Source organism: Nerophis ophidion, linkage group LG20, assembly GCF_033978795.1.
Source record: "Nerophis ophidion isolate RoL-2023_Sa linkage group LG20, RoL_Noph_v1.0, whole genome shotgun sequence".
In the NCBI taxonomy this organism is placed as follows: Eukaryota; Metazoa; Chordata; class Actinopteri; order Syngnathiformes; family Syngnathidae; genus Nerophis; species Nerophis ophidion.
Window position 1 is genome coordinate 43915924 of NC_084630.1, and position 144179 is coordinate 44060102.

The following is a 144179-nucleotide window of genomic DNA, read 5'->3' on the forward strand; positions in this document are numbered from 1 at the left end:
TTTTCAAGGGAGTCCTGGCCAAGAGGCGGCCAAAAACCACATTAACATTACACATCAAGTATGACACATAGAATGGACCTGCTATCCCGTTTAAATAAGAAAATCTCATTTCAGTAGGCCTTTAAATGTGCCCTAACGGTGTCTGTAACGAGGCAGTAAAACGGCTGATCAAACAAAACAGAAGTCATGGTAATGGACCTACTAGCTGCGCAGGCTAGCTCTCCTATCAGCTAAACAGACTCAATAATTCCCCAGTGACGTTTTATTGGATTTAATAAGGAATTTGTGGAAGTTAAACAATACAAAAAGAATGTTATTGTGAGTTAATAATACTAACATAGACACTTGTAAATTTGTTAGCATATTAGCTAATGCTAACGACTTGAAAACACTATAGCACGTACAAATATGCATGAAAACACTCCTACAGACATCACACATGGGACACTTTAGTAAGTAAAAATTGTTTTAGTTATACAATCTACAAGGTTAATATAGTTGGTTTCTCTTTTTTCCCCTCCATTTATCTGCTTTCTTTTGCATTTCTAGTTATCATTACATATATGCATTGTTGATAATAGAGGTCATTATTGTTAGTATTCATTATCAATAGTGCTATTTCTATTGGTATGTGTATTGCTCCATTTGTAGTGTAATAATGTTCATTGTTCATGTAAAAAAAAAAAATATATATATATATAAATATATTTACAGTACATGCATATTCATATATTATACATTGTTAAAAGCAGCCCTCTGAGGGCAACCATAACTGCAATGTGATCCTCAATAAAAACGAGTTTGACACCCCTGCTATAAACCTAACAATAATAAACAAAATTAATGAAAAAAACTTTGACATAGTTTAAAAAAAATATATATATATTTAACCTTTATTTAACCAGGAAATCCCATTAAGAATAGAATACCTCTTTTTCAAGGGAGTCCTGGCCAAGAGGCGGCCAAAAACCACATTAACATTACACATTAAGTATGACACATAGAATGGACCTGCTATCCCGTTTAAATAAGAAAATCTCTTTTCAGTAGGCCTTTAAATGTGCCCTAACGGTGTCTGTAACGAGGCAGTAAAACGGCTGATCAAACAAAACAGAAGTCATGGTAATGGACCTACTAGCTGCGCAGGCTAGCTCTCCTATCAGCTAAACAGATTCAATAATTCCCCAGTGACGTTTTAGTGAATTTAATAAGGAATTTGTGGAAGTTAAACAATACAAAAAGAATGTTATTGTAAGTTAATAATACTAAAATAGACACTTGTAAATTTGTTAGCGTATTAGCTAATGCTAACGACTTGAAAACACTATAGCACGTACAAATATGCATGAAAACACTCCTACAGACATCACACATGGGACACTTTAGTAAGTAAAAAATGTTTTAGCTATACAATCTACAAGGTTAATATAGTTGGTTTCTCTTTTTTCCCCTCCATTTATCTGCTTTCTTTTGCATTTCTAGTTATCATCACATATATGCATTGTTGATAATAGAGGTCATTATTGTTATTATTCATTATCAATAGTGCTATTTCTATTGGTATGTGTATTGCTCCTTTTGTAGTGTAATAATGTTCATTGTTCATGTAAAAAAAAAAAAATATATATATATATATATATATATACAGTACATGCATATTCATATATTATACATTGTTAAAATCGGCCCTCTGAGGGCAACCATAACTGCAATGTGATCCTCAATAAAAACGAGTTTGACACCCCTGCTATAAACCTAACAATAATAAACAAAATTAATGAAAAAAACTTTGACATAGTTTAAAGAATATATATATATATATATATATATATATATATATATATATATATATATATATATATATATATATATATATATATATATATATTTAACCTTTATTTAACCAGGAGATCCCATTAAGAATAGAATACCTCTTTTTCAAGGGAGTCCTGGCCAAGAGTCGGACAAAAACGACATTAACATTACACATTAAGTATGACACATAGAATGGACCTGCTATCCCGTTTAAATAAGAAAATCTCATTTCAGTAGGCTTTTAAATGTGCCCTAACGGTGTCTGTAACGAGGCAGTAAAACGGCTGATCAAACAAAGCAGAAGTCATGGTAATGGACCTACTAGCTGCGCAGGCTAGCTCTCCTATCAGCTAAACAGATTCAATAATTCCCCAGTGACGTTTTAGTGAATTTAATAAGGAATTTGTGGAAGTTAAACAATACAAAAAGAATGTTATTGTAAGTTAATAATACTAACATAGACACTTGTAAATTTGTTGGCATATTAGCTAATGCTAACGACTTGAAAACACTATAGCACGTACAAATATGCATGAAAACACTCCTACAGACATCACACATGGGACACTTTAGTAAGTAAAAAATGTTTTAGTTATACAATCTACAAGGTTAATATAGTTGGTTTCTCTTTTTTCCCCTCCATTTATCTGCTTTCTTTTGCATTTCTAGTTATCATCACATATATGCATTGTTGATAATAGGGGTCATTATTGTTATTATTCATTATCAATAGTGCTATTTCTATTGGAATGTATATTGCTCCATTTGTAGTGTAATAATGTTCATTGTTCATGTAAAACAAAAAAAATAAAATAAAAAAATATATATATAAATATATATGCAGTACATGCATATTCATATATTACACATTGTTAAAATCGGCCCTCTGAGGGCAACCATAACTGCAATGTGATCCTCAATAAAAACGAGTTTGACACCCCTGCTATAAACCTAACAATAATAAACAAAATTAATGAAAAAAACTTTGACATAGTTTAAAATATATATATATATTTAACCTTTATTTAACCAGGAAATCCCATTAAGAATAGAATACCTCTTTTTCAAGGGAGTCCTGGCCAAGAGGCAGCCAAAAACCACATTAACATTACACATTAAGTATGACACATAGAATGGACCTGCTATCCCGTTTAAATAAGAAAATCTCATTTCAGTAGGCCTTTAAATGTGCCCTAACGGTGTCTGTAACGAGGCAGTAAAACGGCTGATCAAACAAAGCAGAAGTCATGGTAATGGACCTACTAGCTGCGCAGGCTAGCTCTCCTATCAGCTAAACAGATTCAATAATTCCCCAGTGACGTTTTAGTGGATTTAATAAGGAATTAGTGGAAGTTAAACAATACAAAAAGAATGTTATTGTAAGTTAATAATACTAACATAGACACTTGTAAATTTGTTAGCATATTAGCTAATGCTAACGACTTGAAAACACTATAGCACGTACAAATATGCATGAAAACACTCCTACAGACATCACACATGGGACACTTTAGTAAGTAAAAATTGTTTTAGTTATACAATCTACAAGGTTAATATAGTTGGTTTCTCTTTTTTCCCCTCTTTTTATCTGCTTTCTTTTGCATTTCTAGTTATCATTACATATATGCATTGTTGATAATAGAGGTCATTATTGTTAGTATTCATTATCAATAGTGCTATTTCTATTGGTATGTGTATTGCTCCATTTGTAGTGTAATAATGTTCATTGTTCATGTAAAAAAAAAAAATATATATATATATATATATACATATAAATATATTTACAGTACATGCATATTCATATATTACACATTGTTAAAATCGGCCCTCTGAGGGCAACCATAACTGCAATGTGACCCTCAATAAAAACACCCCTGCTATAAACCTAACAATAATAAACAAAATTAATGAAAAAAACTTTGACATAGTTTAAAATATATATATATATTTAACCTTTATTTAACCAGGAGATCCCATTAAGAATATAACACCTCTTTTTCAAGGGAGTCCTGGCCAAGAGTCGGCCAAAAACGACATCAACATTACACATTAAGTTGACAGGATGGACATCAAGTAAAACAGTTGCAGATAACTGAGGCTACTTTAAATGCTCTCAGTTTAGATTTGAAAGCATTCAAGAATAAACATTCAGTCGGCTTGCAGTCTCTTCGTAACATGTTCCAAGCACAAGGAGGTGCATGGACAAAAGCTTTTTTCCCCCAGCTCCAAACGAGCAAAAGGGACAGAGAGCAACAGCTGATTAATGGATGTCAGTGCATAAGAGTCTGTGCTTCTCAGTATGATGTACAAATGCAATCAGGCAATAGTCATTCACACTAGTGTGCCGCGACACAGTGGTTGAAGAACACCGAGTCAGACCATTAATGACACTGTTGTCTGACTCAGCTGCCCTACACATGAACCCGTACCTGAGATGACGTAGAGTGTGTTTAAATTGTGTTTCAACCACTGTGCCGCGACACACTAGTGTGCCGTGGGATACAGTCTGGTGTGCCATGGGAGATTGTCTAATTTCACCTATTTGTCTTTAAAATAGAGATGTCTGATAATATCGAACTGCCGACATTATCGGCCGATGAATGCTTTAAAATGTATTATCGGAAATTATGGGTATTGGTTTCAAAATGTAAAATGTATGACTTTTTAAATCGCCGCTGTGTACACGGATGTAGGGAGAAGTACAGAGTGCCAATAAACCGTGAAGGCACCAACTTTGCAGGCTGGCCCAGTCACATATTATCTACGGCTTTCCACACACACAAGTGAATGCAATCTATACTTGGTCAACAGCTATTTTAAGTCTCACCTTAAAACTCATTTGTATACTCTAGCCTTTAAATAGACTCCCTTTTTAGACCAGTTGATCTGCCGTATCTTTTCTTTTTCTTCTATGTCCCACTCTCCCTTGTGGAGGGAGTCCGGTCCGATCCGGTGGCCATGTACTGCTTGCCTGTGTATCGGCTGGGGACATCTCTGCGCTGCTGATCCGCCTCCGCTTGGGATGGTTTCCTGCTGGCTCCGCTGTGAACGGGACTCTCGCTGCTGTGTTGGATCCGCTTTGGACTGGACTCTCGCGACTGTGTTGGATCCATTGTGGATTGAACTTTCACAGTATCATGTTAGACCCGCTCGACATCCATTGCTTTCCTCCTCTCCAAGGTTCTCATAGTCATCATTGTCACCGACGTCCCACTGGGTGTGAGTTTTCCTTGCCCTTATGTGGGCCTACCGAGGATGTCGTAGTGGTTTGTGCAGCCCTTTGAGACACTAGTGATTTAGGGCTATATAAGTAAACATTGATTGATTGATTGACTATTCATGTCACACGGAGGGTGGCCGTACAAACAACTTTAACACTGTTGCAAATATGCGCCAGACTGTGAACCCACACTAAACAAGAATGACAAACACATTTCGGGAGAACATCCGCACCGTAACACAACGTAAACACAACAGAACAAATACCCAGAACCACTTGCAGCACTAACTGCTCCGGGATGCTACAATATACACCCCCCTCTACCGCCTACCCCGCCCACCTCAACATCCTCATGGTCTCCCAGGGAGAGCATGTCCCAAATTCCAAGCTGCTGTTTTGAGGCCTGTTAAAGAAAAATAATGTACTTTGTGACTTCACTAATAATTGGCACTTTTTTCCATAACTTGAGTTAATTTATTTTGGAAAACCTTGTTACATTTTTTAATACATCCAGCGGGGCATCAAAACAAAATTAGGCATAATAATGTGTTAATTCCACGACTGTATATATCGGTATCAGTTGATATCGGAATCGGTAATTAGGAGTTGGTCAATATTGGAATATCGGATAATGGCAAAAAGGCCATTATCGGACATCTCTAGTTTAAAATATATTTTATGCAAATCTGTAATTATAGTCTACAAATGATCAATCAATCAATCAATGTTTACTTATATAGCCCTAAATCACAAGTGTCTCAAAGGGCTGCACAAACCACCACGACATCCTCGGTAGGCCCACATAAGGGCAAGGAAAACTCACACCCAGTGGGACGTCGGTGACAATGATGACTATGAGAACCTTGGAGAGGAGGAAAGCAATGGATGTCGAGCGGGTCTAACATGATACTGTGAAAGTTCAATCCACAATGGATCCAACACAGTCGCGAGAGTCCAGTCCAAAGCGGATCCAACACAGCAGCGAGAGTCCCGTTCATAGCGGAGCCAGCAGGAAACCATCCCAAGCGGAGGCGGATCAGCAGCGCAGAGATGTCCCCAGCCGATACACAGGCGAGCAGTACATGGCCACCGGATCGGACCGGACCCCCTCCACAAGGGAGAGTGGGACATAGAAGAAAAAGAAACGAAACGGCAGATCAACTGGTCTAAAAAGGGAGTCTATTTAAAGGCTAGAGTATACAAATGAGTTTTAAGGTGAGACTTAAATGCTTCTACTGAGGTGGCATCTCAAACTTTTACCGGGAGGGCATTCCAGAGTACTGGAGCCCGAACGGAAAACGCTCTACAGCCCGCAGACTTTTTTTGGGCTTTGGCAATCACTAATAAGCCGGAGTCCTTTGAACGCAGATTTCTTGCCGGGACACATGGTACAATACAATCGGCAAGATTGGATGGAGCTAGACCGTGTAGTATTTTATACGTAAGTAGTAAAACCTTAAAGTCACATCTTAAGTGCACAGGAAGCCAGTGCAGGTGAGCCAGTATAGGTATATATGTATGTATATATGTATATAAAGGTATATACAGTATAGGTATATATGTATGTATAAATGTATATAAAGGTATATACAGTATAGGTATATATGTATGTATATATGTATATAAAGGTATATACAGTACAGGCGTAATGTGATCAAACTTTCTTGTTCTTGTCAAAAGTCTAGGAGCCGCATTTTGTACCAACTGTAATCTTTTAATGCTAGACATGGGGAGACCCGAAAATAATACGTTACAGTAATCGAGGCGAGACGTATTAAACGCATGGATAATGATCTCAGCGTCTTTAGTGGACAAAATGGAGCGAATTTTAGCGATATTACGGCGATGAAAGAAGGCCGTTTTAGTAACGCTTTTAATGTGTGCCTCAAAGGAGAGAGTTGGGTCGAAGATAATACCCAGATTCTTTACCGTGTCGCCTTGTTTAATTGTTTGGTTGTCAAATGTTAGAGTTGTATTATTAAATAGAGTTCGGTGTCTGGCAGGACCGATAATCAGCATTTCCGTTTTTTTGGCGTTGAGTTGCAAAAAGTTAGCGGACATCCATTGTTTAATTTCATTAAGACACGCCTCCAGCTGACTACAATCCGGCGTGTTGGTCAGCTTTAGGGACATGTAGAGTTGGGTGTCATCAGCATAAATGATGTGTTGTTGTTGAGTGTCGGTGCTGTCTGGAGCTTGGCAGTGTAACCGTGTAATACTATTACATATCAGTAGGCGGCAGCCTGTAACTAATTGCTTTGTAGATGTCAGAAACAGCGGGAGGCAGGGTGCAGGTAAAAAGGTGTCAAATGCTTAAACCCAAAATAAACCAAAGGTGAGTGCCCCTAAGAAAAGGCATTGAAGCTTAGGGAAGGCTATGTTGAATGAAACTAAAACTGAACTGGCTACAAAGTCAACAAAAACAAAATGCTGGACGACAGCAAAGACTTACTGTGGAGCAAAGACAGCATCCACAATGTACATCCGCACATGATATGATAATCAACAATGTCAACACAAAAAAGGATGAAAACAACTGAAATATTTTTGATTGCTAAAACAAAGTAGATGCGGGAAATATCGCTCAAAGGAAGACATGAAACTGTTACAGGAAAATACCCCCAAAAAAGAAAATGCCACCAAAATAGGAGCGCAAGACAAGAAGTAAAACACTACATACAGGAAAACAGCAAAAAACTCCAAATAAGTCCGGGCCTGATGTGACAGGTGGTGACAGTACACCTACTTTGAGAGAAGAGCTATAGTCATGCATGCTTGGTTATGGTTTAAAGTCCATCCATCCATTTCCTACCGCTTATTCCCTTTGGGATCGCGCGGGGCGCTGGTGCCTATCTCAGTTACAATCGGGTGGAAGGCGGAGTACACCCTGGACAAGTCGCCACTTCCTCGCAGTGGTTTAAAGTCATAGACAACAATGGCAACAATGACTTTTTACTGTCATCTGAGTTTCGTTTTTTTAATGATTTCTGCTGGTGGTGTGCCTCCTTCAACACAAAAAATGTGCCTTGGCTCAAAAAAAGGTTGAGAAACACTGCTTTAAAAAGTGTGATATTCACAGGAACTGAACACAAACTGAACTTTCAACGCAGCATGTTTGATGAGGCATATAACATCCGTCGCTGCCTATAAATATCTTCGTTATCAGACAGGTCATTGGTAACAATATGTCCCAGATATTTCATTTCACTGCACACACTAAGTGCAGAACCAGATAGAGAGAAGTCAGGAAAGGCACATGTCTGTCTTCTCTACTTCTAGCTATCATGATCTTGCTGTATAGCAGTGGTTCTCAAACGGGGGTACGCGTACCCCTGGGGGTACTTGAAGGTATGCCAAGGCGTACGTGAGATTTTTTTTAAAAATATTTTAAAAATAACAACAATTCAGAAATCATTTATAAATAGATTTATTGAATAATACTTCAACAAAATATGAATGTAAGTTCATAAACTGTGAAAAGAAATGCAAATAGTTCAAGAAACATAACATAACAATGTGACCTCGGACTACGTTAAGGTAACGTGTGGAGTTCCCCAGGGTTCGGTCCTTGGCCCTGCACTCTTCAGCATCTACATGCTGCCGCTAGGTGACATCATACGCAAATACGGTGTTAGCTTTCACTGCTATGCTGATGACACCCAACTCTACATGCCCCTAAAGCTGACAAACACGCCGGATTGTAGTCAGCTGGAGGCGTGTCTTAATGACATTAAACAATGGATGTCCGCTAACTTTTTGCAACTCAACGCCAAAAAAACGGAAATGCTGATTATCGGTCCTGCTAGACACCGAACTCTATTTAATAATACAACTCTAACATTTGACAACCAAACAATTAAACAAGGCGACACGGTAAAGAATCTGGGTATTATCTTCGACCCAACTCTCTCCTTTGAGGCACACATTAAAAGCGTTACTAAAACGGCCTTCTTTCATCTCCGTAATATCGCTACAATTCGCTCCATTTTGTCCACTAAAGATGCCGAGATCATTATCCATGCGTTTGTTACGTCTCGCCTCGATTACTGTAACGTATTATTTTCGGGTCTCCCCATGTCTAGCATTAAAAGATTACAGTTGGTACAAAATGCGGCTGCTAGACTTTTGACAAGAACAAGAAAGTTTGATCACATTACGCCTGTACTCCATTAGTTCCTCTTTTTTCACTCTATTGTTTTGTTTCCATGCCTACCAATCAGTTCACCTGTCCTCCCGACCCACGCACCTGATTCATTTGAACTCACACACCTGTTTTCAAGCACCACAGCATTATTCAAGCCTGTAGTTGCCAGGCAGTCCTCTACACAACCTTGCTCCATGCTGATGATCCATGCTCTTTTCTCGTTCCCCTTAAGTTTTGTTATTCATGCCATAGTTTGCACGTTTTGTTTTATGTCCATTGTTAATGTTGTAGTAATAGTTTTGTTTCGTAGCCAAATTTTTGTACCTCCTCTGTGAGCACTTTCAGGCTTGTCCCTGACAGTTTGACTATGTCTTAGTTTTTTCCTCCGCATTTGTCTTTGTTTCCTGTCCTTAGTTCCTGTCAGCACTCTTATTTCAGTTCTGTTTCCTGTTAGTCTCCCCGAGTGCTGTGTCCCCTCAGCTGTGGCTGATTGGCACCTGGTCACACCTGGGGGCAATCAGCCAGTCACTATTTAGACTTGCTTTCTCCTCCAGTCAGTGCTGGATTATTGTCGCTCCTACCGTTTGTCGTTTATACCTGTGTCCTATAGCTGTTGGCTGCGTGCTGTCATTTCGTTCAAAGGTGGTGTGTCCGGTGGGCCAGCAGAGGGCGCCACAATCCTCGTCGGCCACAGATGTGGTCGTTGTATGGGCGACCGCCTCGCCAATTGCGGCGGCGTTCAACTCGCTGTCGCCACCTGACTCTTCCCCGCTGGTTGCGGGAACACTTGGCCTGGCGGCCCACCGCCTTGTCTACTCTCCCCCCTCCCTTGACTTTGGACTGTTTTTTTTGGGGGGGGTAGGGGGTGTCTAGAACGTCTGGTATCTGTTATGGGAAGGGGGACTACTGTCAGGCTTGCCCCTGACAGTTTGGTTGTGTTTTAGTTTTTCCTCTGTGTTGGTTGTATTTCCTGTCGGCGCTCTTGTTTTGGTTCTGTTTCCTGTTTGTCTCCCTGAGTGCTGTGTCCCCTCAACTGTGGCTGATTGGCACCTGTCCACACCTGGTGTCAATCAGCCAGGTACTATTTAAACCTGCTTTGTCTTCCACTCAGTGTTGGAGTAATGGATATGGCTATGCGGTGGGGCGGTATAGCTCGATTGGTAGAGTGGCCGTGCCAGCAACTTGAGGGTTGCAGGTTCGATTCCCGCTTCCGCCATCCTAGTCAATGCCGTTGTGTCCTTGGGCAAGACACTTTACCCACCTGCTCCCAGTGCCACCCACACTGGTTTAAATGTAACTTAGATATTGGGTTTCACTATGTAAAGCGCTTTGAGTCACTAGAGAAAAGCGCTATATAAATATAATTCACTTCACTTCACTATGCAAAACGAAACTAAAACTAAACTGGCTGCAAAGTAAACCGAAACAAAATGCTGGACGACAGCAAAGACTTGCAGCGTGTGGAGCAGCAGACGGCGTCCACAAAGTACATCCGTACATGACATGACAATCAACAACAAAATAGGAGCACAAGACAAGAACTAAAACACACAGGAAAACACCAAAAAACTCCAAATAAGTCAGGGCGTGATGTGACAAGTCGTGACACTACACCTACTTTGAGACAAGAGCTATAGCATTGTTGAATTTATGTCCAACAATTGCGAGAACAACTTTTTGAGTTTCATTTTTTTATGTTTTCTGCTAGTTGTGTGCCTCAAGAAAAAAATGTGCCTTGGCTCGAAAAAGGTTGAAAAACAGTGTTCTACTCAGCGTGGACGAGATGTGGGAATCTTTGGCCACCACGCAATTCAAAGGCAACAAATTGATTATAAATTGGTTATTTATGCACATTTGATTAAAACATTGCATATCATCTGTGTATAATTATTAGGGAAGTCAAGGGTAATGTGTTAACGTGATTATTCTTCATGTGGTGTGCTACGCTACTTACTTTGCTGCTCGGGCTCTGAATTTCACTGTAAAATAAACCCCAGCGGGACTTAAAAGTTCAACTTAACTTTTTTGAAATGTTGCCTATTCTTCAAAACCCCTATGTAAGACAAGAACACTTTTCCCCCCCCCCACATAGGCCGAAAATAATTGCCACACATGGTGGTATGTGTGGCAATGTGGCCTAGTGGGTAGAGTGTCCACCCTGAGATCGGTAGGTCGTGAGTTCAAACCCCGGCCGAGTCATACCAAAGACTATAAAAATGGGAGCCATTACCTCCCTGCTTAGTACTCAGTATCAAGGGTTGGGATTAGGGGTTAAATCACCAAAAGTGATTACCGGGCGCGGCCACAGCTGCTGCTCACTGCTCCCCTCACCTCCCAGGGGGTGAACAAGGGGATGGGTGAAATGCAGAGGTTAATTTCACCACACCTGGTGTGTGTGTGACTAGTATTGGTACTTCAACTTTTAACTTTAACTAGTTCAAGCAACATGCTTGTGTGACGTTTACTGGGCATCGTAATGAAGTGGTTGTGTTCTCTCAATGATGCAAAGCGGAATGGACACAGCGTAAAGATTTATTTGTAACTACAAAAACAGACTAGGAACAAAAAGACTTGCACAATGGCACTAAAAACAAACCAACAAAACTAGCATGAGCTAGAAGAAGCAAAAGGCGATAGAATGCGAGCTAGGGAAACGAACAAACAAAATAGCATGGAAGCTAATCGAGTACGAAGGGTATTTACCGCAATGCGGGAATGCGACCTCACCTGTTGCGTGTAAAGCAAACTACACTGCGAGGCCGAATGGCAAACAAAGGCTGGCTTAAATACAGGCAGAAATTAGGAGGCAGGTGCGCGTGACAAACAGAAGGCAGGTGACACAAACGAGTTACCATGACAACAAAACAGGAAGTGCCACCAGGAACTAAGGAAGTCAAATAACAAACAGCCTGTGATAACAAAACAGATGATCCAAGTAGTGGATCATGACAGCTTGAAATATAAGAAAAAACCCACTTTATTTAAGGTAATCAAATTAGATTTCAATGTGTCGCCCCAAAGAGTGGCTTGAATCAGTTATTTTTTTTTATGGTCCAGTGCAGGGGCGTCAAACTCAAATACAGAGTGGGCCAAAATTTAAAACTGAACAAAGCCGCGGGCCAAGGTTAAATGATAAATAAATGGGTTGTACTTGTATAGCGCTTTTCTACCTTCAAGGGACTCAAAGCGCTTTGACACTACTTCCACATTTACCCATTCACACACACATTCACACACTGATGGAGGGAGCTGCCATGCAAGGCGCCAACCAGCACCCATCAGGAGCAAGGGTGAAGTGTCTTGCTCAGGACACAACGGACGTGACGAGGTTGGTTCTAGGTGGGAATTGAACCAGGGACCCTCGGGTTGCGCACGGCCACTCTCCCACTGCGCCACGCCGTTGAACACATTAACCTTTTAATTAGAACCCAAACAAGTTTTGCATTAAATATTGAACAAGCAAGGCTTATATAACTTTATAGTGACATGCAAAATCCAGTTTCAAATAATAATAGTAATTAAAAAATATCAATGGCATATCAAATAACATTTAAATAAAAATTGAATGCCTCTTTTCTATTTGCAGCCTTCTGAGGTAAATATCAAAATGAACTTTTTCCACAGGCTAATAATACATTTGAAAATAAAATAATGAAGGAATCAAACATTCAAGCCTTGAAGTAGCAATTAGTGGATGAATAAAATGTTCATTATTGCTCAGTTTGCTACACTGATTTGCTTTAACACTGAATATGGAACAAGCAACACTTGTAAACTTAATAGTGCAAAAATCGACTTTCAAAAAACTAAACGAAAAAACATCAATGGTATACTAGATGAAATTGAAATATAATATTGAATGCCTCTTTTCTATTTGAAGCATCCATCCATCCATCCATTTTCTACCGCTTATTCCCTTTCGGGGTCGCGGGGGGCGCTGGCGCCTATCTCAGCTACAATCGGGCGGAAGGCGGGGTACACCCTGGACAAGTCGCCACCTCATCACAGGGCCAACACAGATAGACAGACAACATTCACACTCACACTCACACACTAGGGACCATTTAGTGTTGCCAATCAACCTATCCCCAGGTGCATGTCTTTGGAGGTGGGAGGAAGCCGGAGTACCCGGAGGGAACCCACGCATTCACGGGGAGAACATGCAAACTCCACACAGAAAGATCCCGAGCCTGGATTTGAACCCAGGACTGCAGGACCTTCGTATTGTGAGGCAGACGCACTAACCCCTCTGCCACCGTGAAGCCCTATTTGAAGCATTCTGAGGTAAATATTTGGTGGAAGTGTGGGGTGTATATTGTAGCGTCCCGGAAGAGTTAGTGCTGCAAGGGGTTCTGGGTATTTGTTCTGTTTGAATTGTGTTACAGTGCAGATGATTGATTGATTGATATATTTTTATTTCAAATATGCAAAAAAACAACAACTAACAAACAAGAGCCATCATGATCCAATACAGTGCTATAGCCTTAACGGCTATTATAACAAAATGTAAACAATGGAGAAAAAAAACAAAAACAAATGAGCATTCGACTTTTTTTTTTTTTTTTTTACATATTTGAAAAGGAGTGAGAAGAAGTATAGACTTATTTAATCCCACCCCTTTTCTTTAAATCATAAATTACTCTGAGCTCGAACTTCCTTGTTCACTCTATGTACAAACTTAATGAACTTGTATATACATAAATGATAAATATATACACACATATGCACACTACACACATACACAGCCACACCGTTACCACAAGTGCTCATGGAAATGGTATCATGAAAAAAACCCAAAAAAACAGCAGTACCAGTGCCTCAATGGGCAGCCCCTAACTCTTTTGTAACACAAGAAACCCAATATCAAAGCCCTTCTTCATGTCAATGGTATACTAGATGAAACACATTTCTCCTGAAATGTGTTTGTCATTCTTGTTTAGTGTGGGTTCACAGTTTACGTTGTTAATGCAGCCACCCTCAGTGTGACCTATATGGCTGCTAACCAAGGTTGCGTTGCATTCACTTGTGTGTGTGCAAAAGCCGCATATATTATGTGTCTGGGCCAGGACGCGGTTTGTATGGAGGAAAAGCGGACGAGACGACAGGTTGTAGAGGACGTTAAAGGCAGTTCCTGTCACGATCCGGTATGCGGATCGTTTATGGTTATGCCCTATTTATGTCTTTGTTCATGTTTTGTTTCTGGACTCTGCCGATCCTTGTTTGAGCACTTCCTTGTTTGTGTTAGTCACCATGGCAACGTATTGTGTTCCTCCTCACGGGCTCCTGTCACACACCTGTTTCTAATAATTATTTGTGTATTTAAGCCCACCTGGTTCCTTAGTTCGTCCTCGGTCCATTACTTGCTTTTCGCAACACGTCACGTTTTGTATCCTTCTGCCCTCGATTATTTTGTGCTAAGTTCAATCAATCAATCAATCAATCAATCAATGTTTATTTATATAGCCCCAAATCACAAATGTCTCAAAGGACTGCACAAATCATTACGACTACAACATCCTCGGAAGAACCCACAAAAGGGCAAGGAAAACTCACACCCAGTGGGCAGGGAGAATTCACATCCAGTGGGACGCCAGTGACAATGCTGACTATGAGAAACCTTGGAGAGGACCTCAGATGTGGGCAACCCCCCCCCTCTAGGGGACCGAAAGCAATGGATGTCGAGCGGGTCCAACATGATACTGTGAAAGTTCAATCCATAGTGGCTCCAAGACAGCAGCGAGAGTCCCGTCCACAGGAAACCATCTCAAGCGGATCAGCAGCGTAGAGATGTCCCCAACCGATACAGGCGAGCGGTCCATCCTGGGTCCCGACGAGCGGTCCATCCTGGGTCTCGACTCTGGACAGTCAGTACTTCATCCATGGTCATCGGACCGGACCCCCTCCACAAGGGAGGGGGGGACATAGGAGAAAGAGAAAGTTCCGCCTTAGCTTCACGTGCGTGTGGCACGTCGTTTAATGTTTTCTGTTTCCTGCTACGTTTTTAGCATTAGCTTTCCGTGCATTGGCACGCGCTTTGTTTTTCTCCTTTTTTGCACCAGTGTTCTTTTGTTTTATTATATTAAAACATATTCTTACCTGCAATCCTGCTGACTGGTAGTGTGTGCATCCACCAAGTGGCAACTCCGCGCAACAAGTGCGCCGAACGCGTGACAGTTCCTTTAAGGCACACCCCCAAAAATTTGGTCCGGGTGGAATTCGGGAGAAAGTGGGGAGAATGGTTGCCCCGGGAGATTTTTGGGAGGGGCACTGAAATTTGGGAGTCTCCCGGGAAAATCGGGAGGGTTGGCAAGTATGAGTATTAGCGGTGAATGTGGTGTTAGAGCGGGACGGCCGCTGCATAATACCGCCGGCCCAGCTCTAATGTTAAATTGATATTGCCTCAAGGGCCAAATGAAATTACACGGCGGGCCAAATTTTGCCCGCGGGCCAGAGTTTGACACCCATGGTCTAGTGTGTTTTTTACACATCCGTCCATCCCTTTTCTACTGCTTGTCCGTCTCAGGGTCTCGGGTACACCCTGGAAGCTATAATTTGTTTCCATTCACGTACGCCAATTTGTGTAACAAAAAACAACAATTTCCCTCAAGTTATTATCAATCAATCAATCAATCAATGTTTACTTATATAGCCCTAAATCACTAGTGTCTCAAAGGGCTGCACAAACCACCACGACATCCTCGGTAGGCCCACATAAGGGCAAGGAAAACTCACACCCAGTGGGACGTCGGTGACAATAATGACTATGAGAACATGATACTGTGATACTGATGACTATGAGAACATATGAGAACATGATACTGTGAAAGATCAATCCATAATGGATCCAACACAGTCGCGAGAGTCCAGTCCAAAGCGGATCCAACACAGCAGCGAGAGTCCCGTTCACAGCGGAGCCAGCAGGAAACCATCCCAAGCGGAGGCTGATCAGCAGCGCAGAGATGTCCCCAGCCGATACACAGGCGAGCAGTACATGGCCACCGGATCGGACCGGACCCCCTCCACAAGGGAGAGTGGGACATAGGAGAAAAAGAAAAGAAGCGGCAGATCAACTGGTCTAAAAAGGGAGTCTATTTAAAGGCTAGAGTATACAAATGAGTTTTAAGGTGAGACTTAAATGCTTCTACTGAGGTAGCATCTCGAACTGTTACCGGGAGGGCATTCCAGAGTACTGGAATATTAAGGTGGAAGAAATGCTGAAACATCAACAGCGTAGCCACATGGACAATAACACCCCTTGACAGGTCAGTAAGGTCAAGCCTTGTATTGTGTGATAGTTTCGCTCCAGGGGATTGTGCCGGACTTCCTCCTCCAAACCCACCTGGTGCCAAGACACGCTAGAGAAAGTGTGGGTGTGTAGGGGCGGGGGAAGGCGAGTTAGTGACGGCGGGGCTGTTTGGCGTTCTATTCTCTCCGCCACCCCGCGGGGAAGAAATGCAGTGCAAAAGAGCAGGAAGCTGTGCCAGAGGAGGCTAGATGTTATGATCACAGAAGCGTATGAGCGTATTGATGGATCTGTTTTGTCCCCTGCAGTCTATCTGTTCGCTTTGTGCGCGTGCACATGCGTGGGACTCCAGAGATAAAGACGGAGCAATGACTGACATGAACGATCTTGACATCTATGCTAGCTTACATGACCAAACGAAAAAAATAGAGTTGCCTCGTTCTATGCTGGGAAAACATATAAGGCGGGATAAACACTATTCACTAATATTTGTCTCAAAATCTGCCCATAGCTTTTTGAGTCCATCCAGCCATCCATTTACTACCGCTTAGTCCCTTTGGGGTTGTGGGGGGCGCTGGTGCCTATCTCAGCTACAATTGGGCGGAAGAAGGGGTACACCCTGGACAAGTCGCCACCTCATCGCAGGGCCAACACAGACAGACAACATTCACACTCACATTCACACACTAGGGACCATTTAGTGTTGAGTATTTTTGATAATTACCCAGCAGGCATGACATTAAAAACAATGTTGACAAATTGTGGAATCAGGATTTTATATACAGTATCTGCACACAAATGTTGTGAATAAAGCGTCCTTATAATGAAAGTCTCTTCAGGAATGACATTCAGGAATGTTTTCCTTAATGTCAAAAAAAATCTGGATTTTTTTCCTAAATGTCAAAAAAATCTGGATTTTTTTTCTTAATGTCAAAAAGTCCGGATTTTGTTTCCAATGTCAAAGAGTCGTGATTTTTTTGTAAGTGTCAAAAAAATCGGGATTTTTTTGGTCAAAGTCAAAAAAAAAATTTAAGTGTGAAAAAATTGGTATTTTTTTTCAAAATGTAAAAAAAAGGGATTTTTTGATGTAAAAAAAAATCTGGATATTCTTCTAAATGTCAAAAAAATGGGATTTTTTGTAAATGTTAAAAAATCTGGATTTTTTTTCTAAGTGTCAAAAAAACCTGGATTTTTTTTCTTAAGTGTCAGAAAACCTGGATTTTTTTCCCTACATGTCAAAAAATCTGGAATTTTTCCTAAATGTCAAAAAATGTGGATTTTTTTTCTTAAGTGTCAAAAAATCTGGATTTTTTTCTTAAATGTCAAAAAATCTGGATTTTTTTTCTTAATGTCCAAAAAATCTGGATTTTGTTTGTGATTTCTAAGAGTCTGGATTTTTTTCCAAGTGTCAATAAGTCGTGATTTTTTTCAAGTGTCAAAGAGTCAGGATTTATTTCCAATTGTCAAAAAGTTGTGATTTTTTCAAGTGTCAAATAGTCAGGATTTTTTTCTAAGCATCAAAAGGTCTGGATTTTTTGGGGTCAAAAAGTCTGAAAATGTTTAAAGTGTGAAAAAATCGGGATTTTTTTCTAAGTGTCAAAAAGTCTGGATTTTTTGTAAGTGTCAAAAAGTCTGGGTTTTTTGTAAGTGTCATTATATCTGGATTTTTTTCCAAAGTGTCAGAAAACCTGAATTTTTTTCCCCAAGTGTCCAAAAAATCGGGATTTTTTCCTAAATTTCCAGAAAATATGAAATTTTCCTAAATGTCAAAAAATCTGGATTTTTTTTCTTAACACCAAAAAGTCGAGATTTGGTTTTTAATGTCAAAGACTCTGGATTTTTTTTCTAAGTGTCAAAAAGTCGTGATTTTTTTAAGTGTCAAAGAAACAGGATTTTTTTCCAAGTGTCAAAAAGTCTGGATTTTTTTAAAGTGTCAGAGAGTCAGGAATTTTTCCAAGTGTCAAAAAGTCTGGATTTTTTTCAAGTGTCAAAGAGTCAGGATTTATTTCCAATCGTCAAAAAGTTGTGATTTTTTCAAGTGTCAAATAGTCAGGATTTTTTTCTAAGCATCAAAAGGTCTGGATTTTTTGGGGTCAAAAAGTCTGAAAATGTTTAAAGTGTGAAAAAATCGGGATTTTTTTCTAAGTGTCAAAAAGTCTGGAAATGTAAGTGTCAAAAAGTCTGGATTTTTTGTAAGTGTCAAAAAGTCTGGGTTTTTTGTAAGTGTCATTATATCTGGATTTTTTTCGAAAGTGTCAAGAAACCTGCCAACAAAGAAGCCTTCATCACATTGAAGGACCACAAACCCAACTTCGCAAATAACCCAACATGCCGACTAATAAACCCAACTAAATCCGAAATAGGAAAAATCAGCAAAATAATCCTGGACAGAATCAACGCAAAAATCAAGGACAAAACACCACTCAACCAATGGAGAAATACAGCAGCAGTAATCAAATGGTTTAACAACATCCAAGACAAACAACAACACAACTTTATCTCCTTCGACATCGAAGAATTTTACCCTTCCATCACGGAAGACCTACTGACCCAAGCACTAAACTTCGCCTCGGACTACGACTCAATCACGGGCAACGAAAGAAACATCATCATCCACGCAAAGAACTCCATACTCATCCACAACAGTACACCATGGCAAAAAAGAACAATTCAACGTTTGACGTTACTATGGGGAGTTTTGACGGAGCAGAAACGTGCGAACTCGTTGGGAGTTTCCTCCTCTCCCAGCTTGCTGGCCTCAACCTGAACCTTGGTATTTACCGTGATGACGGACTGGCAGTGTGCCGCGCCTCGCCAAGGAGCAGCGAGAACACCAAGAAGCGCATATGCCAAATCTTCAAAGAAAACGGCCTACGGATCACGATTGAAGCCAACAAGCAAACCGTCAACTTCCTCGACGTCACTTTCAACCTGAGAAATAACAGCTAGCAACCATTCACGAAACCCAACACAACACTCCAATACGTGCACCACGACAGCAACCACCCACCCACCACCACGAAAAGAATACCTACCGGAATTAATAAAAGGCTATCGATGCTGTCATCCAGCAAAGCTGAATTCGACCAAGCAACCCCCAATACCAGAAAGCACTTGATGAAAGCGGATACAACTTCACCCTCACCTATGAACCCACTCCAGGAAACCAACCAAAAAAGAGCAGAAAACGAAACAACATCATCTGGTACAATCCGCCATTCAGCAAAGACGTCTCAACCAACATCGGCCGCAAGTTCCTCACTCTGATCCACAAACACTTCCCCAAAGGAAACACCCTAAGAAAAATATTCAACAAGAACAACATTAAATTGAGCTACAGCTGTATGAACAACATGCAACAAATCATTTCAAACCACAACAAAGCAATTGCAAAAGGACTGCCTACCCCCAGACTAAACGACTCTGAAACCAATAATGAATGTAACTGTCGCAAGAAACCTGATTGCCCTCTCAACGGAAGGTGCTTACAGACATCAGTCGTTTACCAAGCAAAGGTAATACGCAATGACATTAACACATCCGACACGTACGTAGGATTAACCGAAGGAGCGTTCAAAACAAGATGGAATAATCACAACGCCTCCTTTAGAAACCAGACTTTGCAGAATTCTACAGAACTCAGCAAACACATTTGGAACCTCAAAGACAATAATGTTGAATATTCAATAACATGGCAAATTCTTGCATCCAGCACACCTTACAACAGTGGTAATAAAAGATGCAACCTATGCTTAAAAGAGAAACTGTTTATTATATATCATCCAGATTTATCATCCCTCAACAAGCGCAGTGAAATCATTTCAACATGCCGCCACAGACGGAAACACCTCCTAGGTAACACATGAGCCAATCACCACACCCTACGCCTGCTTGTACCCACCCACTCTGTGCCCTATATAAACCATTGTATGTGAATGCTTCCATTAAAATCTCCTGATGATTGAGGGAACCTCTCATGAAACAGATCTGTAGAGATGAAGTAGTCTTGTGATTTTTTTTCCCACACCTACATATATATATATATATATATATATATATATATATATATATATATATATATATATATATATATATATATATATCTACACACACATATATATACAGTGGGGCAAAAAAGTATTTAGTCAGCCTCCGATTGTGCAAGTTCTCCCACTTCAAATGATGACAGAGGTCTGTAATTTTCATCATAGGTACACTTCAACTGTGAGAGACAGAATGTGAAAAACAAATCCAGGAATTCACATTGTAGGAATTTCAAATAATTTATTTGTAAATTATGGTGGAAAATTTGTATTTGGTCAACCATTCAAAGCTCTCACTGATGGAAGGAGGTTTTGGCTCAAAATCTCACGATAAATGGCCCCATTCATTCTTTCCTTAACACGGATCAATCGTCCTGTCCCCTTAGCAGAAAAACAGCCCCAAAGCATGATGTTTCCACCCCCATGCTTCACAGTAGGTACGGTGTTCTTGGGATGCAACTCAGTATTTTTCTTCCTCCAAACACGACAAGTTGAGTTTATACCAAAATGGATACATGGATGATACAGCAGAGGATTGGGAGAATGTCATGTGGTATATATATATATATATATATATATATATATATATATATATATCAGAAATATTTGAAAATATACTTTGTACTTTTAAAATGTACTTTTTAAAATCCAACTTGAATTTAATATGATGTATGTTTTGTTCTAAAAGAAATTCCTGGAAAATATGTTGTTCAATTACTATTTTTTCGGTGCAAAATAAATAAAAAACAACATTGTTAGAACATAAGCATATTAGCTGTCACAATGCATTTAAATGCATAACAGAGGAACCCAAGGATGCAGTCGAGCGGTGAGTAAAGCAGTTATTTTGCTTAAAGGGGAACATTATCAGCAGACCTATGTAAGCGTCAATATATACCTTGATGTTGAAGAAAAAAGACCATATAATTTTTTTAACCGATTTCCGAACTCTAAATGGGTGAATTTTGGCGAATTAAACGCCTTTCTATTATTAGCTCTCGGGGCGATGACGTCACAACGTGACGCCACCTAGGTAGTCAATCCGCCATTTTCTCACACACATTACAAACAAGTCAAATCAGCTCTGTTATTTTCCGTTTTTTTCGACTGTTTTCCGTACCTTGGAGACATCATGCCTCGTCGGTGTGTTGTCAGAGGGTCTAACAACATGATCAGGGACGGATTCAAGTTGACTTACGTGGAAATGTGCATCGATTAGCACGGCATGCTAATCGATGCTAACATGCTACTCAGGCTAGCTGTATATACATATTGCATCGTTATGCCTCATTTGTAGCTATATTTGCATCCAGCCTTTCCCTCCACCTACATTTAATGCCAAACAAACACTTACCAATCGACGGATTCAAGTTGCACCAGTGTCAAAAGATCCGAAAGTCCCTCGTCTGCACATTTTACCGGCGATCCTACAACAGACATGGCACAGAGATGTACGGATACCCTGCGACACTCAAAGCAGATGCATTTCCAAAGATAAAGTCAACGAAATCCCAAAGGTGAGTTTTGTTGATGTTATTGACTTATGTGCTAATCAGACATATTTGGTCACGGCATGACTGCCAGCTAATCGATGCTAACATGTTATTTAGGCTAGCTGTATGTACATTTGTAGCTATATTTGCATCCAGCCTTTCCCTCCACCCACATTTAATGCCAAACAAACACTTACCAATCGACATATTTAAGTTGCTGCTGCACATTTTACCGGCGATGCTACGACAGACATGGCACAGAGATGTATGTATGGATACCCTGCAACACTCAATCGGTTAGAAAGTGATCGCCGAATAGCTTCAATAGCTATTCGCTCAATAGCTTCAGTTTCTCCTTCAATTTCGTTTTCGCTATCTGCCTCCATACTTTAACCATCCATTTCAATACATGCGTAATCAGTTGAATCGCTTAAGCCGCTGTATCTTGCTGTGCTATCCGCCATGTTGGCATCACTAAATGACGTCACAGGAAAATGGACGATTGATTTAAAGATAACGAAAATCAGGCACATTAAAGCCTTTTTTCGGGATATTCCATATTGGGTAAAATTTTGAAAAAAACTTTGAGAAATAAAATAAGCCACTGGGAACTGATTTTTATTGGTTTTAACCCTTCTGAAATTGTGATAAAGTTCCCCCTTTAAGGAAAAAGTGTTGGCCCTGCGATGAGGGGGTGACTTGTCCAGGGTGTACCCCGCCTTCCGCCCGATTGTAGCTGAGACAGGCACCAGCGCCCCCCTGCGACCTCAAAGGGAATAAGCGGTAGAAAATGGATGGATGGGATGGATACTCACAACAATGACCCGAACAGGAGATAACAAGAGGCGACAGTGCGGAAAAACAGAAAACAAAACGAGCTCTGTGGAAAAAAAGAATAAAAGCTAATATACAAAAATAACTAGACCTGGGTTGGAGTTGCAAGACATGCAAACTACTACACAACACAAAACTGGTTGGCATTGAGAATAGCCAAGAAGGTAAGCATCAAAAAAACTTGGGAAGCATAGAGGTCATCTGACATGGAGAGTAGAGGAGGAATCCCCGAGTCCAGCTGTCAAGGTGCTGCTTAAGTAGTCTCGGGAAGATTAGACACACCTGTGCACGTCTCACAACTCCGCCCACAAAGAGGAACACAGGAACTCCAGGTGGAAGAAAAAAAAAAAAAACAGGTTTACTGCACCATCAAAGGAAAAGGTAACATACAAACCACAAGGTGGCACCAGGCGGTCACATTGATTGATTGATTGATACTTTTATTAGTAGATTGCACAGTACAGTACATATTCCGTACAAGTGACCACTAAATGGTAACACCCCAATAAGTTTTTCAACTTGTTTAAGTCGGGGTCCACGTTAATCAATTCATGGTAAAGGGGAACATTATCACCAGACTATGTAAGCCTCAATATACAGTGGGGCAAAAAAGTATTTAGTCAGCCAGCGATTGTGCAAGTTCTCCCACTTCAAATGATGACAGAGGTCTGTAATTTTCATCATGAGTTACTGTGTAGAAATATGGGGAAATAATTACAAAAGTACACTTCATTCACTAACAGTGTTACAAAAAAGATCAGTTAGAATAATACATCATGTTGGATATAGAGAACATACAAACCCTTTATGTATTGAATCAAAGATACTGAAATTCCACAACATAGTGGAATTGCAAACAGCTAAGATTATACACAAAGCAAACTATAACCTGCTTCCCAAGAATATACAACAACTCTTCAATCAATCAATCAATGTTTACTTATATAGCCCTAAATCACTAGTGTCTCAAAGGGCTGCACAAACCACCACGACATCCTCGGTAGGCCCACATAAGGGCAAGGAAAACTCACACCCAGTGGGACATCGGTGACAATAATGACTATGAGAACCTTAGAGAGGAGGAAAGCAATGGATGTCGAGCGGGTCTAACATGATACTGTGAAAGTTCAATCCATAATGGATCCAACACAGTCGCGAGAGTCCAGTCCAGTGCGGATCCAACACAGCAGCGAGAGTCCCGTTCACAGCGGAGCCAGCAGGAAACCATCCCAAGAGGAGGCTGATCAGCAGCGCAGAGATGTCCCCAGCCGATACACAGGCGAGCAGTACATGGCCACCGGATCGGACCGGACTCCCTCCACAAAGGAGAGTGGGACATAGAAGAAAAAGAAAAGAAACGGCAGATCAACTGGTCTAAAAAGGGAGTCTATTTAAAGGCTAGAGCATACAAATGAGTTTTAAGGTGAGACTTAAATGCTTCTACTGAGGTGGCATCTCGAACTGTTACCAGGAGGGCATTCCAGAGTACTGGAGCCCGAAATGAAAAAGCTCTACAGCCCGCAGACTTTTTTTGGGCTTTGGGGATCACTAATAAATATAATCTTAGAGAAAAATTTAATTTAAAACATTTGTATGCACGTACAACACTTAAGACCTTCAGTATATCAGGATGTGGAATTAAATGATGGAATGGATTAAGCAAAGCAATCAAACAATGTACTAATATGATCCACTTCAAGAAACTCTTCAAACTGGAAGTGTTAACAAAGTACAAAAATGAAGAACCATGATAAACATTCTGATTTTACTCACTCATTCATTCTCAAAATAATCTGATTTATCTCATCGTATGGATTAAAATTTAAGCAATTATTTATTTATTTATTTATTTGTATTGTGATTACTTATTACTTATGGAGTATACATTGTGAATACATTGAGAACAGGAAGTGAACAAAAGTTTTAGCAACTGTTATGTAAAGAAAAGGGGTAGGATTAAATAAGCTCTGCTTCTTCCTCCTCCTTTTCGAACATGTTGAAAAGAGAAACTGGAAATTGTGATGTATCATGTTGTATGCATGCATGTTCCAAATATCAATCAATGTTTATTTATATAGCCCCAAATCACAAATGTCTCAAAGGACTGCACAAATCATTACGACTACAACATCCTCGGAAGAACCCACAAAAGGGCAAGGAAAACTCACACCCAGTGGGCAGGGAGAATTCACATCCAGTGGGACGCCAGTGACAATGCTGACTATGAGAAACCTTGGAGAGGACCTCAGATGTGGGCAACCCCCCCCCCCTCTAGGGGACCAAAAGCAATGGATGTCGAGCGGGTCTAACATGATACTGTGAAAGTTCAATCCATAGTGGCTCCAAGACAGCAGCGAGAGTCCCGTCCACAGGAAACCATCTCAAGCGGATCAGCAGCGTAGAGATGTCCCCAACCGATACAGGCGAGCGGTCCATCCTGGGTCCCGACGAGCGGTCCATCCTGGGTCTCGACTCTGGACAGTCAGTACTTCATCCATGGTCATCGGACCGGACCCCCTCCACAAGGGAGGGGGGGGACATAGGAGAAAGAAAAGAAGCGGCAGATCAACTGGTCTAAAAAGGAGGTCTATTTAAAGGCTAGAGTATACAGATGAGTTTTAAGGTGAGACTTAAATGCCTCAACTGAGGTAGCATCTCGAACTGTTACCGGGAGGGCATTCCAGAGTACTGGAGCCCGAACGGAAAACGCTCTATAGCCCGCAGACTTTTTTTGAGCTCTAGGAATCACTAATAAGCCGGAGTCTTTTGAACGCAGATTTCTTGCCGGGACATTGGTACAATACAATCGGGAAGATAGGCTGGAGCTAGACCGTGTAGTATTTTAAATAAACTCAAACTCAAACTCAAACTCAAACTAGGTACACTTCAACTGTGAGAGACAGAATCTGAAAAAAAAAAAAATCCAGGAATTCACATTGTAGGAATTTTAAAGAATTTATTTGTAAATTATGGTGGAAAATAAGTATTTGGTCAACCATTCAAAGTTCTCACTGATCGAAGGAGGTTTTGGCTCAAAATCTCACGATACATGGCCCCATTCATTCTTTCCTTAACACGGGTCAATCGTCCTGTGCCCTTAGCAGAAAAACAGCCCCAAACCATGATGTTTCCACCCCCATGCTTCACAGTAGGTATGGTGTTCTTGGGATGCAACTCAGTATTCTTCTTCCTCCAAACACGATTGATCCTTGAGACACACCGCATGTGATTTCAAAGGTATTTGAGGAGCATGTGTCCATACTTATTAAAACATTTCCGTCTGTAGAAAGGAAGTGAACCATTTGTGAACAGTACCAGAGAAGCCCACCAGGTGTTTCAGTCTATTCAAAAGAATGAGGTGATCTACTGTAGCAAAGACAGTACTAGACTTAGACTTAGACTTCCTTTTTATTGTCATTCAAATTTAAACTTTACAGTACAAATAAGAACACATTTTTGTTGCATTAGCTCTTGGTAGTGCATGATAAAACATTTAAAAAAAGCAATAAGTTGCAGATATAAATAAATAGATTACTGTACAGATAAATACATTGCACTTTTTCACATGCGTCCATGTTTATGGATGTATGTTATATTGTCTTTTTTATTCCAGCGAGTTAATCCATTTTGGGGGGAGTTGAGGGGATAATTGAATTATGATGCGTTCAAGAGTCTTACGGCCTGAGGGAAGAAGCTGTTACAGAACCTGGAGGTTCTGCTACGGAGGCTGCAGAACCTCTTCTTAAAGAGTCCAGCAGTGAAAACAGTCCTTGGTGGGGGTGGGAGGAGTCTTTGCAGATTTTCTGAGCCCTGGTCAGGCAGCGGCTTTTTGCGATCTCCTGGATAGGAGGAAGAGGAGTCCTGATAATCTTTCCCGCCATTCTCACCACTCTCTGGAGAGACTTCCAGTCTGAGGCATTGCAGGCTCCAGTCCAGACAGAGATGCTGTTGGTCAGCAGGTGGTCTCTATAGTGTCTCTGTAGAATGTGGTGATTGATTGATTGATACTTTTATTAGTAGATTGCACAGTACAGTACATATTCCGTACAATTGACCACCAAATGGTAACACCCGAATAAGTTTTTCAACTTGTTAATCAATTCATGGTGAGAATGGGGGGAGGGAGCTGTGCTCTTTTCATCCGACGCAAAAAGTGCATGCGCTGCTGAGCTCTTTTTACAAGAGCTCCGGTGTGTAGGGACCAGGTTATATTGTCAGTGATCTGCACCCCCAGGAACTTGGTGCTGCTTACCATCTCCCCCGTCGTTGATGAGGAGTGGAGCATGGCTGGACTGGTGCTTCCTGAAGTCAACAATGATCTCCTTGGTCTTGGCGACGTTCAGGACCAGGTTGTTGGTTCTGCACCAGTCAACCAGATGTTTCACCTCTTCCCTGTAGTCCATGTCGTTATTGTCACGGATGAGTGGACAGTAGATCCAGTAGAACCAAGTCTGACAGTTTTTGATAGTCAGCACTCAGCCTAAGATCGTTCACGATCTTTAAAAGGGCTCTGTACTGTGGTTCACCCAAAAACCAGACTGAAACTTCTCTAAAAGATTGCATTTATTAAAAAAAAAAATCATATAATTGTATAAAAAAAAGTATTTCTAAAATCTTACTTAAAAATGGTAAGTTTGATGCTGGCGAGTAATCATTAAAATTGTCAGCATCTAAATTGCTTCTTTCACCACCGCTTTTATAAAAGCAGCAAGAAAGACTCCCGTTTGAAGTGAGCAATTTGAGATGTTTAAAATCTCCTCTCTCAAAGAACCATAAAATATCCAAAACAAATTGGTTGGAATTGAATCTAAAATACATGTGGTGGGTTTTATTGTAGAAAAAACCCCCGTCAAGCATCTCACCATTAACCAGGAGAAAAACTCTCTGTTTCCTCAGGTAAAAACTGACACCCGGGTGGATTAAAAGCAGTGTGAGAAGATAAAATGTCACATCGAATGCCGTTTATCTTATCTCTGAAGTGGTCTGCAAACTGTTCACAAAGGGAGTGTTAGATTAGATTAGATTAGATAGTACTTTATTCATTCCGTCAGGAGAGTTCCTTCAGGAAAATTACAATTTTCAGCACAATCCCATTCAAGATCAGACAAACATTACAGGGAGACAGAACAGGATCGCTGACGGGTCTGCCGGCTTCCAGCGCCCCTTACAAAAAAAGATGAGATACAGGTAAACAAAGGGGGGGGAATAGAAGATTAAAATGGAAAAAAAAAAAATCAGGCCTTGGAGAGGGGGTGCAGACTGAGGCCAAGGGGAAAAAAAAAACAAAAAAACAAAAAACAACAACTCATAGCCATAGTACACATCCCTCTTCCATGTGTGTAAGAGGGAAACATCAAACATCAAAGAACACAGAGGACATTAAAGACATTAAAGCAGCAGATACAACCAGACACTTCTATGTGTAATTTCAGGTTCATTTTTATACTAAGCAAACTTGAAAAAAACCTGTCCGCGGACCTGATCCGGCCCTCGGGCCCCACGTTGGACACCCCCTGATCTGCGCACTAACGCACACAACATTGCACATGGCATGACGACACTCCCTGTGAGCTCATGTAACGTGGACCCCGACTCAAACCAGTTGAAAAACTTATTCGGGTGTTACCTTTTAGTGGTCAATTGTACGGGATATGCACGGTGGTACATGGGGTTAGTGCATGTGCCTCACAAAACAAAGGTCCTGAGTAGTCCTGGGTTCAAATCCAGGGTCGGGATCTTTCTGTGTGGAGTTTGCATGTTCTCCCCGTGACTGCGTGGGTTCCCTCCGGGTACTCCGGCTTCCTCCCACTTCCAAAGACATGCACCTGGGGATAGGTTGATTGGCAACACTAAATGGTCCCTAGTGTGTGAATGTTGTCTGTCTATCTGTGTTGGCCCTGCGATGAGGTGGTGACTTGTCCAGGGTGTACTTCGCCTTTCGCCCGAATGCAGCTGAGATAGGCTCCAGCACCCCCCGTGACCTCAAAAAGGGACAAACGGTAGGAAATGGATGGAGACTCTTTCAGACTCTTAACCCCCAAGACCTTGTGTTCATTTACTCTGTTTATAAACATCCAGCTAACTTCTATGTGTAATTTCAGGTTCATTTTTACACTAAGCAAACTCGAAAAAAACCTGTCTGCGGACCTGATCCGGCCCTCGGGCCGCACGTTGGACACCCCCTGATCAGCGCACTAACCCACACAACATTGCACATGGCATGACGACACTCCCTGTGAGCTCATGTAACGTGGACCCCGACTCAAACCAGTTGAAAAACTTATTCAGGTGTTACCTTTTAGTGGTCAATTGTACGGGATATGTACGGTGGTACATGGGGTTAGTGCATGTGCCTCACAAAACAAAGGTCCTGAGTAGTCCTGAGTTCAATCCCGGGCTCGGGATCTTTCTGTGTGGAGTTTGCATGTTCTCCCCGTGACTGCGTGGGTTCCCTCCGGGTACTCCGGCTTCCTCCCACTTCCAAAGACATGCACCTGGGGATAGGTTGATTGGCAACACTAAATTGGCCCTAGTGTGTGAATGTGAGTGTGAATGTTGTCTGTCTATCTGTGTTGGCCCTGTGATGAGGTGGTGACTTGTCCAGGGTGTACTCCACCTTCCCCCCGATTGTAGCTGAGATAGGCTCCAGCACCCCTTGCGACCCTAAAAAGGGACAAGCGGTAGAAGATGGATGGATGGATGTAGGGGATATGTACTGTACTGTGCAATCTACTAATAACATTTCCAATCAGCCATGGTTCCACAGTGGAGGAGAGGCAAGGTACAGTAAATGTTTTAAGCGCCACGGGCAGGGAAGGAGGCTTCACGGTGGCAGAGGGGTTAGTGCGTCTGCCTCACAATACGAAGGTCCTGCAGTCCTGGGTTCAAATCCAGGGTCGGGATCTTTCTGTGTGGAGTTTGCATGTTCTCCCCGTGACTGCGTGGGTTCCCTCCGGGTACTCCGGCTTCCTCCCACTTCCAAAGACATGCACCTGGGGATAGGCCCCTCCCACCTCCAAAGACATGCACCTGGGGATAGGCCCCTCCCACCTCCAAAGACATGCACCTGGGGATAGGCCCCTCCCACCTCCAAAGACATGCACCTGGGGATAGGCCCCTCCCACCTCCAAAGACATGCACCTGGGGATAGGTTGATTGGCAACACTAAATGGTCCCTAGTGTGTGAATGTTGTCTGTCTATCTGTGTTGGCCCTGCGATGAGGTGGCGACTTGTCCAGGGTGTACCCCGCCTTCCGCCCGATTGTAGCTGAGATAGGCGCCAGCGCCCCCCGCGACCCCGAAAGGGAATAAGCGGTAGAAAAATGGATGGATGGATGGATGGGCAGGGAAGGACAGTGCGCGTTCCGGAGGAGGATCCCTCCAACATGAGAGGACACCCCTGCTATAAAAGTGAGTGCGTGGAATGTGCGCACATAAACACGCACACTTGTACCTCCGCACTCTCAATATTCCACCGGATTGGCCGCGCGTAAATGGCGACGTTGACGCACGGCTGACTGGAAGGCAAAAACCCGGCTGCTGGTGGATATTCCACCTTTCTTACTGCGCATGCCCATTTTAATCAAGTCTCACGTTTTCCCCACGTGCCGTCAAGTCACTTTGTTTCCTCATTTTTTTAATACCAAGAATGGAAGATGCGGAGACCCAGAGCTGCTTTTCCGCAACTTGCGCCGTCAACAACGCGTCGGGCAACGTGTCCACGCACAGCGTCCCGTTCCACGGCAGCAGCACCCTGTTGACGGCGGTGATCTCCATCGCCGTGTTCGCCGTGGGTCTGGCGGGAAACAGCCTGGCCATCTACGTGTTGCTGTGCTGCGCCAAGATGAAGACGGTGACCAACATTTACATCCTCAACCTGGCCGTGGCGGACGAGCTGTACATCGTGGGACTGCCGTTTCTCACCACGCAGAACGTGCTCTCCTACTGGCCGTTCGGGTCCTTCCTGTGCCGGCTGGTCATGACCGCCGACTCCATGAACCAGTTCACCTCCATTTTCTGCCTCACCGTCATGTCCATAGACCGCTACCTGGCCGTGGTGCACCCGATCCGGAGCTCCAACTGGAGGCACCCACGGGTGGCAAAGGCGGTGAGCGCGGCGGTGTGGGCAGTTTCTTTCGTGGTGGTCCTGCCGGTGGTCATCTTCTCTGATGTGCAGGTAAGGACCTCCCCGGTTTGGGAAAATAAGTATGGCCGAACTTTTACCTGCCAGCAGGGGCGGATCCAGACTATTTTGAAAGGGGCTGGGGGGGCACCCAAGGAATGTTTAACATTTTGCAAAAATGCTTAAAGATACTTAAAGGCCTACTGAAAACCACTACTAGCCACCACGCAGTCTGATAGTTTGTACATAGCTCGGTTGGTAGAGTGGCCGTGCCAGCAACTTGAGGTTCGATTCCCGCTTGTGCCATCCTAGGTACTACCGTTGTGTCCTTGGGCAAGACACTTTACCCACCTGCTCCCAGTGCCACCCTCCATCCATCCATCCATTTTCTACCGCTTATTCCCTTTCGGGGGTGGCGGGGGGCGCTGGCGCCTATCTCAGCTACAATCGGGCGGAAGGCAGGGTACACCCTGGACAGGTCGCCACCTCATCGCAGGGCCAGTGCCACCCACACTGGTTTAAATGTAACTTAGGTATTGGGTGTCACTATGTAAAGCGCTTTGAGTCACTAGAGAAAAGTGCTATATAAATATAATTCACTATATAAATATAATTCACATCAATGATGAAATATTAACATTGCAACACATGCAAATACTGCCTTTTTAGTTTACTAAATAGATAGATAGATAGTACTTTATTGATTCCTTCAGGAGAGTTATTTCATCCATCCATTTTCTACCGCTTATTCCCTTTTGGGGTGGCAGGGGGCGCTGGCGCCTATCTCAGCTACAATCGGGCGGAAGGCGGGGTACACCCTGGACAAGTCGCCACAGATAGACAGACAACATTCACACTCACATTCACACACTAGGGCCAATTTAGTGTTGCCAATCAACCTATCCCCGGGTGCATGTCTTTGGAGGTGGGAGGGGCCTATCCCCAGGTGCATGTCTTTGGAAGTGGGAGGAAGCCGGAGTACCCGGAGGGAACCCACGCAGTCACGGGGAGAACATGCAAACTCCACACAGAAAGATCCCGAGCCCGGGATTGAACCCAGGACCTTTGTATTGTGAGGCAGACGCACTAACCCCTCTGCCGCCGTGAAGCCAGAGTTATTTCAGGAAAATTAAAATTCCAGCAGCAGTGTACAGAGTTGAGATCAATTTAAAAAAAAAAGTAAAAAGTAAATAATGGGGGTTTAAAAGGAAACAAAATAGAGAAATATTACAAAAAGAATAAAAACAACGGGACTAACAATATAACAGTAAAATAAGAATATAACAAGACAAAGTAGGCAGTAGTGACCATGTTATGAAAACGTATTGCACTGTTAATGTTTTGGATCCATTGTGGATTGAACTTTCACAGTATCATGTTAGACCCGCTCGACATCCATTGCTTTCCTCCTCTCCAAGGTTCTCATAGTCATTATTGTCACCGACGTCCCACTGGGTGTGAGTTTTCCTTGCCCTTATGTGGGCCTACCGAGGATGTCGTGGTGGTTTGTGCAGCCCTTTGAGACACTAGTGCTGATCCGCTTGAGATGGTTTCCTGTGGACGGGACTCTCACTGCTGTCTTGGAGCCACTATGGATTGAACTTTCACAGTATCATGTTAGACCCGCTCGACATCCATTGCTTTCGGTCCCCTAGAGGGGGGGGGGAAGTTGCCCACATCTGAGGTCCTCTCCAAGGTTTCTCATAGTCAGCATTGTCACTGGCGTCCCACTGGATGTGAATTCTCCCTGCCCACTGGGTGTGAGTTTTCCTTGCCCTTTTGTGGGTTCTTCCGAGGATGTTGTAGTCGTAATGATTTGTGCAGTCCTTTGAGACATTTGTGATTTGGGGCTATATAAATAAACATTGATTGATTGATTGATTGATAGTGATTTAGGGCTATATAAGTAAACATTGATTGATTGATTTTTGTTGTTGCATTTTTCTCGTTCAAAATGAATTGCCCATTTTTCAAACTTCCACAATTCCCACATTCTTCAACTGATTCGAACCATTCTACCTTCAACTCATTTTGGACATTCAAACTACCTTTTGTCCACATTCGACACATTTCCAGGAATTCACGTTTTTCTTTTTGGTAACCTATTTCCATCCTTAAGTTCCACTACTCCTGTCACATTTTTCAACACATTTCAACCGTTGCACACATGCAGAAAAAGGTGCAATTTTGAAGCAAAGTGGCAAGGTGTATTCATTCACTGTTACTGAAAGTACGATTTACCACGTTTCCTCGCTTACCTCGCACAAGAAACTGTTGTAATTGGCTCTCCAGCCTTCCCGGAGAACCTTCACTTCCCATATTTTTCTCTTTCCCGGGTTGCGGAAACGTATGCGATTGCTTCCTGTAGTCACGTGAGTGCCTTTTGACCAATCATTGAGGAGATCGCTTGAAACTGGGTTATACATACTCTCTCTATAGACCAGGGGTCTCAAACTCAATTTACCTGGGGGCCACTGAATGTAGAGTTTGGGTGAGGCTGGGCCGCAAGAAAAGATTCTCGCCGTGGAGTTAACAGTTACGGTAGCACAATTAGCCTTGAATGGGCTAACATCACGACTCACGTGTTACACGTCCGATTTGATCAGTCCTTCGGCGGAGTGCTTCGGAAGCTACCGGCCCGTTCATCTCCCCGGCGCCCGGGGAGGGAGCGAGCGAGCGAGACACACAAACAGAGAGAGAAAGAGAGCGACAGAGAGAGAGAGGGACGGAGGGAGGAAGAGCTTGTGCGGGTCTAGTGGAAAAACGGCAAAACGTTCCTCTGATTGCATCATGCAAGTGACGTCAATGTTTGGCCCTCGAGAGCCACATACCACACCGTGATTGGTAGATTCCTTCAGCTCCTCACCCATCGCTGTCAAGCGCCATTCATATAAAAGGCCCGCGGGCCGCGTGTCTGAGACCCCTGCTATAGACCATTTTGCCACTCGGGGTATGCGTGCGCCATCTAGCAGTAAGCCAACGAATCATTTCATTCAATAACCAAACACAGTGATACTGTTCAAACTGTGTGCAATGTAAAAGTGGTCAAATAAAACCTCTGCCTAGTTTTTAATGAATATTTAGGTCTACTACGTTACTGAATTTAATGTTGGTTATTATGGTGGTACACGGAGAATCAAGTGTCTTGTGAGGTGGTATTTGGTTTGAAAAAAATACAAATAAAATACAAAGCTTGAGAACCACTGCACTAAAACGAATTATTGACTTAATTTGTTTAAAACTAGCTTCCTAAAACACACCCAGAAATCAAAAATGTTTTGTTTGTAATTATTTTGTGTGGAGTTTGCATGTTCTCTCCGTGACTGCGTGGGTTCCCTTCCTCCCACCGCCGAAAACATGCACCTGGGGATAGGTTGATTGTCAACACTAAATGGTCCCTAGTGTGTGAATGTGAGTGTGAATGTTGTCTGTCTATCTGTGTTGGCCCTGCGATGAGGTGGTGACTTGTCCAGGGTGTACACCGCCTTCCGCCTGCTTGTAGCTGAGATAAGCACCAGCGACCCCAAAGGGAATAAGCGGTAGAAAATGGATGGATAGATGGATTCTGTGCGGAAAAAAACAAACTTAAATAACATTTACAGTAATTTACTGTAAAATATTTTTACCGCAATTTACTGTAATTGCAGAGCTTTGACCTTTTACACTTACCACTATAAGTGTAACTTCATAATTCTATTATTGGACCAAACAACAAATTTGTCTAGAGCAGGGGTTTCAAACGTACGGCTCGTGGGTCGGATCAGGCCCGCAAACAGGTTTTATCCAGCCTGCGGGATGAGTTTTGCCAAGTATAAAATTGAGCCAAAATGTTTGAATGAAAGAAAAATGTGTCCACTAGATGTCGCACTAGCAATTATTTGTATCTTTGTAGAATTTGCTACATATGTAAAAAAAAATAAACCACATGATTTTAGAGCACCAGTTGAGGAAAATTAGCAAACTACATAAATACCATCCTGTAAGTTGATTTTGATATTATTTTTCTATCTTGATAGATTAAAAATGAACACCAATGAGTCGACAGATGAACATCATCACAAAATGTTTTCAGAAAGTATAAATAAGTGCAAATAAAGATAGAATACTATTAACTGCAATATGTAAGTGTAAAAAAAACCTCAACAACATTATGATTTGTACATTTTCAGAATGTGCTTGTTCTATTTTTAAAGAAAATAAACAATCTGAAGTTGTCTTTACTTTTAAGTTATCGTGCCGTGATTTTACCAGTTTGGCCCACTTGGGAGTAGATTTTTCTCCATGTGGCCCCCGATCTATAATGAGTTTGACACCTCTGGTCTATCCATCCATCCATCCAGCATCTTCCGCTTATCCGAGGTCGGGTCGCGGGGTCAACAGCCTAAGCAGGGAAGCCCAGACTTCCCTCTCCCCAGCCACTTCGTCTAGCTCTTCCCGGGGGATCCCGAGGCGTTCCCAGGCCAGCCGGGAGACATAGTCTTCCCAACGTGTCCTGGGTCTTCCCCGTGGCCTCCTACCGGTTGGACGTGCCCTAAACACCTCCCTAGGGAGGCGTTCGGGTGGCATCCTGACCAGATGCCCGAACCACCTCATCTGGCTCCTCTCGATGTGAAGGAGCAGCGGCTTTACTTTGAGTTCCTCCCGGATGGCAGAGCTTCTCACCCTATCTCTAAGGGAGAGACCCGCCACCCGGCGGAGGAAACTCATTTGGGCCGCTTGTACCCGTGATCTTATCCTTTCGGTCATGACCCAAAGCTCATGACCATAGGTGAGGATGGGAACGTAGATCGACCGGTAAATTGAGAGCTTTGCCTTCCGGCTCAGCTCCTTCTTCACCACAACGGATCGATACAACGTCCGCATTACTGAAGACGCCGCACCGATCCGCCTGTCGATCTCACGATCCACTCTTCCCCCACTCGTGAACAAGACTCCTAGGTACTTGAACTCCTCCACTTGGGGCAGGGTCTCCTCCCCAACCCGGAGATGGCACTCCACCCTTTTCCGGGCGAGAACCATGGACCTCTGGTCTAGAGCCACAAAAAATTAAAAGCTTAATATGAGCTTTATAATGATGGCAACACATGCTGTAAGTGTCTATATTAGCTACATTAGCCTACTATCAAAATGACTGAGCATTTGTAATTAAACGTTTATTTTCCCTGCGGCGCATCCTGGAGAGAATGACGCACCCCGTGACTACTCTGCTTGTCGATGGTGCTTTAAGTTCAACTTCCATTACAATATTGATCTATTTAGTTTTGTTGCGTTGATGAAATTATACAAATACAATAAAGAAATCAGATTTCTGATGTCATTTTTATTTTGAGGTTTCGAAAAACAACAAAATTGAAGATGCATAACAGGATTCTCATGGCTGCATTACAGCGTTGTTTGTTCAATATCGATCACATCACATGACTCATCACTGGCAATTGAGAAGGCTGGAGCTGCACTCGATTTGCTGATTGGTGATGTTGCTGCCATTTTAATCGCCCTTTCTTTCACTGTCTTATTCCAAGTAATAAGAAAATGTAAATGCCTGACTTACCTATCAGAGAGGAAATGAGCAAGTTTGGCGTCAGATGAAAAAATATTCTCCGACTTCAATCGTCTCCATCTTTCAAAGGCATCTCCGATACAAATCCTCGTTTTGTTCCTGGCATTGTCATGAATAAGTTGAGAATCGCCTTTTACATTTACTAAGGTCTGACATGTTTAGTAACTTTACCGGTGGCAGTAGCTCAACAAAGGTGGCAGTGCATAACTGGCAGCCTGGATGTGACACACTGACTGACTTTTTAATTGGTCAGTTGGGAGTTGTGGAGCTTTGAAGAATGTCCCATTGATTTCAGTGGGAATTTCCCCAAAATTTGGGAATTCCGGAAAAGCGGAATTTTTTTGAAAATGTAAAAAACTTGAATGGTCTGAATGAGTTCAAATGGTTGGTGGTGGACTTTTTCAAATTGGTCAAGAAATGTTGAAGTAGTAACATTTGGAATTGAGAAATGGTATTACGGAATTCCTGGAATTTTGGAAATACCGGGAATTTTTCCAGTTAAAAAAAAAGTTTTTTGTCCTAACCCATAGGTTTGCAGCTATTACAGTTTCAACTCTTCTGGGAAGGCTGTCCACAAGGTTGCGGAGTGTGTTTATAGGAATTTTCGACCATTGTCCCGAAAGCGCATTGGTGAGGTCCCAAACTAATGTTGGTCGAGAAAGCCTGGCTCTCAATCTCTGTTCTAAGTCATCCCAAAGGTGTTCTATCACAGTGGTCTCCAACCACCGGGCCGTGGACCAGTACCGGGCCGCACAAGAAATATATATATATATATATTTTTTTTAATTATTAAATCAACATAAAAAACACACTATTTACATTATATATCAATATAGATCAATACAGTCTGCAGGGATACAGTCCATAAGCACACATGATTGTATTTCTTTATGAAAACAACAACAACAAAAATCCCCCCGGTCCGTGGAACAAATTTTAAAGCGTTGACCGGTCCGCAGTTAAAAAAAAGTTGGGGACCACTGTTCTATCGGGTTCAGGTCAGGACTCTGTGCAGGCCAGTCAAGTTCATCCACACCAGACTCTGTCCTCCATGGCTTTATGGACCTTGCTTTGTGCACTGATGCACAGTCATGTTGGAAGAGGAAGGGACCCGCTTTAAACTGTTCCCACAAGGTTGGGAGCATGGAATTGTCCAAAATGTTTTGGTATCCTAGAGCTTTCAAAGTTCCTTTCACTGGAATTGAGGGGCCACGCCCAACTCCTGAAAAACAACCCCACACCATAATTCTTCCTCCACAAAATTTCACACTCGGCACAATGCAGTCCGAAATGTAGCGTTCTCCTGGCAACCTCAAAACCCAGACTGGTCCATCCAGATGGAAAAGTGTGATTCATCATTCCAGAGAAGGCATCTCCACTGCTCTAGAGTCCAGTGGCCATACTTTACACCCCTTCATCCGACGCTTTACATGGGACTTGATGATGTATGGCTTAGATGCAGCTGCTCGACCATGGAAACCCATTCCATGAAGCTCTCTGCGTACTGTGTGTGGGTTAATTAGAGGGTCACATGCAGTTTGGAGCTCTGTAGCAACTGACTGTGCAGAAAGTCTTTCCACTACGCGCTTCAGACCCCTCTCTCTGACAGTTTACGTGGCCTACCACTTTGTGGCTGAGTTGCTGTTGTTCCCAAACTCATCCATTTTCTACCGCTTATTCCCTTTGGGGTCGCGGGGGGTGCTGGTGCCTATCTCAGTTACAATCAGGTGGAAGGCGGGGTACAATTCGCCACCTCCTCGCAGGGCCCCCAAACTCATCCATTTTCTCATAATAAAGCCGACAGTTGATTTTGGAAAGTGAGGAAATTCCAAGACTGGATTTGTTGCACAGGTGGCAGGCATCCTATGACAGTTCCACGCTGGAAAACACTCAGCTCCTGAGAGCGGCCCATTCTTTCACAAATGTTTGTAGAAACAGTCTCCATGCCTTAGTGCTTGATTGTATACACCTGTGGTCGGGCCAAGTGATTAGGTACACCTGATTCTGATCATTTGGATGGGTGGCCAAATACTTTTGGCAACATAGTGTATCAGAGCACCTATTTTCGGACTTCAAAAACTAAACCGAGATAATACAGAACATTACAGACATAGTTCTCTCCGCGAAGACAGTGAAAGAAAGGGCCATTAAAATGGCAGCAACATCACCAATCAGCAAATCGAGTGCAGCTGCAGCATTCTCCATTGCCTGTGATGCAGTCATGTGATGTGATCGATATTGAACAGACAGCGCTGTGATGCAGTCATGTGACTCCATGTGTTGCCTTCTTTATAAGGCTTACCGTATTTCTTTGAATTGCCGCCGGGGCGCTAATGAATTTAAAACCTCTTGATTTGATTTGATTTGATAGTACTTTATTTATTCCGTCAGGAGAGTTCCTTCAGGAAAATTAAAATTTTCAGCACAATCCCATTCAAGTTTAGACAAACATTACAGGGAGACAGAACAGGATCGCTGACGGGTCTGCCGGCTTCCAGCGCCCCTTACAAAAAAGATGAGATAAAGGTAAACAAAGGGGAGGGGGGGGGGGGAGAAAAAAATAGAAGATTAAAATAAAATTTAAAAAATCGGTCTTTGCCTGGGCCCTGGAGAGGAGGTGCAGACTGAGGCCAAGGGAAAAAAACAAATAAATAAAAACAAAACAAAAAATAAATAAATAAACAAAAAAACAAAAAACAAACAAAAAAACAACTCATAACCATGGTACACATCCCTCTTCCATGTGTGTAAGAGGGAAACATCAAACATCAAAGAACACAGAGGACATTAAAGACATTAAAGCAGCAGATACAACCAGACACTTCTACATACAGCTATGAATAGAAAGTAAAAGAAACATATCCACTGTGGTGGCCTCTGCGGTGTTCCACGCCATCGTCTGCTGGGGAGGAGGGAGCATGGCCACAGACAGGAGCAGACCCAACAAAGCAACCAAGACAGCCGACTCCACTCTCGGCCAGTGTCCAGTCCGCATGGATGAGCGAGGATACGTCCAAGGAGACTGAGGTGTCCGACACCTGCTCACCCAGCCAAGACACCACAAAGCCTCTCCGTCCCAGCGCTCAGTGCTAGCTCCGCAGCCCTGTCCCCTCATCCGCATCTCCTCCAGTCCCTCCAAACAAACTCCGGTGTAGCAGAGACCCAGCAGCTGGTCTCCATGGCCAAAAGGCTCCCGGGAGGCAGATCCAGAAGTCCACAAAAAAAGCACCACAGAGGTCATGAAAGTGCCACCCCTTGTCACACAGTCCCAAAGGGTCCCGGACCAAAATGCAAAAAAATATAATAAGACATGAAAACAAGAGGGAAACACAAAAGGATGACACAAGAGGACAGAGCTCCTGCCTACAGCAGCCACTACAGCAGCGCCATCTTGGAAAAAAAAATAAAATAAAATAAAAAAACTCACTCCTGCGCTTACCAAAGGCATGCGGTAAAAGTAAGCATGCGCTAATTATTTTAAAACCTCTTCTCACTCCGGCACTTACCAAAGGCATGCAGTAAAAATTTGAGTGTGGTGTAAGCTTGGATCTTCAATCCCACTGAATAGCTCTTAATCTTCTTCCCTTTATGCGATTACCGGTATTGAAATCACTGCGATGAGGTGGCGACTTGTCCAGGGTGTACCCTGCCTTCCGCCCGATTGTAGCTGAGATAGGCGCCAGCGCCCCCCGCGACCTCAAAAGGGAATAAGCGGTAGAAAATGGATGGATGGATGGTATTGAAATCAGCCTCCTCCATTTTGAAAATGATGACAGGGGAAGTGTCACTCGTGACGTCACCAGGCGGTGATACTAAGCATGCGCTAATTATTTTGCAAAGCGAGTTTGACCCGGCAGTAATTCAAGACAGGCGCATACTACATGCCCTGCGGTAATTCAATTCAATTAGGCTTTTATTTTTTTTGGGCTCTAGACCACGGGTGTCATAACTCATTTTAGATCGGGGGCCACATGGAGAAAAATCTACTCCCAGGTGGGCCGGACTGGTAAAATCATGGCGCGATAACTTAAAAATAAAGACAACTTCAGATAGTTGTTTTTTTTTTTTGTTTAAAATAGTGAAGTGAATTATATTTATATAGCGCTTTTCTCTAGTGACTCAAAGCGCTTTACATAGTGAAACCCAATATCTAAGTTACATTTAAACCAGTGTGGGTGGCACTGGGAGCAGGTGGGTAAAGTGTCTTGCCCAAGGACACAACGGCAGTGACTAGGATGACGGAAGCGGGAATCGGACCTGGAAACCTCAAGTCGCTGGCACGGCCGCTCTACCAACCGATCTATGCCGCCCTAAATAGAACAAGCACATTCTGAAAATGTACAAATCATAATGTTGCTGAATTTTTTTTTACACTTACATATTGCGGGTAATAGTATTCTATCTTTATTTATCGTTGTTGATACTTTCTGAATAAATGATGTGATAATGTTCATCAGTCGACTCATTGGTGTTCATTTTCAATCTATCAATCAATCAATCAATCAATGTTTATTTATATAGCCCCAAATCACAAATGTCTCAAAGGACTGCACAAATCATTACGACTACAACATCCTCGGAAGAACCCACAAAAGGGCAAGGAAAACTCACACCCAGTGGGCAGGGAGAATTCACATCCAGTGGGACGCTAGTGACAATGCTGACTATGAGAAACCTTGGAGAGGACCTCAGATGTGGGCAACCCCCCCCCTCTAGGGGACCGAAAGCAATGGATGTTGAGCGGGTCTAACATGATACTGTGAAAGTTCAATCCATAGTGGCTCCAAGACAGCAGCGAGAGTCCCGTCCACAGGAAACCATCTCAAGCGGATCAGCAGCGTAGAGATGTCCCCAACCGATACAGGCGAGCGGTCCAAGATATAAAAAAATAATATCAAAATCAACTTACAGGATGTTATTTGTGTAGTTTGCTCATTTTCCTCGACTGGTGCACTAACATCATGTGTTTTTTTTACATATGGAACATCATCTACAAAGATACAAAGAATTGCCATTGCGACATCTAGTGGACACATTTTGAACAGCAGTTTCTTTCATTTAAAAATTTCGGCTCAATTTTATACTTAGCCAACTCACCCCGCGGGCCGGATAAAACCTGTTTGCGGACCTGGGCCGTACATTTGACACCACTGCTCTAGAGAAATTAGTTTTTTGGTCCAATATGGCTCTTTCAACATTTTGGGTTGCCGACCCCTGGTGTAGCCTACAGGCAGACCTTGGTAACATGTCTCCTCTTTAGTTTTGGCCGTACATGTACATGTCTAGCATTAAAAGATTACAGTTGGTACAAAATGCGGCTGCTAGACTTTTGACAAGAACAAGAAAGTTTGATCACATTACGCCTGTACTGTATATACCTTTATATACATATATACATACATATATACCTGTACTGTATATACCTTTATATACATATATACATACATATATACCTATACTGTATATACCTTTATATACATATATACATACATATATACCTATACTGTATATACCTTTATATACATATATACATACATATATACCTATACTGTATATACCTTTATATACATATATACATACATATATACCTATACTGGCTCACCTGCACTGGCTTCCTGTGCACTTAAGATGTGACTTTAAGGTTTTACTACTTACGTATAAAATACTACACGGTCTAGCTCCATCCTATCTTGCCGATTGTATTGTACCATATGTCCCGGCAAGAAATCTGCGTTCAAAGGACTCCGGCTTATTAGTGATTCCCAAAGCCCAAAAAAAGTCTGCGGGCTATAGAGCGTTTTCCGTTCGGGCTCCAGTACTCTGGAATGCCCTCCCGGTAACAGTTCGAGAGGCCACCTCAGTAGAAGCATTTAAGTCTCACCTTAAAACTCATCTGTATACTCTAACCTTTAATTAGACTCCCTTTTTAGACCAGTTGATCTGCCGTTTCTTTTCTTTTTCTTCTATGTCCCACTCTCCCTTGTGGAGGGGGTCCGGTCCGATCCTGTGGCCATGTACTGCTTGCCTGTGTATCGGCTGGGGACATCTCTGCGATGCTGATCCGCCTCCGCTTGGGATGGTTTCCTGCTGGCTCCGCTGTGAACGGGACTCTCGCTGCTGTGTTGGATCCGCTTTGGACTGGACTCTCGCGACTGTGTTGGATCCATTGTGGATTGAACTTTCACAGTATCATGTTAGACCCGCTCGACATCCATTGCTTTCCTCCTCTCTAAGGTTCTCATAGTCATTATTGTCACCGACGTCCCACTGGGTGTGAGTTTTCCTTGCCCTTATGTGGGCCTACCGAGGATGTCGTGGTGGTTTGTGCAGCCCTTTGAGACACTAGTGATTTAGGGCTATATAAGTAAACATTGATTGATTGATTGATTGACATCAGGCTGCTAAGAATGCTCTACTCCTTTTCACCAGACAAACCATTGCTATTGTTGGTTGGTTGTTGAGACATTTGTGATTTAGGGCTATATAAATAAACATTGGTTGATTGATTGATTGGTTGTTGTTTTTTTTTAGTTTTTGTTTTCTGAAAGCACTGGAAATAACCATATGATTGCCATTTGTTGTGATATTGTACACAGGCATGACGTACTTCTTCCTAAAAATAGCTTAATTTCTGTGTAAAATGTGTTGATTAGAGATTTGTTATTGACAAAACGCTTCTCTATTCAGCTATTATGGTCGTGACTGCGTGGGTTCCCTCCGGGTAGTCCGGCTTCTGCCCACCTCCAAAGATATGGACCCTGACTTAAATAAGTTGAAAAACTTATTGGGGTGTTACCAATCAATTGTACAGAGTATGTACTGAACTGTGCAATCTACTAATAAAAGTATCAATCAATCAATCAATGCACCTGGGGATAGGTTGATTGGCAACACTAAATGGTCCTTAGTGTGTGAATGTGAGTGTGAATGTTGTCTGTCTATCTGTGTTGGCCCTGCGATGAGGTGGCCACTTGTCCAGGGTGTACCCCGCCTTCCGCACGATTGCAGCTGAGATAAGCTCCAGCACCCCCCGCGACCCCAAAAGGGATAAGCGGTAGGAAATGGATGGATGGATGGTCCCAACACCTCAACCCCTAAAGCAGGGGTCTCAGACACGTGCCCCAAGCACACAATCGGAAAATTCCCATCATATCAATTCCTAGATATGGTCATAATTATTTTAAGTGCACTACGCAGAATAAACACATTATTAATATTGCTACTACGGATAATTTGATCCAAAATTCCCTAAAACAGCCCACTACCTATAATATAGGTTTTTTAAACATAAGATCCCTGATAAAAAAAATGTTTCTGCTGTTACCTCAGAAATTGCCTGTTCAGATGTTATGATTGTGGCTCAGAGATTTGTATGTAGATTATATTTATTTTCCATAACAAACAGGATAACTTAAATACCCTGGCAGTGGCAATAAGCTTAAATGTTTGTATTTACATTTTTTGAGTTGATTTTCATAAAATATGCTATTTAACTGCTACTGTTTAACAAGGACTGATTTAAATTGTGTTTGCACAACAAATGTTTTGGCGCTTTTGTTCATGTGGGAGAATATTCCAATAAAGGTGCACGACACACTACTTTTGAATTCATTATTGGGCTTTTTGTATACAATGCAGTTAATCGCGATTAATCAGAGAAATAGTGCGATTAACTTCGATTCAAAATTTTAATCGTTCCCCAGCCCTAATATATATATATATATATATATATATATATATATATGTATATATATATATATATATATATATATATATATATATATATACAGAAAAATTGGGCTTACAGTGCATCTGGAATGTATTCAGGTGCTGGAGCCTTTCTCAGCTGCATTCGACACACACACACACATATATATATATATATATATATATATATATATATATATATATATATATATATATATATATATAATTATATATATATATATATATATATATATATATATATATATGTATAATTATATAAAATTGTTTTCATTCCTTAATCTATTTGTACTGTCTCTTACTTTTTTCAACATATGTTGTTTGTATAAGGATGATTGCTCAACCTGGTGGATATTTGAATGTATTGGAAGTGCCTACATCTGTTTGTGCATTGTATATTTATATTGTCTGTACGTTCTATTTTTTTTAAATTGAAAATATATATATTTTTCCGTAAACACTGCAGCACGTTTGCCGTCATGTCTGCATGCAGGTCAGATTGCGTTCACATTAGATGAAGCATTTTTGGGGGGGGAATGTGAACGACCACATACAAAGAAGGGATTTGACAAAATAATCCGAAATGACATCCTACCCTGCTGTGTGAACAAGCCACCGTTGAAGTTTGTTATCAATGTGCGATTTCCAGCTGAGCAGATTATCAACATGCATGACTCCTAGATACTGTCACCTGATTCATTTTGTTGGAGTTTACTGACCACAGTCTTGTGTGTAGTCACTTGCCTTGGGTCAAAAATCTTTTGTGTTTTTGCCAGAGGATTGTTTTTAATCACACCACGACAATGAGGGTCCTGACATCACTGGAGGAAAAAATGGAAAAAAGCCTTAAGTAGAAGACTCACAATTATTGTCGTCTGCAAAATGCAATTACAAGGTACAGTCCTGCAGTCATTAGCGTAACGTGTACAGAAAAATAATTGGAAGCACACAGCCTTGTGGAACCGATTTAAAAACAGGTTTTATCATGTCTGACAGTCTTTGATTAACCTTCACTTGATGTGTGGTTAGTTCAGTTCAGAAAAAAATTAACCATTTAATCAGGGTCATGTTGATAGTCATGCCTTTCATTTTTTACAAAAGCAAGTAAGGTTGCATATTGTTAAATGCTGAACTAAAACCAATGACTGCAATTTGAGCATACGCTAATCTCTTTGAATGCATAGAAATCAAGTGCACCATGCATAAAATTGCATCCTCAGTACTGTTACTTTCTAGGCCAGGGGTCTCAAACACGCGACCTGCGGGCCAATTGTGGCTTGCGAGACGCTATTTTGCAGCCCCCACCTTAATAAGAAAGTTTAATGTTAGCGCGGCCCGCGAGTTTTATGTAAATGGAGCTTGACAACGTTGCGTTATTTGGGTCCACTCTTTCAACGTTCTGGGTTGCCTACCCCTGCGTTAGTGGAAAAGCGGCAAATAAGTGAAAGCGACAGAAACGTTGCCATGGAGACGAGGGTTTACTTATGTGTCTGGCTGCAGTCACACCACAACACCTGTCCGTCAGTAATAACAGTCCCCGATAACCTGGACCAATTCAAACCGTTATTTGTTGTTTTCATTGTTTAATTTGCATTGCCTCACACGATGAACACTACATATATTTCTATATGACGCCGGATAACACTCCGGGAACTGTCACTTTTTTGCGCCCGTTATCCCGGTACTTTCCCGGCTATTATCCGCCGACCGCCGTATTGCGGTAGGGAGGAAAAGCAGAACGACACACATTGCGGAAATAACATTATTCTCCGTGCGTCGGCTACATACAAATATATTCCACCACCCCAAACATGTCTTTCAAAGCCTGCAATGAAGAGAAAGGTTAGTGATGTGCAAATACAATTCCAGGAAAAGTGGGAGATGCAACATTTCTTTGTTTATTTGCACAGAGAAAATTGCAGTGCACAAGAGATACAATTTGAAACCTCATTATACAAATAGACATGCTGAGGAGTATGCAACATTTTTTTAAAGAAATCTTTTCTTGCGGCCCAGCCTCACCCAGACTCTGCGTCCAGTGGCCCCCAGGTAAATTGAGTTTGAGACCCCTGTTCTAGGCAAACTGACATCCATCCAACATGGACTGTACTTCTGTTTCGAGGAGTGATGCAACACATTTTTCAAGACATTTCACTATTATCAAGGTCAGAGTTACAGGGTGATAATTGCCATTATTGATTTTCAAACACTCCTCTCTGAGCTGCTACCTTACCGTGGTAGAGGAGTTTGCGTGTCCCAATGATCCTAGGAGCTATGTTGTCTGGGGGTTTTCATGCCCCCTGGTAGGGTCTCCCAAGACAAACAGGTCCTAGGTGAGTGATCAGACAAAGAGCAGCTCAAAGACTTCTATGGAATTACAACAAAATGAACCCAGATTTCCCTCGCCCGGACGTGGGTCACCGGGGCCCCGCTCTGGAGCCAGGCCCGGAGTTGGGGCACGATGGCGAGCGCCTGGTGGTCGGGCCTGTTCCCATGGGGCCCGGCCGGGCACAGCCCGAAGAGGCAACGTGGGTCATCCCTCAAATGGGCTCACCACTCATAGGAGGGGCCATAGAGGTCGGGTGCATTGTGAGCTGGGCGGCAGCCGAAGGCAGGGCACTTGGCGGTCCGATCCTCGGCTACAGAAGCTAGCTCTTGGGACGTGGAACGTCACCTCACTGGGGGGGAAGGAGCCTGAGCTAGTGCGCGAGGTAGAGAAGTTCCGGCTGGATATAGTCGGACTCACCTCGACGCACAGCAAGGGCTCTGGAACCAGTTCTCTCGAGAGGGACTGGACCCTCTTCCACTCTGGCGTTGCCGGCAGTGAGAGGCGACGGGCTGGGGTGGCAATTCTGGTTGCCCCCCGGCTCAAAGCCTGTACGTTTGAGTTCAACCCAGTGGACGAGAGGGTAGCTTCCCTTCGCCTTCGGGTGGGGGGACAGGTCCTGACTGTTGTTTGTGCTTACGCACCAAACAACAGTGCAGAATACCCACCCTTTTTGGGTACACTCGAGGGAGTACTGGAAAGTGCTCCTCCGGGTGATTCCCTTGTCCTACTGGGAGACTTCAACGCTCATGTTGGCAACGACAGTGAAACCTGGAGAGGCGTGATTGGGAAGAATGGTCGCCCGGATCTAAACCCGAGTGGTGTTTTGTTATTGGACTTTTGTGCTCGTCACAGTTTGTCGATAACAAACACCATGTTCAAACATAAGGGTGTCCATATGTGCACTTGGCACCAGGACACCCTAGGCCGCAGTTCCATGATCGACTTTGTAGTTGTGTCATCGGATTTGCGGCCTTATGTTTTGGACACCCGGGTGAAGAGAGGGGCGGAGCTTTCTACCGATCACCACCTGGTGGTGAGTTGGCTGCGATGGTGGGGGAGGATGCCGGACAGACCTGGGAGGCCCAAACGCATTGTGAGGGTCTGCTGGGAACGTCTGGCAGAGTCTCCTGTCAGAGAGAGTTTCAATTCACACCTCCGGGAGAACTTTGAACATGTCACGAGGGAGGTGCGGGACATTGAGTCCGAGTGGACCATGTTCCGAACCTCTATTGTCGAGGCGGCTGATTGGAGCTGTGGCCGCAAGGTTGTTGGTGCCTGTCGTGGCGGTAATCCCAGAACCCGTTGGTCGACACCAGCAGTGAGGGATGCCGTTAAGCTGAAGAAGGAGTCCTATCGGGTTCTTTTGGCTCATAGGACTCCGGAGGCAGTGGACGGGTACCGACGGGCCAAGCGGTGTGCAGCTTTAGCGGTCGCGGAGGCAAAAACTCGGACATGGGAAGAGTTCGGGGAAGCTATGGAAAACGACTTCCGGACGGCTTCGAAGCGATTCTGGACCACCATACGGCGCCTCAGGAAGGGGAAGCAGTGCACTATCAACACCGTGTATGGTGCGGATGGTGTTCTGCTGACTTCGACTGCGGATGTTGTGGATCGGTGGAGGGAATACTTCGAAGACCTCCTCAATCCCACCAACACGTCTTTCTTTGAGGAAGCGGTGCCTGGGGAATCTGTAGTGGACTCTCCTATTTCTGGGGCTGAGGTCGCTGAGGTAGTTAAAAAGCTCCTCGGCGGCAAGGCCCCGGGGGTGGATGAGATCCGCCCGGAGTTCCTTAAGGCTCTGGATGCTGTGGGGCTGTCTTGGTTGACAAGACTCTGCAGCATCGCGTGGACGTCGGGGGCGGTACCTCTGGATTGGCAGACCGGGGTGGTGGTCCCTCTCTTTAAGAAGGGGGACCGGAGGGTGTGTTCCAACTATCGTGGGATCACACTCATCAGCCTTCCCGGTAAGGTTTATTCAGGTGTACTGGAGAGGAGGCTTCGCCGGATAGTCGAACCTCGGATTCAGGAGGAACAGTGTGGTTTTCGTCCTGGTCGTGGAACTGTGGACCAGCTCTATACTCTCGGCAGGGTTCTTGAGGGTGCATGGGAGTTTGCCCAACCAGTCTACATGTGCTTTGTGGACTTGGAGAAGGCATTCGACCGTGTCCCTCGGGAAGTCCTGTGGGGAGTGCTCAGAGAGTATGGGGTATCGGAATGTCTTATTGTGGCGGTCCGTTCCCTGTAGAATCAGTGCCAGAGCTTGGTCCACATTGCTGGCAGTAAGTCGGACACGTTTCCAGTGAAGGTTGGACTCCGCCAAGGCTGTCCTTTGTCACCGATTCTGTTCATAACTTTTATGGACAGAATTTCTAGGCGCAGCCAAGGCGTTGAGGGGTTCCGGTTTGGTGGCCACGGGATTAGGTCTCTGCTTTTTGCAGATGATGTAGTCCTGATGGCTTCATCTGACCGGGATCTTCAGCTCTCACTGGATCGGTTCGCGGCCGAGTGTGAAGCGACCGGAATGAGAATCAGCACCTCCAAGTCCGAGTCCATGGTTCTCGCCCGGAAAAGGGTGGAGTGCCATCTCCGGGTTGGGGAGGAGACCCTGCCCCAAGTGGAGGAGTTCAAGTACCTAGGAGTCTTGTTCACGAGTGGGGGAAGAGTGGATCGTGAGATCGACAGGCGGATCGGTGCGGCGTCTTCAGTAATGCGGACGTTGTATCGATCCGTTGTGGTGAAGAAGGAGCTGAGCCGGAAGGCAAAGCTCTCAATTTACCGGTCGATCTACGTTCCCATCCTCACCTATGGTCATGAGCTTTGGGTCATGACCGAAAGGATAAGATCACGGGTACAAGCGGCCGAAATGAGTTTCCTCCGCCGTGTGGCGGGTCTCTCCCTTAGAGATAGGGTGAGAAGCTCTGCCATCCGGGAGGAACTCAACGTAAAGCCGCTGCTCCTCCACATCGAGAGGAGCCAGATGAGGTGGTTCGGGCATCTGGTCAGGATGCCACCCGAACGCCTCCCTAGGGAGGTGTTTAGGGCACGTCCAGCTGGTAGGAGGCCACGGGGAAGACCCAGGACACGTTGGGAAGACTATGTCTCCCGGCTGGCCTGGGAACGCCTCGGGATCCCCCGGGAAGAGCTAGACGAAGTGGCTGGAGATAGGGAAGTCTGGGCTTCCCTGCTTAGGCTGCTGCCCCCGCGACCCGACCTCGGATAAGCGGAAGATGATGGATGGATGGATGGATGGATTTTCAAACAAGGCTTTCTGGGCACAGGTGTTATTATTGACCTCTTCCACAGAGATGGTACGGTGTGTATAATGACTGTTGGAATATTGGACACCTTGTTGGTGTCAGTTCCTCTGCGCAGATGAGAAAAGCCATCAGTCCTTTTGTCCCAGTAGATTTTTTTGGTTTGCACAGTACAAAACGAGGGCAGGACGCTGTGTTGATACACTTCCAACCAGCAGGTGGTATCGTTTTCAAGTACTGTCTAGCATGGGAACTACAAAATAAACAGAGCTTAGCTTGGAAGCTAGCAAAAACAAAAGGCTTAGCATGGAGGCTAGCATAAACAGAACAGGGAACAGAAGTCGTTACGTGTTGTACAAAGACAAAACAGGAAGCAGGGAACCAAAAAACAGTAAGCTACAAACATCTAACGAATTATAGCTTACCGCTACGCTGCAACGACACGACACGACAGGAGCGACAGTGACATACAGAAGCGACATGCAATATGTGACATTGACAAATCAATAATCCAGCACTGACTGGAAGAAAAAGCAGGTACAAATAGGAGCGGGCTAATTGACACCAGGTGTGGCCAGGTGCCAATAAGCCGCAGCTGAGGGGAAACAAAGCACAAACAGGAAGCTTAACCAAAATAAGAGTGCTGACAGGAACTAAGGACAGCAAATACTAAACACACAGAGAAAAAACTAAAACACAAACTGTCAGTGGCAAGCCTGACATTCATATTAGTTTGCAAGTTTGTCCTCAAATAAAACAGTGAACATAAAAGACAACTTGTCTTTTTTAGTAGGAAGTAAACAAACAAAGGCTCATAATTAGTCTGCTGACATATGCAGTAACATATTGTGTCATTTATTTAGGGACGGCGTGGCGCAGTGGGAGAGTGGCCGTGCGCAACCCGAGGGTCAATGGTTCAAATCCCACCTAGTACCAACCTCGTCACGTCCGTTGTGTCCTGAGCAAGACACTTCACCCTTGCTCCTGATTGTTGCTGGTTGGCGCCTTGCATGGCAGCTCCCTCCATCAGTGTGTGAATGTGTAAATGTGGAAGTAGTGTCAAAGCGCTTTGAGTACCTTGAAGGTAGAAAAGCGCTATACAAGTACAACCCATTTATTATTTATTATTTATCACTCTATTATTTTGTCAACATCATTAAGGACAAGTGGTAGAAAATGAATTCATTTACTGTTAATATCTGCTTACTTTCTCTTTTAACATGTTCTATCTACACGTCTGTTAAAATCTAATCATCATTATTCTTCTGTTGTTTGGATGCTTTACATTAGTTTTGGATGATACCACACGTTTGGGTATCAATCTGATACCAAGTAGTTTAGGTTCATAAATTGTTCATGTTCAAAGTCCTCATGTGTGCAGGGACATATTACCTGAGTTTATAAACATGATATAAATTAAAAACAAACGAAAAAAGGGGTGTGTGGGACAGGTACTTTTTAGAGGCGGTATAGTACCGAATATGATTCATTGGTATCAAGGTACTACTTGTACCGGTATACCGTACAACCCTAGTCTGTAAACAGGAAACACCCTTTAAGTGCAGTTGAATCATCCATACATTAACAGATCTATGTGCATGATTTGAAAATGGATTTATGTGAGGGAATCAGATGTCTTGTGTTATGATCTGAGTTAGAAAGAGGGGTGCAGAACATGCACCCTTGATAATGCTATAGCATTACATATACAGCATCAAATATGTGTGTGTGTCTTCTATGACAGTTCACATATTGTTCAAACCCTGGGTAATGGGGTCTCATTGATATGCAAACAATTCTATGTCTGAGTGCAAACTGTCTCTCTATTTTTTTTTTTGTTTACACCATTTGTCACTCACATGCATGCACAAACCTTCTTTTTGCCAGACGTGTCAGAGCGATTATTGAAACCAGTTAAAAACCATCCAGCTATGGTGGCACCATGTTTACACATTCACACACTGATGGCGGGAGCTGCCATGCAAGGCGCCAACCAGCACCCATCAGGAGCAAGGGTGAAGTGTCTTGCTCAGGACACAACGGACGTGACGAGGTTGGTACTAGGTGGGAATTGAACCAGGGACGCTCGGGTTGCGCACGGCCACTCTCCCCACTGCGCCGTCCCTTTATTGCCTTGTCTTAAAAAGTGCCCTCTGCCTGTGAGTGTGTTGTTTTTTGTTTTTGTTTTCTTTAAACAACATTCATAAATTCCTGTTAGGTATGTAAAAAAAACAAAACAAAACAAAAAAACAGCGGTACAAAAACTCCACATTTTCTTGTAACACCGGGTTGTTTGAGCCTGCGCTTCCGCCCGAGAGAGAGAGAGAGAGGGCGAGTGAGTGAGTGAGAGAGAGGATAGAGAGCCAATTGCGGCCTGAGGAGACGTGACAGTGGAGCAACTTGAACGTGTGAGTTATGGTCTAGTCGCCGTCCACTTATTCAGCATCTAATATGGGTAATATTTCAGAAAAACGCTGGATTATTCTATTATTCAATGTGTCAGCTTCTGTTTTTGCCGGACGTCGGAGCACAGCGCATCAATTGAGCACGGCACATCAATTCCGCACAGAGCAGAGCGGATCGTGCGGGACAGGAAGTAGTGTACAAAATACAAAATAAAAAACCAGGTTGATTTTCAAAATAAAATGCACTGTGTTTACGGCGGATAACATTTCTCTTACAGTAGAGGTTTAGATATAAAGTTATATTGCATTTCAGTTGTTTAGTCTGAGAATTAAGTGAGAAAGACCATAAGTTACAACTTGATGGTGTTTTCATCAAGTTAAGGGAAGGACAGATTTTCACATTGAAGTTTTTTCCATTAGGGTATTTTATTTTTTTTCGAAGTTCATGTTGCACTGTTCAATGTTTAATATTCAAGTGCTTATCTTTAACAATAAAAAGCCTAATAATAAACCCGTGTTTTATTGCTTTTCATGTCTTCCAAGCCATGATAATATGAATTAACTCATTATGACAATCATTTGTTGACACAAAATAAATGGCAATCACTTTTACCTACAAAGGACACACAGCTAAGTAGTTCGCTTCCTATTAGCAAATTTAATTTTATATTAATTTCCATATTGTGTAAAGGACCAAAAAAAAGATTTCCTGCCCTTTTCTGACTTTGAGCTCCTGCCCCTCTATAATCATGTGCACGTCCCTGATCTGCAGACATTATTAAATGTTGTACTTCATCTAGAGTGGATAAATCCAGGGTTTTCTGTAAGCTATCAATTTGGTATATGCTCTTACTAGAGACCTCAGAGTATAAGGTTTTATTAAAATTCAAAAGCCCCCTGAAATTTGTTTAGTTTTTATCACTTTTGTTCCTGGATCCCTAAATGTACGAATTGTGCTTTCCGCTATCTTTTTTTCAGTTTCCTGTGCCAAATAAATTTTGATTTATTTCTAGGTCCTTTAAGTTTTTTTTTTTTAAGTCATTGGATTTTGTATTCTTATCAATCAATCAATCAATCAATCAATCAATATGAAGATATTGCTATAATTTTCCCTCTTAAAACAGCCTTCAAGGCATCCATAACATGGGAGGTGAGACCTCTCCAGTGTCATTGAACTTAAAGAAGATACTAATTTCAGATTTTATTTGTGCCTTTAAGGATAGGTCATTCAGCAAATTTGAATTTAGTTTCCATGTATTATTTTTTGCCCTCAGATTAAAGTCCTACTGAAAGCCACTACTAGCGACCACGCAGTCTGATAGTTTATATATCAATGATGAAATATTAACATTGCAACACATGCCAATACGGCCGCTTTAGTTTACTAAATTGCAATTTTAAATTTCCCGCGGAGTTTCTTGTTGAAAACGTCGCGGAATGATGACGTGTACGGGTGACGTCATGGACTGTCAGGAAGTATTAGTGCAGCACCACTTGTGGCTAAAAGTCATCTCTTTTCATCGCGCAATTAAACAGTACTCTGGACATCTGTGTTGCTGAATCTTTTGCAATTTGTTCAATTAATAACGGAAAAGTCAAAGTAGAAAGATGGAGTTGGGAAGCTTTTAGCCTTTAGCCACACAAACACACGGTGATTCCTTGTTTAAAATTCCCGGAGGTGAAACTTTACTATGGATCAGAGCGGTCAAGCGAACATGGCTCCCGACCACTTGTCAACCGGCAGGTTTCGGTGAGAAAATTGTGGTAAAAAGTCGCCTCTTACCGGAGATCTGTGGAGTTTGCGACGTCCTTGTATCTGCCGTCGACTTCCATCAGACACTGGCCTCAAGACATCTGTGGACACACCCCTTCGATTATCAGGTACTATTTAATCTCACTAACCATGTACTGCTCGCCTGTGTATCGGCTGGGGACATCTCTGCGCTGCTGGTCCGCCTCCGCTTGGGATGGTTTCCTGCTGGCTCCGCTGTGAACGGGACTCTCGCTGCTGTGTCTTGGATCCTCTTTGGACTGGACTCTCGCGACTGTGTTGTATCCATTGTGGATATAACTTTCACAGTATCATGTTAGACCCGCTCGACATCCATTGCTTTCCTCCTCTCTAAGGTTCTCATAGTCATCATTGTCACCGACGTCCCACTGGGTGTGAGTTTTCCTTGCCCTTATGTGGGCCTACCGAGGATGTCGTGGTGGTTTGTGCAGCCCTTTGAGACACTAGTGATTTAGGGCTATATAAGTAAACATTGATTGATTGATTGATTGACTAAAACACTAGCAATATAAGGGATTTCCCAGAATTTTCCTAGTAAATGTGTCTAAAAACATCTGAATCCGTCCCAATGCAATCGCCTTTTTTTTTCTAGTCCTTCGCTATCAATATCATCATCCACGAATCTTGTAGTTGCGAACTTTATCGTCAATCTTCTCTACTAAATCCTTTCAGCAAAAATATGGCAATATCGCGAAATGATCAAGTATGACACATAGAATGGACCTGCTATCCCCGTTTAAATAAGAAAATCTCATTTCAGTAGGCCTTTGAAATCAACAGACAAGTAAATTGGTGCATGGTCACTTAGATCAGTGATTTTCAACCTTTTTTGAGCTGTGGCACACTTTTTACATTTACAAAATCCTGCGGCACCCCACCAACCAAAATGACACAAAATGACACTCTAACACAGTATATAATACATATCGTTAATAATATATTTTCTACATGTATTTATACTCACCTAGTGTGAAACCTGGGCCTGTTTCGATAAACACAAAATGGATATCCTGGCAGAAATAGTAGAAAGACAACAGCTCTCAGTCTCTCTCTGTTTTTAGTTTTTATCTCTGTCAAGTTTGAGATGCTCAGCTCACACAGATAGGTGGTCGAAAACAGGAGCAATGTCAAAATGGCTTCGTTGGCCAGAATGGGGAACTCCTTGGCAACAGATAACCAAAAACTGTCCAAAGGAAGATCAGCAAAGTTTAGCTTTAAAGGGGAACATTATCAGCAGACCTATGTAAGCGTCAATATATACCTTGATGGTGCAGAAAAAAGACCATATATTTTTTTAACCGATTTCCGAACTCTAAATGGGTGAATTTTGGCGAAATAAACGCCTTTCTGTTTTTTGCTCTGGTGGCGATGACGTCAGAACGTGACGTCACCAGGGTAATACAGCCGCCATTTTCATTTTCGACACATTACAAACACCGGGTCTCAGCTCTGTTATTTTCCGTTTTTTCAACTATTTTTTGGAACTTTGGAGACATCATGCCTCGCCGGTGTGTTGTCGGAGGGTGTAACAACATTAACAGGGAGGGATTCAAGTTGCACCACTGGCCCGAAGATGCGAAGGTGTCTGCCGCCAGACCCCCATTGAATGTGCCAGAGTGTCTCCACATTTTACCGGCGATGACAGACATGGCACAGAGATGTATGGATAACCTGCAGATGCATTTGCAACGATAAATTCAAGGAAATCACAAAGGTGAGTTTTGTTGATGTTGACTAAATGTGCTAATCAGACATATTTGGTTGCGGCGTGACTGCCAGCTAATCGATGCCAACATGCTACGCTAATCAACGCTAACATGCTATTTACCGGCGGTGCTAAAGCAGACATGGCACAGAGATGTATGGATAACCTGCAGATGCATTTGCAACGATAAATTCAAGGAAATAACAAAGGTGAGTTTTGTTGATGTTGACTTATGTGCTAATCAGACATATTTGGTTGCGGCGTGACTGCCAGCTAATCGATGCTAACATGCTACGCTAATCGACGCTAACATGCTATTTACCGGCGGTGCTAAAGCAGACATGGCACAGAGATGTATGGATAACCTGCAGATGCATTTGCAACTATAAAGTCAACAAATTCACAAAGGTGAGTTTTGTTGATGTTGACTGCCAGCTAATTGATGCTAACATGCTATGCTAATCGATGCTAACATGCTATTTACCGGCGGTGCTAAAGCAGACGTGGCACAGAGATGTATGGATAACCTGCAGATGCATTTGCAACTATAAAGTCAACGAATTCACAAAGGTGAGTTTTGTTGATGTTGACTGCCAGCTAATCGATGCTAACATGCTATGCTAATCGATGCTAACATGCTATTTACCGGCGGTGCTAAAGCAGACATGGCACAGAGATGTATGGATAACCTGCAGATGCATTTGCAACTATAAAGTCAACGAATTCACAAAGGTGAGTTTTGTTGATGTTGACTGCCAGCCAATCGATGCTAACATGCTATGCTAATCGATGCTAACATGCTATTTACCGGCGGTGCTAAAGCAGACATGGCACAGAGATGTATGGATAACCTGCAGATGCATTTGCAACTATAAAGTCAACGAATTCACAAAGGTGAGTTTTGTTGATGTTGACTGCCAGCTAATCGATGCTAACATGCTATGCTAATCGATGCTAACATGCTATTTACCGGCGGTGCTAAAGCAGACATGGCACAGAGATGTATGGATAACCTGCAGATGCATTTGCAACTATAAAGTCAACGAATTCACAAAGGTGAGTTTTGTTGATGTTGACTGCCAGCTAATCGATGCTAACATGCTACGCTAATCAACGCTAACATGCTATTTACCGGCGGTGCTAAAGCAGACATGGCACAGAGATGTATGGATAACCTGCAGATGCATTTGCAACGATAAAGTCAACGAATTCACAAAGGTGAGTTTTGTTGATGTTGACTGCCAGCTAATCGATGCTAACATGCTATGCTAATCGATGCTAACATGCTATTTACCGGCGGTGCTAAAGCAGACATGGCACAGAGATGTATGGATAACCTGCAGATGCATTTGCAACTATAAAGTCAACGAATTCACAAAGGTGAGTTTTGTTGATGTTGACTGCCAGCTAATCGATGCTAACATGCTATGCTAATCGATGCTAACATGCTATTTACCGGCGGTGCTAAAGCAGACATGGCACAGAGATGTATGGATAAACTGCAGATGCATTTGCAACTATATTAAGTTTCCTTCCACCCACATTTAATGCGAAAAAAAACACTTACCAATCGAAGGATTTAAGTTGCTCCATTGTCAAGGGATGCAAAAGTCCTGATCGTTTGGTCCGTACATTTTACTGGCGATGCTAACGCAGCTATTCGGCCATGCTATGGCTATGAATAGCGTCAATAGCAATTCGCTCAATAGCTTCAGTTTCTTCTTCAATACTTTCATACGCCATCCATCCGTTTCTGTTGAGCACATTTAATAATATAAACAGCAAAGCCATGTTGAATATCTTACGTAGTGACGTCATGTGCCTGCGTGCACTGAAATGGTATTGTGAGCATGCGCAAAATAAACGGTGCCGTAAGTTCCTGGACCAAAGAAAGAATGGCGGTTTGTTTATTTCCTCCCGTGAATATAAAGTGCTAGCTAACCATATTGGTGACTGACAAAACGTTAGACTGCTGCAGCAATGAGTAATGCTACAGTTTCAATACATGCGTAATCTGTTGAATCGCTTAAGCCGCTGAAATCCGAGTCTGAATCCGAGCTAATGTCGCTATATCTTGCTGTGCTATTTGCCATTGTTTGTTTACATTGGCAGCACTGTGTGACGTCACAGGGAAATGGATAGTCGCATCGCAAATAGCGAAAATCAAGCACTTTAAAGCTTTTTTTAGGGATATTCGGGGACCGGTAAAATTTGGAAAAAAAAATTAAAAAAATACAACAAGCCACTGGGAACTGATTTTTATTGTTTTTAACCCTTTTGAAATTGTAATAATGTTCCCCTTTAAACCCCGATCTTGTTTCAGTTCAATGAGTTCCTCTTGCTCCCTTTAAAGTCATGTCCTTACCAGTAATGATTCCAAGATGGCGGCGCCCGGACGGGCTGCGACATTGCGACGGGCTGCGACATTGCGGGGCATCATACGCAAATACGGTGTTAGCTTTCACTGCTATACTGATGACACCCAACTCTACATGCCCCTAAAGCTGACCAACACGCCGGATTGTAGTCAGCTGGAGGCGTGTCTTAATGAAATTAAACAATGGATGTCCGCTAACTTTTTGCAACTCAACGCCAAAAAAACGGAAATGCTGATTATCGGTCCCGCTAGACACCGAACTCTATTTAATAATACAACTCTAACATTTGACAACCAAACAATTAAACAAGGCGACACGGTAAAGAATCTGGGTATTATCTTCGACCCAACTCTCTCCTTTGAGGCACACATTAAAAGCGTTACTAAAACGGCCTTCTTTCATCGCCGTAATATCGCTAAAATTCGCTCCATTCTGTCCACTAAAGACGCTGAGATCATTATCCATGCGTTTGTTACGTCTCGCCTCGACTACTGTAACGTATTATTTTCGGGTCTCCCCATGTCTAGCATTAAAAGATTACAGTTGGTACAAAATGCGGCTGCTAGACTTTTGACAAGAACAAGAAAGTTTGATCACATTACGCCTGTACTGTATATACCTTTATATACATATATACATACATATATACCTGTACTGTATATACCTTTATATACATATATACATACATATATACCTATACTGTATATACCTTTATATACATATATACATACATATATACCTATACTGTATATACCTTTATATACATATATACATACATATATACCTATACTGTATATACCTTTATATACATGTATACATACATATATACCAATACTTTATATACCTTTATATACATATATACATACATATATACCTATACTGTATATACCTTTATATACATATATACATACATATATACCTATACTGTCTATACCTTTATATACATATATACATACATATATACCTGTACTGGCTCACCTGCACTGGCTTCCTGTGCACTTAAGATGTGACTTTAAGGTTTTACTACTTACGTATAAAATACTACACGGTCTAGCTCCATCCTATCTTGCCGATTGTATTGTACCATATGTCCCGGCAAGAAATCTGCGTTCAAAGGACTCCGGCTTGTTAGTGATTCCCAAAGCCCAAAAAAAGTCTGCGGGCTATAGAGCGTTTTCATTTCGGGCTCCAGTACTCTGGAATGCCCTCCCGGTAACAGTTCGAGATGCCACCTCAGTAGAAGCATTTAAGTCTCACCTTAAAACTCATTTGTATACTCTAGCCTTTAAATAGACTCCCTTTTTAGACCAGTTGATCTGCCGTTTCTTTTCTTTTTCTTCTATGTCCCACTCTCCTTTGTGGAGGGGGTCCGGTCCGATGGCCATGTACTGCTTGCCTGTGTATCGGCTGGGGACATCTCTGCGCTGCTGATCCGCCTCCACTTGGGATGGTTTCCTGCTGGCTCCGCTGTGAACGGGACTCTCGCTGCTGTGTTGGATCCGCTTTGGACTGGACTCTCGCGACTGTGTTGGATCCATTTTGGATCGAACTTTCACAATATCATGTTAGACCCGCTCGACATCCATTGCTTTCCTCCTCTCCAAGGTTCTCATAGTCATCATTGTCACCGACGTCCCACTGGGTGTGAGTTTTCTTTGCGTGGGCCTACCGAGGATGTCGTGGTGGTTTGTGCAGCCCTTTGAGACACTAGTGATTTAGGGCTATATAAGTAAACATTGATTGATTGATTGATTGATCTTCTCAGTATATGATCTTTGGTCACACACATGCACAAGCCTGCTCCAACTTCAGACAACAATGTAACGCATTGACATTAAATAATACCGACATAGCCCTGTGATGAGGTAGCAACTTGTCCAGGGTGTACGCCACCTTCCGCTCGAATGCAGCTGAGATAGGCTCCAGCACCCCCTGCAACCCCAAAAGGGACACACGATAGAAAATGGATGAATGGATGAATACAGACATAAGTTACCGTATTTCCTTGAATTGCCGCAGGGCATATATTATGCGCCTGCCTTGAATTACTGCCGGGTCAAACTCGCTTTGCAAAATAATTAGCGCATGCTTAGTATTACCGGCTGGTCAAACTCCTGACGGCACGAGTGACACTTCCCCTGTCACCATTTTCAAAATGGAGGAGGCTGATTTCAATACCGGTAATTTGAAATCGCATAAAGGGAAGAAGATTAAGAGCTATTCAGTAGGATTTAAGGTCCAAGCTTACATCACACTCAAATTTTTACTGCATGCCTTTGGTAAGTGCCGGAGTGAGAAGAGGTTTTAAAATAATAGGCGCTTGCTTACTTTTACCGCATGCCTTTGGTAAGCGCGGGAGTGAGAAGAGGTTTTAAATTAATAAGCGCCTTGGCGGCAATTCAAGGAAATACGGTATGTTGGTTTCGCCTGAATGAAATTGATGTGAAACGCTGTCGGTATAATTCTGTTGTCGTGCCAGTCAGGTTCTGACAGAGATCAAGCCCGCACCGCTCTACATGCAAGACACGCGCTGCATGTCGGGCTCCGCGATCCAGGGGGGGGGGTGTTTAGCGTGAAGAAGCGCATGTTAAATGTAAATTATTCAGATGAAATTTTACTCCAAATGTATTCCTGGCCATGCTATCTTCTGTCACTGATAAGAATATAGAGACACATTCCCCCCTTAGACTTCAGTTGGTACGAGTCACTCGTACTTGCCAAGTAAAACTGAAGGTCTGGGGTTCACATCCATGTCGGAGTTGAATATGAAGTTTTTAAACTTTTAATGATGTTAACACTGTTGAACGTGCTTAAAGGCCTACTGAAAGCCACTACTAGCCACCACGCAGTCTGATAGTTTATATATCAATGATGAAATATTAACATTGCAACACATGCCAATACAGCCTTTTTAGTTTACTGAATTACAATTTTAAATTTCCCGGGGGTTCTGTCTTCCAAACGTCGTGTAATGATGACGTGTACGCAAGACGTCACGGGTTTACAGGAAGTATGAGCGCTGCGCACACACACAGCTAAAAGTCGTCTGCTTTAACGGCATAATTATACAGTTTTTTGGACATCTGTGTTGCTGAATCTTTTGCAATTTGTTCAATTAATATTGGAGAAGTCACAGTAGAAAGATGGAGTTGGGAAGCTTTAGCCTTTAGCCACACAAACACACGGTGATTCCTTGTTTAAAATTCCTGGAGGTGAAACTTTCCTATGGATCAGAGCGCGGTCAAGCGAACATGGATCCTACCAAATGTCAACCAGCAGGTTTCGGTGAGAAAATTGTGTTTAAAAAGTCAGTTCTTATACCGGAGAAAAGCCGAGCTTGTGCCGTCCATAGCTGCTGTCGACTTCCCTGAGACACTCTTCCGACTATCAGGTACTATTAAACTCACTAAAACACTAGCAAGACAATAGAAAGATAAGGGATTTCCCAGAATTAACGTAGTAAATGTCTCTAAAAACATCGGAATCCGTCCCAAAGCAATCATGTTTTTTTTTTTTTTTCTAGTCCGTCGCTATCAATATCCTCAAACACGAATCTTTCATCCTCGCTCAAATTAAAGGGGAAATTATCGTTTTCTCGGTCCGAATAGCACTTTTTGTTGGAGGCTCCCATTAAAAACAATGTGAATATGTGAGGAGCCATCAAACATGTGACGTCATCGTCTGCGAATTTCCAGTAGAGGCAGGGCTTTTCTCTTAGCACCGAAAGTTTTGAATTTTATCGTGGATGTTCTCTACTAAATCCTTTCAGCAAAAATATGGCAATATCGCAAAATGATCAAGTATGACACATAGAATGGACCTGCTATCCCCGTTTAAATAAGAACATCTCATTTCAGTAGGCCTTTAACTTCAGCATATTAATAGACAAAAGTGGATTGTTCATTGTGTTTCTTAAGGTCAAGGTAATATTATTCCTGTGGTCAAGTGAATGTGAATTATTGAAGTGTTTTATATAATACAGCGCTCTTTTCTCTAGAAATCCTAAGTGCTTTATATAGTGAAAGCCATTATTTCCATCTTTAAGCTACATTTAAACCAGTGAGAGGAGGTGGGTAAATTGTTTTGCCCAAGGACACAACGGCGAACACTAGGATGGCGGAAAGGGGAAAGGAACCTGGAACCCTCACAAGGCCCTGCTGACAACACACGATGGCAAATGTTTGCGATTCCCTCTTACCACCCTTTTTTCTCATTTGCCTCATGACTTGGATGTATATCGTTATTCCTTATCGATAACTATATTTATCTGTACCGTTATCGGTACTTTGAAAAAATGCATTTATGGACCCTTCCCCACGGGTTTCTCGGACCACCAATGTGAGACATGACAGACGTGGCAGGTTTGAGATTCTTTTTGTTTTTCAATGAACCTCAGCTGGCTCTGGTTGCTTTTCAGCAGCTCTTGCCGCTCGAGTCGCTTTTCAATCAATCAATCAATCAATCAATGTTTGCTTATATAGCCCTAAATCACTAGTGTCTCAAAGGGCTGCACAAACCACCACGACATCCTCGGTAGGCCCACATAAGGGCAAGGAAAACTCACACCCAGTGGGACATCGGTGACAATGATGACTATGAGAACCTTGGAGAGGAGGAAAGCAATGGATGTCGAGCGGGTCTAACATGATACTGTGAAAGTTCAATCCATAATGGATCCAACACAGTCGCGAGAGTCCAGTCCAAAGCGGATCCAACACAGCAGCGAGAGTCCCGTTCACAGCGGAGCCAGCAGGAAACCATCCCAAGTGGAGGCGGACCAGCAGCAAAGAGATGTCCCCAGCCGATACACAGGCGAGCAGTACCGGATCGGACCGGACCCCCTCCACACGGGAGAGTGGGACATAGAAGAAAAAGAAAAGAAACGGCAGATCAACTGGTCTAAAAAGGGAGTCTATTTAAAGGCTAAAGTATACAAATGAGTTTTAAGGTGAGACTTAAATGCTTCTACTGAGGTGGCATCTCGAACTGTTACCGGGAGGGCATTCCAGAGTACTGGAGCCCGAACGGAAAACGCTCTATAGCCCGCAGACTTTTTTTGGGCTTTGGGAATCACTAGCAAGCCGGAGTCCTTTGAACGCAGATTTCTTGCCGGGACATATGGTACAATACAATCGGCAAGATAGGATGGAGCTACACCGTGTAGTATTTTATACGTAAGTAGTAAAACCTTAAAGTCACATCTTAAGTGCACAGGAAGCCAGTGCAGGTGAGCCAGTATAGGTATATATGTATGTATATATGTATATAAAGGTATATACAGTATAGGTATATATGTATGTATATATGTATATAAAGGTATATACAGTATAGGTATATATGTATGTATATATGTATATAAAGGTATATACAGTACAGGTATATATGTATGTATATATGTATATAAAGGTATATACAGTACAGGCGTAATGTGATCAAACTTTCTTGTTCTTGTCAAACCATTTTTGTAGCTTTCCATCTCCGTCTCACTCTTCCTTGCGCGTGCTCGTCATCCACCAACGACCCTCTCCCCTCAACTCCAACTTCTCCAGCCCCGTCCTTCTCGGCTGCTGCCCTTTAACACAGTGACAGGGGATTAGCAAAACCCGCCCATTTACGCACCTGTCGGCGATCTCGGCGCACCTCGCCTCTCTGCAGGTCCGCAGGCCACCCCTCCTCACAGCATGATGTGCGGTAAAATCTGAAAGCTGGGAAGTGTTTTATCAACACCTGTTTGTTTTAAGTCTTAAAAAAGTTAGCTATGTGTGCAATGCAAGGTGAAATGCAGTTATGTCGTCTTCCTGTAAGGAACCACACAAATCTTTCACTGTATTTCTGTTCATTACAACTACACAAAGCTGACACGACACCCTCCATCCATCCATCCATTTTTTACCGCTTATTCCCTTTCGGGGTCGCGGGGGCCGCTGGCGCCTATCTCAGCTACAATCGGGCGGAAGGCAGTGTACATCCTGGACAAGTCGCCACCTCGTCGCAGGGCCAACACAGATAGACAGACAACATTCACACACTAGGGCCCATTTAGTGTTGCCAATCAACCTATCCCCACAGACACCCACAGTTTTCCAAAACCAATTTGAAATGTGGACTCCTCAGATCTCAGAACACTTTTCCACTTTGCACCAGTCCACCTTAGATGAGCTCGGGCCCAGTGAAGCCGGCGGCGTTTCTGGGTGTCTTGATAAATGGCTTTCGCTTTGCATAGCTGGAGTTGTAGTTACCGACAGTGGTTTTCTGAAGCGTTTCTTATATCCTTTACACACCGATGTTGGTTTTTGATGCAGTGGTGCCTATGGGATCAAATGTCCGTAATATCATCGCTTACGTGCAGTGATTTCTCCAGATTCACTGAACCTTTCGATGATATTACAGACAGTAGATGGTGAAATCCCTAAATTCCTTGCAATAGCTCGTTGAGAAATGTCGTTTTTAAACTGTTCGACCATTTGCTCGTGCGTTTGTTCACAAAAAGGTGACCCTTGCCCCATCCGTGTTTTTCAATGACTGAGCATTTCATGGGAGATGCTTTTATACCCAATATTGTTCCAAATAAGTGTTTGATGAGCATTCCTCAACTTTCTCAGTCTTTTTTTGACACCTGTGCCAGCTTTTTTGAAACATTTTGCAGGCATCAAATTCCAAATGAGCTAATGTTTGCAAAAAATAACAACATTTTCCAGTTCGAATGTTAAGGATCTTGTCTTTGCAGTCTATTCAATTGAATATAGGTTGAAATGTGTCATGACCAAAGTCGAACCCGCGCATACTCGGCGGCGGGCGCCTCCTCCGTCAACGCGCTAAGACTTGCCTCCGCTGACAGCATGCTCAGACACATCCCCACTTGTGCTGAGCGCAGCACGCCCACGCAGCAACGAGGCTGCACTCAATCAATAATCAACACACCTGGACTTGATGAAAGGGAGCGGCATAAAGACCAGCAGACCCGAGGAATCTTTGCCAGAACGTCGCTAACCTTTCCCGTAGGCATCAAGTCTGGCATTCCCCTTCCCCGTGGTTTCCTCGCTTTTGCTTTGTTCTCTCTCTCCGTGTATCCCTGGTTCATGTCCCTTTGTGTGTTCACAATGACTTCCCCTCCTTCCGTGATCCAGCCCCTTCCGTATTCCTGACTGCCCTCCTCGATCCACGACCTCCCTGCTCGGACCCAGACCACGCTGCCTCGCTCCTGTCCACGACCCCTTGCCTGTCCACGAACTGCCTCATCATCTTGTCCCTTGTGATTCGACAAAATATTACAACCAACACTCACAGACAACAACACTTGGTTACATTTACATTATTAATACTACACATAGTCACACTCATTTCACTTGGAGTAGCATACACACGTCACGTATTCATCAAAGGTTTAGAATAAACCTTGAAATACTGCAGTTCTGCGCTGATTGTCGCCTCTTTCCCTTTTCTGATCATAAACGGATTTGCAAATCATTGTATTCTGTTTTTATTTACGATTTACACAACGTGCCAACTTCACAGGTTTTGGGTTTGGTAAATTGAAGAGTATTTATGACCAATTAAAACATTTTTCACATATTTAATTATAAAGGAATTAAGTCTCACTGGTATTTATTGCCAGGTAGTGTGGGTGACGAACCCCAAGAGGAAGAGACGGCAGGCTTGGTGCAGGAAAACATAATTGAATGTCCAAAAAACAAGAAAAATCACAAACCAGGAACCAGGAAGAGGCTAACTGGAAACAGGGAACAGGAACCAGCAAACAGGAACTAGGAACAAAAGGACAGCAAGCTGCAAAAAGCTACAGGATACAGCTTACAGACAGTAGCTTACGACGACAATACTCCAGCACTGATTGGAGGGCAAAGCAGGTTTAAATAGTAGCCGGCTGATTGACAACAGGTGTGGCCAGGTGCCAATCAGCTGCAGCTGGGGGGAAACAGCGCTCAGAGAGAAAAGCAGGAAACAACGAAAATAAGAGCGCTGACAGGAAATAGACAAATAGAGAAAAAAGCAAAACATAACTAAAATGCCAGTGACAAACCTGACCATTTATAATGCCCCAAACGTAAAGAGAGTAGTTAAGTCAAACTTTATAACCTTGGAATTTTAAACCCTGGAAAACTTGACTGATTAAATAGAAAGGCTTCAAAGAAGTGACTCTATAAGGTGGGCTACAATTGGTTTTAATTGGGCTGAAGATGGTGTCATTAAAATTCTCAGACATATTCTGTAGCATCTTAAGGTTGAAAATACTCATATAGCACAACAACAATTAAATAGTCAAAAACAGGAACAGAAAAATGTATTAATAATTGTTCCTAGAGGTGACAGATGCATCAATCAATCAATCAATCAAGGTTTATTTATATAGCCCCAAATCACAAATGTCTCAAAGGACTGCACAAATCATTACGACTACAACATCCTCGGAAGAACCCACAAAAGGGCAAGGAAAACTCACACCCAGTGGGCAGGGAGAATTCACATCCAGTGGGACGCCAGTGACAATGCTGACTATGAGAAACCTTGGAGAGGACCTCAGATGTGGGCAACCCCCCCCCTCTAGGGGACCGAAAGCAATGGATGTCGAGCGGGTCTAACATGATACTGTGAAAGTTCAATCCATAGTGGCTCCAAGACAGCAGCGAGAGTCCCGTCCACAGGAAACCATCTCAAGCGGATCAGCAGCGTGGAGCTGTCCCCAACCGATACAGGCGAGCGGTCCATCCTGGGTCCTGACGAGCGGTCCATCCTGGGTCTCGACTCTGGACAGCCAGTACTTCATCCATGGTCATCGGACCGGACCCCCTCCACAAGGGAGGGGGGGACATAGGAGAAATAAAAGAAGCGGCAGATCAACTGGTCTAAAAAGGAGGTCTATTTAAAGGCTAGAGTATACAGATGAGTTTTAAGGTGAGACTTAAATGCTTCTACTGAGGTAGCATCTCGAACTGTTACCGGGAGGGCATTCCAGAGTACTGGAACGGGAAGATGTTTTTTGTTTTTTCAGTTTTTTGTTCTTTCAGTCAAAATTGGAAAGTACTAGATCTTCATATCGAATCTTGCTTGACAGTGGGATCTTCAAAGTGAGGTGAGACTTAAACATAATTGTTACACATATCACTCATATTGATTGATGTTTTTTATTGTACATGAGACGGACGTCCTCGATATTTCACATTGCTAAAGTGCTAAAGCGTTTTCTTTGTGGCAGGTTATTAATGCATATTTGAATGTCATGGTAAAAAAATATATATAACGAAGAGAACACTGAGTGGTCATTAATGGTCGACACTTTTGAAATGCAATCACTTTGGGAAAACTGTAAGTCAATAATCAAGGTAAAACATTTTCTCTCATACTATTATTTTTTTTTCAACATATATAATTGAGCTTGTTTAATCTGTTTTATTGTTATGTTTCAGCTGGACTCATGTATAAATTGAGGACACCACTGGATTCTTGCGGTAATACCTTTTTTTGATCCCTCCACAAATGACTATGACATTTACTGTAGGATTCCCTAAAATGTCACTAATTATGCCAAATATGTGCAATGTTTGTGCTCGCAATATGATTTAGGGAGTTATCAACAAGGCATTTTCAGCACATTTTAGAACCAGCATTTTGTGGAAGGGCACTTACCGTCACGATCAAAAGTTTACGTACTTTGTAAAGAACATAATGTCATGGCTGTCTTGAGTTTCCAATCATTTCTACAACTCTTATTTTTTTGTGATAGAGTGATTGGAGCACATACTTGTTGGTCACAATAAACATTCATAAAGTTTGGTTCTTTTATGAATTTATTATGGGTCTACTGAAAATGTGACCAAATCTGCTGGCTCAAAAGTATATAACCACAATGTTAATATTTGCTTACATGTCCCTTGGCAAGTTTTACTGCAATAAGGCGCTTTTGGTAGCCATCCACTAACTTCTGGCAAGCTTCTGGTTGAATTTTTGACCACTCCTCTTGACAAAATTGGTGCAGTTCAGTGACATAGACTTGTTTCTTCAGCATTGTCCACACGTTTGAGTCAGAACTTCGGGAAGGCCTTTCTAAAACCTTAATTCTAACCTGATTTAGCCATTCCTTTACCACATTTTACCTGTGTTTGGGGTCATTGTCCTGTTGTAACACCCAACTGCGCCCAAGACCTAAACTGATGATTTTAGGTTGACCTGAAGAATTTGGAGGTAATCCTCATTTTTCATTGTCCGATTTACTCTCTGTATAGCACCAGTTCAATTGGAAGGAAAACTGGCCCAGAGCATATTACTAACACCACCATGCATGACGGTAGGTGTGGTGTTCCTGGGATTAAAGGCCTCACCTTTTCTCCTCCAAACATATTGCTGGGTATTGTGGCCAAACTGCCAGGCTTGGACTTGGTCTAGGGTTGTTTTCCCGAGGTGCGAAGCAATTGGAGTGGAAACGGCGTAAAGCAAGGTAAATATTTAATTTACTCTAAGTAAAAACAGGAACAAACAAAAAGCGCTCACAATGGAGGTCCAAATCTTGGGCTATGAATCAAAAGACTAGCACAAAGGCCATAAACTATAAACATGAAACAAAACACTTGTGGTATGGCATGAAAGACAAAAACTTACGTGGACAAAATGAACATCATAGCAAGGCATGAAGCAGATAATCGAGGTCGTGAAGGAGGTGATGTTGCCAGCCTGACTACCTGGTAACTGTGGCTTAAATAATGAACATGATAAGTGAAAACAGGTGTGAGATCCCCCGGGAAGAGCTAGACGAAGTGGCTGGGGAGAGGGAAGTCTGGGTTTCCCTGCTTAGGCTGTTGCCCCCGCGACCCGACCTCGGATAAGCGGAAGATGATGGATGGATGGAGGTGTGAGACAAGACAGGTGAACTGATTGGTCGTCATGGTAACAAAACAGAGAGTGAAAAAAAAAAGGAACTTAGAGTCCAAAGGTCAAAAGCACCTTAGTTAGCGCAGGCAGCATGAAGCAGGGCTTTTATTGTGAAGATAGGAAACGTGCAGTCGGCCTTTAGAGTTTTGATGGAAGGTACGGTGCGAGAGTCTGTTGAAATAAAAAGTGTTTCTGGCCTTCCTCTCGGTCATATTTTCATAATAATGATCTTGCAGCAGCCAGCGTCATCTCACAAGACCCTCCGGTACCGTGAATGTCATTTAAGTGACGTCTTGGTGAAGATTGATGATCACTCATTTTTAGGTCTATTTTTTTTAAAAGCCTGGCTGGAGATCGACTGGTAGCTCGCGATCGACGTAATGGGCACCCCTGCCGTAGATGTTATAACGTGACTGTTTCTATGGAGGAAAAGTGGACGTGACGACAGGCTGTCCTCACTGGAAAAAGTTTGGACACACCTGATTTACATAAACAATATATGACAGTCATTTAAAACAAACTGTTAGTACTGCATGCATTTGTAGATGACTTGACTAACCTGTGTCATTGGGTACCCTGGTAACTACTTGGATGTTACATGTCCTACTGAGTCTGATACAATGTTATAAACTTTAATACAAAATAACAACATCTAAAGTCTTCTAGAAGGATGAAACTGTGTCCGACTTGGAAAACTGAGAATTTCCCAACAACTTCTTTGTCATTTGGGGCAGAGTGTCTCAGATGGTAGGATGGCTGTCACAAACTTGTGAGAACACATTTCCCCCACCTTAGTAGCTAACCAGCATAGGGAATGCACAATAAGTTTCTCAATGTAACACACTTTGAGACACTAGAGAAACTAGTGCAACGTGAAAATAATTAATTTAAATATTTTTGCTGACTTTTGTGTTTTTCAGATTGGCTGTGCTACCTGTCAGAGGTGGTGTCACAGAAACTGTGTCCAGAGACCTCTTCCCAAAAATGGAAAAAAAAGAAGACGAGCCGTTTGTCTGCCAAGCATATGAAATGCTTTTTGAATCGGCTCAAAATTCCAGAGACCCCTTAGATGTGTACTGCCATTAAAAGTCATGTCATTTTATAGGTCAAAATAAGTTTGTGTGTTTATGTATGTAAGTATATACGTACTGTACATATGTATATACAACGTGTGTGTATAAAAAATGTGTATAATATGCAGAATGTCTATTTAATATATGTAAAAAATACATATACATGTATATATATATATATATATATATATATATATATATATTACTGTAACTTGATTAAAAAAAAAAAATCTATGTCAAATCGAGTGTGTGTATGTATATATTGTATATGTATAGCCTTTAAATAGACTCCCTTTTTAGACCAGTTGATCTGCCGTTTCTTTTCTTTTTCCTCTATGTCCCACTCTCCCTTGTGGAGGGGGTCCGGTCCGATTCGGTGGCCATGTACTGCTTGCCTGTGTATCGGCTGGGGACATCTCTGCGCTGCTGATCCGCCTCCGCTTGGGATGGTTTCCTGCTGGCTCGGCTATGAACGGGACTCTCGCTGCTGTGTTGGATCCGCTTTGGACTGGACTCTCGCGACTGTGTTGGATCCATTATGGATTGAACTTTCACAGTATCATGTTAGACCCGCTCGACATCCATTGCTTTCCTCCTCTCCAAGGTTCTCATAGTCATCATTGTCACCGACGTCCCACTGGGTGTGAGTTTTCCTTGCCCTTATGTGGGCCTACCGAGGATGTCGTGGTGGTTTGTGCAGCCCTTTGAGACACTAGTGATTTAGGGCTATATAAGTAAACATTGATTGATTGATTGATTGATATACAAAACCTGTTTCCATATGAGTTGGGAAATTGTGTTTGATGTAAAAACGGAATACAATGATTTTCAAATCCTTTTCCACCCATATTCAATTGAATGCACTACAAAGACAAGATATTTGATTTTCAAACTCACAATCTTTATTTTTTTTTGCAAATAATAATTAACTTGGAATTTCATGGCTGCAACACGTGCCAAAGTAGTTGGGAAAGGGCATGTTCACCACTGTGTTACATCACCTTTTCTTTTAACAACACTCAATAAACGTTTGGAAACTGAGGAAACTAATTGTTGAAGCTTTGAAAGTGGAATTCTTTCCCATTCTTGTTTTATGTAGAGCTTCAGTCCTTCAACAGTCCGGGGTCTCTGCTGTCGTATTTTACGCTTCATAATGCGCCAAACATTTTCGATGGGAGACAGGTCTGGACTGCAGGCGGGCCAGGAAAGTACCTGCACTCTTTTTTTACGAAGCCACGCTGTTGTAACACGTGCTGAATGTGGCTTGGTATTGTCTTGCTGAAATAAGCAGGGGCGTCCATGAAAAAGGCGGCGCTTGGATGGCAGCATATGTTGTTCCAAAACCTGTATGTACCTTTCAGTATTAATGGTGCCTTCACAGATGTGTAAGTTACCCATGCCTTGGGCACTAATGCACCCCCATACCATCACACATGCTGGCTTTTCAACTTTACCTCGATAACACTCTGGATGGTTCGCTTCGGATAACACGATGTCGAATATTTCCAAAAACAATTTGAAATGTGGACCCGTCAGACCACAGAACACTTTTCCACTTTGCATCAGTCCATCTTAGATGATCTCGGGCCCAGAGAAGCCGGCGGCGTTTCTGGATGTTGCAAGATGGTAAAATCCCTAAATTCCTTGCAATAGCTCGTTGAGAAATGTTCTAAAACTGTTCAACAATTTGCTTACAAATTGGTGACCCTCGGCCCATCCTTGTTTGTGAATTACTTAGCATTTCATGGAAACTGCTTTTATACCCAATCATGGCCCCCACCTGTTCCTAATTAGCTTGTTCACCTGTGGGATGTTCCAAATAAATGTTTGATGAGCATTCCTCAACTTTATCAGTATTTATTGCCACCTTTCCCAACTTCTTTGTCACGTGTTGCTTGCAACAAATTCTAAAGGTAATGATTATTTGCACACAAAAAAATGTTTATCAGTTTGAACATCAAATATGTTGTCTTTGTAGCATATTTAACTGAATATGGGTTGAAAAGGATTTGCAAATCATTGTATTCTGTTTATATTTACATCTAACACAATTTCCCAACTCATATGGAAACGGGGTTTGTAAACAAACTGTTGCGTCACAGTCCACATTATTGTGAGTTCAAGAACCGCCAAAATGATTACAAAGTAGGACAAAACGAGGTTCACCAAATACTGTCATCAGTGAAGCATACACACAACATATTAAACAGCGGGTTTTCTAACAATTGGGAAGGTTTGCGTCATGTTTGTCTTCGAACAAAAAACATACTAAAACAAAAAATATATATATTCCACTCTATCTTTTTCCATTTTCATTCCTTTTTTAAAAATGTTCCAGGAAGCCACTAGGGCAGGATTAAATAGCCGCAAGTTGCAGACCCCCGACCTAGTGGTACGCCACAGAATCACTTGATTAAAAGTACAGTGTTTTATTTTCATATATTCAAACACAGTGTCACTGTTCAAACTGTTTAAAATGTTACATTGGCCAAAAATATTAAATATACTTATTAAATAAAAAATCTTACTTGTTTTTTTATGTATACATAGGCCTACTATGCTACTGTCTTTTAATGTTGGTCATTATGGTGGGACTTGGAAAGCCGAGATTTTTGGACGTGGTACTTGTGAGGGGGAAATGTTTGACAAGCACTGCCTTAAATTGGGGCTGTATTGCTCGGTTGGTAGAGTTGCCATGCCAGCAACTTGAGAGTTCCTGGTTCGATCCCCATTTCCGACATCCTAGTCACTACCGTTGTGTCCTTGGGCAGGACACTTTACCCACCTGCTCCCAGTGCCACCCACACTGCTTTAAATATAACTTAGATATTGGGTTTCACTCTTCCCTCACTCGTGAACAAGACTCCTAGGTACTTGAACTCCTCCACTTGGGGCAGGGTCTCCTCCCCAACCCGGAGATGGTACTCCACCCTTTTCCAGGCGAGGGAAGAGTGGATGGTGAGATCGACAGGCGGATCGGTGCGGCGTCTTCAGTAATGCGGACGTTGTACCGATCCGTTGTGGTGAAGAAGGAGCTGAGCCGGAAGGCAAAGCTCTCAATTTACCGGTCGATCTACATTCCCATCCTCACCTATGGTCATGAGCTTTGGGTCATGACCGAAAGGATAAGATCACGGGTACAAGCGGCCCAAATGAGTTTGGGTCTCTCCCTTAGAGATAGGGTGAGAAGCTCTGCCATCCGGCAGGAACTCAAAGTAAAGCCGCTGCTCCTCCACATCGAGAGGAGCCAGATGAGGTGGTTCGGGCATCTGGTCAGGATGCCACCCGAACGCCTCCCTAGGGAGGTGTTTAGGGCACGTCCAACCGGTAGGAGGCCACGGGGAAGACCCAGGACACGTTGGGAAGACTATGTCTCCCGGCTGGCCTGGGAACGCCTCGGGATCCCCCGGGAAGAGCTAGACGAAGTGGCTGGGGAGAGGGAAGTCTGGGCTTCCCTGCTTAGGCTGTTGCCCCCGCGACCCGACCTCGGATAAGCGGAAGATGATGGATGGATGGATGGATATTGGGTTTCACATGTAAAAGCGCTATATAAACATAATTCACAATTATAGGATAAACCCTCTTACCTGTGACTCTTTGACTTGATTGGTTCCTACAAATATATGTTCCTTTAGGACACGTTTAACTCGTGCAACATGATCTGGCCGGAGCCGGCAGACGTGTGGTCAACAGCCTTCATCCTCTACACCACCACCATCGGCTTCTTTGGACCTCTGCTCATCATCTGCCTCTGCTACCTGTTGATCGTCATTAAGGTTTGTGAGTGACTGTACGACTAGTTCCGTTTCGTCGCTATTTCTTTCTTTCCCCGCCCCAGGTGAAGTCGTCAGGAGTGCGGGCGGGCTTCACTTCACGGCGGCGCTCCGAACGCAAGGTCACTCGGATGGTGGTGGTCATCGTGGTGGTGTTTGTGTTGTGTTGGCTGCCCTTCTTCATCATCAACATCGTCAACCTGGTGGTCATCATCCCAGAATCCAGCGCCACGGCAGGGATTTACTTCTTTGCGGTCATCCTGTCCTACGCCAACTCCTGCGCCAACCCGCTGCTCTACGGCTTCCTGTCGGACAACTTCAAGCAGAGCTTCAGAAGAGTAATGGAAGGCAGTTTGCGTGAAGAATCCCATCTGATCAGGTAGAGAAACAGTCGTGGTGTTAACACTCGTCTTCTGTGACTCCGGAGGTGCTGTGCGTGAAGGAGGGGAGGCGCAAAGCCAACGATGTGGAGGACGGTGACCCCAGTGCTCGCCGTGTTGTGAGGTCAAAGCCAACGGAATGCGTCCCTCACTCTTCTCATACTCGGGTGTCCCATCGTCCTCAGAGCAGCCAGGTACTTTAGTGCAGTGATTCCCAAACTTTATAGAGCCAGGGACATATGTTTTCCATCCATCCATCCATTCTCATAGTCCTCATTGTCACCGATGTCCCACTGGGTGTGAGTTTTCCTTGCCCTTATGTGGGCCTACCGAGGATGTCGTGGTGGTTTGTGCAGCCCTTTGAGACACTAGTGATTTAGGGCTATATAAATGAACATTGATTGATTGATTGATTGATATTTCTACCGCTTGTCCCGGTCAGACTCGCGGTCTCAGCTGCATTCGGGCGGTAGGCGGGGTACGCCCTGGACAAGTCGCCACCTCATCGCAGGGCCAACACAGATAGACAGACAACATTCACACTCACATTCACACACTGGGGCCAATTAAGTGTTGCCAATCAACTTATCCCCAGGTGCATGTTTTAGGAGGTAGGAGGAAAATGTAACTAAAGTTAAAGTACCAATCATCATCACACACACACGTGTGGCCAAATTATTCTCTGCATTTGACCCATTACCGTTGACCACCCCCTGGGAGGTGGGGGGAGCAGTGAGCAGCAGCGGTGGCCGCGCCCGGGAATAATTGTTGGTGATTTAACCCAGAATTAAGTTAAATGCCAAGCAGGGAGGTAACGGGTTGTCAGGTTCAAACACTGATGACATCTATTAAACAAGACAAAAAGGCAAAGAGGGCTTCACAGTGGCAGAGGGGTTAGTGCGTCTGCCTTACAATACGAAGGTCCTGCAGTCCTGGGTTCAAATCCAGGCTCAGGATCTTTCTGTGTGGAGTTTGCATGTTCTCCCCGTGACTGCGTGGGTTCCCTCCGGGTACTCCGGCTTCCTCCCACTTCCAAAGACATGCACCTGGTGATAGGTTGATTGGCAACACTAAATGGTCCCTAGTGTGTGAATGTGAGTGTGAATGTTGTCTGTCTATCTGTGTTGGCCCTGTGATGAGGTGGTGACTTGTCCAGGGTGTACCCCGCCTTCCGCCCGATTGTAGCTGAGATAGGCACCAGCGCCCCCCGCGACCCCAAAAGGGAATAAGCGGTAGAAAAATGGATGGATGGAAAAAAGCAAAGAATCAAACAGAGACAGAATTAAATTTAGACTCGGATCCGAGGAGAGGCATGGCCACTCCTTCCCACAGCTGCTTCCTCAAGGAAGTGGGTTGTGACCAGCATTGCCTTCGGTTCTCGAACAGTTCAAAGAAAATTCCATAAAATTGTTCAAAGAAGGTCCCCAAAAATAGATCAAAGAGAGAGTTCGTAAAAATACTTCAAAAAAGAGTTCCTGTGGAAGTTGGGCAGATTCTGCCGTATATGTCGGCCTGGAAGTCCAAGTGGAGTTTTAGGAGCATTTTTCCTGGAAGGTTTCAGCCTTTTGTCTTCTTGCCCGGAACACAATGTAATACAAAGTTTTATCTGATGATTTACACACAATTTTTTTTTGACATGGGGGCCATTTTTAGAGTCTTTGGTATGACTCGGCCGGGGTTTGAACTCAAAACCAAACAATCTCAGGGCGAACACTCTAACCACTAGGCCACTGAGTAGGAAGCCGTAGTAGCTGGAGGGAACCCACGCAGTCACAGAGAGAACATGCAAACTCCACACAGAAAGATCCCGAGGCCAGGATCGAACCCAGGACCTGCGTATTGTGAGCCACACGCACCAACCCCTGCTCTACTCTGCCGCCACTTCAAATATTTTGGTAACTCTTTAGTATGGGGAACATATGAAACTTTAATTAGTTTCTTATAAACATGCAAATTAGTAACATATTGGGTGTTATTTAGTCATTATTACGCACTTATTAATGCCTTATTCTGCATGGCCTTATTATACAACCAGTAAGCCATTAACTAAGAGTCTTCCCTAACCCTAACCCTGACCCTAACCCTAACCCTATGTTAAAAAGCAACTAATTAATGGTTCATATATTCCCCATACTAAAGTGCTACCAAATATTTTACAATACAAACATTTCACAAAATACCACCAACAGGCAGGTGCACCGACATTTTTTGGGGCCTGGTGCTCAACCCAGGAAAAAATGGCGACCCACTGCGAAAAAGTTATTCATAAAACCTGCAACTTATAAAAACTCCAAAATATAAAACGTAATTAAAAAAAATGTGTACAGTACACACACTTTACAGGGTCAATTGTTTTGCAATGCAGTCTGCTGAAAATGATGGAAAGCGCCACTGCACTGTGGCAAAAGTTGAAATTGCCACAAAACACATTTAAAGATATTCAACACTCGACTGCTATCTGGCGGCTGAAGTGGATAGTGCACGCCCCAAATTTGTCACGTTTAATGTGTCAGGTAAACCACGACGAATGGGGTCATACCATTTTCTTTATCAAAACACCTGCAAACTTGAAAGCTGATCTACTAAGGTCATGCGCAGAGGATGGCGTCCATTTAATAAGCAAATTAGAGTGCAATCCATTTAGTGTGTCTGTCTTCATTTATATGCAAAGAACGCCCTCTTTGCTTGGATTTTAAAGACGTCACGTTTGGGTCAAGTCCGGCTCATTAAATAGGCGTAGAGGTCACATAGTGTCTCTTCTTAATGGGTGCTAGGCCTTCCTCGAAGAAAAGTGCCCTATGTTTGCGTTGTTTTCAGCTGTACAAACTATTCAAATCACTCATTTTAGATCAGGGTCCACATGGAGAAAAATCTACTCCTAAGTGGGCCGGACTGGTAAAATCACGGCACGATAACTTAAAAATAAAGACAACTACGTATTGTTTTCTTTGTTTAAAAATAGAACATTTACATTCTGAAAATGTACAAATCATAATATTGTTGGGGGCTTTTTTTAACACTTACATGTTGCGATTAATAGTATTTTACCTTTATTTGTCGTTATTTATACTTTCTGAATAAATTATGTGATAATGTTCATCAGTCGGATGAACTGATGCGCTAACAAAATAAGAGTCTCGGAAAGCTGCCGTGCACAAGCGATTGCTGAAGAGCTTTCCGAGACTCTTATTTTGTTAGCACAGGCAGCATGAAGCAGGGCTTTTATTGTGAAGATAGGAAATGTGCAGTCGGCCTTTAGAGTTTTGAGGGAAGGTACGGCGCGAGAGTCTGTTGAAATAAAAAGTTGTTTTCGCCTTCCTCTCGGTAATTTTTTCTTAATAAAGATCTCGCAGCAGCCAGCGTCATCTCACAAGACTTCCGGGTGCCGTGAATGTAAATAAAGAAACGTCTTGGTGAAGATTGATGATCGCTAATTTTTAGGTCTATTTTTAAAAAATCCTAGCTCGCGATCTACGTAGTGGGCACCCCTGATCTACAAAGATACAAATAATTGCTATTGCGACATCCAGTGGACACATTTAGAACAGCAGTTTCTTTCATTAAAAAATGTTGGCTCATTTTTATACTTAGCCAACTCATCCCACGGGTCGGATAAAACCTGTTCGCGGGCCGTACGTTTGACACCCCTGGCGCAAGGGATTAACATTTCTTCAGAGTTCCCTGAGGGGTAATCAAAAAGGGCGGAACTGAGCAAGATTTTACCAAAGACGATAACAAAAAAGACGCACTTCAATACTAAGGAGCAGAGTCGAAGAACGCACACGTTTGCAGTGACCACTCCGTTAAAGGTTTGTTTGGTATATTTTTTAATGTACTTCACTCGTTTGGTATTTCCCATTGAAGTATTATTTTGATATTATTTGTATTAAAATTTGTAACAAACAGAAACCAGAAAGTCAGAGTCAATGATACTCTGTCAGCAAAGGTACTTCCACGTTTACCCTCTTACTTATTTTGTACACAAATGTGTCAGAGTACACGGAGACAAAAATCTAATATGGTGATGATTCAGTATTTGTTCGATTGTTAAATGGCTATGCAGTCACCGGTGTCGAGCTGTCAGGTGCTACATCATCGTAGTTTGTTTATAATGACGCGTCCTCGCAAGACGCGAAGTTAAATCACAAAATGTGACCTTACCCGAGCAAAAATGCATGCATATTTATCCGGGAGAGTCTTGATACCCAGCCACACGCAAAGAAGTTTTACACCTAAGTGTTTTTCCAAGTTTTCATTTGTTTTGTCATGTAGAACGACATCAGGAGCTTAAGCAAGTTTGATCGATATGTGTGGGAACTCCACCGATGGGTGATCCTTGATATTACTAAATTAAATTGTTACATGCTGTGGAGAAGGAGATGGCACTGAGACAGGGACGCCGCTTAGCCTGAATTCTGTTTGTAATCCAAATACGTATGGTGCGACTATGTGTTGGGTTTAGCTGAGTGTCACCAAGAGCTGTTGAAGGTGCGTGTTGAGGAAGGTGCGGAAGTCCAGGAGGAGCAAAGCAGTTTTTTAGATCCGTGAGGAAGCAAGAGGTCTAGGGAAGGAGCGGGATGTCAGAGTCCGTGCCCAGGCGGGAGGTCGAGATCCAGGAGGGCAGCAAGAAGAAAGGGAGGAACACCAATTCTGCTGGGTCAAAAGTATACATACAGAAATGTTAATATTTGATTACATGTCACTTGGCAAGTTTTACTGCAATAAGGCACTTTTGGTAGCCATCAACAAGCCTCTGGGAAGCTTCTAGTTGAATTTTCGACCACTCCTCTTGACAAGATTGGTGCAGTTCAGCTAAATGTGTTGGTTTTCTGACATGGACTTGTTTCTTCAGCATTGTCCACACATTTAAGTCAGGACTTTGGGGAGGCAATTCTAAAACCTTAGAGGAGAACATAATCAGCAGACCTATGTAAGTGTCAATATATACCTTCATGTTGCAGAAAAAAGACCATATGTTTTTTGAACCGATTTCCGAACTCTAAATGGGTGAATTTTGGCGAATTAAACGCCTTTCTATTATTTGCTCTCGGAGCGTTGTGACGCCACCTAGGTAGTCAATCGGCCAATTTCTCAACCACATTATAAACATCAAGTCAAATCAGCTCTGTTATTTTCCGTTTTTTCGACTGTTTTCCGTAGCTTGGAGACATCATGCCTCGTCGGCGTGTTGTCGGAGGTTGTAACAACACGATCAGGGACGGATTCAAGTTGACTTACGTGGAGTGTGCATCGATTAGCACGGCATGCAAATCGATGCTAACATGCTATGGTCTGCACATTTTACCGGCAATGCTAAGGCAGACATGGCACAGAGATGTATGGATAACCTGCAGATGCATTTCCAACGATAAAGTCAACAAAATCACAAAGTTGAGTTTTGTTGATGTTATTGACTTATGTGCTAATCAGACATATTTGGTCGCGGCATGACTGCCAGCTAATCGATGCTAACATGCTATTTAGGCTAGCTGTATGTGCATTTGTAACTATTTTTGCATCCAGCGTTTCCCGCCACCCACATTTAATGCCAAACAAACACTTACCAATCGACGGATTTAAGTTGCTCCAGTGGAACACGATGCGAAAGTCCCTCGTTTGGTCTGCACATTTTACCGGCGATGCTAAAGCAGACATGGCCGAATAGCATCAATAGCTATTCACTCAATAGCTTCAGTTTCTTCTTCAATTTCGTTTTCGCTATCTGCCTCCATACTCCAACCATCCGTTTCAATTCATGCGTAATCTGTTGAATCGCTTAAGCCGCTGAAATCCGAGTCTGAATCCGAGCTAATGTCGCTATATCTTGCTGTGCTATCCGCCATTGTTTGTTTGTATTGGCATCACTGGATGACGTCACAGGAAAATGGACGGTGGCTTCACAGATAGCGAAAATCAGGCACTTTAAAAGACTTTTTCCGGGATATTCCGGGATGGGTAAAATTTTGAAAAAAAAATCCAAAAATAAAATAAGCCATAGGGCACTGATTTTTATTGCTTTCAACCCTTCTGAAATTGTGATAATGTTCCCCTTTAATTGTAGCCTGATTTAGCCATTCCTTTACCACTTTTGACGTGTGTTTGGAGTGTTTTCCGTGTTGGAACACCCAACTGCGCCCAAGACCCAACCTCCGGGCTGATATTTTTAGGTTGTCCTGAAGAATCTGGAGGTAATCCTCCTTTTTCATTGTCCCATTTACTCTCTGTAAAGCACCAGTTCCATTGGCAGCAAAACAGGCCCAGAGCATAATACTACCACCCCCATGCTTGACAGTAGGAGTGGTGTTCCTGGGATTAAAGTTCTCACCTTTTCTCCTCCAAACATATTGCTGGGTATTGTGGCCAAACGGCTAAATTTTTGTTTCATCCTCCAGAAGGTCTTATCTTTGTCCATGTGATGTCAGACAGCCATGACATTATGTTGTCTACAAGTGTATGTCAACTTTTGACCTCGACTGTGTATGATTATAGCGTCAATATAGAGGCAACTTGTTTTTCCACTTCACTGGTACTTTAGAAATGAAAAATATCATAATCATCATCATCATCATCATCAAAATGGAAATCAAAGGATGCCTTTCTCCTTGTTAAAGCTCTCTCCTCAGCCTTCAGACCCTCCAGCTCGTCCCACAGCCCCTGACTTGAATTGTTTCCAGTCTTCCTCTGTTTTCCTGGGACCCCCGAGGGCAACCACAACAGTTACTGAAACCCATCTGGAAACCCAGGCTGACGTCCCCGCCATCATCACCCAAACTCAATCTCCTGCTGCTTCTTAGATAGTCCCTCATGCGGAGTTGCCACCATTTCCTGTGGAGGATGAAAGTGTTATTTCAAATACAAATAAGTTACACTCATCGTAAGGAGCACAAGTAATGCAAATGTGTTTGGAATCAAACAACCTCATGCATAGTTCCATTTGTTGCACATAAAGTATGAACCTGCATGGATCTTTCTCAATGCATTCCACTGACATAAGTGCCTTTTAGCCACTCTGATCCTACACAGACAAAAACAACATGCATACTTTACGTCTTGCACATTTCCTAGTTTCTGTTAGGTATTGAAGGCTAATTATATTTGTGGATCCTCTTTTCATTATCTTGCTTTCTGCTCATTTGTACGAGACGTGAAGGTTTATCAAGTCATCAACAACACCACTAGTTGGCGTGCAATTTTCTGCTCTTCATAAGACTGAAGTGTCAAATAGCCAGTGTTTATGTGCAATGTTTGTCTACTGTGAAGCTTATTAATATAGCACACGGTTATCGTTCAAATAAGTAATATTTGACCTAATATATGTTTTCTATACAGATATTATTTCAAACGGTTGTGACCCGTGCCTGTGAAATTGATTAGTTAACTTGATTGTTGTATGTTTGCACAGTTTGAAGTACAAAATATATACGTTTGTATTGTTCAGTGCTGTTTCTTTGAAATAAATGGCTGTAATCATAAAACAAAGGCTTCAATTTGATGTTGTCACACATACAGGAAACATTCAAAAAGCTACAAATGAGCAAGTTTGGTGTCAGATGAAAAAATCCACTTTCAGTTGTCTCCATCTTTCAAAGATATTCCCGATACAAGTTCTCGTTTTGTTCCTGGGCTTTGTCATGAATAAATTGAGAATCGTAACAACGCCTTTTAGATTTACTAAGGTCTGACATGTTTAGTAACTTCACCAGTGGCAGTAGCTAGACCAAAGTGGAGGTGTGTAACTGGCAACCTGAATGTGACTTTCTAATTGGTCAAACAGTGGAGGGCGGGACATCGAAATGAAAACAATAAGATTTTGGGGCTGTAAATCTAATTTTGAAATGAACACATCGTGGCTGAACTACTGTTGTCAGTTATAGAGGTATTTAACAATGAACATGATTTAATTGGCCCTAGTGTGTGAATGTTGTCTGTCTATCTGTGTTGGCCCTGCGATGAGGTGGCGACTTGTCCAGGGTGTACCCTGCCTTCCGCCCGATTGTAGCTGAGATAGGCGCCAGCGCCCCCCGCCACCCCGAAAGGGAATAAGCGGTAAATGGATGGATGGATGATTTATTAATGCCTTTTGACAGATCAGGGCCGTTTAATGATGATTTGACATGAAATTATTACATATGGCTCCTATAAAAGTGGAACACATCCATCCATCCATCCATTTTCTACCGCTTATTCCCTTTCGGGGTCGCGGGGGGCGCTGGCGCCTATCTCAGCTATAATCGGGCGGAAGGCGGGGTACACCCTGGACAAGTCGCCACCTCATCGCAGGGCCAACACAAATAGCTTAAATTTAAAGAAAACGTTTATTTCAATTTGCTTTGTGTTAGTTCAAATATGTGGGTTTTTCCGAGGATGTCGTAGTCTTAGTAGTTTGTACAGTCCTTTGAGACATTTGTGATTTAGGGCTATATAAATAAACATTGATTGATTGATTGATTGAAATAATATAGATAAATAACAGGCCTAAATTGTGCTCTAAGCAGAATTTTATTTGTAGAACGAGTATGACGAGCCTCTTGGTAGGGGTCTATCCCTATATGGAGGATGACTGTGCGTAACTTTTTTTAATGTGGGGAGACTGGTGCACAGACAAGTCACCACACGATCCTTGACAGAATAGGGTCAGGGTCCAGTGGCATGGAGTCCAAGACGACTGGGGACCCTTTTCTGCTGCAGCCTTCTTCCGCCATCGCAGCCTTTGTGGTGGTTCTTACGTCTACCGTCTTCCGCCTGCTCCGCCATTAAGGTCTTCACCTGGCTAGAGGGCAGTCAGGTACTAGGCCTTTGCCAAGGGCCACCTGGGGTAACAGTAGTAAAGAGGTTAACCTCCTAGTGCCCCAAGACCTCATAGAGGAGCCTCCACTGCCGGATGCACTTTAACGTCATCCCCAGCACACTAGCTATATTAGCCTACTATCAAAATGACTATGTTTCGCAGGCTGACGCAACTCTTCCTTGACTGAAATCTTATATTTAATTAATTCACTTCATAAATCAAACATTTCCGGCCGCTGTAACATTACACTCAATAAACAAACGTCCTCAGCAATTATGTTCCATGTACAGTACATAGTTACAGACTTGTAACTTACAGTCTAGCTCCAGCCTATCTTGCCGATTGTATTGTACCATATGTCCCGGCAAGAAATCTGCCTTCAAAGACTCCGGCTTATTAGTGATTCCTAGAGCCCAAAAAAAGTCTGCGGGCTATAGAGCGTTTTCCGTTCGGGCTCCAGTACTCTGGAATGCCCTCCCGGTAACAGTTCGAGATGCTACCTCAGTAGAAGCATTTAAGTCTCACCTTAAAACTCATCTGTATACTCTAGCCTTTAAATAGACCTCCTTTTTAGACCAGTTGATCTGCCACTTCTTTTCTTTCTCCTATGTCCCCCCCTCCCTTGTGGAGGGGGTCCGGTCCGATGACCATGGATGAAGTACTGGCTGTCCAGAGTCGAGACCCAGGATGGACCGCTCGTCGGGACCCAGGATGGACCGCTTGCCTGTATCGGTTGGGGACATCTCTACGCTGCTGATCCGCTTGAGATGGTTTCCTGTGGACGGGACTCTCGCTGCTGTCTTGGAGCCACTATGGATTGAACTTTCACAGTATCATGTTAGACCCGCTCGACATCCATTGCTTTCGGTCCCCTAGAGGGGGGGGGGGTTGCCCACATCTGAGGTCCTCTCCAAGGTTTCTCATAGTCAGCATTGTCACTGGCGTCCCACTGGATGTGAATTCTCCCTGCCCACTGGGTGTGAGTTTTCCTTGCCCTTTTGTGGGTTCTTCCGAGGATGTTGTAGTCGTAATGATTTGTGCAGTCCTTTGAGACATTTGTGATTTGGGGCTATATAAATAAACATTGATTGATTGATTGATTGACTTCTTTAACGTACCATGAATTGATTAACGTTGAAAAACTTATTGGGATGTTACCATTTAGTGGTCAATTGTACGGAATATGTACTGAACTGTGCAATCTACTAATAAAAGTATCAATCAATCAATCAAAGTACCACTAGTGGTGAACATACCACAGTTTCAGAATTACGGCTGTTGTAAAAATTGGCTTCTTGTTTGCAGAAGTTCACCATGTGGGCCGAATGCATGAGTTCCCGCTGGCCTGAAGTTTGACACCTGTGATTGAAGTCTAATTAAAACTCACCAAGCTGCTGTCAATTACAAGTACGCTTTCTTGGATTTTTTTTTTTTTCTTTTTCTTTTTACGCGCGTTTGTCACATCGTGACTCATTTCAAGAAAGTCTGTCCTCCTTATTTTTTTCTTGTTATCTCACATTTGACTCCGGCTCTCATGGCAATGATTCCCAATTGTATCCGTCCTCGGGGGGATTTTCCCGCTATAAATACTTCTTAATTGCCTAGATATGTCAGAGCCAACACCACGCGAAAGCCAATAAGACACTTGATATTTCTTGCTAAGTGCATCTCAATTCGGACAGAAGAAAGATAACTTCATGTAGCTGCAGTTATTTTTTTAGCTGAATACAGTAATAATAATAATAACAATACAGTTAATAAGACAATATTATTACAGTTCATGGCTGTAAATTAATTCCGGACATGACTGCCGTAAATGAATTCTCGTGAAAAATAAATTAATAATTAGAAATGGAATATTTCTAAATGGTTGATTTCTGTAGGGAGCTTCACGGTGGCAGAGGGGTTAGTGCGTCTGCCTCACAATACGAAGTTCCTGCAGTCGTGGGTTCAAATCCAGGCTCAGGATCTTTCTGTGTGGAGTTTGCATGTTCTCCCCGTGAATGCGTGGGTTCCCTCCGGGTACTCCGGCTTCCTCCCACTTCCAACGCCATGCACCTGGGGATAGGTTGATTGGCAACACTAAATGGTCCCTAGTGTTTGAATGTGAGTGTGAATGTTGTCTGTCTATCTGTGTTGGCCCTGCGATGAGGTGGTGACTTGTCCAGGGTGTACCCCGCCTTCCGCCCGATTGTAGCTGAGATAGGCGCCAGCGCCCCCCGCGACCCCAAAAGGGAATAAGCGGTAGAAAATGGATGGATGGATGGTTGATTTCTGTAGGCTAGTAAGGTAAAGTGTTGTACCTGACAAGTTTGGGCTACCTTGTTTCTGCAGCCTTCATCAGAGGTGTCACCTGATGTTAGCGTGACGTCATCTGTGACGTCTTATATGGATTGTTCCATCCCACCTGAGATGCCGATGTCCCGTGGCGTGTGCCGGGGGTAGGGCGGGGCGCCCCCTGTCGTCTGGATGTCTCCCAAACGGCCAGGGGCGGCCCTGCAGGACTGTGTCCCAGGTGTGGGATAATTGGTAGGCTCCTTCGTCTTTGGGCCCCGGTTCCTGATTTCAACCGCCTTTTTGATTAATTCCATTCTGATGACCTTGGCTGCCTCCCAGTTCATTAGATGGTTTTCCCTCTTGCAGTGGTCTGATATGGCTGATTTGAGATTTTCCTGCATTGCTTTCATTCTCGTTGCACGGTTGAGCATTCCAGATGTTTTCTTTTCACATTCTTTCTGGTGTTCCTTTTTTCGTGCGCTGAACTGTCGACCTGTCTCTGCTATGTATGTTTTATTGCATGCTAGGCAAATGACGTCACGCTAACATCATGTGACACCTCTGATGAAGGCTGTAGAAGCAAGGTGGCCGAAAATTGTCAGGTTCAAAACTTTACCATACTAGCTTATATAAATCAACTATTTATAAATACACATCAATAGGCTAAATCGGGGGTCACCAACCTATTTGAAACCATCAATCAATCAATCAATCAATGTTTATTTATATAGCCCCAAATCACAAATGTCTCAAAGGACTGCACAAATCATTACGACTACAACATCCTCGGAAGAACCCACAAAAGGGCAAGGAAAACTCACACCCAGTGGGCAGGGAGAATTCACATTCAGTGGGACGCCAGCGACAATGCTGACTATGAGAAACCTTGGAGAGGACCTCAGATGTGGGCAACCCCCCCCCTCTAGGGGACCGAAAGCAATGGATGTCGAGCGGGTCTAACATGATACTGTGAAAGTTCAATCCATAGTGGCTCCAAGACAGCAGTGAGAGTCCCGTCCACAGGAAACCATCTCAAGCGGATCAGCAGCGTAGAGATGTCCCCAACCGATACAGGCGAGCGGTCCATCCTGGGTCCCGACGAGCGGTCCATCCTGGGTCTCGACTCTGGACAGTCAGTACTTCATCCATGGTCATCGGACCGGACCCCCTCCACAAGGGAGGGGGGGACATAGGAGAAAGAAAAGAAGCGGCAGATCAACTGGTCTAAAAAGGAGGTCTATTTAAAGGCTAGAGTATACAGATGAGTTTTAAGATGAGACTTAAATGCTTCTACTGAGGTAGCATCTCGAACTGTTACCGGGAGGGCATTCCAGAGTACTGGAGCCCGAACGGAAAACGCTCTATAGCCCGCAGAGCTACTTCTTGGGTACTGATTAATGCGAAGGGCTACCAGTTTGATACACACTTAAATAAATTGCCGGAAATAGCAGATTTGCTCAATTTACCTTTAATAAATAAATATATGTAAATAAAAAAATGGGTTTTTCTGTCATACATTTTTTTTTACCTTTTACGGAAGGTTTTATGTAGGGAATAAAAACACTTAACTGGACGATTTAGAGGAGAAAATACCAAAAAAATGCTAATAAAATTTTGAAAAATAGTTAAATGATAAATGGGTTGTACTTGTATAGCGCTTTTCTACCTTCAAGGTACTCAAAGCGCTTTGACATTACTTCCACATTCACACACTGATGGAGGGAGCTGCCATGCAAGGCGCCAACCAGCACCCATCAGGAGCAAGGGTGAAGTGTCTTGCTCAAGACACAACGGACGTGACGAAGTTGGTTCTAGGTGGGATTTGAACCAGGGGCCCTCGGGTTGCGCACGGCCACTCTCCCACTGCGCCACGCCGTCCCTAGTTCATCTTCATTTTCGACTCTTTAAAATTCTAAATTCAACCGAAAAAAATGAAGAGGAAAAACTAGCTAATTTGAATCTTTTTGAAAAAATAAAAAAATAATAATTCATGGAACATCATTAGTCATTTTTCCTGATTAAGATTAATTTTGGATTTTTAATGACATGTTTTAAAATAGGTTAAAATCCAATCTGCACTTTGTTAGAATATATAAAAAAATTGGATCAAGCTATATTTCTAACAAAGACGAATCATTATTTCTTCTAGATTTTCCAGGACAAAAATTTTAAAAGAAATTCAAAAGACTTTGAAAAAAGGTTCAAATTTGATTCTACAGATTTTCCACATTTGCCAGAATATTTTTTTTGAATTTTAATCATAATATGTTTGAAAAATATTTCACAACTATTCTTCGTCGAAAAAACAGAAGCTAAAATGAATAATTTAATTAAAATGTATTTATTATTCTTTGCAATAAAAAATATATATACTTGAACATTGATTTAAATAGTCAGGAAAGAAGAGGAAGCAATTTAAAAGGTAAAAAGGTATATGTGTTTAAAAATCCTAAAATCATTTTTAAGGTTGTATTTTTTTCTCTAAAATTGTCTTTCTGAAAGTTATAGGAAGCAAAGTAAAAAAATAAATGAATTTATTTTGGTGGCAGCATAGCTCGGTTGGTAGAGTGGCCGTTCCAGCAACTCGAGGGTTGCAGGTTCGATTCCCGCTTCCGCCATTCTAGTCACTGCCGTTGTGTCCTTGGGCAAGGCAATTTACCCACCTGCTCCCAGTGCCACCCACACTGGTTTAAACGTAACTTAGATATTGGGTTTCACTATGTAAAGTGCTTTAGAGAAAAGCGCTATATAAATATAATTCACTTCACTAAACAAGTGAAGACCAAGTCTTTAAAATGTTATCTTGGATTTTCAAATTCTATTTGAGTTTTGTCTCTCTTAGAATTAAAAATGTCGAGCAAAGCCAGACCAGCTTGCTCGTAAATAAACACAATTTAAAAAATAGAGGCAGCTCACTGGTAAGTGCTGCTATTTGAGCTATTTTTAGAACAGGCCAGCGGGCGACTCATCTGGTCCTTACGGGCTACCTGGTGCCCGCGGGCACCGCGTTGGTGACCCCTGGGCTAAATTAACCTCTTCAACATATTTTCAAAGCTATCATAAAAAAAACTTAACCACTGTGGAAGTCCGCTGCTTCCGTGTTCTCGGGACCACCAAGGATTGACATGACAGGCCTTTCCAGGTTTTCAACACAGTTTATTGACAGAAATGTACAAAGTCCTTCTGTGCTTTTTTTTTTCAGCAATATGCAAAGTCTCTGACTGCTTTCCAGCAATTGTCTGTCCGTGTCTCACTCTCTCGCACGTGTGTGTGTGTGACTGCTGCCTTTTAACAGAGCCACAGGTGATTAGATGAACACTTTCAGTTGTGTCATCCACTCACCTGTTGCCAATCTCCAAGCCGGTCCTGCCACACCCCGCTTCCCTGCAGGCGCGCAGGCCACGCCCACCACAACCACTTTCCAAATATTCTTTTTCAGCATTTTAAGAGCCCTCCAGACATTAAATACCACCATTTGGTCACATTTACACACTTTAATCCATGGGTGTCAAACTCATTTTTGATCAGGAAGGAAAAAAATCTACTCCCAAGTGAGCCATGCAGGTAAAATCACGGCACGTTTACTTACAAATAAAGACAACTTCAGATTGTTTTGTTTAAAAATAGAACAAGCACATTCTGAAAATGTACAAATCATAATGTTGTTGTTTTTTTACACTTACATGTTGCGGTTAATATTATTCTATCTACTGGCTGCAAAGCATTGCACTTTCAAATATAACAATGAGTAGAGGAGTGTTTTGTGTGTGTATATGTGGAAATAAATATACACATACATATATATATATATATATATATATATATATATATATATATATATACATCCATCCATCCATCTTCTACCGCTTATTCCTTTTGGGGTCGCGGGGGGCACTGGTGCCTATCTCACCTACAATCGGGCGGAAGGCGGCGTACACCCTGGACAAGTCACCACCTCATCACAGGGCCAACACAGATAGACAGACAACATTCACACTCACATTCACACACTAGGGACCATTTAGTGTTGCCAATCAACCTATCCCCAGGTGCATGTCTTTGGAGGTGGGAGGAAGCTGGAGTACCCGGAGGGAACCCACGCAGTCACGGGGAGAACATGCAAACTCCATAATGAAAGATCCCGAGCCCGGGATTGAACCCAGGACCTTTGTATTGTGAGGCAGACGCACTAACCCCTCTTCCACCGTGAAGCCTGTGTTTGTTTGTGTGTGTGTATATATATATATACATATATATATATATATATATATATATATATATGGCCCTGTGATGAGGTGGCGACTTGTCCAGGGTGTACACCGCCTTCCGCCCGATTGTAGCTGAGTTAGGCACCAGCGCCCCCCGCGACCCCAAAGGGAATAAGCGGTAGAAAATGGATGCACATATATATATATATATATATATATATATATATATATATATATATATATATATATGAAATACTTTAATTTCAGTGAATTCTAGCTATAAATATACTCCTCCCCCTTCCCCCCCACACACACTTACACACACACACACACGCACACACACACATGCACGCACGCACGCACGCACGCACGCAAACACACACACACACACACACACACACACACACACACACACACACACACACACACACACACACACACACACACACACACACACCCGCTCTTTCAGTGAATTCCGAGGTCTCAAGGTTGGCAAGCATGACTGGAACTGTGACAACCTGTCCAACCAGTTTAGTTTCTGTGTGCATTTCCTGGTCAGCGCTCTTATTTACGTTTCACTTCCTGTCGGGCTCCTGGAGCATAGTTTACCACACATGTCCCTAATTGGCAAGCAGAACACACCTGTTCCTGGTTGCTAATCAGGCCCTCACCCTCCAGTCAGGGCAGGAGAATTGTCTCTCTGTTCATTCATGAAGCAATTTCATCTGTTTGGAATTTGCACTTGTGACTTTTTTCCAAAATGTGAGGTCAGTGGTTATCTCCATATAAAGTATACATTTACCCCAAAAACTTTGCACAAGTCTGTCATTTTAGTCCAATGTTGTAGTGGATAACCTACTTATTTTTCCATATCCTTTTCTTGTGGGGCAGACTGTCTCATATATGCACATGCATCTTCTGTTGTTTTCTCTTCTGATAAAAACTAGCATATAGTTCTAACTTAAATCTGTCAGTTGACTCTATGTGGAAGCGCTACAAACTACAACATGGCTGAAGGGGAGAAGACGCAGTCAAAGTGGAGGCACGTAAATTGTCAGGCTGGCCCCTGACGGTTTGTTTGTGTTCTAGTTTTTTCCTGTGTATGTGTAGTATTTCCCGTCAGCGCTCTTATTTTGTTGGTTTCCTGTCTTTCTCCCTGAGCGCTGTTTCCCCTCAGCTGTGGCTGAGTGGCACCTGGCCAAACCTGGTGTCAATCAGCCCGCTCCTATTTTGACCTGCTATTGTCCTCCAGTCAGTGCTGGATTATTAGATTATTGTCATGTCGATTTCGCTCTTGTCGTTGCTACCTGTCGTGTTGTGTTTTGTCAATGCAGCGTTGCGGTAAACTTTAATTTATTGCAGTTTTTAGTTTACTGCCTTTTGTTCTCTGCTTCCAAGTTTGTTTTCATATTTCATGTACGACTTCTGTTTCCTGCTCAAGACCTGCTAGCTTCCACGCTAGGCCTTTTTGTTTTTTGCTAGCTTCCATGCTAAGCTCCGTTTATTTTCTAGTTCCCATGCTAGCTCTTTTTGTTTGTTATCCGCCCACGTGCGAGCTTTTTGTTCGTACCCTTTGTTTGTTTTTGTCTTAGTGTTTTAAATTAAATCATGTTTTCCTGCAAAATTCCTCCCTCCTTCTCTGCATCTTGGGATTCGTCAACAACTAACTCTGACAGTAAATAAAACCGGCGACAAATTGAAAGTCAGAAAGCAGCTTGAAAGGGTCTGTAAATCATAATTTACGCAAAATTCTAACCGAAGAATCACCAATACATGTTATGTAGACCAGTGGTTCTCAAGACCTTTTCACCAGGTACCACCTCAAAAAAATCTTGGCTTTCAAGTAACACCATAATGACCGACAATGAAAGAAAGTAGCAAAGCAGGCCAAAGTATTCATCAAAAACTAAGCAGAGGTTTTATGTAACAAGTATATTCAATATTTTGCCGAATGTAACATTACACACAAACCTGTGTTTGAATATTGGAAAATACAAAAACAATAATTACTTTAATGATTTTTTGGGCGTACCATTAGATTGGGGATCAGCCATAATGGCTCCCTGGCCCTTTTTCAGAGATGTGTGAAAATGAAAAAAGATGTTTCGACATATTTTCTGCAGAACAAATATGACACAAACCATCCTAATTGTTACAAATCCCACTGTTTATACTAAACATGCTTCCCCGATGAAAGTATTTGGCGAACACTGTTTTTTCCTACTAATTTCAACGATCCTTGAACTCATCGTAGTTTGTTTACATGTGTAACTTTCTCCGACGCTGCCACAGAAAGACCTGTTAGATGCCACTCTTTCTATGTCTCATTTTGTCCACCAAATTGATTTCATTGATTTGCTGGAGTGCTTATAAGGCATATTTGGTCAATCCATGAATACAAACTAATCAATGTTAACTCGCTACTTAGGCTAGCTGCATGTACATTTGCCTCGTTTGTAGGTATATTTGAGCTCATTTAATTTCTTTTACTCATGTCCTCTGTGTATTTAATTTGTATTTGCATGTCTCATGACACATTATCTGTATGTAATATCGGCTGCATTTCTCATAGTTGTTTGTGTGCCATGTTGTTCCAGACCACAGCAAACGTCACCCAGCTTGCAAAGATTGTAATTAATCCATTGGAGGAAGACAGCCTGCCGTTTCCTTAAACTTGGACACACACATCTATACCTTTGGCCATTCTAATCCTGTGAGAAGCCTCCATTTCACTAATGATTTCCAACGTTGCAAAAATGTGTCGAATAGAAATTGAAATACGTTTCTGTCAACGAATATTTGCGTCAGTCTTTGATAGTAGGCTAATATAGCTAATATAGACACTTACATCATGTGTTGTCTTCATTATAACACTCATATAAGGCTTTTAATTTTTTGCTGCTCCAGACAGACCTCTTTTTGTCTTTTTGGTCCAATATAGCTCTTTCAACATTTTGGGTTGCCGACCTCTGCACTAGCTGGAGCTCGCTTACCATCAATCAATCAATCAATGTTTACTTATATAGCCCTAAATCACTGGTGTCTCAAAGGGCTGCACAAACCACTACGACATCCTTGGTAGGCCCACATAAGGGCAAGGAAAACTCACACCCAGTGGGACGTCGGTGACAATGATGACTATGAGAACCTTGGAGAGGAGGAAAGCAATGGATGTCGAGCGGGTCTAACATGATACTGTGAAAGTTCAATCCACAATGGATCCAACACAGTCGCGAGAGTCCAGTCCAAAGCGGATCCAACACAGCAGCGAGAGTCCCGTTCACAGCGGAGCCAGCAGGAAACCATCCCAAGCGGAGGCGGATCAGCAGCGCAGAGATGTCCCCAGCCGATACACAGGCGAGCAGTACATGGCCACCGGATCGGACCGGACCCCCTCCACAAGGGAGAGTGGGACATAGAAGAAAAAGAAAAGAAACGGCAGATCAACTGGTCTAAAAAGGGACTCTATTTAAAGGCTAGAGTATACAAATGAGTTTCAAGGTGAGACTTAAATGCTTCTACTGAGGTGGCATCTCGAACTGTTACCGGGAGGGCATTCCAGAGTACTGGAGCCCGAACGGAAAACGCTCTATAGCCCGCAGACTTTTTTTGGGCTTTGGGAATCACTAATAAGCCGGAGTCTTTTGAACGCAGATTTCTTGCCGGGACATATGGTACAATACAATCGGCAAGATAGGATGGAGCTAGACCGTGTAGTATTTTATACGTAAGTAGTAAAACCTTAAAGTCACATCTTAAGTGCACAGGAAGCCAGTGCAGGTGAGCCAGTACAGGTATATATGTATGTATATATGTATATAAAGGTATATACAGTATAGGTATATATGTATGTATATATGTATATAAAGGTATATACAGTACAGGTATATATGTATGTATATATGTATATAAAGGTATATACAGTATAGGTATATATGTATGTATATATGTACATAAAGGTATATACAGTATAGGTATATATGTATGTATATATGTATATAAAGGTATATACAGTACAGGTATATATGTATGTATATATGTATATAAAGGTATATACAGTATAGGTATAAATGTATGTATATATGTATATAAAGGTATATACAGTACAGGCGTAATGTGATCAAACTTTCTTGTTCTTGTCAAAAGTCTAGCAGCCGCATTTTGTACCAACTGTAATCTTTTAATGCTAGACATGAGGAGACCCGAAAATAATACGTTACAGTAGTCGAGGCGAGACGTAACAAACGCATGGATAATGATCTCAGCGTCTTTAGTGGACAGAATGGAGCGAATTTTAGCGATATTACGGAGATGAAAGAAGGCCGTTTTAGTAACGCTTTTAATGTGTGCCTCAAAGGAGAGAGTTGGGTCGAAGATAATACCCAGATTCTTTACCGTGTCGCCTTGTTTAATTGTTTGGTTGTCAAATGTTAGAGTTGTATTATTAAATAGAGTTCGGTGTCTAGCAGGACCGATAATCAGCATTTCCGTTTTTTTGGCGTTGAGTTGCAAAAAGTTAGCGGACATCCATTGTTTAATTTCATTAAGACACGCCTCCAGCTGACTACAATCCGGCGTGTTGGTCAGCTTTAGGGGCATGTAGAGTTGGGTGTCATCAGCATAACTACTGTTGTGGTACCCACACCACAGTTTGAGAATCACTGGTGTTAAACAAAAGAGGAATCATAACAATGACCCCTTTAAGAGACAAATCATTTGAATTTACAGTAATTTGTAGTGATATTTGAAAGGATTATTGTGGAGGTTTCTATCCTCCAGGTTCCTCTGACCACCAAACACTGACATGACAGTTCAGGTTTCCGGTTTACAATGCTGTTTATTTTTCCAAAAATTATTTTGGTTGTGCTTTTCAGCAAGTTTTTGTTTGCGTCTCTCTCTCTCTCTCTCTCTCTTGCTCTTGCTCCAGCTCTACTACCTCTCTCCTCCGCATCTGCTGCCTTTTAACAGAGCGACAGGTGATTAGATAACCAGGCCCAGGTGGGTGATCTACGCACCTGTCGCTGATCGTGAAGCCGGTCCTAGCACACCCCGCTTCGCTGCGGGTCTGCAGGCCACGCCCACCTCCAGCAATTATAATTACAGCAATTTCCTGTGAAAAAAATTCTGTAAAATGCTATAAAATCCTGGAAAATGATATTGGTACATGGCAAGAAAGACACATGAAAATAATCCAACGCATGTTCCTATCTTTTTCTTACCTAATTTGGTGGTCAATCGAGCACCACGCCAGGTCTTTTTGTACGGATGCTGTCAGATTATTGAGCTAAACGCGAGGACACTCCATGTGACGTTTCCATCCCGCTTTGGCTTTCAGGCCATCTGACCAACGTTTTCCTTCAGAAATAATTCAACACCCAAAGAGCTCCTTCCACTGCACTTCAAATCACAGCCTCAACTGGCAAGTGTTGGGAGATGATCAACAACAAGGCAACCCCATCTCGACAAGCATTCCTTTGGGAAAAGAAAAAGGAAAAACATCATTATATGAAACTGCTTCTAAGTGAGTCAATATGTGTGCTACCCAAGAGACACCGCCTCTTTAAAAATGCTTTATTTCAACGCTTCTATTTCTAGAGCAGGTGTGCCCAAACATTTCGCCTCCAAGGTCCAAAGTGAAAATGCACCAATGGTCCGTGGGTCAAATAGTGATTTTCACCATGCAACAGCATCACAAGTGAAGCCATATATAAATCAAGTTGAACCTAATTACGTAACATGCAACTCTGTACTTTTTAAGTACATTTTTAACCTCAAAATATTTAAAAAACATTTTTAAAAATCTGTAACCAGTTCCTCCTAGATTAGGGGTGTCAAACGTACGGCCCGAGTGCTGGATCACGCCCTCGAACAGGTTTCATCCGGCCGGTGGGATAAGTTTGATCATTTTTTAATGAAAGAAACAGCTGTTCTAAATGTGTCAACTGGATTTCACAATTACAATTATTTGTAACTTTGCAGATGATGCAACATGCGTGCAAAATAAACCAGATGATGTTATTATTGTCAATGCCCTCCCGGTAACAGTTCGAGATGCTACCTCAGTAGAAGCATTTAAGCCTCATCTTAAAACTCATCTGTATACTCTAGCCTTTAAATAGACCTCCTTTTTAGACCAGTTGATCTGCCGCTTCTTTTCTTTCTCCTATGTCCCCCCCTCCCTTGTGGAGGGGGTCCGGTCCGATGACCATGGATGAAGTACTGACTGTCCAGAGTCGAGACCCAGGATGGACCGCTCGTCGGGACCCAAGATGGACCGCTCGCCTGTATCGGTTGGGGACATCTCTACGCTGCTGATCCGCTTGAGATGGTTTCCTGTGGACGGGACTCTCACTGCTGTCTTGGAGCCACTATGGATTGAACTTTCACAGTATCATGTTAGACCCGCTCGACATCCATTGCTTTCGGTCCCCTAGAGGGGGGGGGTTGCCCACATCTGAGGTCCTCTCCAAGGTTTCTCATAGTCAGCATTGTCACTGGCGTCCCACTGAATGTGAATTCTCCCTGCCCACTGGGTGTGAGTTTTCCTTGCCCTTTTGTGGGTTCTTCCGAGGATGTTGTAGTCGTAATGATTTGTGCAGTCCTTTGAGACATTTGTGATTTGGGGCTATATAAATAAACATTGAACATCAGTCGAGGAAAATAATCAAACTACATAAATAACATACAATAATTTAAGTTCAATCCAAAATGGATCCAGCACAGTCGCAAGAGTCCAGTCCAAAGTAAATGCTGTACATTATTATTACATTACTTAATTAAAGGGGAACATTATCAGCAGACCTATGTAAGCGTCAATATATACCTTGATGTTGGAGAAAAAAGACCATATATTTTTTTTTACCGATTTCCAAACTCTAAATGGGTGAATTTTGGCGAATTAAACACCTTTCTATTATTTGCTCTCGGAGCGATGACGTCAAAACGTGACGTCACCTAGGTAGTCAACGCCATTTTCTCAAAGACATTACACACGGCAAGTCAAATCAGTTCTGTTATTTTCCGTTTTTTTCGACTGTTTTCCGCTACCTTGGAGACATCATGCCTCGTCGGTGTGTTGTCGGCGGGTGTAACAACACGATCAGGGACGGATTCAAGTTGATTTACGTAGAATGTGCATCGATTAGCACAGCATGCTAATCGATGCTAACATGCTATTTAGGCTAGCTGTATGTACATATTGCATCGTTATGCCTCATTTGTAGCTATATTTGCATCCATCCACATTTAATGCCGAACAAACACTTACCAATCGACGGATTTAAGTTGCTCCAGTGTCAAAAGATGCGAAAGTCCCTCGTTTGGTCCGCACATTTTACCGGCGATGCTACAACAGATATGGCACAGAGATGAATGGATACCCTGCGACACTCAAAGCAGGCGCATTTCAAACGATAAAGTCAACGAAATCACAAAGGTGAGTTTTGTTGATGTTATTTACATATGTGCTAATCAGACATATTTGGTCGCGGCATAACTGCCAGCTAATCGATGCTAACATGCTATTTAGGCTAGCTGTATGTACATTTGTAGCTGTATTTGCATCCAGCATTTCCCAAATTTAATGCCAAACAAACACTTACCAATCGACGGATTTAAGTTGCTCCAGTCTCAATGCGAAAGTCCCAATCGTTCGGTCTGCACATTTTACCGGTGATGCTAAGGCAAACATGGCCGAATAGCGTCAATAGCTATTCGCTCAATAGCTTCAGTTTCTTCTTCAATTTCGTTTTCGCTATCTGCCTCCATACTCCAACCATCCGTTTCAATACATGCGTAAACTGTTGAATCGCTTAAGCCGCTGAAATCGGAGTCTGAATCCGAGATAATGTTGCTATATCTTGCTGTGCTATCCGCCTGGATAGCATGTATATCACTGGATGACGTCACAGGAAAATGGACGGTGGCTTCGCAGATAGCGAAAATCAGGCACTTTAAAGACTTATTTCGGAATATTCCGGGATGGGTAAAATTTTGAAAAAAATTTCGAAAAATAAAATAAGCCACTGGGAACTGATTTTTATTGGTTTTAGCCCTTCTGAAATTGTGATAATGTTCCCCTTTAAACTGCAAGCACCAATTCAATTGATTTCAATCCATTTCAATGGGGGATTTGGATTTGAGTTAGGAGCTCCGCCACAGAACCAATTAAGCTCGTAAATTGAGGTATTACTGTTCATATTTAATTTATATACATTCCCCAATCACCTCAGTCATGTATTAACATTTTTAAAAGTGTCCTTCACCTTGACATGGCGAGGCTGAATAAACGTTTCCTCAGTGATTTCAAACAAAAGCCTGCTGCTTCTTTTTGGCAGCATGGAAATGATTTATCCGACAACACTCATTGCATCGACTGATGCTCGGCATCCGAGATGACGTCACTCTAACATAAAAATAGATTTAATGACGATAACACAGCCTTAAGACGGTCCAGCACAACCGACTATGATTGCTGTGTCTCGATGTTCTTCTTCAAACCATACGTGTAGTGGTACCCCCCAAAAAATTGGCCCAACCTCCTGATGGGAGGCTCAGTTGGCATTTTGGGAAGATGTGAGGGACAGAAGGGGGCTGGAACTAAATGTCAAAGAGGACACAATAGGATATTTTTTTACAGTAATCAAACTGACATGTCTACTCTAAAGACAGCACTGTCATCTTCCTATCAAAATTGATTTGGGATTTGTCCTGTCACCAGGCATCTTGTTGGAAAATAGGTTCAGTCTTATTAATCATTTATTAGATTGTTGACTATATGTCAGGGTTATTCAACTAAATTGTTCTGGGAGACACATTTCCAGACAGCAAAGGACCTGTGGGTTGGACATCTCCCTTTGCTATTATTTCAAATGTGTATATTCCCCAGTCTCCTCTGTAGTGGACATTTGTTTTTGGTCTTCAGTAGTACCTCAACTTACGCAGCTTTTAACTGAAAACACTTGTATTTCAAATCATGGAAATTAATTCAAATGAATTCAATCGGTGATTGGCCATCAAAAACAGCATCATTTTAACACGCAACACGCCTTTTAAAAAGCCGAACTAACTTTTAAATAATACATATTTGTACACCACATGCGCGTACCATCTTTCCCTCCGCTGCAGGAGCAGCTAGAAGCTCTGCGGGCAATCTGCAATCAGCGCACCTGGTATAATATTGCTCGACAGCATAAAGACCAACGCAGCCAACGATCCAGGGCCGGAACGTATTTCTCTATCCGACAGTAAGCTTAACGACTCTTCTCCTGTGTCTGCTCTCCGTATTCCTCTGTTCCTTGTGCTTACTTGTTCCTGTCGTTTACCTGTCCCCGCAGTATCCTCCGTCGCCTTGGAAGTGAGCTGTGCGCCTCACTTCCCTGGATCCCCCTCTGGACTCTGACTGCCTCCCTCGATCCTCGACCCCCTCACTTTGGACACAGACCTCAGGATTTGAATTGAATTGAATTATATTTATATAGCTTTTCTCAGGTGACTCAAAGCGCTTTACATAGTGAAACCCAATATCTAAGTTACATTTAAACCAGCGTGGGGGGGACTGGGAGCAGGTGGGTAAAGTGTCTTGCCCAAGGACACAACGGCAGTGACCAGGATGGCGGAAGCGGGAATCGAACCTGCAACCCCCAAGTTGCTGGCACAGCCGCTCTACCAACCGAGCTAAACTGCCTCTCTCCAGCCTCACGGACCTCCCGCTTGGATCACGGACCTTCTTCTGCCCAGCCCCTCTGGACTTGTTTGCCTTGCCAATCAACATGCACTGACAACAGACGTCCTGGTTATATTTCCTTGTTAATTCCTGCACATAGTCTTGCATGCACACACATAGTAGCATACACACTCCAATCCCTCATCAAGCTCAATAAAATCTGGTTAAGCGATACTTCCTGTGTCCTGCCGTCTCCTTCCCCTGCCGTACATAACACTTAATGTATAAAAACAATAAAATAGAAGATAGTACTGATAACTACAGGAGTTCTATGAAGTAATGTAATAATAATGTATAGAAATGACCATGGTACGTTGACTTCTACGGTATATCCTTCCAACAGGTTCCCTTGTCAAAAACAAAACCAGCAGCTTTTCCTTAATTTCATGGATAAATGTCCGCTGTTTAGATATTCATTTGAATGTTCTTGGCTGGCGTTGGACTCATTCTGCTTCCGTATAGTGCAGACTAGCAGTGATACGCCACCAAGACACATGTTCTGTCAAGTTTTTGATGATTTATTTTTTTAATTCAGAGAATATTATTCACTTTTTCTTCTCATCAGTGTCTTTCACAATCACTTTCTTCCTTCTCTGATCTTTGGCTATGAGGTAATGCTAGTAAGTAAGACTAAATGTTTTGGGCAGATTCCACACCAACTATAACGGTGGCCATGCTTGTAACTCAAATATTTGCTTGTAACTTAAAGGGGAACTGCACTTTTTGGGGAACTTTTGCTATCGTTCACAATCATAATGAAAACAATTACAACTGATGTATTGTTTTTTTTTTTAATGCATTCTAACTCGTAAATAAACGTAAATAAAAGTCCGCTTACAGCGGAGCCGATGGCAGGTCTTCTATTCCGCTCATAACACTCGATAAATAACCATACAAAAACTGCCAACAATACTCCATTTACATTTCGTGACTTGAATATTAACCAAGTATTAGTGATATTGTTATTACAGACGCTAACGCAGAAAAAATGATGTTTTAAATAAACAACAGCTTTCCATCTCTCCTTAGCACATACAATGTATGCTTGATCCGTGCCAATGTTGACTGGTGAGGTGTTTCCTCGCCTTCTTGCTCTCTGGAAGTTTATTCTCGGTCATAAATCATGCATCGCACCTGGGTAGTAGAAGAACAAGAACGTATTCCAACAAGTTGGTACACTTTGACAGCCAATTTGGACCCAACAATTGCAAGAACGGCATGAAAGACGGCGGCATAGCTCAGTTAGTAGAGCGGCTGTGCCAGCAACTTCAGGGTTGCGGGTTCCATCTCCGCTTCCGCCATCCTAGTCACTACCGTTGTGTCCTTGGGCAAGACACTTTACCCACCTGCTCCCAGTGCCACACACACTGGTTTAAGAAAAAAAAGTAACTTAGATATTGTTTTTCACAATGTCTTAAAGCGCTTTGAGTCATTTGAGAAAAGTGCTATATAAATATAATTCACTTCACTTAATTCACAAAGACACTTAGTTCCATTCCCCTTTTCTTTCTTGGGGCGGCATAGCTCAGTTGGTAGAGTGGCCGTGCCAGCAACTTGAGGGTTGCAGGTTCGATTCCCGCTTGTGCCATCCTAGTCACTGCCGTTGTGTCCTTGGGCAAGACACTTTACCCACCTGCTCCCAGTGCCACCCACACTGGTTTAAATGTAACTTAGATATTGGGTGTCACTATGTAAAGCGCTTTGAGTCACTTGAGAAAAGCGCTATATAAATATAATTCACTTCACTTCACTTTGTGTGGATTGCGAGTCATCCATCCATCCATTTTCTACCGCTTATTCCCTTTTGGGGTCGCGGGGGGCGCTGGCGCCTATCTCAGCTACAATCGGGCGGAAGGCGGGGTACACCCTGGACAAGTCGCCAGCTCATCGCAGGGCCGGATTGCGAGTCATTCTTCATTTAAATAGGAATATATTAACATCCCAGCAGTCAGCATCCTAATGACAGCAGACATTGTACAATAAGTGATGTTTTATTATGTTTGTCGGATCCCATGAAGTCTGCAGTGAGTAGTAATCAGTGATGTTGTTAAAAAAAAAAATTAACGTCTTAATAGGTTTTTTAAATAAATATTACAATTATTAAAATACGTAAATATATTTTTTTTTTTATATAAATGTGCCCGTTACTACATTACATATGTAGAAATGAATGTTTTTTAGGGCTTAACGGAGCAACTCCTATAGGGCTCCGGTGTAAGCAGACTTTTGATCGCAATTATTTAATATTTAGAATGCATTAAAAAAAGAAAAATGTGTTTTTATCTTACAAAAGGATTGGGAATGATAGGCAAAATTAAAAAAAAAAAAAAAAGTGCTGTCCGAGAGACAGCTCTTATTTCAAAACACGCTAAAGTTGAGTTTAAGGATCTGCCATACGTTACACAGTTTTACTTCACTAAATGGGTAGTCATGATTCAAAACAAAAGCAATATGTTTACAAAACAGGAGAACTCTGTTGTTTTTAAGGACTCGCTGCCAAAAAAGACAGTCAACGATCACCTAAATACCTGATGTATGGGTTGTCACGATACCAATAATTTGGTACCGGTACCAAAATTTATACCGATACCTGTATACTTTTCAAAATAATGGAAATGACAAAAATGGCAATATCGGCTTTATTTTAACAGAACATCTTACCAAACAATAAACATATGTTTCCTATTGCACTCAAAGAACAATTTTAGAAGGTTAAAATATCAATTAAAGCAGTGGTCCCCAACCACCGGGCCGTGGCCCGGTACAGGGCCGTGGCAGAAGAATTTTGTATTCCTTTTTATTCAAAAAATAAATAAATAAATAAAATATATATATCAATCAATCAATCAATGTTTACTTATATAGCCCTAAATCACTAGTGTCTCAAAGGGCTGCACAAACCACAACGACATCCTCGGTAGGCCCACATAAGGGCAAGGAAAAACTCACACCCAGTGGGACGTCGGTGACAATGACTATGAGAACCTTGGAGAGGACCGTATATGTGGGCACCCCCCCCCCCCCCCCCCAGGGGACCGAAAGCAATGGATGTCGAGTGGGTCTAACATAATATTGTGAAAGTCCAATTCATACTAGATCCAACATAATGGTGAGAGTCCAGTCTATAGTGGATCTAACATAATAGTGAGAGTCCAGTCCAGAGTGGATCTAACATAATAGTGAGAGTCCAGTCCATAGTGCATCTAACATAATAATGAGAGTCCAGTCCATGGTGGATCTAACATAATAGTGAGAGTCCAGTCCAAAGTGGATCTAACATAATAGTGAGAGTCCAGTCCATAGTGCATCTAACATAATAATGAGAGTCCAGTCCATGGTGGATCTAACATAATAGTGAGAGTCCAGTCCGTATTGGATCTAACATAATAGTGAGAGTCCAGTCCAAAGTGGATCTAACATAATAATGAGAGTCCAGTCCACAGTGGATCTAACATAATAGTGAGAGTCCAGTCCGTATTGGATCTAACATAATAGTGAGAGTCCAGTCCAAAGTGGATCTAACATAATAGTGTGAGTCCAGTCCATAGTGGATCTAACATAATAATGAGAGTCCAGTCCATAGTGGATCTAACATAATAGTGAGAGTCCAGTCCATAGTGGATCTAACATAATAGTGAGAGTCCAGTCCGTATTGGATCTAACATAATAGTGAGAGTCCAGTCCAAAGTGGATCTAACATAATAGTGTGAGTCCAGTCCATAGTGGATCTAACATAATAATGAGAGTCCAGTCCATAGTGGATCAAACATAATAGTGAGAGTCCAGTCTGTATTGGATCTAACATAATAGTGAGAGTCCAGTCCAAAGTGGATCTAACATAATAGTGTGAGTCCAGTCCATAGTGGATCTAACATAATAATGAGAGTCCAGTCCATAGTGGATCTAACATAATAGTGAGAGTCCAGTCCGTATTGGATCTAACATAATAGTGAGAGTCCAGTCCAAAGTGGATTGAATATATTAGTGAGAGTCCAGTCCATAGTGGATCTAACATAATAGTGATTAGTGTATATATATATATATATATATATATTTTATTTTTTATTTTTTATTAAATCAACATAAAAAACACAATATACAATTACAATTAGTGCACCAACCACAAAAATGTCCCTTTTTCATGACAAAAAAAAAAAAAAAAAAAAAAGGACCCACTGTAAATATATAATAAGCTATCCATAGGAATCTGCAACAAAAATGTTAGTTGCTCCCATGTCGACAGGAGTATTTCCTCTGGAGGAATGGACTATGACTACGGTTTTGGGCTTGTCCATATTTAACAACATTCAATCTTTTTAAGAGTCCATTGGGGGATACTAGAAGCAGTTTCCAAATGTGGCAGCATACTTTCATCCACTACAAGCACATTTACTTAGGCCAGGGGTCAGCAAGCCAACACGCTGAAAGACCCAAAAATACCAAAAATACAAAAATCTAATTTTGTGATCTAAGGTTCTGATCTCTGTTATTTGTGCTCTAAATGTTGAAAATGTGACATGGAGAAGTAGTGTGAATTATCCATCCATCCATCCATCCATTTCTACCGCTTATTCCCTTAGGGGTCGCGGGGGGCGCTGGTGCCTATCTCAGCTACAATCAGGCGGAAGGCGAGGTACACCCTGGACAACTTTCACAGTATCATGTTAGACCAGGGGTGCCCATTACGTCGATCGCGAGCTACCAGTCGACCGCGGGGGGTGTGTCAGTCCATCTCCAGCCAGGCTTTTAAAAAAAATAGACCTAAAAATGAGTGATCATCAATCTTCACCAAGACGTCACTTAAATGACATTCACGGTACCGGAGGGTCTTGTGAGATGACGCTGGCTGCTGCAAGATCAGTATTATGAAAATATGACCGAGAGGAAGGCGAGAAACATTTTTTATTTCAACAGACTCTCGCGCCGTACCTTCCGTCAAAACTCTAAAGGCCGACTGCACATTTCCTATCTTCACAATAAAAGCCCTGCTTCATGCTGCCTGCGCTAACTAAATACAGAGTCTCGGAAAACTGGCGTGCACAAGCGATCCCTCAGAAAGCTGGCGTGCACATCACTTGTGCACGCCAGCTTTCCCAGACTCTTATTTTGTTAGCGCAGGCAGCATGAAGCAGGGCTTTTATTGTGAAGATAGGAAATGTGCAGTCGGCCTTTAGAGTTTTGACGGAAGGGACGGCGCGAAAGTCTGTTGAAATAAAAAGTGTTTCTTGCCTTCCTCTCTGTCATTTTTTCATAATAATGAACTGGCAGCAGCCAGCGTCATCTCACAAGACCCTCGGGTGCCGTGAATGTCAATCAAGCAAGCTACGGAATTTGCCGGCAATGTTTTTCTTGTAAAATGTATGGAAGCTGGATGAATTAGATGCCAAAAACCAACCACTTTCATGTGGTATTGTACAGAAAGGACAACTTTTTTTCTCCTCCATTTGAAGATGTGGGCGTTATCATCATTACTGTCTGATTCCAATCAATGCAAGTCATCAGAATCAGGTAATACACCAACTTATATTCTTGTCTGCGTGAAAGAAAGACATCTATATGTGTTACACATGCTTGTATTATCATTAAACACATTTAACTTGTTTACAAAAATGTCTCTTTCATAAATAAATAAATATAAATGATATATATAAATGAGGTAGATCCCCTCGAGTTGGTCAATGGAAAAGTAGCTCGCCTGCAGAAAAAGTGTGGGCACCCCTGTGTTAGACCCTCTCGACATCCATTGCTTTCGGTCCCCTGGGTGGGGGGAGAGGGGGTGTTGGTTGCCCACATATGCGGTCCTCTCCAAGGTTTCTTATAGTCATCATTGTCACTGTCACTGACGTCCCACTGGGGTGAGTTTTCCTTGCCCTTATGTGGGCTCTACCGAGGATGTCTTTGTGGTTTGTGCAGCCCTTTGAGACACCAGCGATTTAGGGCTATATAAATAAACATTGATTGATTGATTGTGTGAATTAATGAAATCTAAAAAAGTACATTTGAAAGTAAAAACAAAACAAAACTGAAAAAGAATAAGAGGAGTTGACGTTTGTTGAATGTTTCTGATGAGCCAACCTTATTGATAGTAACTCCTGGTTAAATGCTGCCACCACCAGGCCAGTTTGTGACATGACATGTCAGGCAGCTGAGCTAATATCTTCACATTAAAATATCTCAAATCCAATGTCGGGGACTTATGAAAATGAGATCTCTCCTTAGCACATACAATGTATGCTTGATCTGATTATACATTTGAACATTTTATTTGCATAGGGGACTCTGTGGAACCAGTTGGATTAGGGAAATCAAACAAAGCTATGACATCATCCATCCATCCATTTCCTACCGCTTATTCCCTTTTGGGGTCGCGGGCGATGACATCATTCGAATTAAAAAGGAATAATAATAATTACTATTCTTTATGAAGTAAGACAGGTGCTTATTACTCCGGCTTATTAGTGATCCCCAAAGCCCAAAAAAAGTCTGCGGGCTGTAGAGCTTTTTCATTTCGGGCTCCAGTACTCTGGAATGCCCTCCCGGTAACAGTTCGAGATGCCACCTCAGTAGAAGCATTTAAGTCTCACCTTAAAACTTATTTGTATACTCTAGCCTTTAAATAGACTCCCTTTTTAGACCAGTTGATCTGCCGTTTCTCTTCTTTTTCTTCTATGTCCCACTCTCCTTTGTGGAGGGAGTCCGGTCCGATCCGGTGGCCATGTACTGCTCGCCTGTGTATGGGCTGGGGACATCTCTGCGCTGCTGATCCACCTCCGCTTGGGATGGTTTCCTGCTGGCTCCGCTGTGAACGGGACTCTCGCTGCTGTGTTGGATCCATTATGGATTGATCTTTCACAGTATCATGTTCTCATATGTTCTCATAGTCATCAGTATCATCAGTATGTGGTTTGTGCAGCCCTTTGAGACACTAGTGATTTAGGGCTATATAAGTAAACATTGATTGATTGATTGATATTAAGAAATGTTTGCATATGTTATGTAATATTTAATTTTATTTTTCCATATCCAACATATTGTGTTGAAGTTTGGGGAAATGTTTATAAAACAAACATAGACCCAATAATTAAACTTCAAAAAAGGGCCATTAGAATGACACACAAAACGTGCTACTATGAACCCACCAATCCATTATTTATAAGTTCTAGTGTGTTAAAATGTTAACATATTGTGTTTCTAAAAATAATGGAAATTATGTTTTAAATAAACAACAGCTTTCCATCTTGTGTTCTTAGGTTATTTAAATTAGGAGGAGAAAACTATAATTTATGGGGGGGATATTAATTTTTGAAATATGTCAAGTAAGAACGACTATAAAATACAAATATATTTCAGTTTTAGGAGATAAATAGTGGAACACGCTTAGTGATGAGTTGAAGACATGTAGTTCTTTAAGGTTTAAGAAAGCCTTAAAAGGTAAAATAATAAAAAAATTGTAAAATATAGTGACAAGGACTTTCATCTCATTGATTGTTTTGAATGTTGATGTTCCAAGCAATCTTATTTTCAGTGAATGTATAGGATAGGCAAATATAAGCCTTGGCTTCAGCCTATTCCCTTTTCGGTCATTCTTTTTATTTTATTTTTGTGTGTGAATGTGTATGATTGTTATATATGTTATATATCCATCCATCCATCCATCCACTTTTGCTTATCCGAGGTCGGGTCGCGGGGGCAACAGCCTAAGCAGGGAAACCCAGACTTCCCTCTCCCCAGCCACTTCGTCTAGCTCTTCCCGGGGGATCCCGAGGCGTTCCCAGGCCAGCCGGGAGACATAGTCTTCCCAACGTGTCCTGGGTCTTCCCCGTGGCCTCCTACCGGTTGGACGTGCCCTAAACACCTCCCTAGGGAGGCGTTCGGGTGGCATCCAGACCTCATCTGGCTCCTCTCGATGTGGAGGAGCAGTGGCTTTACTTTGAGTTCCTCCCGGATGGCAGAGCTTCTCACCCTATCTCTAAGGGAGAGACCCGCCACACGGCGGAGGAAACTCATTTGGGCCGCTTGTACCCGTGATCTTATCCTTTCGGTCATGACCCAAAGCTCATGACCATAGGTGAGGATGGGAACGTAGATCGACCGGTAAATTGAGAGCTTTGCCTTCCGGCTCAGCTCCTTCTTCACCACAACGGATCGGTACAACGTCCGCATTACTGAAGACGCCGCACCGATCCGCCTGTCGATCTCACGATCCACTCTTCCCTCACTCGTGAACAAGACTCCTAGGTACTTGAACTCCTCCACTTGGGGCAGGGTCTCCTCCCCAACCCGGAGATGGCACTCCACCCTTTTCCGGGAGAGAACCATGGACTCAGATTTGGATACGTTATATATTGTTATTTATATGTTATATATTGTTATTTATATATACTTGTCATTTACTTTGTGCTTTTATGTTCTGTATTTGAGGTCTCTCTGATGTACAACACGTCTTTTTAACTGTGGTTGTTTATAAATAAAGCACGGTATGATAAAATAAGCCCAACATATTTTCATGTGTTACGAATGCAGCTGAGATAGGTTCCAGCACCCCCCGCCACCCCAAAAGGGACAAGCGGTAGAAAATGGACTGACGGAAGTACAGTTGAGTTCATCATTCAACGCTCCTAAAGGAATCAATAAAGTACTATCTATCAATTTATTTCAAACACAACAAACCATCTACACAACTTAAACAAAAAAGCATATCCAATATAATTGAAAATAATTCTACAATGAACAAAGAAGCAAGAAGAAGTAAAAGCTTACATTGTCCTGCCCCAACACTTAGATAATTAGATTCTTAATCTTATTAGTGATTCCTAGAGCTCAAAAAAAGTCTGCGGGCTATAGAGCGTTTTCCGTTCGGGCTCCAGTACTCTGGAATGCCCTCCCGGTAACAGTTCGAGATGCTACCTCAGTAGAAGCATTTAAGTCTCATCTTAAAACTCATCTGTATACTCTAGCCTTTAAATAGACCTCCTTTTGGACCAGTTGATCTGCCGCTTCTTTTCTTTCTCCTATGTCCCCCCCTCCCTTGTGGAGGGGGTCCGGTCCGATGACCATGGATGAAGTACTGACTGTCCAGAGTCGAGACCCAGGATGGACCGCTCGTCGGGACCCAGGATGGACCGCTCGCCTGTATCGGTTGGGGACATCTCTACGCTGCTGATCCGCTTGAGATGGTTTCCTGTGGACGGGACTCTCACTGCTGTCTTGGAGCCACTATGGATTGAACTTTCACAGTATCATGTTAGACCCGCTCGACATCCATTGCTTTCGGTCCCCTAGAGGGGGGGGGGGTTGCCCACATCTGAGGTCCTCTCCAAGGTTTCTCATAGTCAGCATTGTTACTGGCGTCCCACTGAATGTGAATTCTCCCTGCCCACTGGGTGTGAGTTTTCCTTGCCCTTTTGTGGGTTCTTCCGAGGATGTTGTAGTCGTAATGATTTGTGCAGTCCTTTGAGACATTTGTGATTTGGGGCTATATAAATAAACATTGATTGATTGATTGATTGATTGATTAATCATCAATGCAATACATGATCAGCTGATATTTAACAATATTTACGGGACACATTTATCCAATTTCATTCACATACACTCACAATAATAATCATTTAGTCAGACATACAATTCAATCACACCAAACAAGATATGTTATGATTCCTCCTCTTCGTCGTACCTTTCAACATGAATGAATGAATGAAATTAGTTTATTTCGGTCATATCATCAACCATTTTGTGTGATCAATACAACAGTGTAGATTATACATATTTAACAATCATACACATTTATATCAGGACTTGGACTGTGATTTGGATTGTTTTTCTGCAGCGCAAAGGAAAATTGGCACGAGCCAGGCGAGAATAATAATAATAATGGATTAGATTTATATCGCGCTTTTCTATTGTTAGATACTTAAAGCGCTCACAGAGAAGTGGGAACCCATCATTCATTCACACCTGGTGGTGGTAAGCTACATCAGTTTGCGCCTACGACCACCACCAATCATTCATTCATCATTCATTCACCGGTGTGAGCGGCACCGGGGGCAAGGGTGAAGTGTCCTGCCCAAGGACACAACGGCAGAGATTTGGATGTCAATAAGTGGGAAGCGAACCTGCAACCCTCAGGTTTCTGGCACGGCTGCTCTACCCACTACACCATGCCGCCCCAAAGAGAATGTAAGTACGTTTTTATTTATCAAACACTATAACTAACAAAAGGGGGAAAAAATGGCGCGCACATTGGCAGAGAACAAACTTGACTAATGAAAAAACAAAAAACTAGCACAAAGGCTACAAACTATAGACATGATACAAAAACTTACGTGGCATGGACAAAATGAATGAACAGCATGGTATGGCATGAAGGGGTTGAGGAATACGAAGTTGCCAGGCTGAACACTTGGCAACTACAGGTTTAAATAATACCAGTGATAATTACAAACAGGTGTGAGGGCATAAGGACAGGGGCGTGACATGAGGGCAAGGAGAAAATCAATGAGTAGCTATGGTGATAAAACAAACAAGGAAGTGCACACATAGGAACCGATTGTCCAAAAAACTAAACCAAACATGACAAAAATTAAACATAATACCATGGGCGTGACAATTTACACACAAAAAGAATATATATATATATTTTTTTTTTTTGTATTTTTTTTTTTTTTTTTTAAATTGGATTATCCAGAGAATAGTGCTCAATACCGTGGTAGAGTGCAATATGTATGTGTGGGAAAAATCACAAGACGATTGAGGGAACCCCTCATGAAACAGTTCTGTAGAGATGAAGTAGTCATGTGATTTTTTTTCCACACACACACACACACACACACACACACACACACACACACACACACACACACACACACACACATATTTATATATATATATATATATATATATATATGTATATATATATATATATATATATATATATATATATATATATATATATATATATATATATATATATATATACTGTATATAACAAATTAGGTTTTGTTATATATTGTGTGTATTATACACCGTATATATAATATGTAAATATGACATTTTATATTGCTACTATGGTACATTTTTAGTCTACTTTATACGTTTTGTTTCCACCCTCTTTTTGTGCCCTTGTGTGCATTATGAATGATAAATGGGTTGTACTTGTATAGCGCTTTTCTACCTTCAAGGTACTCAAAGCGCTTTGACACTACTTCCACATTTACCCATTCACACACAGATGGAGGGAGCTGCCATGCAAGGCGCCAACCAGCACCAATCAGGAGCAAGGGTGAAGTGTCTTGCTCAGGACACAACGGACGTGACGAGGTTGGTACTAGGTGGGATTTGAACCAGTGACCCTCGGGTTGCGCACGGCCACTCTCCCACTGCGCCACGCCGTCCCTTTATCCTTGCATTATCCTTTCCACCCTTATCCTTTCCATCCTTTGTAACTTAGCTACTGTGTGGAACAATTACCCTTGTGGATCATTAAAGTTTGTCTCAGTGTTTATTAGTCATTGTATTTTTGCAGATACCCTCATGAAACTTAATGTAACATTAGGCATATCACTCATAAATATACATTTTTTATGTCAAAATATGTGTTGTTGTAACAAACAATAGATTTCTGATGATTTAGTTATAATGAAAATATATGTACATCACATAATTATCAATCAATCAATCAATGTTTATTTATATAGCCCCAAATCACAAATGTCTCAAAGGACTGCACAAATCATTACGACTACAACATCCTCGGAAGAACCCACAAAAGGGCAAGGAAAACTCACACCCAGTGGGCAGGGAGAATTCACATCCAGTGGGACGCCAGTGACAATGCTGACTATGAGAAACCTTGGAGAGGACCTCAGATGTGGGCAACCCCCCCCCCCCTCTAGGGGACCGAAAGCAATGGATGTCAAGCGGGTCTAACATGATACTGTGAAAGTTCAATCCATAGTGGCTCCAACACAGCCGCGAGAGTTCAGTTCAAGCGGATCCAAGACAGCAGCGAGAGTCCCGTCCACAGGAAACCATCTCAAGCGGATCAGCAGCGTAGAGATGTCCCCAACCGATACAGGCGAGCGGTCCATCCTGGGTCTCGACTCTGGACAGTCAGTACTTCATCCATGGTCATCGGACCGGACCCCCTCCACAAGGGAGGGGGGGACATAGGAGAAAGAAAAGAAGCGGCAGATCAACTGGTCTAAAAAGGAGGTCTATTTAAAGGCTAGAGTATACAGATGAGTTATAAGATGAGACTTAAATGCTTCTACTGAGGTAGCATCTCGAACTGTTACCGGGAGGGCATTCCAGAGTACTGGAGCCCGAACGGAAAACGCTCTATAGCCCGCAGACTTTTTTTGGGCTCTAGGAATCACTAATAAGCCTGAGTCTTTTGAACGCAGATTTCTTGCCGGGACAATTATGCAGCGTTGTTGATATTGTTGACAATGGAGAGATGTTTTGAAAACAGGGCAGGAACCCAAAGGAATGTTCTACAAAACTTGTTTTCAGAGGCAGTCGCTCTATGAAGTTGCTGCCGGTCTCTCCCTATTACAAGGTAAGCCTTTTTAAGAGTCTATATTTATATTCATTTATTTATTAAAAAAAAAAAATTGTTCGATGTTACGTCTTTATTTATCCGTGCTTATGTAATAGACCATGGTCCATCACAAAACTATTACTACAACTAAAACTTTGGAATTGCATTTATAGGATCCACTACACCTCATTGTAATTATTTTGTATACCCACAAAATATCCCCTTTTGTTCGTCATCTGTGTACAAAATAAACCTGATTCGCAAGTTTTACACAAATGTGCATATTTTACGATGAAAACAATTGGATTATCTGCATTCTTTACTTTTTTAGTTTTTTTGTTTTTTTTAGTTTTAAGGCAAGTTCCAGGAATAAAATCACATATCAAATGTTCCCTTTCCCCCCTAAAAAAAACAAGACACCCACAAAATAAAGAAGTTAAAATAAGGGCAAATAAATAAATTAGATTAACTAAAAAAAAAATAGAAATGAAAATAAGTTCAAATAAATTAAATATATACGTGCCATTTTAGTCGGGGTTACACTGAAAATCAGTTTCTTTGACATATTTAAGGAAAGCATTCCAAACTTCTTGGAATTGTGTAGAATTATCCAATATCAGTCTGATCTTCTCCAGTATGAGGAAATAAAGAATAACTCTAATCCAGTGTGTCAGGTTTGTACTGACAGTATTGTCGTGTCGTTTTGTTTCGTTTCGTTTCGTTTCGTTTCGTTTCGTTGTATGCTGTAAGCCAGTGGTTCTCAAATGGGGGTACGCGTACCCCTGGGTGTACTTGAAAGTATGCCAAGGGGTACGTGAGATTTTCTTTTAAATATTCTAAAAATAGCAACAATTCAAAAATCCATAATAAATATATTTATTGAATAATACTTCAACAAAATATGAATGTAAGTTCATAAAGTGTGAAAATAAATTATATTCAGTGTTGACAGCTGGATTTTTTGTGGACATGTTCCATAAATATTGATGTTAAAGATTTCTTTTTTTGCGAATAAATGTTTAGAATGAAGTTGATGAATCCAGATGGATCTCTATTACAATCCCCAAAGATGATTACTTCTATGTGGAGAAATCTTTATTTATAATTGAATCACTTGTTTATTTTTCAAAAAGGTTTAAGAAAGCCTTCTTCTCTGTAGACAGTCTGTAGACCGGTGTTCCGGAAGTTTCCAGTTAATGGCAGACTTGAGCCTAGGTGGTTCTTGCATTGTTCCTCAACGTTTAGACAAATTTCCTTGCATCTGAGGATGACAATATGGGTCAAATTCCAGATAAACGTGATGGCACAACGTGTGTACAGTAACTCTACGATTTTTCATCTTAGATCTTTGCTGCGTTCTTTGGACTTCCTCATTGTTCTGACTAAATATCGGTCCATCGCATGGTAACTTTTTTGTGAAAACTGTGTGGCATAACGATGCCGGGTTCGTTCTTCCAAGGATGCGTCGGGCAAAAACACAGCGTAAGGTAAGATGTAAAGGATTTATTAAATTAATAAAAAGGCTAGGAACAAAAAAACACTGGTGCTAACAGAAAGGCAAACAAATGGCGCCAGCATGGAAGCTAGGAATAACAAACGGAACACAAACACTTGGCACGAAGGCACAAAAAGGTACAACAACACAATTAGCATGAGAGCTAGGAAAAAGGAATAAAAGCATGAAAGCTAGCGAGTAATAATAACCAATAGCAGTCGTCACTTGTTACGTACAAGCAAATTAGAGTCCGAGAATGAGTGAACAGAAAAGGCTGGCTTATGTAGGAAGGTGATTAGTAAAACAGGTGTGCGGGAACCGAGAGTAGCAGGTGGAACTAATATGTAACCATGGTGACAGACTATCTCCGGGTTGGGGGGGAGACCCTGCCCCAAGTGGAGGAGTTCAAGTACCTAGGAGTCTTGTTCACGAGTGGGGGAAGAGTGGATCGTGAGATCGACAGGCGGATCGGTGCGGCGTCTTCAGTAATGCGGACGTTGTATCGATCCGTTGTGGTGAAGAAGGAGCTGAGCCGGAAGGCAAAGCTCTCAATTTACCGGTCGATCTACGTTCCCATCCTCACCTATGGTCATGAGCTTTGGGTCATGACCGAAAGGATAAGATCACGGGTACAAGCGGCCCAAATGAGTTTCCTCCGCCGTGTGGCGGGTCTCTCCCTTAGAGATAGGGTGAGAAGCTCTGCCATCCGGGAGGAACTCAAAGTAAAGCCGCTGCTCCTCCACATGGAGAGGAGCCAGATGAGGTGGTTCAGGCATCTGGTCAGGATGCCACCCGAACGCCTCCCTAGGGAGGTGTTTAGGGCACGTCCAGCTGGTAGGAGGCCACGGGGAAGACCCAGGACACGTTGGGAAGACTATGTCTCCCGGCTGGCCTGGGAACGCCTCGGGATCCCCCGGGAAGAGCTAGACGAAGTGGCTGGGGAGAGGGAAGTCTGGGCATCCCTACTTAGGCTGTTGCCCCCGCGACCCGACCTCGGATAAGCGGAAGATGATGGATGGATGGATGGATGGATGGATGGATGGATGGATGGATGGATGGATGGATGGATGGATGGATGGATGGTGACAGACTAAACAGGAACTAAGGACTCCAACGACCGAAAGTGATACACAAAGGAATCAAAACTACAAAATTGAACGATCCGAGCAGCGGATTGCAACATTTTATTTCGATTACAATAAACTACAGGCAGTCATTATACAACAATCATTTAATAGAGCTTGTCCTTGTCAAATAACTTCTAGAACAAGGGTGTCCAAAGTGTGGTCCAAGGGCCATTTCTGGCATGCATCTCATTTTTTTATAGGTCCGCAACATATTTATTAGACCAGGGGTTGGCAACCCAAAACTTTGAAAGAGTCATATTGGACCAATTTTTTTTTTTTTTTAATCTGTCTGGAGGCGTAAAAATTTAAAAGCCTTATATAAGTGTTGTAATGAAGGCAACACATGATGTAAGTGTCAATATTAGCTATATAATATGAATTATATTTATATAGCGCTTTTCTCTAGTGACTCAAAGCACTTTACATAGTGAAACCCCAATATCTAAGTTACATTTAAAGCAGTGTGGGTGGAACTGGGAGCAGGTGGGTAAAGTGTCTTGCCCAAGGACACAACGGCAGTAACTAGGATGGCAAAAGCGGGAATCGAACCTGGAACCCTCAAGTTGCTGGCATGGCCACTCTACCAACCGAGCTATACCGCTATATGTTAGAGTGTTTTACTTGTTTTAAGGGTTTTGGTCCTAAATGATCTCAGTAAGATATTACAGCTCGCAGCTGAGATTTGATGACGTATATTGAGTAAAACATGCTTGAAAGTAGTATATCGACTGTTGCAAAAGTGTGTCATCAACACTCACAGGTAAAAAAAATAAAGAAATAAAGAAATAAATGGGTTGTACTTGTATAGCGCTTTTCTACCTTCAAGGTACTCAAAGCGATTTGACACTACTTCCACATTCACCCATTCACACACACATTCACACACTGATGGAGGGAGCTGCCATGCAAGGCGCTAACCCGCACCCATCAGGAGCAAGGGTGAAGTGTCTTGCTCAGGACACAACTGACGTGACGAGGTTGGTTCTAGGTGGGATTTGAACCAGTGACCCTCGGGTTGCGCATGGTCACTCTCCCACTGCGCCACGCCGTCCCTTTTAAAATACTTTTTAAAGTAATAATTTCTTATTTCAAACATGTAAAAAAAAAAAATCCTGACTTTGACACAATTGTGTCTCATATTAAAACAGATGACAGCCAAATGGATTTGGCTGATTGATTTTCATTGAAACAATAAAAAAATACGTACTCATGTAGTAGTACACTTGTTATTAGTGAGAATATACTTATTTGAAGGTATTTTGGGGTTCATTGAGGTTAGCTAATTTTGTGAATTGTGAAGTGAAGTGAATTATATTTATATAGCGCTTTTCTCTAGTGACTCAAAGCGCTTCACATAGTGAAACACAACATCCAAGCCACATTCAAACCAGTGTGGGTGGCACTGGGAGCAGGTGGGTAAAGTGTCTTGCCCAAGGACACAACGGCAGCGACTAGGATGGCGGAAGCGGGAATCGAACCTGCACCCTCAAGTTGCTGGCACGGCCACTCTACCAACCGAGCCACAAAACATTTTACATGTTTTGGAAAGTTTTGACAAACCAGATTTTCTTGTTCTATTGGCAGATCATTTTGCTTAGTTCAAATAAAATACCCCTCATTTTTTGTATTTTTTTTTTCTTGTTTTCGACCACTGACTTTTTGCATCGTAGCCCTAAATCAGGAGTGTCTCAAAGGGCTGTATCGCCGATACCAGCTTGAATGGTATCCGATCGCAAAGAATATCAGTGGTACCGCACGTCACTTGTTATTTGTAGTAGACCAGGTCCTTTGTATTCGAGTAATATTAAACATTAAGCATCGTTGATAAAGGAAGAGATGTTCAATTAAGCAGCTTACTTCATCCTAAGATGTTGGAGCTTTTATTCTATTTGTCTAAAATGTTCCGTTAATTGCATCCTCTCTAGCACGCCACATCATGCAGGTGGCAAATGTTGATCCATTAAGGATCCAACCCCCACCATACCCTGGTACCCAAGAAACTGTGGTAATCCACCAGAGTCAGTTTGCCGTGCAGACTGGTGAGACTTCAGAGAAATCCATCTAACAATCTGCATGTAATAAGCATATATCTTTAAGTATTACTTCTGTTTTTTCAGTTGAAGTACCTGTTGTCCAGTATGCTGTACCTCAGGTTCGGGTGGTGCACCCTGGTGAGTCTTTTTGCTTTTATGTCAGAGTCACCTGTGTTTTCTTTGTTATATCCATATGCGCTTATACCATCAATCTTGTTGTTAATTCTGTGGCGAGTTTGGTCCGTTTTACAAAAAATAAAAGTTAGAAATCAATCAATCAATCAATGTTTATTTATATAGCCCCAAATCACAAATGTCTCAAAGGACTGCACAAATCATTACGACTACAACATCCTCGGAAGAACCCACAAAAGGGCAAGGAAAACTCACACCCAGTGGGCAGGGAGAATTCACATCCAGTGGGACGCCAGTGACAATGCTGACTATGAGAAACCTTGGAGAGGACCTCAAATGTGGGTAACCCCCCCCCCCTCTAGGGGACCGAAAGCAATGGATGTCGAGCGGGTCTAACATGATACTGTGAAAGTTCAATCCATAGTGGCTCCAAGACAGCAGTGAGAGTCCCGTCCACAGGAAACCATCTCAAGCGGATCAGCAGCGTAGAGATGTCCCCAACCGATACAGGCGAGCGGTCCATCCTGGGTCCCGACGAGCGGTCCATCCTGGGTCTCGACTCTGGACAGTCAGTACTTCATCCATAGTCATCGGACCGGACCCCCTCCACAAGGGAGGGGGGGACATAGGAGAAAGAAAAGAAGCGGCAGATCAACTGGTCTAAAAAGGAGGTCTATTTAAAGGCTAGAGTATACAGATGAGTTTTAAGATGAGACTTAAATGCTTCTACTGAGGTGGCATCTCGAACTGTTACCGGGAGGGCATTCCAGAGTATTGGAGCCCGAACGGAAAACGCTCTATAGCCCGCAGACTTTTTTTTTTCTAGGAATCACTAATATATATATATATATAATCATATAGTCTCTAATCCAGTGGTTCTCAACCTTTTTTCAGTGATGTACCCCCTGTGAACATGTTTTAAATTCAAGTACCCCCTAATAAGAGCAAAGCGTTTTTGGTTGGCTGATTGGCACCTGGCCACACCTGGTGTCAATCAGCCAGGTGCTATTTAAACCTGCTTTGTCCTCCACTCTGGGTTGGAGTATTCTGTCACATGTTGTTGTGGACGAACCCCAAGATGCAGAGATGGCGGCAGGCATTGAACAGGAAAACAATAATTAGCGCATGCTTACTTTTACCGCATGCCTTTGGTAAGCGCAGGAGTGAGAATAGGTTTTAAATTAATTAGCGCATGCTTACTTTTACCGCATGCCTTTGGTAAGCGCAGGAGTGAGAGGAGGTTTTAAAATAATTAGCGCATGCTTGCTTTTACCGCATGCCTTTGGTAAGCGCAGGAGTGAGAAGAGGTTTTAAATTAATTAGCGCATGCTTACTTTTACCGCATGCCTTTGGTAAGCGCAGGAGTGAGAAGAGGTTTTAAATTAATTAGCGCATGCTTACTTTTACCGCATGCCTTTGGTAAGCGCAGGAGTGAGAATAGGTTTTAAATTAATTAGCGCATGCTTACTTTTACCGCATGCCTTTGGTAAGCGCAGGAGTGAGAGGAGGTTTTAAAATAATTAGCGCATGCTTGCTTTTACCGCATGCCTTTGGTAAGCGCAGGAGTGAGAAGAGGTTTTAAATTAATTAGCGCATGCTTACTTTTACTGCATGCCTTTGGTAAGCGCAGGAGTGAGAAGAGGTTTTAAATTAATTAGCGCATGCTTACTTTTACCGCATGCCTTTAGTAAGCGCAGGAGTGAGAAGAGGTTTTAAATTAATTAGCGCATGCTTACTTTTACCGCATGCCTTTAGTAAGCGCAGGAGTGAGAAGAGGTTTTAAAATAATTAGCGCATGCTTACTTTTACCGCATGCCTTTGGTAAGCGCAGGAGTGAGAAGAGGTTTTAAATTAATTAGCGCATGCTTACTTTTACTGCATGCCTTTGGTAAGTGCAGGGGTGAGAAGAGGTTTTAAATTAATTAGCGCATGCTTACTTTTACCGCATGCCTTTAGTAAGCGCAGGAGTGAGAAGAGGTTTCAAATTAATTAGCGCATGCTTACTTTTACCGCATGCCTTTGCTAAGTTCAGGAGTGAGAAGAGGTTTTAAAATAATTAGCGCATGCTTACTTTTACCGCATGCCTTTGGTAAGTGCCGGAGTGAGAAGAGGTTTTAAAATAATTAGCGCATGCTTACTTTTACTGCATGCCTTTGGTAAGTGCAGGGGTGAGAAGAGGTTTTAAAATAATTAGCGCATGCTTACTTTTACTGCATGCCTTTGGTAAGTTCAGGAGTGAGAAGAGGTTTTAAAATAATTAGCGCATGCTTACTTTTACCGCATGCCTTTGGTAAGCGCAGGAGTGAGAAGAGGTTTTAAAATAATTAGCGCATGCTTACTTTTACTGCATGCCTTTGGTAAGTGCAGGGGTGAGAAGAGGTTTTAAATTAATTAGCGCATGCTTACTTTTACCGCATGCCTTTAGTAAGCGCAGGAGTCAGAAGAGGTTTTACATTAATTAGCGCATGCTTACTTTTACCGCATGCCTTTGGTAAGCGCAGGAGTGAGAAGAGGTTTTAAAATAATTAGCGCATGCTTACTTTTACCGCATGCCTTTGGTAAGCGCAGGAGTGAGAAGAGGTTTTAAAATAATTAGCGCATGCTTACTTTTACTGCATGCCTTTGGTAAGTGCAGGGGTGAGAAGAGGTTTTAAATTAATTAGCGCATGCTTACTTTTACCGCATGCCTTTGGTAAGCGCAGGAGTGAGAAGAGGTTTTAAATTAATTAGCGCATGCTTACTTTTACCGCATGCCTTTGGTAAGCGCAGGAGTGAGAAGAGGTTTTAAAATAATTAGCGCATGCTTACTTTTACTGCATGCCTTTGGTAAGTGCAGGGGTGAGAAGAGGTTTTAAATTAATTAGCGCATGCTTACTTTTACCGCATGCTTTTGGTAAGCGCAGGAGTGAGAAGAGGTTTTAAATTAATTATAGCATGCTTACTTTTACCGCATGCCTTTAGTAAGCGCAGGAGTGAGAAGAGGTTTTAAAATAATTAGCGCATGCTTACTTTTACCGCATGCCTTTGGTATGTTCAGGAGTGAGAAGAGGTTTTAAATTAATTAGTGCATGCTTACTTTTACCGCATGCCTTTGGTAAGCGCAGGAGTGAGAAGAGGTTTTAAATTAATTAGCGCATGCTTACTTTTACCGCATGCCTTTAGTAAGCGCAGGAGTGAGAAGAGGTTTTAAAATAATTAGCGCATGCTTACTTTTACCGCATGCCTTTGGTATGTTCAGGAGTGAGAAGAGGTTTTAAATTAATTAGTGCATGCTTACTTTTACCGCATGCCTTTGGTAAGCGCAGGAGTGAGAAGAGGTTTTAAATTAATTAGCGCATGCTTACTTTTACCGCATGCCTTTGGTAAGCGCAGGAGTGAGAAGAGGTTTTAAAATAATTAGCGCATGCTTACTTTTACTGCATGCCTTTGGTAAGCGCAGGGGTGAGAAGAGGTTTTAAATTAATTAGCGCATGCTTACTTTTACCGCATGCCTTTGGTAAGCGCAGGAGTGAGAAGAGGTTTTAAATTAATCAGCGCATGCTTACTTTTACCGCATGCCTTTTCGCTGAGAGAGCCATGAAAGGCAAATATTTCACAATGTATTTCCATAAGAGCCATATAAAATTTTTCAACACTGAATACAACTAAATTCGTGTATTTTTAAGTATGACCAACATTTGTAGAGTATAATAAGTCTCTTATTATTTTTAACAACATTGTTATTATAAAAGTTAACCAATAATACATACAGTATATTACTTCTGACCATTAATGCGACATCTTGAACAGGTGCGGTGGAAAACGGATGGTTGGATTAAAATGCATGAGAATGTTTTATATTTTGAACGTTATTTTTGAAACTGTGATTACCAGCGGAATTATTAATTACTTAAGCAATGTCAGCTAAGATTTATCTGAGAGCCATATGCAGTCATCTGGCTCTAGAGCCATAGGTTCCCTACCCCTGGTTTGAGCATTAGAAACCTTTTTACCTGCACTCTGCCTCCCGCTGTTGCCCACATCTACAAAGCAATTAGCTACCGACTGCCACCTTCTGATATGGAAAAGTATTACACGGTTACTCGGCATAGCTCGGTTGGTAGAGTGGCTGTGCTAGCAACCTGAGGGTTCCAGGTTCGATTCCCGCTTCCGCCATCCTAGTCACTGGCGTTGTGTCCTTGGGCAAGACACTTTACTCACCTGACCCCAGTGCCACCCACACCGGTTTAAATGTAACTTAGATATTGGGTGTCACTTTGTAAAGCGCTTTGAGTCACTAGAGAAAAGCGCTATATAAATATAATTATCGGAGAGCCATATGTAGTCATCAAAAGAGCCACATCTGGCTCTAGAGCCATAGGTTCCCTACCCCTGCAATAAGTGGTAAAAATGGATGAATGGATGGATAAAGCCAATAACCCTAAAGGGAATAAGCGGTAGAAAATGGATGGATGGATGACCATTTTTGCAGTCCCCTTTATTTAGAAAAGTACCAAAATACATTTGGTAGCGGTACCAAAATATTGGTATCGGGACAACGCTAATTCACCCACTAGCAGAAATGTAGATATGTGATATATCTGTTTCTTTTTGTGATTGTAGCACCGGCGAGCCTGCTCACAGATGTTCCCGGACAGGTGACGTGTATTAATTGCCATACTCACGGCATTACTCGAACCCGTTACATAAATGGAGCGCTGACCTGGGTCATTGCTGGTGTGCTCGGATTTTTCTGGTGAGTTGAAACCGACACGTTCATATCAATACAACATATTTTTTGGACTCTCTTCTGGTGCTTCTCCCCTCACAGCTTTTGGCCCTGCCTTTTCATCCCGTTTTGCTTGAATACCTGCAAGGATGTGGAGCATTCCTGCTCCACCTGTGGCACCGTGCTCCATATACATAAACAGATGTCATAGTAAATTCCCTGTCACCTCGGCACAATACCATCTCAAAACACACTGCAGACAGTATATACTTCATTGAATGGGAACATTATCACAATTTCAGAAAGGGCTAAAACCAATAAAAATCAGTTACCAGTGGCTTATTTTATTTTTTGAAGTTTTTTTCAAAATTTTACCCATCGTGGAATATCCCGAAAAAAGTCTTTAAAGTGCCTGATTTTCGCTATCTGCGAAGCCACCGTCCATTTTCCTGTGACGTCATCCAGTGATATACATGCTATCCAGGCGGATAGCACAGCAAGATATAGCAACATTAGCTCGGATTCAGACTCGAATTTCAGCGGCTTAAGCGATTCAACAGATTACGCATGTATTGAAACGGATGGTCGGAGTATGGAGGCAGATAGCGAAAATGAAATTGAAGAAGAAACTGAAGCTATTGAGCGAATAGCTATTGACGCTATTCGGCCATGTTTGCCTTAGCATCGCCGGTACAATGTGCAGACCGAACGATTGGGACTTTCGCATTGACACTGGAGCAACCTAAATCCGTAGATTGGTAAGTGTTTGTTTGGCATTAAATTTGGGAAATGCTGGATGCAAATACAGCTACAAATGTACATACAGCTAGCCTAAATAGCATGTTAGCATCGATTAGCTGGCAGTCATGCCGCGACCAAATATGTCTGATTAGCACATAAGTAAATAACATCAACAAAACTCACCTTTGTGATTTCGTTGACTTTATCGTTGGAAATGCGTCTGCTTTGAGTGTCGCAGGGTATCCATTCATCTCTGTGCCATGTCTGTTGTAGCATCGCCGGTAAAATGTGCGGACCAAACGAGGGACTTTCGCATCTTTTGAAACGGATGGTTGGAGTATGGAGGCAGATAGCGAAAAAGAAATTGAAGAAGAAACTGAAGCTATTGAGCGAATAACTATTGACGCTATTCGGCCATGTTTGCCTTAGCATCGCCGGTACAATGTGCAGACCGAACGATTGGGACTTTCGCATTGACACTGGAGCAACTTAAATCCGTCGATTGGTAAGTGTTTGTTTGGCATTAAATTTGGGAAATGCTGGATGCAAATACAGCTACAAATGTACATACAGCTAGCCTAAATAGCATGTTAGCATCGATTAGCTGGCAGTCATGCCGCGACCAAATATGTCTGATTAGCACATAAGTAAATAACATCAACAAAACTCACCTTTATGATTTCGTTGACTTTATCGTTGGAAATGCATCTGCTTTGAGTGTCGCAGGGTATCCATTCATCTCTGTGCCATGTCTGTTGTAGCATCGCCGGTAAAATGTGCGGACCAAACGAGGAACTTTCGCATGTATTGAAACGGATGGTTGGAGTACGGAGGCAGATAGCGAAAAAGAAATTGAAGAAGAAACTGAAGCTATTGAGCGAATAACTATTGACGCTATTCGGCCATGTTTGCCTTAGCATCGCCGGTACAATGTGCAGACCGAACGATTGGGACTTTCGCATTGACACTTGAGCAACTTAAATCTGTCGATTGGTAAGTGTTTGTTTGGCATTAAATTTGGGAAATGCTGGATGCAAATACAGCTACAAATGTACATACAGCTAGCCTAAATAGCATGTTAGCATCGATTAGCTGGCAGTCATGCCGCGACCAAATATGTCTGATTAGCACATAAGTCAATAACATCAACAAAACTCACCTTTGTGATTTCGTTGACTTTATCGTTGGAAATGCGTCTGCTTTGAGTGTCGCAGGGTATCCATTCATCTCTGTGCCATGTCTGTTGTAGCATCGCCGGTAAAATGTGCGGACCAAACGAGGGACTTTCGCATCTTTTGAAACGGATGGTTGGAGTATGGAGGCAGATAGCGAAAAAGAAATTGAAGAAGAAACTGAAGCTATTGAGCGAATAACTATTGACGCTATTCGGCCATGTTTGCCTTAGCATCGCCGGTACAATGTGCAGACCGAACGATTGGGACTTTCGCATTGACACTGGAGCAACTTAAATCCGTCGATTGGTAAGTGTTTGTTTGGCATTAAATTTGGGAAATGCTGGATGCAAATACAGCTACAAATGTACATACAGCTAGCCTAAATAGCATGTTAGCATCGATTAGCTGGCAGTCATGCCGCGACCAAATATGTCTGATTAGCACATAAGTAAATAACATCAACAAAACTCACCTTTGTGATTTCGTTGACTTTATCGTTGGAAATGCGTCTGCTTTGAGTGTCGCAGGGTATCCATTCATCTCTGTGCCATGTCTGTTGTAGCATCGCCGGTAAAATGTGCGGACCAAACGAGGGACTTTCGCATCTTTTGAAACGGATGGTTGGAGTATGGAGGCAGATAGCGAAAAAGAAATTGAAGAAGAAACTGAAGCTATTGAGCGAATAGCTATTGACGCTATTCGGCCATGTCTGCCTTAGCATCGCCGGTAAAATGTGCAGACCAAACGAGGGACTTTCGCATCTTGTGACACTGGAGCAACTTAAATCTGTCGATTGGTAAGTGTGTGTTTGGCATTAAATGTGGGTGGAAGGAAAGGCTGGATGCAAATATAGCTACAAATGTACATACAGCTAGCCTAAATAGCATGTTGGCATCGATTAGCATGCCGTGCTAATCGATGCACATTCTACGTAAATCAACTTGAATCCGTCCCTGATCGTGTTGTTACACCCTCCGACAACACACCGACGAGGCATGATCTCTCCAAGGTACGGAAAACAGTCGAAAAAACGGAAAATAACAGAGCTGATTTGACTCGATGTTTATAATGTGTGTAAAGGATATCACCACATGGCGGTTGACTACCTAGGTGACGTCACAACGTAACGTCATCGCTCCGAGAGCAAATAATAGAAAGGCGTTTAATTCGCCAAAATTCACCCATTTAGAGGTGAATCCCCCCCCCGGGCCGCGGGACAAATTATTAAGCGTTGACCGGTCCGCAGATACAAAAAGGTTGGGGACCACTGTTCTACAGAATGGAACGCAACAGTTGCCTTTTGACGTTGCTCGGGTGGTAGATCTGGTACCACTTTGCAGTCTTGGAATTGCCTCGCAGAGCAATTGGGGAGCAGAGTTACTCAAACCCTGTTTCCATATGAGTTGAGAAATCTTGTTAGATGTAAATATAAACGGAATACAATGATTTGCAAATCAGTTTCAAGCCATATTCAGTTGAATATGCTACAAAGACAACATATTTGATGTTCAAACTGATAAACATTTTTTTTTTGCAAATATTCATTAACTTTAGAAATTGATGCCAGCAACATGTGACAAAGAAGTTGAGAAAGGTGGCAATAAATTCTGATAAAGTTGAGGAATGCTCATCAAACACTTATTTGGAACTTCCCACAGGTGTGCAGGCTAATTGGGAACAGGTGGGTGCCATGATTGGGTATAAAAACGGATTCCCAAAAAATGCTCAGTCTTTCACAAGAAAGGATGGGGCGAGGTACACCCCTTTGTCCACAACTGCGTGAGCAAATAGTCAAACAGTTTAAGAACAACATTTCTCAAAGTGCAATTGCAAGAAATTTCGGGATTTCAACATCTACGCTCCACAATATCATCAAAAGGTTCAGAGAATCTGGAGAATTCACTCCACGTAAGCGGCATCCGGAAACCAACATTGAATGACCGTGACCTTCGATCCCTCAGACGGCACTGTATCAAAAACCGACATCAATCTCTAAAGGATATCACCACATGGGCTCAGGAACACTTCAGAAAACCACTGTCACTAAATACAGTTCGTCGCTACATCTGTAAGTGCAAGTTAAAGCTCTACTATGCAAAGCGAAAGGTATTTATCAACAACATCCAGAAACGCCGCCGGCTTCTCTGGGCCCGAGATCATCTAAGATGGACTGATGCAAAGCAGAAAAGTGTTCTGTGGTCTGACGAGTCCACATTTCAAATTGTTTTTGGAAATATTCAACATCTTGTCATCCGGACCAGAGGGGAAGCGAACCATCTCGACGCAAAGTTAAAAAAACAGCATTTGTGATGGTATGGGGGTGCATTAGTTCCCAAGGCATGGGTAACTTACACATCTGTGAAGGCACCATTAATACTGAAAGGTACAGACAGGTTTTGGAACAACATATGCTGCCATCTAAGCGCCGTCTTTTTCATGGACGCCCCTGCTTATTTCAGCAAGACAATGCCAAGCAAAATTCAGCACGTGTTACAACAGTGTGGCTTCGTAAAAAGGAGTGCGGGTACTTTCCTGGCCCGCCTGCAGTCCAGACCTGTCTCCCATCAAAAATGTGTGGCGCATTATGAAACGTAAAATAGGACAGCGGAGACCTGGATGTTGAAGGACTGAAGCTCTACATAAAACAAGAATGGGAAAGAATTCCACTTTCAAAGCTTCAACAATTAAGTTTCCTCAGTTCCCAAACGTTTATTGAGTGTTGTGAAAAGAAAAGGTGATGTAACACAGTGGTGAACATGCCCTTTCCCAACTACTTTGGCATGTGTTGCAGCCATGAAAGTCTAAGTTAATTATTATTTGCAAAAGATAAATAAAGTTTATGAGTTTGAACATCAAATATCTTGTCTTTAACTGTTTGACTATTTGCTCACGCAGTTGTGGACAAAGGGGTGTACCTCGCCCCATCCTTTCTTGTGAAAGACTGAGCATTTTTTGGGAAGCTGTTTTTATACCCAATCATGGCACCCACCTGTTCCCAATTAGCCTGCACACCTGTGGGATGTTCCAAATAAGTGTTTGATGAGCATTCCTCAACTTTATCAGTATTTAGAGGGGGGGGGGGGGGTTGCCCACATCTGAGGTCCTCTCCAAGGTTTCTCATAGTCAGCATTGTCACTGGCGTCCCACTGGATGTGAATTCTCCCTGCCCACTGGGTGTGAGTTTTCCTTGCCCTTTTGTGGGTTCTTCCGAGGATGTTGTAGTCGTAATGATTTGTGCAGTCCTTTGAGACATTTGTGATTTGGGGCTATATAAATAAACATTGATTGATTGATTGATTGATTATTGCCACCTTTCCCAACTTCTTTGTAACGTGTTGCTGGCATCAAATTCTAAAGTTAATGATTATTTTTTTGTAGGTCACTTTTAAGTCTGCAAATGTGTGAAGGCTGTCCCAGTTTAAAATACTGTATTTTTTTTTAGAATGGCACAGTGATTATAGTGCCTAAGTTTATTTTTATCCTTAACTCTAATTGCTTATTTGTACAAAATTTCCAATGTTTTTTTTTTGTTTTTTTTTTAACTCTGACTAGCCTGAGACCAGCTGGTTAGGCAATGGTTGAAGTGGCTGAAAATCCATTTTTCTTCCACTTTTGATCATTTTAATCATTCAATCACTGACTTTTTTTCAGTGCTTTGATTTGCACTTCCATAGCAGCTCACGTCCGACTTCTGGCAACAACTGTGTTCCCACTTCCGGAATCAAACACGAGTGTGTGTTCTAATCATGGCAGACTCAATACACATGACGAAAACTACTAATTTTGGACAAATGAGGATTCTCTTTTTGAGACCGAATATACAGAAGATGAACGACTCCTTCTTGAAGCCAGCACGAAGGAAGAGTGAGACGTTAAAGCAGACGAAAGCCGAGAGAGTGAGGTGAAGTGACTCCAAGGTGCAAAATGTGGAATTTGAAGCCGACCTATTTTTTGACATAAATGTAGTGCTTACCCAAACAAACCAGGAAAAAAAACAGACAACTGTCCATTGAGTGAGTCAAACTTTATATTGATCATGAGACATGCAGCACGTCATGCGTGTTATTACAACTACAGTACATACACTGTCTGGCTAGCTGTGTACACACAAAACATGAAATGTGGGCTAATACTTTACAGATACTCATACTTGCCAACCCTCCCGATTTTCCCAGGAGACTCCCGAATTTTAGTGCCCCTCCCGAATGGACAACCCTTCTCCCAAATTTCTCCCGATTTCCACCCGGACAACAATATTGGGGGCGTTCCTTAAAGGCACTGCCTTTAGCGTCCTCTACAACCTGTCGTCACTTCCGCTTTTCCTCCATACAAACAGCGGGCCGGCCCAGTCACATAATATATGCGGCTTCTACACACAGGTATGTGAATGCAAGGCATACTTGGTCAACAGCCATACAGGTCACACTGAGGGTGGCCGTATAAACAACTTTAACACTCTTACAAATATGCGCCACACTGTGAACCCACACCAAAAATGAATGACAAACACATTTCAGGAGAACATCCGCACCGTAACACAACATAAACAAAACAGAACAAATACCCAGAACCCCTTGCAGCAATAACTCTTCCGGGACGCTACAATATAACCCCCCCGCTATCAACAACCCCCCCGCCCTCCAATTTATTTTCAAATGTATTAGCCTGTGGAAAAAGTTAATGTTAATTTTTACCTCAGAAGGCTGCAAATAGAAAAGAGACATTAAATTGTTTTATTAAAATTACATTTAATATGCCTTTAATGTTTTTTTCGTTTGTTTTTTGAAAGTTGAATTTGCACTATTAAGTTATATAAGCGTTGTTTGTTCCATATTCAGTGTTAAAGCAAATCAGTGTAGCAAACTGAGCAATAATTCTTGATATTTTATTATTATTATTATTTGAAACTGGATTTTGCATGTCACTATAAAGTTATGTAAGCCTTGCTTGAGATGGAACCCTTTTGATAAAAGTGGTCGAACAAAGTTTTGATTACTGCTCCGGTTTGGATTTTATGCGCCTTCAAAGAACCCCTGCGCAAAGTTTCCTAAAAAATGTCTTTTTTGCCTCTTTAAACTGTAATTTGACCCCCTTAAAATGCTTCAAAGTGCAAGTTAAAGCTCTGTTATGCAGACCGAAAGCCATTTATCAACAACATCCAGAATCGCCGATCTGTAATTTCACCCCCTTAACATGCTTCAAAACTCACCAAATTTTACACACACATCAGGACTGGCAAAAACTGCCATCTACTAAAAAACCAAACCCCAAAAATCAAAATTGCGCTTAGCGCCCCCTAGGAAAAAAAACAGACAAAACTGCATGTAACTTCTGTTAGAAATGTCATAGAGACATGGAATAAAAAACTTCTATGTAGGTCTGACTAAGATCGGGACTTGGGACACGGCGGCAACAGCCAAAGGCGGACCCGACCAACGCTGCTTGCAGCTTTAATTATTATTTGAAACTGGATTTTGCATGTCACTATAAAGTTATGTAAGCCTTGCTTGTTCAATATTCAATGCAAAAGTTGTCCGGGTCCCTTTTAAAAGGTTAATTTGTTGAACCTTGGCCCGCGGCTTTGTTCAGTTTAAAATTTTGGCCCACTCTGTATTTGAGTTCGACACCACTGCTCTACATAAATGATGTGAAATGTTGTCTTTTTCTGTTTCACTTGTTGTGACTACCTGTTTTCACCTTGTTTTCTGTGTGTGAAACTATAATCATTTTCATTTTTATTCTGTTTTGTCATGAAATGGGGCGTATGGAACAGAATATTATTTAAAGAAATGTTTCTGTAGATTTGATAATACTTAGTCTATGTTGGAACTGATTACTAATGAAAACTGAGGTCCCACTGTGTTATGTTTTATGCTGTAAACTACACAACAATATAATAAAAATAATGCGATCTGTGTTTCTGTGTACGTTATTAGCTACACTTGGATCTAATGTACTTTGATCAAATGCTCGAGATGTAACCTTAAAAATGTCATGGATATCATTGTTACTATGACCAAAATGATCACAGTCGCTATCACAGTATTGTAGAAAGTGCTCAAGAAAGCACGGATACCAGGGGTCACCAACGCGGCCCCCGCGGGCCACAGGTAGCCCGTAAGGACCAGATGAGTCGCCCGCTGGCCTGCTCTAAAAATAGCTCAAATAGCAGCTGTGGAGAGGTGGAGCTGACAGAGAGGCAGGGCACGCTGGAACCCGGCCCAAGATGGCGGCGAGGAGGCGGGGATGGCGATGTGGTCAAAAGTTTACATTCACTTGTAAACTTGTGGCCAAACAGCTCAATTTTTGTTTCATCTGACCACAGGACTTTCCTCCAAAAGGTCTTATCTTTGTCCATGTGATGTCAGATGAAACAAAAATATAGCTGCTTGGCCACAATACCCAGCAATATGTTTGAAGGAGAAAAAGTGAGGCCTTTAATCACAGGAACACCATTCCAAACCGTCAAGCATGGTAGTATCAATCAATCAATCAATGTTTACTTATATAGCCCTAAATCACTAGTGTCTCAAAGGGCTGCACAAACCACTACGACCTCCTCGGTAGGCCCACATAAGGGCAAGGAAAACTCACACCCAGTGGGACGGACGTCGGTGACAATGATGACTATGAGAACATGATACTGTCATACTGATGATGCTGATGACTATGAGAACATATGAGAACATGATACTGTGAAAGATCAGTCCATAATGGATCCAACACAGTCGCGAGAGTCCAGTCCAAAGCGGATCCAACACAGCAGCGAGAGTCCCGTTCACAGCGGAGCCAGCAGGAAACCATCCCAAGCGGAGGCTGATCAGCAGCGCAGAGATGTCCCCAGCCGATACACAGGCGAGCAGTACATGGCCACCGGATCGGACCGGACTCCCTCCACAAAGGAGAGTGGGACATAGAAGAAAAAGAAAAGAAACGGCAGATCAACTGGTCTAAAAAGGGAGTCTATTTAAAGGCTAGAGTATACAAATGAGTTTTAAGGTGAGACTTAAATGCTTCTACTGAGGTAGCATCTCGAACTGTTACTGGGAGGGCATTCCAGAGTACTGGAGCCCGAAATGAAAAAGCTCTACAGCCCGCAGACTTTTTTTGGGCATAGTACTAGTATTATGATCTGGGCCTGATTTGCTGCCAATGGAACTGGTGCTTTACAGAGAGTGAATGGGACAATGAAAAAGGAGGATTACCTCCAAATTCTTCAGGACAACCTAAAATCATCAACTCGGAGGTTGGGTCTTGGGCGCAGTTGGGTGTTCCAACAGGACAATGACCCCAAACACACGTAAAAAGTGGTAAAGGAATGGCTAAATCAGACTAGAATTAAGGTTTTAGAAAGGCTTTCAGAAAGTCCTCACTTAGACGTGTGGACAATGCTGAAGAAACAAGTCCATGTCAGAAAACCAACAAATTTAGCTGAACCGCACCAATTTTGTCAAGAAGAGTGGTCAAAAATTCAACCAGAAGCTTGTGGACGTCTACCAAAAGTACCTTATCGCAGTGAAACTTGCCAAGGGACATGTAAGCAAATATTAACATTGCTGTATGTATACTTTTGAGCCAGCAGATTTGGTCACGTTTTCAGTAGACCCATAATAAATTCATAAAAGAACCACATTTCATGATTTTTTTTTTTGTGACCAATCCCTCTATCACAAAAAAATAAGACTGGTAGAAATTATTGGAAACTCAAGACAGCCATGTCATTATATATGTATATATATATATTATATTCATGTGTGCATTAGTAAAAAAAAGCAGCAATCTTTTTTTTTTAACGCATAGATAATATCATATTTCTTGTGTTGGATAACTTTACATCCAACAGCATGACCACCACATTGAGCCCCTGTGCCTTCTGTGTGCATGACAATTGTCTTGAGACACCTGCAGGACAATAGGTGGATTATGAGCTGGACCATACTTGACAAGATCCTATTGGACAGATTGAAGTGATGACTGGATTACCAGATTAGAGATAATGAGCTGTTTAGTCAGCACTTGTAATCTTTGTTATCACTTTAGTGGTTCTTATGTCTCTGGAAGTGTACATTCTACACAAATGTATTGAATAACCATTAGCATCAGTCCATTTTAGCTGAGCCGGGGGATTTTCTGGGTGTTATTGATAAATTGCTTTCGCTTTGCATAGTAGAGTTTTAACTTGCACTCACAGATGTAGCGACCAACTTTAGTTTCTGACAGTGGTTGTCTGAAGTGTTCCTGAGCCCATGTGGTGATATCCTTTACACACTGATTACACACTTGCTTTTTGATGCAGTTCCGCCTGAGGGATCGAATGTCCGTAATATCATCGCTTACGTCCAGGGATTTCTCCGGAATCTCTGAACCTTTTGATAATATTACAAACCGTAAATGGTGAAATCCCTAAATTCCTTGAAATAGCTCGTTGAGAGATGTTGTTCTTAAACTGTTCAAAAATTTGCTCACGCATTTGTTCACAAAGTGGGGACCCTCCCACCATCCTTGTTTGTGAATGACTGAGCATTTCATGGAAGTTGCTTTTATACCCAATCATCAATCAATCAATCAATCAATGTTTACTTATATAGCCCTAAATCACTAGTGTCTCAAAGGGCTGCACAAACCACCACGACATCCTCGGTAGGCCCACATAAGGGCAAGGAAAACTCACACCCAGTGGGACATCAGTGACAATGATGACTATGAGAACCTTAGAGAGGAGGAAAGCAATGGATGTCGAGCGGGTCTAACATGATACTGTGAAAGTTCAATCCATAATGGATCCAACACAGCCGCGAGAGTCCAGTCCAAAGCGGATCCAACACAGCAGCGAGAGTCCCGTTCACAGCGGAGCCAGCAGGAAACCATCCCAAGCGGAGGCGGATCAGCAGCGCAGAGATGTCCCCAGCCGATACACAGGCAAGCAGTACATACCATCGTATCAGTGTTAATAGAACCCCGTTGTAGCTGGGACGCATTGTCTTTAATCTCCTTTCTAATTACTTCAATTTTCTTACTAAAGAATTGCATAAAGTCATCAGCTGAGTGGGTTGAGCTACTGGAAGGGGTCCCTTGTTGGGTTAGCGATGCTACCGTACTAAACAAAAATTTAGGATCGTTTTTATTACGGTGGATGAGATTTGAGTAATATTTAGCTTTAGCTAAGGTAAGCATGCGTTTATAAGTTATTAAACCATCACTCCATGCTTGATGGTGCACCTCAAGTTTAGTCGTGCGCCATTTGCGTTCCAGCTTTCTACATAATAATTTCTGAGCTCTAGTTTCTTCTGTAAACCACGGGGTGCGCTTTTTTGGAGCCTTTTTTAACTTTAGCGGTGCTATGTTATCAATGGTTTCGCGCAGGGTGTCGTTAAAGTTGTTAGTGAGGTTATCAATAGAGCCCACATACTTTGGGAATGGTGCCATTACCGAGGGCAGTAGGTCAGCAAGAGTTGTCGTTGTGGCCGTATTAATGTTGCGGCTGCTATAGCAGTTATTATTATTATTAGTTTGACGAACATGCGTCTGAACCTCGAATTTTATAAGGTAATGATCGGACAATACTTTAGTATACGGGAGTATCGTAACTTTGGAGACGGTGATACCCCTGACAAGCACTAGGTCTATCGTATTACCGTTGCGATGCGTGGGTTCATTTATTATTTGTGTGAGACCACAGCTATCAATTACAGTCTGGAGCGCTACGCACGGTGGGTCCGATGGGGTATTCATATGGATATTAAAGTCCCCCATTATGATTATATTATCGGCGTGTGTCACTAGATCAGCAACGAACTCTGAGAATTCATTGATAAAGTCCGAATAGGGCCCTGGGGGGCGGTAGATAACAGCCAGGTGTAGAGACAGCGGTGTGACAGACTTCATAGTAAGAACCTCAAACGATTTATATTTATTATTTATGTTAGGACTAAGGTTAAAGTTTTCGTAATCATGGCCCACACCTGTTCCCAATTAGCCTGTTCACCTGTGGGATGTTCCAAATAAGTGTTTGATGAGCATTCCTCAACATTCTCAATCTTTTTCTGCCACTGGTGCCAGCTTTTTTGAAACATGTTGCAGGCAACAAATTCCAAATTAGCCAATATTTGCAAAAAAATAACACAGTTTTCCAGTTCGAACATTACGTACCTTATCTTTGCAGTCTATTTAATTGAATATAGGTTGAAAAGGATTTGCAAATTCAGTTTTTATTTACGAATTACAGAACGTGCCAACTTCACTGGTTTTGGGGTTTGTACTTGTCGGGGCAAACCTTGTCTGTGTGCAACAAATGTAAAATACTTAAACCACATCATCAATGGCAAAATGGAGGCTGATGGTGACATGCTTGGACAGAGAAGGATGCTGTACGTCCAAGCTAATATGTTGCTGAGAAATTTTCACTACTGCTCTAATGAAGCAAAGGTGTGCTCGTTTAGAGCTTACTGCACCCCTAAGTACACAGCACCCCTCTGGATGAGGTTCCGGAAAGAGAGCTTGCGCAAACTCCAGGTTCAAGGTTGCATATAAGGACTGTTTCAGAATCCTGTTCAGAAAGCCCAGAGGTTCTAGTGCCAGCAAGCTTTTTTAGTGGTTTAGGGATAAACACTTTCCACGCCACCCTGAGAAAACAAATGTTTATTAAGTTTATATGTAGACTGCAGAGGTCCAAAAATTGATCTTATTATACAGATAATTAATCCTAGGTGTAGTTGTGTTAGGTATCAATCCTATACTGTATATGGAAACACTAGAAGCATTTTTAAAGTGGTATTTTTTAAATGTATTTATTAGATGCCTTTTACTGAATATGCCCAAGCACTGTTTTAATATTATGGAACAATGCCTTTTATACTGTATTATTTATTTTATGTACTGTATGTGATTGTATGTCTACTTGGACGTTGGAGTCCGCAATAATGCTTTATTGATTAGCTAATGCTAAGATCCTACTAAATGCTAGGTGTGAAACTGAAAAAAAAAATGCTTTGATTCAAAATTACCGGTGTGAAAATTGCCGTAAACACACCAACACGTACCAAGTGGTGGCATTAAGTGAAGATTGATCACCTCCTGGATGCTATCCAGGCGATTTGCAGTCTCACCCCCAAAAATATTCAGATTGTGGCTGTTAATGATGCCTCAAATTCGCAGAGTCCATTTTCTACCGCTTGTCCCTTCTGCGGTCGCGGGGGAGTGCCCACACAGAAAGATCCCGTGCCCAGGATCGAACCCAGGACCTTCGTATAGCGAGGAACATGTACTTTTGAACTTGTTCAAAAAAACAAAAAACTCAAAGAACATAGTCTTGTATTCAGCAATGTTCTTCCATTCATTTTCTACCGCTTGTCCCTATTGGGCTCGCGGAGGGTGCTGGAGCCTATGTCAGCTGCACAAAGGCGGAAGGCGGGGTACAACCTAGACAAGTCTCCAGCTCATCGTAGGGCCAACGCAGATAAAAGTTAGAGTTAAATTACCACTTGGTGGACTAAGTGTGGTGAAATTACCCTCTGCATTTGACCCATCCCCTTGTTTCACCCCCTGGGAGATGAGGGGAGCAGTGAGCAGCAGCAGGAATCATTTTGGTGATATAACCCCCAATTTCAACCCTTGATGCTGAGTGCCAAGCAGGGAGGTAATGGGTCCCATTTTTATAGTCAATCAATCAATCAATGTTTACTTATATAGCCCTAAATCACTAGTGTCTCAAAGGGCTGCACAAACCACTACGACATCCTCGGTAGGCCCACATAAGGGCAAGGAAAACTCACACCCAGTGGGACATCGGTGACAATGATGACTATGAGAACATGCTACTGTGAAAGTTCAATCCACAATGGATCCAACACAGTCGCGAGAGTCCAGTCCAAAGCGGATCCAACACAGCAGCGAGAGTCCCGTTCACAGCGGAGCCAGCAGGAAACCATCCCAAGCGGAGGCTGATCAGCAGCGCAAAGATGTCCCCAGCCGATACACAGGCGAGCAGTACATGGCCACCGGATCGGACCGGACTCCCTCCACAAAGGAGAGTGGGACATAGAAGAAAAAGAAAAGAAACGGCAGATCAACTGGTCTAAAAAGGGAGTCTAAAAAGGGAGTCTTTGATATGACTCGGCCGGGTTTTGAACTCACCTACCGATGTCAGGGCGGACACTCCAACCACATTAAATAGATAGACAGACAACATTCACACACTAGGGCCAATTTAGGGTTGCCAATCAACCTATCCCCAGGTGCATGTCTTTGAAGGAAAACAATTTTAGAACAATTTCCCTTGTGGATCATTAAAGTTTGTCTAAGCCTAACCCACGCAGTCACGGGGAGAACATGCAAACACCACACAGAAAGATCCCGAGCCCAGGATCGAACCCAGGACCTTCGTATTGCGAGGCACACATACTTTTGAACTTGTTAAAGACAAAAACAAAACTTAAAGTTAAAAAACGTTAAAGTACCCATGATTGTCACACACATACTAGGTGTGGCGAAATTATTCTCTGCATTGTACCCATCACCCTTGATCACCCAAAGGGAGGTCAGGGGAGCAGTGAGCAGCAGCGGGGGCCGTGCCCGCCCGGGAATCATTTTTGGTAATTTAACCCCCAATTACAGCCCTTGATGCTGAGTGCCAAGCAGGCAGGTAATGGTCCCATTTTTATAGTCTTTGGTGTGACTCGGCCGGGGTTTGAACTCACGACCTACCGATAAGCAACGAGTCTGGTATTCAGCCATGTACATAAGCTTTTCAGAGTCAAGCAAGACCCACAATGCATTGCGTTTCCACGTCACACTTTCAAGCTCTATATGGCCCGTTGGGTTTATGGTGGGATGGGCGGCCCTTTATAGAATCCTTGTGTACGGGGGCCCAGAATTTGGTGCTACTGTACCAAAGATTGAAACGCAGGGAAAAGAGAAACACAAAATACTGTTTCCCTACTGCGTTTTTTTATTGTGCTTCTTATGATGCAATTAAAATGATTAAAACTCTCATGTCTGGCTGCTCTCTACTTATGTGTTTGTGTGTCTCTCTTCAGTTTATTTGCGTACCACAAACCAGCTTTGGCATCTCCGGGTGTCTGCCTATAATCTGTCACTAATGTCGACTCCGCCAGCAACAGTCCACCCTGATCCAAAGTGGCCCGTTTGCCAAGTCCTATGGCACTTGCTGCTCGCCACGATGTCAGGGTCAAATACCATGAATAATTACAGTATATAGACACAGAAACAGTGTCATGTCTTTTTGATCATGTCTTGTTTGGCTATGTTCTGTTGACCTTTGGACTATTTAAGTTCCTGTTTTTTTCCACTCCCTTGTCTGGTTTCCTTGGTTACTCTTTGTGTCCACCCGTCTCTGATTAGTGCTCACCTGCTAACGAGCACTAAACGGAGGCAGTATTTAAGCTCGTCTTTGCCAGTCAGTCGGCCTGGCGTCATTGTGTTTGTTCCATGCTCTGTTCTTGTTTCATGCCAAAGTTCATGCTGTTCTTTTCTAGTCACAGTCTTAAGTCTTGTTTGCGTGATGTTCATAGTTTATGTTAAAGTGTTAGTTTTGTTTCTTTAGCCAAGTTGTGCCTCCGCAGTGAGCGCTTTTTCTTTGTACCTTTTTAGTGACAATTAAATCATGTTTTTACCTAAACGCAATGTCCCGAGTTGTCGGTCTGCCTTCCTGGGAGAACGACCCTGCCGCATGCTGCGACCCACCCCCGCCGTGACAGAATGACGCCAGGCCATCTGACTGGCAAAGACAAGCTTAAATATTGCCTCCGATTAGTGCTCGGGAGGCAAGTGAGCACTAATCAAAGACATGTGGACACAATGAGTAACCAAGGAAACCAGACAAGGGAGTGGAAAAAAAACAGGAACTTAAAGAGTCCAATGCTCAACAGAACATAGCCAAACAAGACATGATCAAAAAGACATGACAGAAAAAAAACAGGAACTTAAAGAGTCCAATGGTCAACAGAACATAGCCAAACAAGAAATGATCAAAAAGACATGACAGAAAAAAAACAGGAACTTAAAGAGTCCAAAGGTCAACAGAACATAGCCAAACAAGACATGATCAAAAAGACATGACAGAAAAAAAACAGGAACTTAAAGAGTCCAAAGGTCAACAGAACATAGCCAAACAAGACATGATCAAAAAACATGACAAACAGAGAATAGAAGACAAACCAGTGATTGCTTTTCTTGTACGAGGCTCCAACTCACTCTTGGAACCTTTCTCCCGCTCCCCTCGCCTTCTAATTCATTCGGGAGGACCTGCATTACACTTACACACACACACACACACACACACACACACACACACACACAGCTGTACTAAGGGAGGAGGGGGATTTACAGCTGTGTTGGAAACATAACACCTATATTGAGAACATAACACATGCAAATACAAAAGATACAGTAACTTCCTGTGTTGCTCTGTCTCATCTGCAAACTACTCCTTGAGGTTGGCAGGTCAACCTAAGTTCAATCTAACGCCAAGTTTAGTTTCTCTTCAGTTTGTCTAACAATGCATCAATCAATCAATCAATGTTTACTTATATAGCCCTAAATCACCAGTGTCTCAAAGGGCTGCACAAACCACCACGACATCCTCGGTAGGCCCACATAAGGGCAAGGAAAACTCACACCCAGTGGGACATCGGTGACAATGATGACTATGAGAACCTTAGAGAGGAGGAAAGCAATGGATGTCGAGCGGGTCTAACATGATACTGTGAAAGTTCAATCCTCAATGGATCCAACACAGTCGCGAGAGTCCAGTCCAAAGCGGATCCAACACAGCAGCGAGAGTCCCGTCCACAGCGGAGCCAGCAGGAAACCATCCCAAGCGGAGGCGGATCAGCAGCGCAGAGATGTCCCCAGCCGATACACAGGCAAGCAGTACATGGCCACCGGATCGGACCGGACCCCCTCCACAAGGGAGAGTGGGACATAGGAGAAAAAGAAAAGAAACGGCAGATCAACTGGTCTAAAAAGGGAGTCTATTTAAAGGCTAGAGTATACAAATGAGTTTTAAGGTGAGACTTAAATGCTTCTACTGAGGTAGCATCTCCAACTGTTACCGGGAGGGCATTCCAGAGTACTGGAGCCCGAACGGAAAACGCTCTATAGCCCGCAGACTTTTTTTGGGCTTTGGGAATCACTAATAAGCCGGAGTCCTTTGAACGCAGATTTCTTGCCGGGACATATGGTACAATACAATCTGCAAACAATAATATTTGAATAAAAATGAGATGACTTATTTACAATTAATCCAACACACGGTCTCCTTCAGAACCTTCTCCAGCTCATCTCCAGGGCAGGAGATTAGTCCGTCCAAATGGGAGACTTGGCCGTGTAATGCCAGATAGGTTGTTATGTAACGTTTCCTACAAGGATCGCAACGTGGCCTCAGAGCGCCGACCATCTGCCTTCATCACTCCAGGTTCTTTCTCAGCTGACACCTTTGGAGGTGAAGGTATGGCCGATCATTGTTTTCGTCTGAGGTGAACAATTGTCGCCTATTCCGGTCCAAGTGAGAACTGATCTGAGGTACAAGTGCCAAGCTGGACAAGAACCGCCTTGAATGTGAAGTGGTGTTATTTCCTGGTTAGACAGGCGCACCAGCAGTCCCTGCTTCCCGTGTGTGGGTGAGCACGCACCAAAGCTGGGATTGCATCTCTGTTGACACCTCCGCACAGTCAGCATGAAGCAGGGAGAGAGAAACAAGCAGACCGACTGACGGAGAGCAAGAGGAGGACAGAGGGTGCAAGAGAGAGGAAGAGACATTTGAGATGTCGTACAAAACTGATCCTCACGTATTTTAATAAGTATGTGATAATCAGCACATCATCTTTTTAAAGACAGAACTTGGAAGCCTTTTGGTCTCTGACAGCCTGAGGATTTTACTGTGTCCAATTTGATCTGGTGCCGAAATGACGAATGGAAGAATGAGACTCATCTTTATTATGAACTATTAAGAATTGGAGTAAAGAATTCCTACAAGGTAAGTTTGACACGATTCCATTTGGATTTGTTCTAAATCTGCAGACTTTCACCTTCAGATCCGTGCATCACAACAAGGATGTGTTTTTGGTTCCCATAAAGCCGCACTTCTCAAAGCCCAGTGTGCCATGTCAGCCCACGCTGTTTCCCGTTGCCATGGAAACTATTGCCCAGCGCTAAAAGCGGTTCTTTTCTGTGCTGAGAGTGCATGAGTGTGTTTTCGGAGAGAGGAGAATATTCCTTTCTGATATGTGACAGCTTGATGCGGATTCTGTACTCAATGATGAACCTGTTCTGTTTCTCCTTCTTTTTGTCATCCCTTTAAAGATGGCCGCCTACGCTTTCGCTGTCGTCCTCTCACTACTCGTCGGCTGTTGCACCTCGCACCCGTCGCCGCCGCCTCCACTGGGGTGTAGTGAGAATGTGGAGCCTCCATACAGAGTGCTGTGTGACTTGGAGTCGGTGTGGGGTGTTGTTCTGGAGGCGCTGGCCTGCTGCGGGGGCCTCACATCCCTGATCCTGTCCGCGCTCCTGCTCGTCAAACTTCGCTCCATCTCCGACCCGGCCAGGCGTTCTGGCGTGGGCCCCCTTCTGCTGCTCCTGGGCACGCTCCTTGGGATATTCCTCATCTCTCTTGCGTTCCTTGTGGGAAAGAACCAGGTCCTGTGCGTGATCCGCAGGGCCTTCTGGGGACCCCTCTTCGCCCTGTGCTTCTCCAGCTTGTTGGTCCAGGGCGTGAGGCTCAGGAGGCTGGTGGTTGGGAAGTCCAGCCCATCCGGGAGCTCGCTGGCTGCACTGGGCTTGGCCTTGGCCTTGGTTCAGGGGATCATCTCTGCGGAATGGGTCCTTCTCACTGTAGTCAGGGAGGGCCACCCGGCCTGCGAATACCCACCTCTGGACTTTGCTCTGACGTGCAGCTACACCCTCGGGCTGCTCCTCATTGCCATGGGGCTCTCTCTAGGGGTGGTGTTGTGCGGGGGAGAGTTCGGGGTCGAGGGGCCACCTGAGTGTGAGGAGGACAGGGACGGAGAGAACGACAAAAGGAGATGGAAGTGTAACGCAGTGTGGCTCTTCCTGGCTAGTCTGGCATCGGCATTGCTTTGGGTGGCCTGGCTTGGCTTCTATCTCTATGGGAGTCAAGCAGTGAGGCTCAGGGGGAAGGCGGGGAAGGCAGGGGGAGGAGCCGGAAAGGCGGAGGACCGTCTGCTGGACGAGCCCGCTCTGGCGGTGGCCCTCGTCGTTCAGGGATGGATCCTGCTGCTGTTCCACGCCATTCCAGAAAGCCACCTGTGTCTCTGGAACCGACCACAATGCGGCACGCAGGATTTCTTCGACACCAGCGAGACGACGCCTCCTTCGCACTTCAGAGACGAGCTCCCCGCACATTCTCACCAAGCCTTCCAGGAGAACCAGGCCTTTTCTATGGAGGAGCACAGTGCAAGTACGCCCGTGCTTTGAGTGTGTCAGTGAGTGTTTGTGTTTGGATGTGCCATCAAGTAAAACATAGGAGGTCACACTTTTTTGTTTATTTATTTTTTTTTAGTCCTGCCCAGCTTCTCAGGAAAATCATACAGATTTACTTTACAAAAGAGAAGTGTGGGATATTTCTCTTGTTGCCTTATTTGTATTTGACTTTATCAAATATATTTATATTATCATTTGGTTCAGTCAGGCTGGAGCAGGAGGGGATAGAAAGAGGGAAAAAAAATGAAGACAGAGGGGGAAATTGTGGGGACCAGAGGCGGATAAGAGAGAGAAAAACAAAAACGGCAAAGACAACAATACCAATAACAACAACAACAATAGAACAACATTAGCAAATAGGATATGTACAAATATGATGGTTGAAGTGATAGCAAAGAAGCAGTTGGTAAAAGAATCAATACAGAAATGACAATGAACATTATCACACTACACATGGAGTAGTACAAATACCAATAGAAATAAAACTATTGATAATCAATCAATCAATCAATGTTTACTTATATAGCCCTAAATCACTAGTGTCTCAAAGGGCTGCACAAACCACCACGACATCCTCGGTAGGCCCACATAAGGGCAAGGAAAACTCACACCCAGTGGGACATCGGTGACAATGATGACTATGAGAACCTTGGAGAGGAGGAAAGCAATGGATGTCGAGCGGGTCTAACATGATACTGTGAAAGTTCAATCCACAATGGATCCAACACAGCAGCGAGAGTCCCGTTCACAGCGGAGCCAGCAGGAAACCATCCCAAGCGGAGGCGGATCAGCAGCGCAGAGATGTCCCCAGCCGATACACAGGCGAGCAGTACATGGCCACCGGATCGGACTGGACCCCCTCCACAAGGGAGAGTGGGACATAGAAGAAAAAGAAAAGAAACGGCAGATCAACTGGTCTAAAAAGGGAGTCTATTTAAAGGCTAGAGTATACAAATGAGTTTTAAGGTGAGACTTAAATGCTTCTACTGAGGTGGCATCTCGAACTGTTACCGGGAGGGCATTCCAGAGTACTGGAGCCCGAACGGAAAACGCTCTATAGCCCGCAGACTTTTTTTGGGCTTTGGGAATCACTAACAAGCCGGAGTCCTTTGAACGCAGATTTCTTGCCGGGACATATGGTACAATACAATCGGCAAGATAGGATGGAGCTAGACCGTGTAGTATTTTATACGTAAGTAGTAAAACCTTAAAGTCACATCTTAAGTGCACAGGAAGCCAGTGCAGGTGAGCCAGTATAGGTATATATGTATGTATATATGTATATAAAGGTATATACAGTATAGGTATATATGTATGTATATATGTATATAAAGGTATATACAGTATAGGTATATATGTATGTATATATGTATATAAAGGTATATACAGTACAGGCGTAATGTGATCAAACTTTCTTGTTCTTGTCAAAAGTCTAGCAGCCGCATTTTGTACCAACTGTAATTTTTTAATGCTAGACATGGGGAGACCCGAAAATAATATGTTACAGTAGTCGAGGCGAGACGTAACAAACGCATGGATAATGATCTCAGCGTCTTTAGTGGACAGAATGGAGCGAATTTTAGCGATATTACGGAGATGAAAGAAGGCCGTTTTAGTAACGCTTTTAATGTGTGCCTCAAAGGAGAGAGTTGGGTCGAAGATAATACCCAGATTCTTTACCGTGTCGCCTTGTTTAATTGTTTGGTTGTCAAATGTTAGAGTTGTATTATTAAATAAAACTCATTTGTATACTCTAGCCTTTAAATAGACTCCCTTTTTAGACCAGTTGATCTGCCGTTTCTTTTCTTTTTCTTCTATGTCCCACTAATGAATAATAACAATACTTTACCTCTATTATCAACAATACAATTGTCCAAATGCAACAATACATACATGTAATGCTAACTTGGAATACAAAATAAAGAAGATAAATGGAGGGGAAGAAAGAGAAGCCAGCTATATTAACCCTGCAGGCTGTTATAGTAACAACAATAGGAGGTCATAGTTTTGACACCGAGGGCGAGCAAGCACCAGCTGTAAGTGTACAGTTGCTATGCAACCACGGATGATTTGATGGTGCTCTTTTAAATGCTGCATCAACATATACAAATTACCGTATTTTCCAGACCATAGGGCGCACCGGATTATAAGGCGCACTGCCGATGAATGGTCTATTTTCGATCTTTTTTCCTACAAAAGGCGCACCGGACTATAGGTCGCATTAAAGGAGTCATATTATTATTATTATTATTATGTTTTTTCTAAATTGAAAACACTTCCTTGTGGTTTACATAACATGTAATGTTGGTTCTTTGGTCAAAATTTTGCATAGATTATGTTTTCAGATCACCTTCAAGCCGCTTTTTGACAGTCGCTTCTGGATGCGCCGTTTTGTGGGCGGTCTTATTTACACGGGTAACCTTCGGCAGCATCTTCTCTCCGTCATCTTTGTTGAAGCGGTGTAGCGTGCAAAGACGGGAGTGGAAGAAATGTCAAAAGATGGCGCTAACTGTTTTAATGACATTCAGACTTTACTTCAATCAATAACAGAGCAGCATCTCCTCATCCGGAAACAACATCAAGGCCGGAAATGTGTCCCGTGAAAAAACGTCCGACCTGAACTCTAATAACTAAAGTTCCTTGGGTGAATAATGTAAACTCACTACACCGGTATGTTTTACCGCTTTCATGGCGAGTTTACTGACAGATATAAGTAAGAACTTTACACTACTTTATGTTAGAAATGGCAACAGTGGAGGATGAATGTCCCATAACAAAAAGAGAAAAAAAGAAGCTTAATCTACCACATTGTCTCCACGGACTGCAAAGGCGGACACGCGCAATTTTTCAGGATTTTTGTAGATCCCAAATACAATCAGCAGGCACCAGAAGGTAAGAAAAGTTGCTTTGGCATAATTTTGCAAAACAAAACGCCAGATAATATGTCTTACTTTAAACACACCATAATAATCTTCGTATGTTTAATGCGAAGACATTCTATCAAGCGGTGCGGCTTCACAGCTTACCAAAGTCGTACTAAAACATTTTTAAAGATTTTTGAGCGCCGCGTGCAATGTTCTATATTTTTAATGGAACATATCAAATCTGGACAGCATGGTGGAAGAGGGGTTAGTTAGTTCGTCTGCCTCACAATACGAAGGTCCTGGGTTGTATCCTGCGCTCAGGATCTTTCTGTGTGGAGTTTGCATGTTCTCCCCGTGACTGCGTGGGTTCCCTCCGGGTACTCCGGCTTCCTCCCACCTCCAAAGACATGCACCTGGGGATAGGTTGATTGGCAACACTAAATAGACCCTAGTGTGTGAATGTGAGTGTGAATGTTGTCTGTCTATCTGTGTTGGCCCTGCGATGAGGTGGCGACTTGTCCAGGGTGTACGCTGCCTTCTGCCCGAATGCAGCTGAGATAGGCTCATGCGACCCCAAAAGGGACAAGCGGAAGAAAATGGATGTATGGCATATCAAATGTTGGTGTTGTTAACTTGAGTCATATTGCCATCATAGTGAAGTCTGAAGATATCTCTTATGTTTGACTGCCATAACAACAAAACAAGTATTTACACAACTACTGTATGCTTGAGAAGCA

The 144179-nt window shown here is 42.6% G+C and overlaps 3 protein-coding genes and 1 long non-coding RNA gene across 5 annotated transcripts in view; 3 read left to right on the plus strand and 1 right to left on the minus strand.

The window, feature by feature from the left end:
* The first annotated feature begins 30228 nt into the window (after positions 1–30228).
* Positions 30229–81642, plus strand: LOC133539181 (somatostatin receptor type 5). The gene is made up of 5 exons (XM_061881322.1): positions 30229–30968; positions 73652–73792; positions 73855–74127; positions 74217–74363; positions 80781–81642. Exons 1-5 carry the CDS (start codon positions 30441–30443, stop codon positions 80961–80963), a joined length of 1272 nt encoding a protein of 423 aa, XP_061737306.1. The 5' UTR covers positions 30229–30440; the 3' UTR covers positions 80964–81642.
* An 11992-nt stretch (positions 81643–93634) lies between these two features.
* On the minus strand, positions 93635–97426 carry LOC133539187 (uncharacterized). Its single transcript, XR_009803202.1, has 3 exons — positions 96710–97426; positions 94662–94914; positions 93635–94552 (listed from the first exon to the last, which is right to left on the minus strand). It is a non-coding gene; the product is annotated as an uncharacterized LOC133539187 (long non-coding RNA).
* Positions 97427–111527: 14101 nt separating this feature from the next.
* On the plus strand, positions 111528–129038 carry LOC133539185 (lipopolysaccharide-induced tumor necrosis factor-alpha factor homolog). Of its 2 annotated transcripts, none has more exons than XM_061881327.1 (5): positions 111528–111725; positions 116255–116368; positions 116447–116500; positions 121100–121232; positions 127297–129038. In XM_061881327.1, exons 1-5 carry the CDS (start codon positions 111656–111658, stop codon positions 127562–127564), a joined length of 639 nt encoding a protein of 212 aa, XP_061737311.1. In that variant the 5' UTR covers positions 111528–111655; the 3' UTR covers positions 127565–129038. The 2 variants fall into 2 exon arrangements, with proteins under 2 accessions (XP_061737311.1, XP_061737312.1); XM_061881328.1 differs by lacking the exon at positions 127297–129038 and adding an exon at positions 121308–121542 and having other exon boundaries at positions 111574–111725.
* A 9872-nt stretch (positions 129039–138910) lies between these two features.
* gprc5bb (G protein-coupled receptor, class C, group 5, member Bb) overlaps positions 138911–144179 on the plus strand; it is a 21210-nt gene continuing 15941 nt past the window's right edge. Inside the window, exons 1-2 of the mRNA XM_061881325.1 lie at positions 138911–139115; positions 139442–140555. Of these exons, the coding sequence (XP_061737309.1) occupies positions 139442–140555 (1114 nt within the window). The 5' untranslated portion in view covers positions 138911–139115. The remainder of the gene's footprint in view (positions 139116–139441; positions 140556–144179) is intronic.

Bases quoted from the DNA above. Each gene is read 5' to 3' on its own strand.
- LOC133539181 (XM_061881322.1), top strand. From the start codon at position 30,441: ATGGAAGATGCGGAGACCCAGAGCTGCTTTTCCGCAACTTGCGCCGTC. The intron at 30,969-73,651 runs GTAAGGACCTCC...ATGTTCCTTTAG, and splicing joins TCATCTTCTCTGATGTGCAG to GACACGTTTAACTCGTGCAA. The intron at 74,364-80,780 runs GTACTTTAGTGC...TCCTTGTTAAAG, and splicing joins ATCGTCCTCAGAGCAGCCAG to CTCTCTCCTCAGCCTTCAGA.
- LOC133539185 (XM_061881327.1), top strand. From the start codon at position 111,656: ATGTTCTACAAAACTTGTTTTCAGAGGCAGTCGCTCTATGAAGTTGCT. The intron at 116,501-121,099 runs GTGAGTCTTTTT...TTGTGATTGTAG, and splicing joins GGTTCGGGTGGTGCACCCTG to CACCGGCGAGCCTGCTCACA. The intron at 121,233-127,296 runs GTGAGTTGAAAC...CGATTTTCCCAG, and splicing joins GGTGTGCTCGGATTTTTCTG to GAGACTCCCGAATTTTAGTG.